The 131,424-nt window shown below is 53.8% G+C and overlaps 6 protein-coding genes and 3 long non-coding RNA genes across 14 annotated transcripts; 4 read left to right on the top strand and 5 right to left on the bottom strand.

Annotated features, from left to right (window-relative positions):
- Positions 1 to 6,787: 6,787 nt before the first annotated feature.
- On the bottom strand, positions 6,788 to 25,005 carry HEATR6 (HEAT repeat containing 6). 2 transcript variants are annotated; one of them, XM_084492854.1, is made up of 22 exons: positions 24,885 to 25,005; positions 24,084 to 24,171; positions 23,818 to 23,952; positions 21,334 to 21,441; positions 20,800 to 20,940; positions 19,662 to 19,777; positions 18,842 to 18,956; positions 18,478 to 18,579; positions 17,988 to 18,125; positions 16,515 to 16,807; positions 15,947 to 16,124; positions 15,556 to 15,762; positions 14,902 to 15,001; positions 14,336 to 14,691; positions 13,274 to 13,396; positions 12,717 to 12,803; positions 11,765 to 11,899; positions 10,483 to 10,605; positions 9,556 to 9,680; positions 8,760 to 8,856; positions 8,117 to 8,321; positions 6,788 to 7,646 (listed from the first exon to the last, which is right to left on the bottom strand). In XM_084492854.1, the coding sequence occupies exons 3-22, from the start codon at positions 23,821 to 23,823 to the stop codon at positions 7,096 to 7,098; spliced, it is 3,306 nt and encodes a 1,101-aa protein (XP_084348980.1). In that variant the 5' UTR covers positions 23,824 to 23,952; positions 24,084 to 24,171; positions 24,885 to 25,005; the 3' UTR covers positions 6,788 to 7,095. The 2 variants fall into 2 exon arrangements, with proteins under 2 accessions (XP_084348980.1, XP_084348979.1); XM_084492853.1 differs by lacking the exons at positions 23,818 to 23,952; positions 24,084 to 24,171; positions 24,885 to 25,005 and adding an exon at positions 21,749 to 22,018.
- Positions 25,006 to 31,445: 6,440 nt separating this feature from the next.
- Positions 31,446 to 36,581, bottom strand: DYNLL2 (dynein light chain LC8-type 2). The gene is made up of 3 exons (XM_084492855.1): positions 36,424 to 36,581; positions 33,516 to 33,654; positions 31,446 to 31,844 (listed from the first exon to the last, which is right to left on the bottom strand). The coding sequence occupies exons 2-3, from the start codon at positions 33,645 to 33,647 to the stop codon at positions 31,707 to 31,709; spliced, it is 270 nt and encodes an 89-aa protein (XP_084348981.1). The 5' UTR covers positions 33,648 to 33,654; positions 36,424 to 36,581; the 3' UTR covers positions 31,446 to 31,706.
- Positions 36,582 to 48,971: 12,390 nt separating this feature from the next.
- On the top strand, positions 48,972 to 52,238 carry SRSF1 (serine and arginine rich splicing factor 1). The gene is made up of 5 exons (XM_084492886.1): positions 48,972 to 49,599; positions 49,885 to 50,069; positions 50,324 to 50,496; positions 50,765 to 50,951; positions 51,364 to 52,238. Exons 1-5 carry the CDS (start codon positions 49,406 to 49,408, stop codon positions 51,384 to 51,386), a joined length of 762 nt encoding a protein of 253 aa, XP_084349012.1. The 5' UTR covers positions 48,972 to 49,405; the 3' UTR covers positions 51,387 to 52,238.
- A 1,420-nt stretch (positions 52,239 to 53,658) lies between these two features.
- LOC311421220 lies at positions 53,659 to 62,259 on the bottom strand. The gene is made up of 2 exons (XR_014684753.1): positions 59,206 to 62,259; positions 53,659 to 59,108 (listed from the first exon to the last, which is right to left on the bottom strand). It is a non-coding gene; the product is annotated as an uncharacterized lncRNA (long non-coding RNA).
- Positions 62,260 to 62,809: 550 nt separating this feature from the next.
- VEZF1 (vascular endothelial zinc finger 1) lies at positions 62,810 to 76,548 on the top strand. Of its 2 annotated transcripts, XM_084492856.1 has the most exons (7): positions 62,810 to 62,958; positions 67,825 to 68,522; positions 69,200 to 69,263; positions 70,259 to 70,442; positions 71,242 to 71,442; positions 73,714 to 73,758; positions 74,105 to 76,548. In XM_084492856.1, exons 1-7 carry the CDS (start codon positions 62,926 to 62,928, stop codon positions 74,530 to 74,532), a joined length of 1,653 nt encoding a protein of 550 aa, XP_084348982.1. In that variant the 5' UTR covers positions 62,810 to 62,925; the 3' UTR covers positions 74,533 to 76,548. The 2 variants fall into 2 exon arrangements, with proteins under 2 accessions (XP_084348982.1, XP_084348983.1); XM_084492857.1 differs by lacking the exon at positions 73,714 to 73,758.
- Positions 76,163 to 80,339, bottom strand: LOC311421219. The gene is made up of 2 exons (XR_014684752.1): positions 78,656 to 80,339; positions 76,163 to 78,178 (listed from the first exon to the last, which is right to left on the bottom strand). It is a non-coding gene; the product is annotated as an uncharacterized lncRNA (long non-coding RNA).
- Positions 80,340 to 80,597: 258 nt separating this feature from the next.
- On the top strand, positions 80,598 to 103,236 carry CUEDC1 (CUE domain containing 1). 4 transcript variants are annotated; one of them, XM_084492859.1, is made up of 13 exons: positions 80,598 to 80,691; positions 85,629 to 85,694; positions 91,225 to 91,510; positions 93,264 to 93,757; positions 94,310 to 94,437; positions 95,284 to 95,392; positions 96,613 to 96,796; positions 97,270 to 97,353; positions 98,064 to 98,153; positions 98,833 to 98,926; positions 99,158 to 99,216; positions 99,896 to 99,966; positions 100,173 to 103,236. In XM_084492859.1, the coding sequence occupies exons 4-12, from the start codon at positions 93,467 to 93,469 to the stop codon at positions 99,961 to 99,963; spliced, it is 1,107 nt and encodes a 368-aa protein (XP_084348985.1). In that variant the 5' UTR covers positions 80,598 to 80,691; positions 85,629 to 85,694; positions 91,225 to 91,510; positions 93,264 to 93,466; the 3' UTR covers positions 99,964 to 99,966; positions 100,173 to 103,236. The 4 variants fall into 4 exon arrangements, with proteins under 4 accessions (XP_084348985.1, XP_084348984.1, XP_084348986.1 ...); XM_084492860.1 differs by lacking the exon at positions 80,598 to 80,691 and adding an exon at positions 82,505 to 82,540; XM_084492858.1 differs by lacking the exon at positions 91,225 to 91,510.
- LOC311421221 lies at positions 103,137 to 104,717 on the bottom strand. Its single transcript, XR_014684754.1, has 3 exons — positions 104,609 to 104,717; positions 103,780 to 103,911; positions 103,137 to 103,537 (listed from the first exon to the last, which is right to left on the bottom strand). It is a non-coding gene; the product is annotated as an uncharacterized lncRNA (long non-coding RNA).
- A 1,883-nt stretch (positions 104,718 to 106,600) lies between these two features.
- MRPS23 (mitochondrial ribosomal protein S23) lies at positions 106,601 to 108,904 on the top strand. The gene is made up of 5 exons (XM_084492887.1): positions 106,601 to 106,716; positions 106,794 to 106,961; positions 107,142 to 107,219; positions 107,344 to 107,467; positions 108,587 to 108,904. The coding sequence occupies exons 1-5, from the start codon at positions 106,673 to 106,675 to the stop codon at positions 108,740 to 108,742; spliced, it is 570 nt and encodes a 189-aa protein (XP_084349013.1). The 5' UTR covers positions 106,601 to 106,672; the 3' UTR covers positions 108,743 to 108,904.
- Positions 108,905 to 131,424: the final 22,520 nt, after the last annotated feature.

Genomic DNA, 131,424 nt, shown 5'->3' on the forward strand with positions numbered 1-131,424 from the left:
TGGGGGCTGTGCCCCCGGGACCGTCCTCGGTCCCCAGCGCCGCCGGGCGGGGATTTCTCCGACACGACGGGCGAGCCGGGCGCAGCGCCGTGACTCACGGGGCGCCGGGGGAATTCTGCCATGGACGCGCTTACGCATTTTGTATATGCCTCTCATTTTTTCTTCCAGTTTCATTTAACGCCTGAGCGCGTGCAGACACACCGCCTCTGACCTCGTGGGCAGTGGGCAAAAGAGTTCCCACCAAAACAAGGCCATTAAGTCCCCTCGCCGATATTTTTTTCTCCTCTGCCCCCACTTGCGCCGAGATTTTCGCATTCCCTGCCTGCCTCCGCCTCCCCCACAGCGAGGGTGACGTAATGTTTTGTAGCCTTCTCCCATCCCCACCTTTATTAAATATGACCCGCGTTTGATCCCCGCGCAGCGGCGAGGGGAAGCTGTGGTTTCGGGAGGGCTCAGACATGAAAGGCAGAGCTGTGCGCCCTGCCCGGCGCTGGGTGCTGGAGAGGTGCAGAGGTGGTGACAGCCACCGGGACGGTGGCACAGGCACTGCCGCCCCTGCTGCCAGCCTCCAAGGGGCACCCAGGGCTGCTGGCGCTTTGGGTTGGGAGGTTAATGTGCTTCCTCCTCATCCTCTCCTTCCCAGGTGGCCGATGAAGCCACCTCTGTGCTCCCGCTTCCCTTTTGGGGACCGTGCTCAGTCAGAGGGGTCTGGTGGGTGCCCAGCTCCGCACCGAGCCCTGCCTGCTGTCCTCTTCCCCATCCCTGTCCCCTTCCACAGCCCGTCCACCAGCTGCATGCTCGTGGTCCCCAGGACAGAGCAAACCCTGAGGCCACCAAGCCAGATGAGGGGAGCAGACGTGGCCGAGGGGGTGCTGAGCCAGGCACCAGGTCAAGCGCGTAGAAATGATCCTGGTGCCACCCACGCACACCCCACTCCGAGCGGGGTCAGGGACCCGCAACCAACCCTCCCCTGCCTGGGTTTGGCTTCCACCACGGCCTTGCCTCTCCCAAGGGGAGCTGGGGACGTGGTGGCAGCGGGGCCACGGCCGCGAGCCCGTGGGCACGGGGAGGTGGCGGAGGGGTGGGCAGGGGGACAGCCGGCAGCAGCGTTTGTCTGCACTCCCATAATTAATGCTTCTCCCTTACGCTTTGCAAATAACTCGCGACTCTCTTTGTCTGGTGATAAATGGGCCCCTTTGAAGTTCTCCTTTCTCAAAAGCAAAGCAAAGAAACACTTTCATAATCCAGCTTCGCCCCCCTGTCCTTCGCAGGGGCTTTGGTGCTCTCAGGGGGGCACAGCGGCGCTCCTTGCAGACAGCCACCCCCCCCCGGCACTGCTCGGCATCCCCCCGTGCTGTGCCACGCTCACAGCCCGGCCACGTGCCCCCTGCCTTCTTTTGGGGTCCCTGGGGCTCGGATCCTCCTTTTTAGAGCCCAGGGGCTTCCCACAGCCTCTCCAGGGCTCAAGCTGGAGGTGGGTGCTGCATCTGAGCACCCCCGGGGGAGCGGGGACCCTCGGTGGCACGGGTGGGTGCGAACGTGACCGAGCACCCATCCCAAACTACACTCGTGTCCCCTGCAGCTCCCAGCCCACACTCGGGTTATGCTTCACTGGTACAGCAAAACAAGTTCTGCGGGGCTATAAAAAGACATTGAAACCGGGGCGAGCTAGGAGAGCTCGGAGCAGTGCAAATGAAATCAGTGCCAGAGCCCTTGCATATTGTCACCGGGCTTACGTGTCACAGCAAACAATGCTATCTCCCGAGGAATCGCGGCACAAAGAACACCACAACAGCGGCCCAAACCCCAAACAGGGGGTCACGAGGCTGAGCCCATGTCCGAGAGGCTCCCCAAGAGGAGCCCTGGCCCCGAGTGTGGCCGAGCAGCCCCGTGGTGCGTGGCACAGCCCGGCCTCGGCACGGCCCCACCGTCACGGCAGGGTCCCGAGACCCCGTGCCGGGCAGGGAGGCATCCTTGCTTCCCAAAGCGCTGTGTCCCCACGCGGGGCACACATTTTGAGCGTGCCATTCTGCTTTATCGAGCAGCCCCTCGTCCGCTGACTTTTTATTAATTTTAAGACAAAGAGGAGGGAAGCGAGCTGGAACCAGCGCGGGAGGAGGGCTTGTTTGCTGGGAAAACAAAAGCAACGGCGCCGTGCCTCCGCCGGGGGATGCCGGAGGAGCACCGAGGGCCCCCCCAGCCCGAGCCCCAGTCCTTGGGTGCCCCTGAGCCCCCCCAGCTGTGCCGTGCCCGTGTCACCAGCCCCTCGGCACACGCTGGTGGTGCCCCTTTTGGGCAGGCAGGGGTCCTGGGAGGAGGATGAGCATGGGCAGTGTGGGGAAGCACAGCTGGGGGGGCTGCAGCAGGGCCCCAGCCCAGCCACGCACCGAGCCCACCCCAGACCCTTTTCTCCCCAGGATTGGGGTGGCCCCAGGTCCTGGCCCCCAGCGGGGTCCGTGCCGGGCCGTGGGGGAGAGGGGAGGGCAAAAATCAAAAGAAAATTGCAGCGGTCAATGGCGCGGAACCGCGGCGGCCTCGGCGGCTGCAGCGTGACTTTGATTCCCCTATCATAACCCCGAATTAAAAATTCAAGCAATTACTTGCATGGCTTCCCTCCGATTAGGCTGGGCCTCGCGTTCATTAATGCGGGCGCACAGAGAAAAGCCATTAGGGCCGGCGGAGGGGAATGTTTCTCTGAGAACAGTTCCGCTTCAGGAAGAAGCCCGGCGAAAGCCGAATTTCACACATTTCAGAGGCCGCCCAAGCAAGGCCGGCCCCGTGGGGTCCCTGAAAGCCGCCTTTGTCCACGGGTTTGGGGCCGGGGCTCGGAGCTGGGAGGGTCCGGAGCGCACCGGGGCAGGTGGCGAGCGACGGCACCATCCTGGGGACGAGGGCAGCGGCCTCCCGGTGCTCGGCGTCGCCGCTGGGCCTGGTGCTGAGCCCTGAGGCACCGCGACGTTTCCGGCAGCACCGAGCCGGGCTCCCCGCGGTATTTACCCAGCCCAACCCCGCCGGGTGCACGGCCCTGGGTAGCGGCGAAGGCAGCGGCTGCGGAGCGAAGCTCCTCACGCGAGCCCGTCCCCGGTCCCATGCGGCCCGGGCCAATGCTCAAGCAAGATGCGGCAAGTTTCCCACCCAGTGAGCCTGTTTTTATGAGCAGATTTCACATTTCGCATAGTTTTCTCTCCCCACTCTCGGTGCAAAGCTTTCTCCTGCCCCCAAGGGAGCGGGCACCGGGCTCTTTGGTTGTTCCCTCTCCCGGCCCCCCCGTGGCCTCTCCGCGTCTCCCCCCGGCGCCTCTGCCCCCACGGAGCCCCCACCTGGCACCGACCCCGTGCCAGCGCACCCGGCGTGCCCGGGCCATCGCGGAAATCTGCGGGACTGAAAAAATGCCAGCACGTCTAGACTGAAATACCAGACTGGGCTCCCGGGGAGCTGCAGGACCCCCCAGGGCAGCGAGGGCTACCGGTGTTGTGGGAGAGGCTCAGGGAGGAGACGTGGCCTCGGCTCCTCGGGGATCTCCGAGCCCTGCCTGGTGCTGCCCGTTCCCGGGGTCCCGGCTGCCCCCCGGGGTCTCGTCCTGCTGGGGGCCATCCATCAGCGGCGACCCCGGGGCCGCCCCGAGGAGGACTGACAGAGGTTGCAGCGGGGCAGGGAGGGAGAGAAGGAAAAACAGACAGGATAAAAATCACCGAATTAGCGGGTCCCGGGGAGGGACGGCCTGCGAGATAGCACGGAGCCATTTTTTAACAGGACAGACAGCGGGCGTGAACCGAGGACCAGCCTCTGCCCTCTGAGCCTGCCACTGGAAGCCACCCCGTTACCACAGCCCCCGTGCCCCGCAGTGCCTGGCACTGCCGCTGTGACCCCACCACCCCGGCACCCTGGAACAACGGAGGGGCCGAGAGCCCCCTTTTCCCTCGCAGGGAGAGGAGCAGCGAGGCCACGGGCAGCCCTCCTGCTCTCGGGCCTCTCGGAGCACCCGCGCACCCCAAGGGGCATCCTGGTGGCTCCCCGCAGCGGGTGCCTTCCTGCCGCCCCGTGGCTTGTGATCCCCGGGGCCCCGGCGATAAGGATCTGCCCCACCCCGGGGGTTTTACACGGGGAGAAGAAAGGTGCCGTTTATTACACGCGGGAAAACGCCCGCGCCCTCGCAGCGGCCCCGCTTGGATCCTGGCGTGCCCAGCGTGGGCCCCAGGGGGGATCTCCAAGGGGGGGCACGGGCAAGCAGCACCCTGCGAGGGGTCCTGCACCCCATGCACCCTACAAAGGGGGTCCCCCTGCACAGCCACCAGCCCTGTAAGGGGGAACCCTGCACCCCACGCGCCCACCACGCCCTGCAAGGGGGACCCCCGCGCGTCCCCACAGCCCCGAAGTGGGGACCCCCACGCCCCTCGTGCGCCCCCGGCTGCTGCCCGTGGCCGCGCTGCTCGTGCCCGTGGCGCCACCTCGCGGCTCGGGGGCTGGGGGGGGGGCGCGCTCCGGCCGCCCCCCGGTTTTTGGGAGCGTTGGGCACAGCCCCGCGGGGACCCCGGCCTTGGGAGGGGGCAGCGGTGCTCCCCAGGCACCCCCCGGGGCCAGCCCCAGGCGCGCTGGCACAGGCAGGGTCCCCTCCGTGGTGCAGGAGGGGGCAGCTCAGGGGTTGCTTTGCTCTGAGGTTACTGGAAAGGGGATAAAAAGCCTGAAAGTGGAGGGGGAGCGTGGCACAGAGCTCACGGTTGCTCCCCAATCAGCCCAGGGCAGCTGCAAGGAGCTCGGTGTGCCAAGGGCCCAGGACAGACACGGGTCTGGTGCCACCACGGGGTGCCCGCTGCCATGGGGGCTGTGCGAGCTCCGGGGCAGGAGGCTGGGTGGTCACTTACCAGGTAATGCAAGTCAAAAAAAATATAAAATTAAAAAAAAATAAAGGGGAGGGAAGGGCTGTGCTGCCTGAGCTGCGCGCTGAGCTTTGAACGCGCTGGGTCGCTGCTCCTGGGGCAAGGAAAAGGAGAAAAAAAAAAGGTCCTGGTGCTGGGAGAGCCCACGGGGCTCAGGCACAGGAGGTCCCGGGGGGCTCAGCCCCTGGAGCCCCTTTGTTCTCCCCCAGCCCCTGACCCCGCGGCGGGTCACCTTTCAAACAGAGCCCGTGTGGAGCTCCAATGTCCCTCGCCACCTCGGCTGTAAATCAGGCTGCGTGCGATAAGGTAATTGCCTTCTCCTTGAAACTATTCGTAGGAAAACATATAAAGCGCCTGGCTTGTAAACACAACAATAAAGAGGCAGCACCATAAATCCCTGGCCCTGGTGGGGAAGGTGCTGCCTCTCGCCGGCACCGAGCACCTCGTGCTCTGCCAGGCCCTGGTCGAGGACCGACGGTGAGCAGGAGGCACAGGGCGAGCGGGGCCCTCCCCACAGCACCAGGGGACACGGAAGGACGCGGCGAGACACCGCTGACCTCTGACTGCAGCGGGATCTGGCAGGAGAAACCACCCAGCTCTGCTCCTGCACCCTCAGGGCTGCACCCGGGCACCACCAGAAGCCAAAGACAGGCCGAGGGGCTGGGGCCAGGCACAGCTGAGCCCTGTAATCAAGCCCTGCCCAGCCCACACAGCAGCTTTTTAGCTGTTACCCACAAATTAGACCCAAATCCCTGCAGCTGCTCCACCCTCCCATTGCGTGTGCCTCCCCAGCTCCCCCTGGAAGGCTCTTTGCAGGTGCAGGGGGGATGCTCCAGCTCTTGCTTTGCCCCCATCACTCGCACAGGGCTGCTCAGAGCACAAGTCCACGTCTCAGATGCCAGGAGGTGTTTTGGGATGCAGACAAACCTCACAATTTTTAATAAAAAACCAAAGCTCTAGGGCTCCCACCAAGCCTTGGCAAGCAACCCTGCCACCATCCTGATGTCAACGGTGACAAAGCACAGCTGCAGAGCGCAGGCTCTACCACACTCCTCCTCAGCCTCCAGCCCAGGCTCCTGCTCAGCACTTCAAAGCACGGGGACTGCTCCTGCTGCACAGGGAGGAACAGCCACTTCTCGGCACATCCAGTGAAAAAGGCTCCTAGACGGGGCTCCATTAATCTGAAGGGGTTTCAGATACTCAAATACTTGAGGCCCACTGAAACCTGTGGCAAGAGCGAGGATGGAAAACACAAAGCGGACAAATTGTGTATCCCAAAGAGCTTTTATGACAGCTAGGGCTTGCACTGAACTCTGTTCAAACATCCATGCAGAGGTTAGGACAGCAGAGGCACTTAACTCTCCCAAGTGCCTCACAGACGGGCTAATTCCTGGAGGTATTGATTTGTCCCTGGCAACATCACAGAGCTCTGTCCTCCGCCGGCTATCAGCGCAGTAAGCACAGATCAAACAAAGTCACATAATCCTGAAGGAAGGGGAAGAACAGAACTTCAGCAACACACGCAAAGCCTCCCGAGGTTTAGAACATCACAACACATCCCACAAAAAGGTGACAGACCCCGACGGTAGCTGGTTTAAGAGTGAAAACTCCAGCGTCTGATCAGCTCAGAGGAGCTAGTTTGAGTTTTCTGGCCTAGGCAGTGCAGTACCACCCACCTGGAGCCACAGAGCTGAGGTTTGGGAAGACAGGAGGAGCAAAGGCAGCAGGGAGGGGGAGGCCAGGTGTAAGACACCAGGAATAGACAGTTAAAGGCAAAGCGTGTTTGCTCTAAGCAGTTATTCAAATATTGGCGTATTCGGGTTTATTGCAGTGCTTAGAAAAACAAAATTCTGCCAGATCCCTCCCTTCCAAATGTGATTTTGAATATAGCAGCAACAGTAACAAAAGGCTTTCAGGTAAGCTCATAGAAGAGGCTGTTTTTATAAAACATACAAAGAAAGGACATTTGTTTCCCCAGAGGTAACACTGTAACAGGTACAAACAAAACCAAGTGAGGATGATTTCAAGAGTCCGTTCAAAACAAAAGTTTAAAAAATGTTTTATGAGGTGTTATGAATGAATAAAGTTCAAAACAAATTGTTTAACACCAACAACAGGAAACTTTTCTTTTGGATGACCTGCGCAATTCCAGCCCCTGTGTTTCTTCTGTGTGCAATCAGATGTGCAGGTTACCAGCCACTGAAACAGGTGTTCCTGTTTAGCTCTTTGTTAACTCGGTGGCATTGGCATGGTTCGTCAAGATGCCTTCTAGATAAACACACACTCTCAGGCCAGCTTTGCCCTCCACCTGTTTCTCTATCCCACTGAGATGTTCAATAGCTCCTTTTAACTTTCTCTCTCTCTCACACAGGTCTGTGCGCGTTCCTGCTTCATTTTCTTCAATACCACATTTCATATATTGCAAGACATAGGATTTGATTGCATCCCCATTTTCTGTTATGGTTCTCCAAATTAATGGCAGGTCCGTGCTCTTTGCCAGACTTAGTAAGTGAAGCAGAGCCTGGCAGATCTGTGTTCTGAGGCTGGCACTGTACTTGAATTCCAGGAAGTCCTCAGTGTCTTCACTTTTCTGCAAGGCTTCCACCAAGGCATCCCAGATCTGGCAGAACTGCTCAGTGGGTCCGTAGCACTCCCTCTTGCTAGGGATGGAGAGGGCCATGGCTGATTTGATTCGGATTTTAAAATTCTTGCATGACTTCACTACTGAGGAAAGTGCATTATATGCTTGTGTGGTCCAAGGAGCCTCTCCTAATAGTAATAGAAATAAACACAACAACAACACAAACCCTTTTCAATCACTCAAAATACACAAAACTGTAAATATATCTCCAAAATATTTAATGGGCTTACATTTACTGCATTTATGCTGGTCTAATGAGAGAAGCAGGGCTTATGAAAACGAAAATAGTTTTAGAAAAGTGAATCTGGAGTGTTAATGAAGAGGAAAAGCAACACTTTGCATCTAATCACAGCTGTAAACCTGTTCTTTTCCAACATGACACATCCCACTGAACACGGCACAGTTATGACTGTATCAGCACTTCCAGGATCTGAACCTATTTCACTGGCTAGAGGTCTGGGAAAGACATACTTCTGGATATGACAACATGATTCAGCTCAGGTTGCTTTCTCCCCTCTTCCCAAGCACATTTCTAACAGAGACTAGTTAAAACCACACCTGCAGTATAAATCCAAACCCAGGGGACCAGTCTACTCACCAAGTGGCAAGGCAGTGTTCTTAAACACATTCCCCAGCGCGTAACAAGCGTTCCAGCGCACCTTCATGGTGGCCTCGCTCAGAACAGTAGAAATGAGGGCCTGAAGAGATTCCTCGATGGCTTCCTTAAACCTGGGGTTTGCTACATGATATGGTTGAAGGAAATGAAGAAGATTCCCAAGGGCCCGGACTGCATTGCTCTTTACCTGAAGGGGGAAAAAAAAAAAAAAAAAAAAAAAAAAAAGTTCCCACAACAGCATTTTGGCTTTTAGTTTATGGGCAAAGCCTTTTGACAAGCCTGCTACATAATCATGCACAGAGTCAACAAGGAACCCATCTGGAATTAAGCTGGTGTCTTTTCAGATGCAACTTGCTAAATACCATCAGAAAGATCATTCTCTGCAAATGATCATTCCAAAACAATTAACAATCCTCATGCTGTGGACAAGTACAAAATCAAGTGCCCTGCAGGCCACAGACATGGGAAACATCCCACACATCGACCCTCAAGAGAGGATGCTGACCAGCAGCTCACTGTCTGTTGGGGCAGAACACCCTAAAAGCAAGCAAATGGTGCCTTTTCTTTAAATGAAAATGTAAGAGCTAACTACACCACAATCCTCCACCCTCTTTCCCCCTCATACCTTGTCTTTGTCCTTGGATGCTTCAGTCGCAGACCGTAACATTTTCAACAGGAGGAGATCAGAAAATTCCTCTTGAAAACTTTGTCCCATTGTTTCCCTAGCAGAAGGATTACATTGTGAAAGACTGGCTCAGTTAATCCACTCTCAAAGATGTGATACAATCCTTTATAAAGTCATTTGAACAACCTTCACTCTTTAGAAGGCTAATATGTAAGGCAGACCTTACTACATGTGACCACTATGTTTATTAATTTAAAACCAAGCTATCAATGCAAGAAAGCCTGTTAGCAATGCATTACGTCTGTAATAAAAGACAGAGGGCAATGAATTGCTCAGAGGCAATTCATTAGCAGGAATATATGATAACTATTTCTCCTGTTAAAAATGTAACAGCGGGCTGGGCTTCCTCCAGCCTTTGGCTTGAGGAAGCGTTAAATATTTGTTACTCATACTTTTGTAGTATGTTAAAAGTAAAGTAACCAGGGAACATGCAATTACACCAAGTAACATACGGGAAAAAAACAGAAAACTGAAAAGTAATCTTGGAGCATTCTCCAGAATTAATGATTAGAAAGACCTCAAAATCAAGCAGTGAACTTGAACTCAACCTCAGCTGGGTACGGGATATTTGTAATACAGCCCAAGTGTCTACACATGCTGAAGAGTGGCTACAAAGAAGCATTCAGTTTTGACACAGTGACCACAGATTTTGTCTCTTTGATACTAAGTGCCCTCTATGTGCTACGGGAATACAGGCACTGAGAGGACCTCTGTGGGCCGAAGCCCGCTGACGTACATGTTGACAATCAGAGTGTCTGTAAGGTTGCCCAGGGACCAGGCTGCTTTGGCACGGACGTTCGGAGACTTGTCATGGAGGGAATTCAGAATTGCATTTGCTGTGTCTGCCACAAACATCACATCCTATAAAAGAAAAAAAAAAAAAAGTGATTAGAAAGTTTTAAAAATCTGCACGATTTCCTTAGTAACATACACATCTGGCCCTTCTAGGGAAAATGAGATGTGCACAGACTGCCTCTATTAACATATTCTTTCTTAGGCAAGAACTTGTAATGTGTTTACGGTGCTTTCTGTACAGGTTTGTTTGATCTTCAATTAACAGTCTAAACCACCATGGCGACCAAGCTCACCACTCTCCTAGGTAGCTTTTGCTGAAAGCTTTCACTGTATAATTTAATTCCATTGGCGCTTTAGTTACTTTGGATTTTAACATAATTACCTGGACTGTCAATTTTATACTCATCAAATCCCAATGTTAAGAAAGTAATTGCTTCACCAAGCTCCTTGTTGAGCTGCTTGTTTAATTTTCTTTTCTATGGTACATTACATTTCATTTTCATTCCTTTGCTCACGATAAAGGATATTGCTTGCAAAATATTTGAACTAAAATTGCAGCATCAGCTACTGCATAATTTGTTTTTGTTAAAAATCACTCACTTAAGGCTACATGGCAAAAAAAAAAAAAGGCTACTAACCCAACCAAGCTAAGATCAAATTGTTGTGGAAGCTAATCAGCATTTCTCTCAAAATGAGCTTTACTTGTCAGTTGTAAGCAAAACTGAAGCCCCGTCCTGTTAAATACTTTAGACCGAAAGCAAGAAGGAAGGTCAAGTCATTGCAAACAAATTCAGGTCCCATATCTCATGGTTTATCAATTCCATTCTAAAATGGTTCAAAATAAGAAAAAAAATAAACAAGTTTTGACCTGACGAAGGCAAGAGAAGAGGATGTAGACTCCGAGGGCACGTGCAGCAGCAGCTTTTACCAGCGGGGTCTCACTGTGGTTCAGGCCAAGCAGCAGAGTGATGCACAGGATCTGCTGGTCATTCTGAAATGAGAAGCAGTCATGGCAACAGGGAGAAACTGAAAAAAGTCTTAAAGACACCTGACAAGTACTCTGAAAGACCACAATATATGGAAACTATAGAAGCTACCACTCAGAGTGCACTCTTTTCTTCAAGGTAAATTGACGGGCATTTCTGGATGCCACATAGAAAACCACAACACTTCCAGAAAAAAAAAAAAATTGTCTTGTTGCTATTAGATAATACCATGAAGGAATCAAAATATTATCTATCATCCAAATGCAGAAGGTAAATGGCCCATCAGAGGTAAAACAACCTGGATCGGTTGCTTTCTCCTGTCACTTCGTAAACAAGGACAACAAGGTAGATTAAGTTCATCCTGGACAGATTGCCAGTTTACCAAACCGCGACAAAGATCTTTGTTTCATCAGAGCAAAGGGTCAGAGTGGGCACTGACTTGACCCCACGTGACCACAGGGACAAGAGAGTGTACAGGATCAAAGTACAGCGCGATGAGGTACATGCTGTACTTGGAGAAACCAGATGGAGAATACCAGAGATACTGCTGTACTAGCAATTCTTGGGCAAATGAGATCTGGCAGAGCGCTCCCCATCAAGAAGGGCACAGTGACATAAAAGGAGCTGCACAATGCAGTGGTGGTACACTGCCAAGGCTTTCATGTTTAGAAGCATATTTCATGTTGCAAAAGGAGAGGAGGGCCAGCATATTCGTTTGCTTCTGCCAGGGCAAACACTGCAGTTTAATGTTTTAAAAGCCAGCCAAAAGAAAAAACCTGCATGCAAATTGGTGAACATCAGTCCACGGCTGTTAGCTCAGCTCTCTTCAAATGCTTAACCAGCAAAATAGCAACCCTTCACCCCTCCCTCATGCGATGAAATTCTTGCCCTCCATCCCATGCATCAATAGCCAAGGCTGAGTATTCATAGCAGGGCCAAAAGGCTTCTTTGACCCACAGTTTAATTGGTTTGTGAGACTAATTACTCTCAACATTGCCTTCTCCAGTCTTCAATAGTCACAGCTTGTTCAGAACGCAAGAAATATTCTAGGCGGCTTCCCTGCCCTCTCCATATAATTTTTAAAGGCTTTATATTAATACAATCTAGCAGACAAGAAAAGTTTCAGTAGGTAAAAATGCCAAGCTTATAGAAGTGCTCCATTACCTGCAGACTGCCAAAAGCTTCTGGCAAGATGGAGGACAGAGCATCACAGGCACTCGTCTGAAGAGTTGCATGTTGAGAATTCTGCAGAGCACCAGGTAGAGGGCCATTTAACATCATAGTCCAGAAAGTGACAACCTGCAGAAGCAGACAGGTTTACCTGTTAAAACTCAGCAGTTATGCCTAAGTTCTATAATAGTTTGTCTTTTTTTTTTTTTTTTTTTTTACAGTCATTTAGAAGACAAAGAGTAGGTAGCAAAATCACACGTGACAGCAATTACAACTATTTGGAACCCTAAAACAATTAACATCCAGAATGAAGTATTTAAGATATTTTAGTACTGCTATAAAGTACTTCTTGGCTGAGTTGTGTTTGTTCCTTCTCAGGGGGATACACCCACTTATACTGCATCAGGCAGAAGCACGATTCCGTTCTTGAAACCACGAAGCCGGGTATTTTCATTTACAATTTTACACTGACAATTTCCATTCACAACAAGTTACAGGAAACCACTACTACTGGACACGTTTCCCAGCTGGCAGGGTCACTGGTGACAAGCTTAGGATTTAGTGTACTCTAAATAACTTTTTCAAATTACCTGTTGTTCACAGAACGCCGTAACACTAGATGTCTACATCTAGGCTTTATGGAGCAGTAATGACACATGCAGTTTGGACTGGTCTTCCAGCTTCCTGACTTACATCAGGCAGGAAGAAGTGGGATGAGGAAAGGTAGAGGCACTGTTAATACCACGTAAAAAGATCACTTACCTACAGCCTAAAATAAATGCCAAAATAATGGAGGAAGTGTACACAAATCCAGTACCTAAAAAGCTGCAGGTATTTACTCCTGTTCTGCTTTCCTGTAATTGATTTGTTCCCACGCCAGTAACTTTGCAGGGAATTCAAGAAAGGAAGCTCTGAGTGCAATCTCAGAGGGAGCCCACACACTTACCGTGCTGACCGGTACTCTCTGCTCAGGGGCAACAGCTGAATCGGGTTTGTACTGCTGCACTATACCTGTGCCCAGCTCCTCCAGAAGCTGCAAGGAGACAGAAAGCAGCTAGGTCTTTATCAAGGATGACTCAAGTACCACAGAACTACAGTAACCTTTATCTAGGGCTATACTTATTTACCCAAGGAACAAAAATATGAGATCCAGTATTAATTTGGACTCTATTCTGTCCCTGCTAGTGAAGAAATTAGAGGAGAAGCCTTTCTTACATAAAGTCCCCAGCTAAAGCAGCATAACAAATTGCTGGGTAAAGAGATTTCCTTTGAGTAACAGGCCAAACATTTGTTAAGAATTCAAGACTAGAAGTAGAAGGTGCACTTCCCAAACTGGCAGGGTGCTGCATTTCCAAAGAGCTACAGCAGGTACCAGCTCATTACAAAGTGCTGCTACATGAAAAACTCTCTGAATATTCAGCATTAGTCATCTGTATTTGCAAAGCACACGGAATGGCAAAACTGACTTGGTAAAATAACGTTGGTGTTTTCTCACACTCTTACTTTGGCTCCGTGAAGCTGAATGGATGGATCCATTTCTTCCATGCATTTGCAAGCCACTTCTCCAAGTTCTAGCAAATAGGTCTGAGCCATAGAGAAATACCCTTTTACAAGAAGAGCCAATACCTAAACACAACCAAAAGATAAACTCAATTCAGCATTTTTTCCTTCTATTACACCAAACCATCCGAAACACAGACAGCATGTAAACAGGCAAACCAACACAGGAACCATATACTGAAGTCTGATGTAACAGACACACCTTACAGCACGACTTCTAGAAGAGTAGAGCTAATTAAGAACTTTCTGATTTCATGATCTTGTTCAAAAAGGAGCCACAAAAGCACTATTGGGTAGCAACACAATGAATTATTTACCGTAAGTCAAATGAGGTGTCCTGTAGCAAAAAAAATAAAAAAATAAAAGCAAGAGTGTCTGTAAGAGTAATACATCCTGCATCCCCTGCAATGCTGCTGCTGTGTTCTGCGAAGCTGGATTTAACAAATATGCACTGTTCCAGAAGTATGAGACACTTGGGATGCAGACTAAAAAATCTTATAGTTTTCTATGGTTACATGAAGAAAAACAGCGCCAAGACTCAATGTTCACAGGTGGTACTTTAGCCATGCAGCATCATCCTGCAGCTCTTTCCACTCTGTTCATTAACTGCAATGTTCCCCCACCCCCATTTTCTAGCAAACCTTTACATTTAGATTCTGTACAGAGGAGTTAGCATGGGGGAAAACTCATAGCTTTCACCAGATGCCAGCACTTAAAGCCAAATAAGATTTTAAAATAATAAAAGTACCAAAAATCAAGCCGAACTCACTGCTGCAGCTTTACCCTGGGAGGGCCTTGCTGCGGCCACAAGCATAGAATCAAAATGCTACTGCTCCTTCAGCCACAACAGATCAGAAACGCTGCTCTAGCAAATGCTTTCACCTCATCTCACTGAGCGAGCTAAGAACAAAGGCAACCCACGAGATTCAGCTGATGTGAGGCAATTTGATATTGTACCAGGCTGTTCATTTTACAAGCTCACTGTAGCGAACTGTTCACCATCACCTGCAAGGATTCCAGTCGAACAGGAGATGGCTCATAAACGCTCCCAGATGGGAAGTTCGCATCGCTGTCAGAACAGGAATCCTCTCTGGGCAGAACAACGATGGAAATACAGAGACGAATAAGCCAGCATGGTTCTGGAGACGTACATCCCGCTGGATTATCTGGAGACTCCCCTTCCAAGGGGGGAGCTTTTCTCCACTGCTCAGAAGAATTAAAACGATGAGGGGTTCCACTACCGCTACTGTTTAGCCCTGAAGAACTGGGCTGTTGCAAAAGTAACTGCACCTCTGGTAAAGGTGCTTGGGCAGATACTACAGCCCCTAACAACGTGAGGCTAGAAACTCGAACGTTAACATCTGCAAGAAAGAACAGGGAGGGGGAAGAGAAAGGCAGCTCATTAGCATCTCACGGATACCTCAGAATTTTTTCAGACATTTTCAAAGGAGACTGATCATAACATATAACTTGATGGTGCTACCTTTACTTATGTATTTATAATATTGCATAATAACCAATGCTGAATTAAGGAATAACATGCAAAGAGACTCCAGATATACAGAACAAACCTTTATGACAGATGTATGGCTTTATCTGGTTCCAGACTCTTGTCAGCAACCCAGGATTTAAACGGCTGTATGGTGCATTTGAAACCAAATTTGCAAGGCACTGAAACACATAAAAGCATACATGGAGTGGTGGTTACAACTTCAGCCTGGCCTCTAATACGTTTGTTCCTACATTTGCAGTTTAGTCCATTTAGACAGCTAAGTATCTAAGGACACCTGAAAAAAAATGACCCAGTTAGCTGCTCTTTGAAAACTGGTTACAAACGTGGCTCCTACAACAATTATTAAAGTACTGTGACCTGGCATAAAGACCAATAGCCCACAAAAAACTTTTGCTTCTTAAGATGGCAGTTTGGATTCAAGTCTCAAAGGCAGGTTAAGTCTCCACAATCATTATACAGGCTTATTCACCTCAAAAAAAGAATACATGAAAGAAATGCAGAACAAGAGAACTGCACTAAAGAGAAAAGAGACCCTAGGCCTTTGTATAAAGACTCAGTCATCGAAGCTCTGTGATCTGATGACAGTATTTGCCCCTCTTGTCCCATGGTCCTCAACAGCTACAAGAACTTCTGTGCATTCTTAATTCAAAAAGAAATCTAGATACCAGTATCAGCTCTTGGGTAGCAATTGAAACACTGACAGTGCAATTACCTTGATGATTTGCGTTAGTGTTTGAAAAGATGATTCTGCCACCAGGGCTAGCAGCAGGCAGCGGTGCAGCTCCCGGATGCTAGAAGCAATAGTTACAGAAAAGGGTGTAAAAGCTCTCTTGTGATCATTAGCATCTTCAGCAACAGAAAGAAACTGCTTCGAACCTTCCAGAATGGCTGAGAGAACTTGAAGAGAACAGGCACGTGTCTGAAATGACAAAACATTTCTGTTAGCCACAGCAGATCTTTTGAGAAAACGCTATTTTCTCATAGCCCTTCTGGAATGATCATCTCAAGCACGTGATGAGTATCACGTTTTTACTCCGTAAGGTTAATAACTGAAGATTAATACTTGAAAAATACAATGCTTCATCTACTCAAAACTGTCTAACCTTTGGAGAAGGGTCCTTTAAAGCAATAGTCATCAGGGACACTGACTGGGGGCTGCCAATGCCAGGTGCATCAGGAACAAACGCTGACCAGTAGCCATAAAGAACTCTTTTTTCTATCGATTTGATAGTAGAGAGGAAACAGGCTAGAGCCCCTTGACGAACTTTGGCTTGATAAGACCTTAAAAACAAATAAACAAAAAGATTAATGGAATAGCAGCAGTGAAAAGTAATGGATTTAACCTCTTTCATGTTAGTGACTAGCTGTGAGAGCAGTAAGTGAAGTGTTTTAGACCAAAACAGGGAACAGAAAGAACAAGTTTACTTTCAAGCCAATATTAATTACTGCCTTCCATTTTTCTTGTACCACAACATAAATGGAAAAGTGATTTTTTCAACAGTTTTGATTAAGAACAAAGCACTGGAATCCCCTGAAAGGAAGTCTGCACACTTGTAAAATTGGTACTAGACCCACAGGAACAAAAGGTATGATTTAATGTGATAAACTTAAATTGTTGTAAAAACAGCACTACTGGCTACTACGTTTTATGATTACATGAACAACAATAACCTCGTTTTGCTCTGTATTCCACCTTCAGCATCAGAATATTCTGACTCACTGCTGCTGATTCTCTTCCAGCTAGTACAGTGTGAAGATAAGTGATCCTTTCCAGCAGGCACACACGCAGCATCCGATGCACACGTCTGAGGATCTGAACAACGACTGTTCTGTGCATCCCCCAAGCGCGGTTTCAGCATGTCAACTCCACGGATCGATTCCTTTCCTGTATCACACAGATCTTCTCTTCCTTCTTCTGCAAACTCTCCTTTCTTTTGTTTCCCTTTGGACTTTTTTCTTCGGTTCTGTTTAAAAAAAAAATAGATTATTTAAAAAAAATGAAGTAGTATCTATAAAGATGTGCAAACGTTTTATAGTGGTAAATCTTTTACTAGGGGAAAAATCTCCTCTGAAAATAAAGCTAATTGTTAATCCAGACAAAAGCAGAGTTCAATATAATAAACCATGCCCTTTGTATAAGGGCATCGACACATAACTGTTTTAGTTTCTAAACAAGTCATGTTTAGATGAAATTTAGTTTTACTATGAGCTATCACAGCTATTTAGCATCTTCAGTGCAACAATACTGCGTGTATAAATGTAATAAAATATACAATATTGTACATGTCTAAAAAAAAAAACACACCATCAGCATCTGAGACTGCAAATTCTGCCTATTAATTACAGTAAAATCAGTGTACTAACACTCTAATGTAAATAAACAATTCATATCTGAATACTCTCAAAGAAGCCAAAGCTTAGTTTTTATCAGTAAAACAAAAGACTTTCAATTAAAAAATATGTATATTTAAAAAACATATTTTGCACAAAATTAATAAAAACAGCCAGTGCTTTTGCAGTTCTTTTGGATTTATACATGTAGTAGTTATTTAACATCTAAAAAGAAATGAGTCAACATGACTACCTAACTTTGGATTACCAATTACCCGAAAGACATTACAGGGAAGAAAAAAAATTTACAGGGTTAAAAAATAACCTGTACAAGAATTAAGCAGAACAGATAGGGAGAGGAAAAGCAGAAAAAAAATAAAAAAGAAATAAAATCAGTCCTTAAGTATCAGTCTCTAGGTGAACTTGACTTTCCTTAGAAAAAGTCAAAATGACTGTGCAGATGTTAGGAGAGAAAATGCAATTTATAAAATAAAAAAAACTTTGGCTAGTCTGCAAGCATCGACTCCACACCTCTGCAGGCCAAGAATTCTTGGCTACAGACGAATATCTGATGCACACAGCTTAAGTCAAGAAAACCAGCCTCTGCAGAGCCATTTGTTCTTGTCACCTGAGTTCACAAAGCAGTTTTATTCAGTGCAGGGATTTATAACCAATATCTTTAAAGAAAAAAAAAAAAGTATCACATGCCCAAAATGCAAAGAGACCGTTAGCCACCAATACCATATCAGGCACATACAACCTCAACAAACAGGCACACGAGTACGCAGGAGAATCAGTCCGATTTCAGTTTACCCCTGTTGTCTTCGAGGCGGCCGGCTCTGGCTGCTCCTGCTTGACAGGCGACCTTTTGTCATACTGAGGTAACGGGGCTGGGTACAAGGCTGCAGGCACCTCTAAGCTCAGTCCTGGCAGGCCATGAAACATACACTTCTGGAAGAGTAACAGAAACGTTAGCGTTCTTTTCCTTTTTGATGCACAAAGATTTGCTCTATGTTTCCTCAGGTGTTCATCAATTTTCCCTTTGGCTTGTGATCCATCCTTCACGTCTTGCCTCTCCCCGTGCTATGTAACAGCTATCTCCAGAAGGATTTCAAGTAGGTCCAAAAACAAACAAACAAACAAACAAAAAACACAGGCCTCCCATCTTTTTAATTTGTATTTCACACTACATCTTCCCCCCACGCTCAGGCTTCTCTGCTTTGTCTTCCTCATCTTCCCATACTGTTTTGCACTCCATGGGCAACTGGAACGTGCACTTTCCAGTGTCTGTTTCTGTATTTACCTTTAATACTGCAAGAAGAGATCCAAGTTGGTCAGCTTGCATCAGTTTCATCTTCCCGCCATTCAGAAGTGACTGGATACCTTTCAGTGCATTCTGTAGCAACTGAAAGCACAAAGCACAGAATTACTTTTCCTTCCCAAACACTGAAGGATCACATCTCTTAGGTGACCTTCTAGGCAGTTAAAGCTTTGCTCAACATAGTTACTTTGACAGTTATTTATAATATCATATTAAAGCAAAAAAAAAAAAAAAAAGTCTATTTAAGCAAAATCTCAGTTGAAAACCTTCCAAGTTTCAAATATTCCAAATTCCAATATTCCAGCAGCACAATTTCCTAATTAGAACATCCTAGACTCACACTTACCACACAAAAGGTGATGTCATCTACATCAGAGGTTTTTGAAGACTGCAGAACACTTAGGAAAGTTTGAAAACAGACACTTCGGTAGGGCTCATCCAAGTATGGCTGTCCAGGCACACTAAAATTAAAGCAAGAGACAAATCATTGCTTTATAATCTGTCTCTTGACTTACTGTAGGAAGAGAGGGAAACTGCATCACTTTAATCTTTGCTGCCATAAGTACCATAAAGTAAGAGCTGGCCATTGCTGCAGTAGCTTTAGGGTCATTAAGCAAATTCCTTTCTAAGGGATTCCTAAGCAGCTGTTTCCAAAACTTTTAGTTACTTCAAGCCACCAAAGCATGTTTGATAACATTTAGAGGACAGCCCTAATATTGCAAGTGATTTTCCTGAAATTAGAATCACGGAATAGCTGAGGTTGGAAGGTACCTCTGCAGATCAGCTACTCCAAGCCCCTTGCCCACAGCACGGCCGATGACAGCAGGTCGCCCAGGACCACGTCCGTTCAAGTTCTAAGCACCTCCAAGGATGGAGATCTCACAACCTCCCAGCAATTACCGCAGGACCAGACAAAACACTTTCTTTTCTTCCCTAAGCATGTCCCACAATAACACTGTTCCAGAAATCTGAGAGTTCACAGTTTTATCTGCAGATGGTACAATAGCTTGAAGCACTAAAGTTTTAGGTTTCAAGTTTGAGCATATCCAGCCTACGGGTCCCACATTTGCTGTTCCTAGCGCAGACAGAGCAGACCAGCTGCCCGTGCTGTCAGATGCACATCTTCTAAGGCATCCACTCCACCACCTGCAAAGGCTGGTACGCACCTGAGACACAGGTTTGCCATGCTGTGCAGTGCTGCTGTCCTGAGCTCCGTGTTGGGCTGAGCAGAATCACTGAACTGCACCAGGAGTCCCGTCTTGCCCAGCAAATCCGGGAGATACTGAAACAAACCAGCAAAAGTCACTAGGGGTTAATGCTCTTCCCTCAGCCCGATGGCTCTTTTGTTTGGTAGCTAAATATATCCATGCTACAAAAAAAAAAAAAAAAAAAAAAAAAAGATTTGTCAGCTGCAATTTCAAATTCCAGAGACAGATTATGTTCACCAAAATGACCAGATAACGTGCATTTCCAAAGCTCTCCTATTTTGTATTAAAAAAGTACTGAGCGTGAGCATAGCTCAGGCTGAGTCACAATTTATGCCTTCTTCCCAGACATAAAGCTAAGTTAGTAACAACTGCTGTACCAAACTGCTGCAGTTTTCTAGGCTACAAACCCACACAAGCTGGCAGCTACAACACTGCCAGCATCACTACCCTGTGCTCCAGACAAACAGCAGAAACTGCTCTGCAAACTGCCAAATGCTGGTGGTAGCAAGAGAATTCAACGTATCAACCACTATCAGTCATGCTGCAGCCACAAGGAGCTTCGTGCAAGCCCCAGACTGATACTAGAGAGCCTTGACTTTGAAGTGGCTTTGAGCCCACTGCACACCAAAGACCTGATCTGGTTGTGGGATATATTTCCGGATCCTCAGTGGAGCCTGCTGAGTAATGTGCAATTTGAAACTCCCTACATCCTTCCTGCCTGACGCACAGACAAACCAGGGGGCTTAGTCTGCAGACTGAGCCTGGCACCCTTCTTTCACAGCGTGCCTTTGGCTCAAGCCAGATCCTAGATGGTCCCTGCAGCTGCAGCCTGCAGGTAGGGCATCATTCAGCATGGGAAGAATCTTGTCACCTACTGATTGTTACAACATACACCTAACACACCTGAATGTCAACTTTTCCACAGGTACTAGGCACAATTTAAACGGGGTCTAATATTAATCTAAAAGGTAAAGTGGTTTGAGAACATGATATATTTTCTATTACCCTCCCCTACTCTAAAAAAAAAAAAAAAAAAAAAAAAACAGTAGAAGTTGCAAGTATTTCTTGGTTAGCTTCTCCTAGTTTGTAAACCCACCTTCTGACATTTAGGTCCATTATTGTAAACAAGAGCTGCTAAAGCTTGTAGAACTTCTACGTGTGTCCAAGAGCTGCACTGCTTAAGAGCAGAGATGCAGTAGGAGAGGAGAAAATTCAAGTTCTGTTCATCAAATGTCACCTGCCATAACAGAAAAGGATTATGGTCAAGAAAATTGCATCATCCTGTAGTGCTAAGATCAATATATCTACCCTCCTAACGGGTACAGACTCATGTAATCTGGCTGTTAAAATTACACATCATCACAGAATCAGGCTACAATTAAGAAAATTATAGATTCACACAAATATCTTATAATTAAGAGTATTTTCTATGGCGTATTAGTTATGACTGGGAGCTGTTTTTTTACACGAGGAAGCTGTCAGCCAGGCTAAAGCCACAGATCAGAACCTCAGCTAAGAGTAAAGGAACAACAGAGCAAAAATCCAAGTGAATTTGCATGAAGGCCTGTTCCACAGCCCTGTAAAAGAAACAAAAAGAAATAAAAGGCCTCTCTGGCCAAACTTTCTGTACCTGGAATCTGTTTAGCAAGTGGTAGATGAGCTGGCAGACTTTGCTGACGAGATGTGCCTGATCGAGATGAACCAGCTGGCAGGCTTGGACAAGCAAAGCACAAACATCCTGGAACAGAAAGCGTAAGTTTATGAATTAGAGGCGACAAACCTGGGGTGGAAACCACATCACCGGCTAAGCCTTGGCTCTCACAGGCGGTATAACACCGACATCGATGTGTGTGGTGACTGAGGAAAGCTCCCGCTCGGGAGCCTTCCCTTCCCCTTGCCCATCACCCAAACTGCGAACATCAGGGCAAAACTAAAGCCGGTAACGATGGCCAAACCCAAAACAAAACCAAAAAAAAAAAAAACCATCCCGGGGAAGCTCTGAGCCCACCCGCACCGCTCACGCGTGGGTTTGCCCCGCGGGCTACCTGCGGGCTGGGCCCGGCCACCGCGGCGGGCCCGCAGCTGTCGGAGATGAGCTGGTCCAGCAGCAGGTGCAGCTCGGTGCGGCGGCCGCCCGAGGGCTGCTCAGAGCCCGGCTGAAGGCGGAGGGCGCCCAGCCGAGCCAGGCAATGCCGGAACGAGCCGCCCGGCTCCGGCCCCGCCATCTTCAGCTCCTCCCGGCAGCGGCGTTATGGCAACGCCATGGCCCTTCCGGGGCGCCTATGGCGGCCGCGCCGGGCGGGGAGGGAGGGAGGCTGCAAAATGGCGGCGGCGGGAGGAGCGAGGGGAATGGGGGCGGGCGGCGGGTGGTTGTGAGGGCGGCAGGGGGCACTGCCCGCCCGCAGCCGGCCCGCAGCGATCGGGGCTGCCCCTCAGGGGGTGTCCGCGTTTTGTAGGTGGTAAAACTTCACGCAGAGCTACGCGGTCGCGTCGTTATCGCGTGTTCATGTCGCGACAGGGCGACTTGATGGAGCTGCCGGTCCAGCCGTCGCCCTGTGGAGAGCTCGCTGCTGTCCGGTGCTGTGGGAGGCGAAGTGATGACGAGCAGCCCGTGGCCGCCTTCGCCGTGGCAGAATCGCTCTGAGGGGTTCTTCACCAAGTGGTTTTGGTGTGAAAATGAGCAAAATTGGGGCCTCTGCCAGGCAGCGAGCGCTGGCGGGAGGTGCACCCTGGTACAGCTGGGGGCTGCTGGACACGGCACAGCCCTGTGGGTTTGGCATTTCAGAGCCAGGAATGTCAGCGGTGCCTTCCCAGCTCTGCTTGGTGCAAATTTCCACCAAACCCACGCTCGGGGACCGTCTTCGGTTTTGTTCCTTTTGTCACCGCCTTATTTTGTGATTTATTATTTCGAAAGCTTCTTAATACGTACTTAAAGCTCGTCCTTCCTCGTTGCCCTTTGTTTTTAAAGTGCTGCTGAAATTTGCGTTTTGACAGCAGCCCCTGCTTTTGTTAGGCCCTAATAAATCTGGGACTGAAACCACCACATGGGTTTATAAAGCAACCAAAGGCAGAGCTCTTGAAGTAATTCCTCTTCACCAGAGTTTAGGGAGTAATTTCTCTGAATTTGTTGACATGGAGACACATCTTACCAGCACCTAGTAAGCCTTCACATTTGCTTGCCCCTCAAAAACCCCAAACAAGAGCAATCATTGCGCAGTATCCAGCAGTGGCCGTGAGGGAAAAGAGCACAAGTCCGCCACTGTTAAACACGCTCTGCTACTATCATGCAAATACATCTGGTTCGACAGCACAGAGCCAGACTTCAAAGGACAGAGAAGTCATTAGAATCACAGTTCAAAGAAAAAAGTGAGCAGCTGGGTTAGGCCATCTGGTACGGGACATAAAATGGTCTCTTTCTTCCCCAGTCAGTCTATGAAATTTTCATTAATTGTAGGAACACCTTCCAACATTAAGCAACATAATATTGTTTAAACTGGAAGTCTTAATAAATCATCAACGCTCATATCTTAGGAAAACAAAGTACCTGAAATCTGGTGGGTTCTTTCCTCACCTGCAATGCCATGTGCCATAATTACAATTTTAGCTCAGTATTTTCAAAGCAAATTAGTGGGAATTGGATTCCTCAGCTCCTTTGAAGGTCCCGGGAAAGAATGTGGAAAGGACGGCTCCCCGGGCTGCAGGGGAATCTCCTTCTCTATTGATTTCAGGAGCTGTGTTTGGCTTAAAAACATGCAAAAGAAAGAAAGCGTCCTCCAGGCTGCATCACCGGGGCTTGCAGCGGGGTCTGTGCTTCCCCAGGTGGCAGGACTGGGGCCAGGCAAACGCTGACTGCCAGAAGGGCTGGTGCTGGGCACGATCCTCTGTGTGAAGCAGGAGCTGGTGCTGACAGTGGTGGGGAATCCACCAAGACAGTCCTCTGCAAGAACCCGTGAGAATATATGGATAAATCCACGGCTGGAAAGCTTATGGCAGGGTTAGGGGAATCCAAAATCACTGAGATGAGGTGAGCTGCACTGGCCCGCAGACCTGGGAGAGTTCCCATGGGGATAACGTTCTGTGAACCGTGGCTGATTATGGCTTAAATGAAACCCACCTCCATGCAGCACCCCAGTGGATATCCAAGCCGAGAGAAATTCCAGCTCCGGCAGCGTAAGCACAGCTCAGCAGAAATCCCCGTTTCAGATGCTCTTATCTCCAGGCCCCCAAGAGCTCCCGGAAATTGCTATTCCTGTTGAATATATGGATGAGTTCCTTGAAATTCAGGCAGGTGGTTTGATAATGCAGGGCTGGTGACAGCTGCCACGGGGAAGCCACACGGAACAGGGGCCATAGCAGAGAGCTCAAGGGCATGGCAGATACCTGCTGATTTTGATAAAACGATGACCTGGGAACTGCTGCCATTCCTCCCTGCCTCCTTGCATTTCAGATCTGTCAGCTGTGTCTGTTCCTGGAAAAGGCAGAACAGAGAGAATTCATCTTGATCTTATTGCCCTGGGAGAATAACTGGCCCAAAACTCAGATCAGAATTTCAGGGCGTTTCTTTGCCAGGCTCCCCAGGATGCTGCTGTTGCCATCAGTCCTCCAAATTTCCCAACTTTTCACCTCTTACCAGCATAATTTTGAAACAGCTAGAACACCTGAATCTAGAAAAAATCCACGTGCCCAGGGCAGCAAGCACACACATGCAGATTCTCCATCCCAGGGACGTTCAGGAATGGAGATTTAGTGAGTGCCCCTGCCTGCGAGATGCTACACGTTTACTGTCCCCCAAAGGCACGTGCAGACTCAGCGCAGCACTCAGCATTATCTCCGCTGGTGCCAAAGGTGTCTCCCACTGCACTCCCCAGCTGTTTTCCCAAGCTGCGGGCCAGCTGACGGACAAACAGCGCTGGCTCCGGGTTTGTTTGCCCCTGAAGGACAGACACGGATACTTGGAATATTTTCCTAATCTCGTTTTCTCATGCAAGCGACTGCTGGCGAAGTCGGGGTTGTTGCTGCACGGTGGGTTCAGAGGTGGGATGTGGGGATGGGACGCGGCACGCAGAGCACCCACAAGCAGCAGGAAGGTGCCCACCCGCACTGCTGGGACCCCACTGCCCGCATCCAGCCCAGGCTGGGTCCCCCACCCAGCTCCCTGAGCCCTCAACCTGCCCTGGTGACCTGGCTAATTTGGCTAATTCCTCCTCTCCGGCAAGGGGCATTAAACCTCCTTCCAAATGGGAATGCTGCGGTCTGAGGTCACCCAGCCCTCCTGAGAACCAGGGCTCAGGTTTCCAAAACTATTTCTGGGTGAAGGACTACCGGACTTATTTAGCGGCTTAACGTGGCTGGGCTGGGAACTGCAGCTGAGGCTGGCGCGGTGATTTGGAAGCACAGCTGGTACCGGTTGGCCCCTGCATCCCGCTCGTGCTCCTCACCCTGGGTTTTGCCTTCCCAGGCAGAGGCTGGGACGTTCCCGTGCCGCCTCCGCAGGAGGTGACGGGGACCCCGGGGACACCGGTGGAGCCTGGCTGGTGGCAGCGAGCCTGCGACACCTCCCCCTCTGCACAAAATAGCGCGGGCTGGTTTTTCACTTGTACATCTAAATCTGTTTTCATCCTTCGCACGATTTCAGGAGAGGTGCCATAAACCCGTAAACGAGCGCCGAGTAACAGAGGGGAACGCGGGGCCGAGAGCGCGGCGACCTGCTGGGACTTGGAGAGCGCTCTGCTGGCTGCCCGGCCGCAGCCGCCTGCCAGGGATGCACACCAAACATGAGCTAATCCCAACAAAAATAGGAGTGAAATCATAATTCATATGCATAATTCATGTGCATAATTTTATCTCCGCTGTGTATTCTCCAGGGATGTATTCTAGAAAATGCTTTCTTTCCCCTCCCCTCGACACTCTTGTCCTTCCAAAAAGTGCCGTAGATGCAAATCATTGGAGACAGCAAGGGGTAGTAGCTTTGCTGGGTTACTAAATAAATGCTAGATTTGTCTGAGTTTCTAGCCTACGTCTTGGCAAGTTATGCAGATTGAAGCTGTTGTATAGACAAGCAGGCTTGTAATAATCACAGGATTTTAATTGCTTTCATTGTGAACCCTGGCTGCTGATTGTATCTGCATGGAAAACTAACAGTTTGCACTTGCAAATGCTAAAAATGTTAAACAATAATGGCAATTAGAGATAATTATAGTTATTCTGAAGCAAGGATTGGAGTTAGACTCCAAGAAGACATCCAGAAAGAACGGAAAGCATTGCCCTGTTTACTGCACAGACTACGAGCTGCTTTCCATAGGATGCGAGAACTGCCAGATTTAATTGCTTAATGATTTTCTATAAAATATTTAAGTAACACGGTGCCTTAAGCCAGCCCAGGCTCTGCCGGAATTGCAGGTGTCGGCGTTGCTGGAGGACGGTCACAGCGCCAAAGCCCTGGGCTGGCGCCCGGCGCCTGCTGAGTCATGTTGGGCTCTTCTGTGCCGTGCAAGTCACCGGGGCCACCAGCACCCGGGGACCTGATGGCAGGGGCTGGGTGGGTGCCAGGTCTCAACCCAGCCAGCCGCTGTTTTGGGGGAAGCCTCTGCAGCACAGGTCCAGCTTTGCCCCCTCCAAGCTGGCTGACGGACCCACTCAGTCACTCCCTGCCGGGTCAGTTGGGTCCCTTAGAGAAAACGAGCCCTTGAAAAGCACATCGAGGAAGAGGTTTTGTCCTCGTCGAAGCGTTTTGGGCTTTCCTCAAAACCAAAACAGGCACTTATTTATCCCCAGAGCCGTGCTCTGGGCCGGGTGCCAGCCACTGTGTGCAGGCTGCGGCGGGGGCACATCCTGCCCACGCACCCCACCTGCACGTCCCACCTGCGCATCCTGCCCACGCACCCCACCTGTGCACCCCTCCTGCATCCCTCCTGCACATCCCACCTGCGCCCAGCCCCTAGGAGGCTGTGGAGGGTGACACGGCCCCTTGGGAGCCCTGCGAGGTGGGCACGAGATCCAGCCCCGAGCCTGGAACGGAGCACTTAACCTCCTGCTCATGGAAAAACGCCCGTGTAAGACGGGATTTCCGTTCCTCTGACTCAGCTTAAGCAGCACAGGGCTAAAGCTCTGCTCGCGCGGGGCGTGCTGTGAGGCATTAAACTCTGCCCGTCCTTCTGCTGCGTCCTGGCAGCGCTCGGTGCTGAGGTAGGACAACGGGGAACGCTTTGCCCAGGACCTGGCTCACTGCCTCCGTCCCCACAGCAGCACCTGAGCAGCCCCGCAGCCCCCAGCCCCATCCCAGACGTGCGGGTTGGAGGTGCCCGAGGAGCTGGGGGGGGAACAAAGGCTGCTTTCACGGGGTCTGAAGGAGCGCGAGGGACTGCCCTGGCAAATTCCTTGCGTGTTTCTATGGGCTGTAACCAATGCAAGGGGGGGAGAAGCGCTCCCAGCAATCTCCTCCCACTGAAAGCACTCCATTCACAGCCGGGCTGGAAGGCGGCGAAAGGAAAGGCCGTGCAGATGTTGAAATGCAGGGGGGTGTTGCACGGGGCGCTTGCACCTCTCCTATAACCCCCTCTGCCCACCCAGCAGGGCCGGGCTGTTCCCCTGAGGCCCTGAGCCCGCTTCATGGGCAAGGGACAAGGAGCCACAGCAGGGCCAGATGAAACCAAAGCTTAACCCAGGGCCAAATCCTGCTGAGCAGGACCTGGCGCTGCCCCTGCTCAGGCTGCAGGCACAGGGACAGGACGGGATCAGGCCCGGCGGGGCCGTGCCCGAAACACGGAGCAGGCCTTGGAGGAGAGGCCAGAAAGAAGGAAGCCAGAGGCTCAAAAGCCAAAAAATACATCTGGATAGTGCCCAGGTCGACGTGGAGCTGACGTGTTTGAGATGGTCCGGATGGGGCGTGCTGCTTTACGGCCGTCTGCTCCCTTCCCTGCACGGGGATTGAGCTGTGTAGGGGAAACCTGGCCCAGCACGGTGCTGGGTGACACCGCCGCCTGCCCTGCCCTCGCTGCCCTGCTCAGCACCAACACCCCGGTAAGCTCAGTGCCCGGGGTCACTCGCAGAAGGGCTGTTGGAGCTGCTGACCAGGACTGGGTGTTACTTGTCTGAATGGCACTGAGTCACTGCTCAGCCTCAGCTAGCCGCTGCCTCGAGGGAGGAAGCACAAACACGGCTGGCTCCTGCAGCTCCGTAGCCACAGGGGGCTGTGAGAGGCAAGCCTCATGCCCAGGCAGCGCTGCCGTGAGTCACCGCCTGGCAGAGGGTGTCCGAGTCACTGCTCAATAAATAGAACAAAGCCGGGAACCCCCGGGTGGGCAGGGACAGCACAGCCCCGCTTCCTTCAGCGAGCGCCAGCCGTCTCCTCGGGGTTTACCAGGAGCACGAGATAAGGGAGATTTCCATGTTTCAGCACAAATCTCCCACAAAAACACCGAGAAGAGGAACATGTCCTTTGGGTGCCAGGCTTACCGGCACAGGCTCTGCCTCCACGTGCCTGGGAGGATTAAGGCTGCGGTGCCGCTGCTGCAGAGTGACTTTGCAGGGCAGGAGGAGAGGAGAGCACGGGCACACAGCCCTGCTGCTCCCACAGGAGCAGGCTGCAGAGCCCGGCCCCTGCTTGGGCTGCCAGGGTTGGGAGGACCTCGCCGTCACTCTGTCCCTTCCCAGAGCCACAGGTGGTCACAGCCCGGGGGGAAAGAGGAATATTGTGCCAGCAAGGCAGGCAGCAAGGCTGGCTCCTCCTGGCCATGGGAATAACGCACCTCCTCCAGCTGCTTTACTCCTCAAAGAGAAATGAATCCCAGCTAACAACCAACACACGGAGCACAGCTACCAGAGAGGAGCCCCTTCAGCGTCACAAACCGCTGCTTTCGCAAGGCCACACCTAGAAGAAATATAAGGAATTGAAAAACTCTGCCTGCAAGGAAATAACGTGACGCTCCCCAGCCATGAACCCACAGCGAGTGCACACACACGTCTGCAGGCACCGTCCCGAGCCCACAGGCAGCAGCCAGCAGCTCAGCTCAGCCCGCTGCCCTCGGACGTTTCTGAACGCCTGGAAGGCAGCGTGGTAACATCCACTGAGCTTACACTGAAATAGCAGTTTGCCCAAACATCTGGAAGCAGTTTCTTTCTCCAGATGTTTCCCCCGCAGACACATACCTTCCACTCGGTGCCCCGGATCCAGATGTTTCCAAGCAGCTCCACGCTCAGCAGGCGCCCTGGGGATGCTGCCAGGCTCCCCAGCACGGCCACGGTTAACGCTCTGAGGCATAATGCGGGACACCTGCACGTGGTGGAAACTGGAGACAAAACACGGAGCCCGGCAATGGAAAAAGTCGAAGCCAAAAGCTGCGTCAGGCAGCTGCTGGGGAGCCCGGGGGGAAGGCAGCGGGGACACAGAGCTCTGTGTTAAAACCTCAGCTGCGCAGAGGGAAGTGCTGCTCGACTTCGGGCAGCTCGCGCCTTCCAGAGCCCCAGCGCTGCACAAAGGAGCATTCAGAGGGAAAGCTGCGGACTTGCAGAGCTGGGATCTGCTGCAGGGGTTAGGGGCAGGTGAGCAGGGCTTGGTTTCACCCCCCAGCATAACGCTGAAGGTGCGAGCTTCTGGTCCTCAGCCTGGAGCTCAAACCCATTTCCTACTCCGTGTGTGTGAGTTCAAGGCACGGTGTCCCACCAGGGCTCAGTTACACCAGCACGAGCCTGCTTTTCACCATATGTTCAGATCAGCAGCTTCTGGACATTCCTGAGCCACTTTTTACAAGGGAAGCCAGAGGGGGTGACTCCCCCAGCCCCACAAGGCTGCAGGTGCTCTCTTGGAGCTGCACCAAGTGACCCGCAGAGCCCCAGCACGGTTTAGGTTAAGCCCACACAGCCACGCTGCCAGCTAAAAGGCTCCCTGGGTGCAGAGGGAGGAGCAGCAGCAGCGCTCCCAGCTCCTCCCAAACATAGGAACCGCCTCTGCTTTTCAGCACTGTCAGGTGCAGGTTAGACAGACTGCCTGTGTGTAGCAAACACACTGCTGCTTATTTTGGAGCTCTGCTTTCAGCTCATTTTGTGGCTGCTCAACACGAGCCTCGTGCTCGTCTATGGCTCAGCTCACAGGAGCGGGGACCCCGGCTGCTCCGCTGCCCCCCTCACGCCTCCAGATCCAGGTTACCTGGCACAGCAGCACCCAGCAGGGCTGCAGGAGGATGCGCTCCCCTCAGTCCCCTCCTTCTGGCTCCCTGGTGCAGGGACAAGACGAGAGCAGTTTGTGCTTTGGGCAGTAGGCAATGAAGACACCAGAGGCTGTTGAAATGTGTCAATTCACCTTTAATGTTTGAAAAAAATAAATGGTATTTGAGCCATTGCAGTTATGAAGGGAACGTATCTTGCTCCACAAGAGACCGTGAACAGGTTCACATTAGACTCATGCTTGGAAAAAACAAATCCAAAACATTCTTCTTTCAGATCAAGAGTGGAGTTCCAAACAGACAAGACCACAAGAGTGCCCCAGACAGCCCAAGGCACGTTACCCCAGTGCAGACATTTCCATCAACATGAAGTAATGACAGCTACATTCTTTCTAGTTACAACATTGTTCTATCAATATTACAAAATTAGGCATACTTTGGATTTTGCACAGAGACAAGGACTTTTACTTCAGGAAGTAGTCAACCTGGGTCACCAGAGTCATTTCGCAACGAAGAGCTCCCTTCACTCTGCCTTCCCCCACCCCAGCAGTGACTTGTTACCAACACCAGATTTGTCCTAGAGACACGAGTTAGGCTCCCAAGCCCAGTGATTTGTCTATGAATTAGTTAAACCAACAGACAGTGACAGCACCAAGTATCCACTTGCCATCACACAGCCTTTGTCCTTCAGGATTCCTCCCACCCAGATACAGAACACTTCCTGCAGTTTAATCCGAGGGTCAGTACGTACTAAGACAACATCACTGCTGAACCTATTGGAGACCAAGACGTTTTTCTGCCATTGCAGCAGATGTCACATGAGTTTCCTTCACACAAACATCACATGTAAATTTAACTTCTTGGTACTGTGCTTTAAGAACAAAAGCAGATATCAGAACATGGAGGACAGGCCTCCAGAAATAGCTTATCAGCTACAGAAATAAAAAAAGGAGACAGTGGCCACTTACAAGTCTTCCACATGATTAGCTTGTTTTAAAGGAGAGCATCAAGTTAAGGCAGTGTTGAGACAACTGGCTACGAACATGCCAAATAGCTGTTGTCAGCAGTCACCAATTTGATATCCTACTCCGTTCAGGGGTGGGCCGTGCGGCCAACTTTAGATCTCAGCACCAGGGTCTAAAGACTCCAGCCACAGCACGCTGCTTCCTGCAGCGAGCAGCAGCTCAAGGGGTGCTTGTTGAAGCCTTCTAGACCAGGCTGAGGTGCTTACAAGTCTAGGTCAACGCTTCAGCAGAGCCAAAAATACAGTGATGGGTACTGAAAGAACACTGAGGGTGCCAGCTGCACGTCTGGTTATCACAGTCCAAGGTGGAGTTCAACTTGTGTGAAAGCCACGTAAAGAAGAGCCACCCCACCAGCTTCCAGGTGGTTTAGGTACCTGCACTGAGGTTACTGGGAGAGCCAGCTCTCTACAGTCTGCAGGGTGGGTTCGGAGGCTCACACTGGCTTTGCTCCTCATGACAAGATTAACAGTCTAGTAAAACTCAGTAAGGAAGTCAGGGGCTTTTTGGCCTGCCCAAAGTTTTCCCAGCCTCAAAGAAGGAGTTACCACTGAGGGAGCTGTTGTGGAATAGTTTTATTTCTTCCCACGTAAAGGCCATTGTTTAAGCATTTACAGGTTTCCTAGTGCAATACAACCAAAAAAAGCAGTAACAAAAAAATGCCGCCTTCTTCCCAGGCAACTAAACAGAAGTAGAATTTTACTGCAACATATACACATTAAATATAGTATACAGTCCATGCAGCGGCATAGCCATGTTAAAGGGAGTCGTGGCTTCAGCCATCAGTGCATTACAGTCCGAATTTCACTTGCTCCTACTTCCTATCCAGACTTGAAGAGAAGAATTGCAACCTGACCCAAGTAAAAATAGATGAAGTGCTTTGTCTCGTGTGTTACATAGCTGCCAAAGTTTCTGCCAACAATGCAGTGCCAAGTTGGGTTGTATTTCTTGTCAAATTCCTGAAGAAACAGAAGAGAGGCGTTAAGGCCAAGAAAGCCCACATGAAAATAGTTCTAAGCACAAATTCTTTGCCGGTTCTGTTCGCACACTAACGCCCCTCCTCCCACCTGCAGCATCCTTACATTCCCTGCCACAAGACACCATTGTGTGGAGTGAGGCAGTGCCTGACGTGAGCCAGGCCTCTGCACTGGCTGCTCTGCAGGATCCAACGCAAGCAAATTATCTCCCGAGATGTGGAGCACACATCTGCCCTGGGCAGAGCGAGCAGCCCTAAGTGCTCTCCCTGGTACAGACCTATTCAAGCCCCACGTATAGGCTAGCTCGGGGGAATATTTCTCCTCTCCCATTCCAAACCCACTCACAAAAAATAAAAAAAGGTTTTGGCATGTCTGCTCTGGCAAGGCATTTGAGCTTAAAGGTCACCTAAAAAAAGGAAGGAGAAGTCTGCCTTATGCTGTTTGGGATCCTTCATGGAGGGGAAAAAATGTGCAGTGAAAATAAGCAGGCAAATTCACAAAACAAAACCCTGAGGTCAGAGGTGAGCAAGGTCAACTCTGGACCCTCAAGAATTCTTAGTCTTCTACTTAGCAGGTAAGGGAGGGTTAAAGAGTTTTCTCCTCCCTCTACTACACTACTCCCAGGAACACCCTTCCCTCCCCCTCAGAGCCAGAAGAACAGACTCGATGTTCAAGATTAAAGCAAGACTCAGTCCTCAGACAGCAGCAAGACAGTTTCAGCTCTTTGCAGGTAACCTTTGAAGTAAAGAAAAGCTTTCTTGCCAGGGCTTGAAGGTGCATCAAATCACTTCCCTCCTCCCAATGCTTAGGAAATAAAGGGCAACTGTTTGGATTCCTTCTGCTGCATTCCCTCATTTTACAGACTGCATTGCCCCAAGTGCTTTCAGATAGGTCTTGCCTCATCAGATCAAAGCGATCTGAGAAGTCAGGAGACACCTCTGAATCCTTTACATTCAGGGTTAGGTTACAAGCAAGGCCCAGGAGCTAATCCTGGTGCTAGGGCTGCATTGCCTACATAATCACCTTCCTCCTTGAAAAGCACTTTGCCTGACCATTCAGAGAAGTGGCCACAGAAGAAACCAACAGCTCCCCAGATGCTGACAAGCATGAGCCTGAAGCCAACAGGTTCCTGAGAACAGGGAGGCACCTCTTCACAAAACTGCCTGCACTGCTTTTACAGCAGCATCTCCACATCCCTGGCAGGCAGCACAAGGCTGCATCCTCCTCCACACCCGCTGCCTCGGAGCCAGAACACACAGACAGAGCTGCTCATGCATGGCTGCCCACTTCTGAGGGAAACTTCGGAGCAATCCCACCCCGCACCAGCACTGCCAGTCCAGCAGCAGCTGCGGAGCAAGTCCTGAGGAGAGGCTGCAGCCAGCTCTAAGCTGAGAGATCCAGTGGGAGAGCACACAAGCACGCACTCAGCTCGCTCAAAGCTTGCCAGAGCAGCAGACCAGGCCCTGCTCTGCCACAGCCTCCCTCTGACCTTGGAGAAGTCACTCCTTTCTCTTGGGAATAGTGGCAAGAAGCAGAAAAAGCATCTCCTCCTTCCAAGAAGTATGAAGTCTCAAACCCCTCAGGCTCGACACACACACACAAGAGCTTCAGCCGTGAGTCTCAGGCAGAGCAGCCCCCTCGCCCCTCGGTTACCTTCTTTATATACGCTGCAATGTCCTTTTCTATGTTGTACTTCTCCATTGCCTGCGTGGCACAGTCAACGGCATCCTGCTGCATGTCCTCGGACATGTCCGCATTCTTGATGACAGCCTTTCTGTCAGACATGGTGAACCTAAGGCAGAACGTAAGATTCTGTTAATCCCTTCCCCAGAAAGGAGAAGCTGCCTGTGCAAAGGTTTCTCTCTGTGGCAGGCTGTGTCACAAGCTGATACTCCAACTCCCCCTGCTACAACCAGCAGGAGTTTATCAGGGTAGCCCACAGCAGCCCCAGGCCGAGATCTCCCTTCCAGCTGGAGCACTGGCACTGCCCTGGGGGTTAGATCAGGTAGTCCAACATCAGCACCTGCATCGAACAGGCAGGGAAAGCTGCGTGGGAGGAGATGAGATGTGTGGAGACACAGCCCTCCTAGACAACAGGCTACAGCCAAGCTTGCCTTCCAGGTGCACCAGTGGTTTGGGCATCTTAAGCTCAGGGCCTCGCGAGCAGACCTCAGGCAGCCTGTGCCCAGCATGTCAGCACTAGCACTGCTTTCACCTCAGCCTCAACCAGAGCTACTGCTGCTAGTAGAGCCTGGAATGACAGGCGGAATGGGGAACAGCACTCGTTCCCTCACCTCACCACTGCTTTGCCACCGAAACCCAGACTTCAGCAGTTCTCACGGGACAAAGCCGGCCTGACAAAATAGAAACACTACACTGCAGCCTTGGAACACGTGGGGAAGCACAGCCAGGGAAAACAGCCTCCCATTTTCCTCCCCCAGCCTGTGAGCCAGAGGCCAGCATGCTGGTACTGCCCTCATCTCTAGGAAACCAGGGAGAGGTAACTTGAGCTGAGCATTTAACCCCTTGGCTATCACCCACTTAAGGTGTTTTGTACCAGGCAGTGAAACCATTCACACAGACTTCCCACAGCCCTTTTAGGGAAGCATTCAGCTTTGGGAAGTGTCCCTCGTGCAGTTCATGTCATCCTAGAAAGCAGGGATTTGGCAACCCCAGCCCTGCAGCAATTCCCCAAGCAGAGGCTGACCTACACACCAGGAAAGGCTTCTGGGCAGCCCTGCTGTCAGCTGTCCCACTCCACCACCCCAGGCAGGCCCACCAGGATGCACGCCTTGTCTGGGGACTGTTTGAGTGAAGGCCTGTGCTGGCACCTTGGCAGCAGCTCCTACCAGAGAGCATTTAAACTGGGTGAAATTAAGCCTTTGGTGGCAACAAGTGCCTCCAATTAAGCCTGCAGAGCACCATTAAGTTTACTAATACCTCTACAGCACTGCAAGTCTGAGCACTACTACCAAGAATGTTTTGCAATAGTGAAACTACACATTCTTAGCTTTACCAGGGAGTGAAGAAAATCTGCTGCAATGATCGCTTCCTGGAACAGTCCCAGAAAACTGAAGGAGTAGCTTTGTTACAGCAATTAAAGGAGCCTGCTAGCCAGAGAGAAAGAGAATCCAGTTACATAATTGCAGCCCTACAATTACAATACTTCAATTCTTTACTCTGCACTTGAGGACTTCTACTGCAACCTTAATTTATACTGTTTAGATGCAGTGTTTAATAGAGCACCGCTATTAACATGCACTAATAGCATCAGGAGGAATGGCAGGAACTGAGCTCACACAGCAGAGAGCACACGCCTCTACCCCTTCTCTGGAAAAGGCACTTCCAGCCACTTTGTTCCCCTCTCTGCTGTGGTTTAAGCCAGCAGGTTTCAGGTTGGGGCTGAGAAACCCTGGCAGCGAAGACATCGCTCAGGAGAACCAAAATGCCTGCCTACAGGTTTAGCTCCACTATCCAGGGGCTTGGAAAGTCCTTTAAAGGATCTTCAGGGGGTCCACCCCACAGGAAATCACAGGAAAAGGGAAACAGCAGAAATTCACTTGTGGGTTATTCTTCTAAGAAAAAGCCTCTTTAGGGAAGGAAGGCCAACAAGTTCTCATGGATTCCAAGGCCTTCCCACGCCTCCAGCACACAGTTCAGAGGGCATTTTCCATTACATAAGCAGACACTGAATGACCTGCAGAAAGCATCTTCCCTCCTCATTGTTCAGGGAAGCCACCAAGGGCCAGCAGCAGCAGAGGAACAAGCCATTATCCTTCAGCACGGCTGCAGGTGCCTGCCTGTCTGCCCTCCCAGCGCCACTGCTCCAGGGCACAGCAACCTCCAGGGGCTGGCAGCCAGGCCCCTGGTGCAAGGCAGGGCCAGCTCCCACCACCCCTCAGCACCCCACTGCAGGGCCCTGCCCCCACCACAGGTCCACAGGCCCTGTCCCCACCAGGCCAGCCCCACGCACACGCCCTGTCCCTGCACCACGGAGCATTGCCAGCCTTCGGGGCTCTGCCACCTGCACTGGGAGGAGGAGAGACACAAAGCCCCGGTGCAGCAGTAACAGCCCAGCCCCAGCAGCTGGGAGCAGGATGGGGCTCCAGCCCAGCACCCTCCCGCAGCAGGGCAGAATGGGGCCCCGGGCAGCGCCCAGAACTCCCCTCCGGAGCAGGGGGGCTGCGGGAGGAGGCCCCAGCCCAGCTCCGCGGCAGCAGGAGGGGGCTGGGGAAGGGGGCGCGGTCCGGCCCGGCCTAGCACGGCTCAGCACAGCCCGGCACGGCCCTTCCCCGGCTGGCCCCTGCCGAGACTCTCGGGGAGGCGGCGGCGAGCGCAGGCCGGGCGCTGCGTGACCTTCACCGGGGGGAGCCCCGGGGCGGCGGTGACCTTGCCCGGAGCGAGGCCGGCGGCGGTGCCGGGCGTGCGGAGCGGGCACCGGGACCCCCTCACCGGGACTCCCTCGCCGTGAGCCGCCACCACCCCCCTTCTCTCCTTCCCAGCCTTCCCCTCCCGCGGGCGGACCCCGCACACGGAGCCCCGCAGCCCCGGCGCCGCTCACCTTCACAGTGACGGGGCCAAGCCGGGAGAGCGCAGCGCGGCACAGCACAGCAGGGCACGGCGCCGAGGAGTAGGAGGAGGAGGTGGGAGAGGCCCGTACCCGCGCGGCTCTTCCCGCTCCGCTCCGCTCCCTGCGCCGCGCCGAGCGCTCTGCGCCGCGCCGCCGCGCCGCGCTCAAATACCGCCCCGCCCGCTGCGGCGCGCGGCCCGCCGCGCTCCCATTGGCTGCGCCGCGCCGCACGCCGCGCCCCGATTGGCTGCGCCGCCGCGCTGCCCGCCGCCCCGGCCCGTCCGCCCGCGCTGCTCTGCCTACATCCTGTTTCATCCCACAATGCCGCGCGGCCGGCGCGGGGCGGGGCGGGGAGGGGCGGGGCTTTGCTGCGCGGGGGGGCGGGGCCTCGAGGGCCCGATCCGGAGGGTGCTGAGCCCGGCCCCGGGGGGTGCTGAGGGGCCGGTGTGGAGCCCCCGGGGTGTCCCCCACCCAGCCGTGTCCCCAAGCACCCCAACACCCCCAGACCCCACTGTCCACGTCTCCAGGGTGCTGAGGGCACCGCTTGGCTCCCTGGCAGGGCTCAGCCTCGCTCCTGGCCCCGCAGCACCATGCTCGTTCCTCCGCTCCCCGCTCATTTATTGTTTTTTTTCCCAAATTTACACCGGCAGCGAGGCTTGGGGACCCATCACGGCCACCAGCACCGTGTCCCATGACAGTCGCTGCCTTTCCATGGGGTTTCCAAGCCAGCCCTGCCAGCTCCAGCCCCACTTCACATGCCCATATAACCCCAGCCCTCCTTCACATGCCCATATAACCCCAAACCTCCTTCACGTGCCCATAAATCCCCAGCCCCAGTGCTGAGCTGGCCACAAAGTGTCCCCACACCAGCTCCTGGGGTGACCCGTGGCCGTCGCGGTCCCCTGTGACATTTGGGAGATAAAGGGCAGGGACAGGAGGGGACACGAGAACCCTTTGGTAACACCGGTGGCCTGGCAGAGCTGCTTGCCCGAGGCTCCTCAGGTGTTTTGGCTCCGTGTCCCCGGAAAAGACACCGGGACACAAAGGCACCCAAGCCCAGGAGGGCCACGTCACGCTCTCCTCGTGTTTCACGTACACACAAAAGCCAAGGTGAGGACAAAAGGGGAGAACAAAAACCCCGTTCACTCCGAAACCCGGGCTGAGGTCTGGCACCACAACGCCTCGCTCTGCACTTCTGCTTTCCCTGCAGGAAAGCCACGGTGAAACCCGGTGAGAGCGACCCAGCACGTCCCAAACGGCACTGTCAGCCCCTTGAAGGGCAGATTCTGCACCCGGCTGGGATGCTCTGCACGAAACCGGCTCCTCGGCCGCTTGGGTTCCCCCCGCGGGGCTCCTGCCCTCGCTAAATGTGCCCCGGGCGTGCAGCTGCCCTCCGGGTCGCCCGTCTGCCAGGCTGGCCGCCCGCCAGCTCCGATTTGGGTTGCTCCATTTCATTTGGGCAGAGGCGCCAAGAAACCACCTGAGGAAAAGCCCAGCAGAAATAAAATAATAATAATAATTAAAATAATAATAAAAAAAAAAAAAACCACGGAAGGGAGTGAGGGTCCGCCCCGAGCTCCCATTTGAGGAGCATCATGTGGCTGCAACCCTTCAAGAGCTTCCATCTCTCAGCAGCAGCAGGATTAAATACTTTTATGGCCGTGTTTCCAGGGGCTCCACGTGGCCGGATAGGGGCTGAAGCACGCTGATTTGGGGGCTGAGGAGGGGGGAAACGCAATGCCTGGTCATCTGCTGGAGCAGGGCCACTTGGAAGGAAGGGGCAGGAGGTGGGAGCCGGGTGTCCCCAAATCCCCATGTCCCCACGTCCCCCTGTGCCGCAGCAGGCTCCGGGGCCGCGTCTCGGCGAGGCTCCCGGGGGCGTCTGTCTGCGAGGGCAGCCGGCTCTGCTCAGGTTCAGTGCACGGTGCTTGGCTGGGCTATTTATAGCTCCGCCGAGTCTCTGTTGAGGCAGCAGACCTCGGAGTCTCGCGGATCTCTTTTATTAGCACGCCCGGCTGGGAGGCGTGGAGCCTCGGCTCGCCCCGTGCCGAGACAGAGAGGAGCAGCACCGCGAGGAGCAGAGCCCGGCCACAGGGACATCAGCAGGACCCAGCCCTGCTGATGGGCAGGAGGCAGCTCCCTGCTTCGCACACAGCTGCAGGGAAAGGTCCCTGCTCTGCTCCAGGAGCCCTGAGCAAGCCCCAAGCCGGTCCCGCAGCGCCAAGCCGGGCCCGCGGGTCGGGCGCCACCGCCCTTGGTGGAGGCGGGTTGCCCAGCCTGTATGGCTGCCCCATCCCTTGCTAATGAAGGAGCTTCGTTAGCGGGCAGGGAGCTGAGCTGCGAGAGGCAGAGCTCTGTTCCTGCCCCTGCTGCTGCCATGAAGTTCTGCTTAATCCTCTGCTGCAGGAGAGTGGCGGCTGCGAGGCCGAAGTAGCTGCAGTTTTGGTATCACGTAAATCCTGAACTGAGGCAGATGATGGGAGCTGAGCCGATATTCAGGCTAGAGGCAGGTGTGGGATGATGCTTGTCCCGCACAACAGGAGCCCCAGATTTCACCCCAGACCCCTGTGCTTTAGACCTGCCGGTGTCCCCTTGGTGCCAGTGGGTGCCGATGCAGCACCCACCTCCCCCTGCCCAGCTGGTCCCGGGGACACCCGCAGCACCTTCAGCCCCACAGGGCAGGAGCAAGCTCCCCACAGGGGTCCTGCTGCAAAGGGATGAGGAATAAAACCCCGGTCCTCGTCTCCAGGGGGTCAGCGTGCAGCCACCCGCTGGCGCCTCTCTGGGCACGGGAAGGAGCCCGGCCTCCCTGGAGGAAGTGCTTCAAATGCCACAAGGGGAGACGCGTTCCTGGATCGTGACAAAAAGCCTTTATTTATAAATTGCTCCGAGTGCACTATATAAGGCGCTGTGTGGAGATTAAGAGGAAAAGGGCCTGGCTGCGAGGAGCAGCTCGCCATCTAAGGCTGCGGCCTGGCTCTGCCTGCGGCCGGGAGCTCCCCGGCCAGACGCGATTCCAGCCCCAGCCGTGACTCTGCCCCTCTGCCTCTGTCCTTGTCCCAAAGCCAGGACAACATCCGCGATGAAACCACACATCTGCAGGAGCCGACAGGACAAGTGTTCCCTTTGTCTTCTCTCCCTGCAGCATTTCTGTCCGCCCCACCTCCTCCGTCGTGCCTCCTGTACCTGCTCGGCTCCCTGCTCTTCCCCGGGCTCAGCCACCGGCTGCTCTGGTGGCCAGAAAGCTTCCATAAACACAGCCGCAGCAGCAAAGCAGAAGAAGTTCTCTGTCTTGCTCATCACTGCAGTCCCAAACCTTCTCAGTCTGGGTCCTCCCCTGTCCTGATCCTGCCCGAGGCTGCCGTATGACTGATTTTTACCAGGAGTTAATGGTTTTGGCAGCTGTGCTGCCGGCCGCACTCAGGGAGGTTTGCTCGCAGTCCCGGGCTGCTTTGATCAATGTGTTTGTGAAGCAGTTTTCAGTGGCTCGGTTAATGTGGGTTATTATCTCCCCGGAATCCCTGCTATGGAGGCTGAATAAATCCCAGCGACAGAGAAAATGCCCCGTAAACGTCCAGAGGGGAGCGGCCACTGCAAATGCTGAGGGCTTTATCACTGTAAGCAGCACGCTGCTGTCGGTATCAGTGCCCCATTCTCGAGGGTTACTGTTCAAAATCTGGGACAACTGAGTGTTTCTACTACCTGCCTTTCTCGTCTGCACAAGCACCAGGCCCAGGCGCGTTTCTCTCTCCAGGAGCAGCTCTCGCAGCCACACACGGGGCAGCCTGGGCATTTCTCCAAGGCAAATGGTTTAAAAACTGTGCCGAGCTATAGAAGGCTTCTTGTCTGAACACTGCTCTCCACCAGGTAGTGTTTCCTGCGATCCCGCGAGCGCGATAGAAAACTCTTTAATGCCAAATGGCGCGTGAGCCTTATTAATATGTATTCAGGTCATCTGCTCTCTGCAAGTTTGTGCAAGTGACTTGCAGTTCACGCAGGATCCATAAATAAAAACACCTATCGGGAAGCTGGGCAGGGTCACATTAACATGGGAACGTAACGAGCGCCCGTCTGCACGCTGTGGCTGGACATGCCAGCGGCTGGGACCTCCCTTTAATCTGCTCTCCCCGGAGGTGAAAGGCAGGTTTAGAAATGGAAAAGATGGAAAAAACACCGAAGGAAAAGTTGCCTGAGCCCCGTGCTGTGCGGCTGTGCTCTGCAGTGGTCCCAGTCTGACCAGGAGGCACAGGGGCCTCAGGACTTTGGGACCAGCTGGGTGCTAATTTCACTTCTTCCCTTCCCTCGAGTTTCTCCATTTTTCCCTTTTCTGCCCTCCCTTCCACTACAACACTTGGGATGGATGCTCCAGCACCAGCCCTAAATCCAGCTCATTTTCTCTGTGAGGGCCCTACCTGCACATCGAAGGCTTTCTACATTTTTAGGGCAGTTCTGGGCTTCGACACCACCCCAGAGGTGTCCTCACTCTGGGGACATGCGGTGAGCTCACGTGTGGGCCAAGCTGGAAATCTCCTGGTAATTCTGTGGGTGCTCACGCATGGAGACATTGAGCAGCCACGTGTGCACTCACTGGGCATTCAAATGCAAAATAAGTGGGCGCTCATGCACACAGGACCTGGGTGCTACTGCATGCGTTAATTGGGTGCTCATGCATGTAGTAATTAGGTGTTCATGCATGCAGCACCAGGGCATTCATGCATGGGCTAACCCTGCAGTCGTGCACGACCCAGCTGTGGCTGTGTAAGCTCAGAGTGCTCACGCAGGACATTTTGGTTGCTGGCACGGGTGCTGGTTGGGCACTTATGCATCTTCTGGGCACTCACACGTGGGCTAACTGGGTGCTCATGCCCGAAGTCACCGGGTGCTCACACGGACATCAGCTGGGTGCTCCTGCGTCAACTGCTGGGACACTCTTGCGTAGACCTGGCTGGGGGCTCTTGTGGGGACTCCTTGGCCACTCACACCTGGCTAATTGGGCACTTGTGCATAAATTAATCGGGTGCTTGAGTGCGAGCTATTTGGGTGCTCATGCAGGAATGCAGCAACCCTGCAATTCGCGCCCCCACTGGTGCTGTGTCCACAGCCCGGCCAGGAAACCCCAGCCAGCCCTCTGTGGGCAACAGGCACGGGGCTGGGGCTGCCAGGACCCCCCAGAAGCCGTGGAAAAAGAGTGAGCTCCCCAGGGCACAGGATGGAGCCGCTGCCATCAGGTTCTGCTCTGGCACAGCGCGGACGCAGCCGCTCCGAAGGCAGGAGGCGAGGTCTCTGCCGTGTGCAGTGATGTAGGTCAGCCTCACTTCTGAGCTCCACTTAGGCTCTAGCCGCTCCTGAAAGAGGAGAAAGAATAGAATCGCCCATATTGACACTACTTTTCTGTACCACTGATGTTGTGGAAGTTACAGCACCATCTGCCAGCCCTGTTTTAATCCAGGTCTGCCGCCGTGACTGCTGCGCGTTCGCAGTCCTTAGGGTTCAGGCTGTGGCCGAGCACACAGACTCGCTTAGCACAAAGCTCCCAGCTTGGAAAAGCTTTCGAGTTGTTTGCTCTTACTGAAAAGCAGGTCCCGTGTCTGCTGCTGAGTTCTCACCAGCAGCCATCCCACATTCCTGCACATTACAGCGTGTCCAAAGCGTGTTGTGGGCACCCGGACACAGCTCCACAAACCCGCAGCAGGCAGCAGCAGCGTGCCCACAAGGCCGGGGACGTGGGGCCCTGCAGCTGTGTGCACACCCGTGCCATGCAGACACTCAGGGGCTTGCTGTGATGCAGGTGCCTGTTTTGGGAGCCCCCTGGGCCGGCATCGGCGCGAGCAGTGCTCAGCCCCCCCTTTGCTGCCCTCCTCGCCAGCCGGGTCAATCGCGTATTAATGCTCTCACCTCGCTCTGCAGAAGGAGCTGCAACACTTGACCCAATCAATAAATATACATTTCATACAGCCCTTAAGCCTGTAATACCTCTCTGCATGGAAGGGCCCACGAGGGATTTGGTTTTAATTAGAGGAGCGCTCCGGGCCCCTCTGCCCAGCGCCTGCCCAGCCTCAGCGGCACAGGGGGGGCCACTAAATGATGCTCCCAGCCCAGCCTCCTGCAGCAGCAGCCCCACAGCCCAGCCGAAGCAGGAGGTGGGGGGCTCAGTGTGCCCACGACCACCCCCCTGCTGCTGCGGGGGAGCCAGCGGGATCAGCAGCCACAACCGTGGCCCGGGTCCCACCGCCCCTTGGCCTTGGCTCCCCTCCTGCCGGCGTGCGGCGGCGTGCCAGGTGGCTGCGTGCTCTCCAGGCAGAGGGGATTTATTTTTAAACAGTTGGCTGAAATCCTGCCTGCACCTCCAGCAGAAGGGTGAGGCCGTGCTGCCAGCGGCGCGGCGCTGTGCCGACAGCGATGCCCTGCGTGGAAAGGGCCGAGCGGCTCCCTGGCACCCCGTGAGAGCTGCAGAGGAAAGCAATTAACGCCAGGGCTGGGTCCTTCTCCCATTTCCCAGCCCTCTCCCTTTCTTTCAGCTGCCTGTGCTGCCCCAGCGAGACGCCGCTACAAGGCTGCACAAGCTGCCCCCCAGCTGGGTGGGCATGGTGCCGCAGCCAGTAAAACCAGCTCCAAAGCCCAGAGGTCGTTTTGGAAGCATTTCAGCGTTTTTGCCTAGACAAAAGGCAGCTTTATCTCCTAACAGAAGGGCTGAGGAGACGGGAAGAACGCTCAACTTTTGGTATTTTCCTGCTTGTGAATCCCACGCTGGCCTTCCCCATCCTCACCCCTCATAAGCAACACATGCGGTGTGAGCGCCTGGAAGGGTCCGGCCACATGCCCTGGGATAAAGGGCATCATTTATCTGTGGCACTGAGGTGTTGGGATGCAGTTTGTGGTAAGGAAAGAGCAGAAGTGTCTGCCCACCAGTCCCAGCCCAGCTCAGTGCTTGGCTCGTGTTTGACTCCAAACAGGCAAGCGCCCGGCCAGGCGCACGGCTGCTCTCTGCCCAGGAGGAAGAGGAGGAAGAAAAAGGGGAATAAAAGAAGAAAAAAAAAAAAAAGCCCTTGAGGAAAACAAACACTCACTGACGTCTTTTGTGCTCTCAGAGAGAACAAGTGGATGCAGCCGCTGCTTTATGCTCGCCCCTAGGACTGGCAGCGTACGTTTGTTGGTTTTCTCCCTTCTGACAGCCGAAAAGGCTCGCAGGTGACGGCCCCGTGCAGGCAGAGCTGTGGCCACGAAGGAAAATCAGACAGCCCGTGGAGCGAGGCGCACACGGCACAGCTATTCATCGCCTCCCTTCAAAGGGGAAAACAAACCAGGGCTGCCGACCCTGGGGAGCGAGGGGTGAGCAGTGCCCAGGCTCCGGCACCCCCCAAGCCCCTTGCAAGAGGAAGAGCTGGGTGCCTGAACACAAAGCTTCTGTTTAAAGCTTCACTAGGGCAGGACGAGTGAAGGAAGCAATACAGCCCCCTGGCATGCCACAACACCGCCGGGAGCTGTGTTTATGGTTAGCTGCTTCCCAGGGAGGAAGCGTGGCTTCGCCGGCGCTGCGGCTCTGCGCCCTCAGCAGCACTCCTGACCCCACAAAGGTCCCTGCTCTGCCCCTGCCTGTCCTGCGTTTGGTATTTTGGGGTAGGAAAATGTTAAAGCACTGCCTGGGAAACTATACAGGTAATATCCTACATTCCTAACCTTGATGTCCTACATGGAATGCAATGATCTCTGCTATTCTTCCTATTGATTACCCTCATGCAGCTGCAGCACAAAGGCATATGAGGAAAAAATTAAAAAATATAACGTTTCTTCTTTCTATTTGATATTCCAGTTGGGCTCTTGTGGTCCCGGTCACTCAGAAATCAAACCAGAAGTGGCAGTGTCACACCTGCTTTGCGCAGTGAAGAACGGGCACCGTCCATGCCAGACACCCCGTGTGCTTTCCCTCCGTACCTCCGAGTGCAGACACTAGCTTGCTCATTTAAAAGCAGTTGGTTTTGTACCTTGCACTTTTTTTTTTTTCTTTTTCAATTTTTATTTTTAAATCTGTTGGACGTGAACTGGGAAGTTTCCTAAGTGGAGAACATCTGGATCACCAAATGCTGTGGAACAGCTTCTGCTGGGAACAGAAACGCCCTTCTCCAGTGGTTATGTGAAGTTATGCAAGTCGACGAAATGGTTCCTAAAACTTGGGTTTAAAACATTTGGCTTGAAACTAATTTTTAATGCATTTCTGACTTGTTCTACTTCCTTGTATTAAAAAAAAAATCAGCAAAACCACCTCCATGCTGCGGGGCTGCAGCCTGTCGTCTCCGAATGCCCTGAGCAGAACAGCGAGTGGAGATGGCAGCCGTGCTGCCAGCAGCCTCTGACGGAAAGCTAATGGAAAACCTCCTTTAAAAACCACTGAGGCCTGGCAAATTTGGGTTATTTTTGGACAGCAAAAAGCCTCAGATCTCCCCCCACCCCCGAGCCTCAGCCGGGCAGCACGGCCACCCAGACCTGGTGAGCATGGGCTCGTTTCCAGCCTGTGCCAAGGGCTCCCCCAACGCGGTGTGCGGGACCCGAGGGGACCTGAAGTCACGGCAACGGGAAAACAAGGCAGCCTGCATCCCCAAACCTGATTGCTTAAATTAACCTTTAATTGCTACCAGCAAGGCAAGTGGCACTTGGAGATGTTACAGTCACTGCTCCTCTGAGTAAGCCGTGTTAACAGCTTCAGCGGTGTAGGTGTTATTTTGAAGAAAAATGATCACTGTTCCAGAACTTTTAAAGCCAGGCGTTTGCACGCAACGCACAACCCTTTGCAGTTTAGCTCAGCTAACAACGTCACATGCTTCAACAGCAATGAAGCCACAGTGCTTCGCTGAGCCCTTCACGCCGTGTCCCCTGCAGGCACCTCTGTCCCTCTCAGCTAATTATTTTCACCAGCTCTTAAACCTCATTTGCAATCAGTTCGCTGTGACTCCTCTCAGGCACGGCCCTGGCTGATGTTCAGGGGCTGCCAAGCTGCTGGGTGCTGCGTCCCCGCGGGGGACCCAGCCTTGTCCTCCGGTGGCTTTTCCTGTTCCAATCTCTCCCCGTGTGTGCTCTCTGGGGCTGGCTCTCAGGAAGAATTTGCTCTCAAGGTGCGCTGTGTTTCACGTCCCCATCAAGACACGCCACGGCATGTGCCCATGAAATCCTTCGGCTTATGCATAAATAAATAGAACGAGCTCTGCCCTCACGCACTTGGACAGGACGTATTTGCAGACTCACAGTCATTGTTTTGTCGATGCACTCAGAGATCCTCTGAAAAAGTTACGGGCTGCATTTTTTGCACGTGCAAGCTGAGAACCTGGAGGTGCTATTTAAAATTAAAGCCCCCGAACCATCAGCTCAGTATGCTGAGCCCCGAAGGCACTGGGTAGTTTCATGTCACAGCCAAAGTGCCGAAGGAGCCCAGGTCCTGCTCAGCAGCACATCCAGAGCCACTGCTGTAGGAGCGGACCAGGAAGTTTGGACAATTGAGAGCAAAAAGCGTTGCAGTTTACGGTGGTGTTTTAAAAGTGGCCCTTTCCTCACAAACAATCTGGGCTTTGAAGAACTGTTATTTTGCAACACGGTGAGGTTAATCAGAGCTAACCCCGGCTGGATCTCACAGCACTGAGGAGGCTGCCAGCGATGAGGGGAAAGCAGGTCCTGTCCAACACCTGCCCGACACCACGGGCACGCGGCCAAAGCCCTCAAGGAGCACCCATGGCCCCGGCCGTGATGTGCCGTGGCTCTGCCGGTGATCCTGGGAAAGCCCCCGCGCCTCCAGCACCTCTGGTTTGTCATAAATACAGGAATATTGAGCCCTTCAGTGTCTGCATAAAGACACCACAGCATGGCCATGGTCACTGGAGCAGAGGAAGGGCAGGGCGCATTGTAACCCCATGGGAAGATGTCTGAACGAAGAGGAGAGAAGGAACGCTGTGAAAAGGCCAGAAAGGGCCACACCAAGCCCGCTGGGTGTCTTTCTTCGTGTGGGAAGGCTGAGAGCAGGCTGAGGAGCGATCATCACAAGCTGTACTGCAGCCTGCCTCCAGCTGGACACTTCTTGTTCTGTTTCCTGGTTAATATTTGCGTTACCGATCAATACCCTCAAAGCCCAGTTGTTCACTACGCTCATTCTGAGAACCAAAGCCTGGCATTTTACAGGAGTTTCATTTTTTGCAAGACTACTTGCCATTTGTTTCCCACTAGTTTATTTTCTACGTAATTAATGTTTAATGATTCTCAACATATACGTTTTGCTAGAAAGCCAAACGTGACTCCGACAAAGCAAACAAATGCTCTGCAGCTTATGCACCTGCTTGAAGCACTCCGCTGATAACACAGAGCTAAAAAAGGTAATGAGAAAGAAAACATTCAATAATTCTATAAAGAGACACTTCATTAAGGTAATTAAGGCAATCGCTTAAAGTAGTTATGAGGATTATTAACACACAAAAGAAATGATGCAATAGGGCTTCAGCAAACCAGGCAAACTTACCATTATTTTATGATGCCTTTAAGAATAACTTCCAGCAGCTTAATAAGCCTTTGAAAATAAAAACTCATTCCCTGGCAAAGGATGGAACCTTCTCCATACCTGAGAAGGGTATATTTGGGGTCTTTAAGACTTTTTTGGGGAGACAAAGGGGTGATTTTATTTTTTTCCAGTATGCAATAAGTATTTTTACTGATCTGGCAGATAACTGAACTAGCTCATTAAATTATCCTGGTTCAAAACCCATATTTACTCCAAAGCACCTACAGAGCTCGTGTGCACAGCCCGGTGCACAGTTTTCAGCTTGTCCCTGGAACCTCGCGGGTGCTGCAGGCTGTGCCCCAGCAGTTTGTACAAAGAGAATGGTGAAACCATTAAAACTCTTTAAAAACACAGAAAATCCCTGGGCAGTCAGCAGGTTATACCTGGGTAAACCACCGCTCCTGAAGATGGGCTTTCTCATAGCGTCTTTCTGTGATTAATAGCAGTCTTTATTTAAATCACCAGCAACCTAACACAGATATTATCAATGTTAAAAGTCAATAGAGCAGAGGATGTTACTTCACTTTAACCTACACAGGAGAGAAATAAAGGCATTTAAAACAGTCAAACACATTATGCTGAAAATATTTTTCTAACTGCAAGTCATTCGGATTGCTGTTTTCTAGAGGAATATGCATTTTTAATTAACACACGAAAAATGAAGTATGCATGACAGCCACTACTAAGGAGGTATGACACATTTCTCAATATCCCTTAATTAACTCCGGAGCCCAGAGGGTTTTTCTGCTCGCTCAGAGGCTGCTTTAACCCCATCCCTGTGGTTACCGTGAGTCAGCCCTTCCCTCACCGCATGGACTCGCCTGCGCTGATATGAAAGATACCTGGGGCTCAGTGAGACACCCAGGGCAGAGACTGCAAAAGTGCAGCAATTTAAAAAATGCTTTAGCATCCCTCCCGCACCTGATGCAGCGTGCAGGCTGCACTACAAATTGTCACTTCAAAGCAACGTGGGCCATGTGAAGCGTGAGAAAATGAACGGAGTTTGGGAGAGAGCGTGTCCCCGCAGAGCTGCCGTGCTGCAGGGGCCTGGGGGCACGCTCAGCACCCCAAAATGTGAGCGAAATCCCCGTGCTGCCAAGGGGGGGCTCCCTGTGGCAGCGTGTTATCAGCCCTGGTCTCAGAGGCAAGGGAAATGCCCTACCCTCCGGAACCAGGCAAATTAATAAATAATAACAATAATAATAAAAGACGCTTGGGTTTTCATGTCACCTGGAGGACCTGCTGGCCGAAACAGCGCTAGTTTGAAAGCGAAGTTTGGCTCACTTAATTGCACCCTCATTAGTTAAAAGCAATTTGTACATTAAAAGTTGCACTTACTGCCTTAACAAATCTTCCAGGAATTTGTGACTAAAATAATAAACGGGTGTTTGGAAGTGACTTTATGTAAATCACTATCCCGTAAATGTTACATTGCCGTGCGTTATTTCCTTACACCCCTGGGACCTCCTTCTGGGGCTGCTCCCCCTCTGCTCCCAACGCCTTTTGGGGCCTCCACTTTTATTAACAAAGGCAGACACGGAGCAGGCGGTGCATTGTAAAGGTTTGTGTGTGTTGTGTGTTTTTTTTTTTCTGCACTTTATTTTGATTCCCAAAATCACGTCAGCAGCTGCCATTGGCTGCGAGGTCTGTCTGATGCAAGAGCCGCACAGCTGCCACCAGCGGGAAACGGTGCAGATGGCCAGAAAAAAGAAAATAATTAATAAACTAATAACTAATTAATTAAACAAATACTGAGCATTTATTTATTCATTTTATTTATTTAACACCAAGTATTTACGACCTGGGCCGGGTCGAGCCTGGATGCGCCCCCCCCACCCCCCCCGCGCGGTGCATTGTGGGTCGCGCCCCGCGCCTTGGCGCCAAGCGCCCCCGCGGCGCGGTGCATTGTGGGCCGCGCCCTCGCCCCTGCCGGGCCTTCTTGGCGCGAGCGCCGCACCGGACGTGACGCCAGGCAGGCCCGGCGCACCGACAGGCGGCGGCGGGGAGAGCTGCACGGCCCCACCGGCAGCACGCGGCGCTCGTTGAGGCCCCGCGCCCGGCGGCGGAGCTGCCGGCGAGGCCTCGCCTTCCGCGGCGAGGCGGCGGCGAGCGGCGAACGGAGGGACTACTTTCCTGCGGCGGCGCGCATGCGCAGGAGCGGGCGCTGAGGGCGCGGAGGGATACGCGTACCCGGGCCTCTCTCCGCGGGGCCGCGCGGGAGGTGCTGCGGCTCGGGGGTGAGATCGCTGCGCGCAGCAGGAGCGCGAGGGGGAGCCGCGGGCGCCATTTTGCAGCGGCGGTTGGGGGAGGCGGCGCGAGGAGAGCTCCCGTCCGCACGGCCCGGCCCAGGCCCCGGCCCCGACACCGCCACCGCCCGCCCGCCGCCGCCGCCGCCCGCGCCTCAGGCCCAGCCCCGCCGCAGCCATTGCCGACCTCGCCATGTCCGGGGGGGGCGTGATCCGCGGCCCGGCCGGCAACAACGACTGCCGCATCTACGTGGGGAACCTGCCCCCCGACATCCGCACCAAGGACATCGAGGACGTCTTCTACAAGTACGGCGCCATCCGCGACATCGACCTCAAGAACCGCCGCGGGGGGCCGCCCTTCGCCTTCGTCGAGTTTGAGGACCCCAGGTGAGGCCCCGCTGCTCTCCCCATCCCCCGTTCTCCTCACGCCGTCAGGCCCCGGGCCCTGCGCGGCCTCCCCCCGCTTGCTGAGGCGCTGCCCGGCTCCCGCCGCCGCCCCCCCCTCCTCCCAGGCCTCAGGCGGCGCTAACGGGGCGGCGGGGAGGGGCCGGCGGGAAGCGGGAACAAAGGCGGGGGAGGGAGGGGGGGGAGAGCGGCTGGGGGGGGGCAGGGCGCGGTGATAACGGGGAGGGGGGGTGGAGGCCGAGCTCACCGCCACGACCCGGCCCGCAGGGACGCGGAGGATGCCGTGTACGGGCGGGACGGCTACGATTACGATGGGTATCGCCTCCGCGTGGAGTTCCCTCGCAGCGGCCGGGGCACCGGCAGAGGAGGCGGAGGAGGTGGAGGTGGAGGAGCCCCCCGGGGCAGGTACGGGCCCCCATCGCGACGCTCGGAGTACAGAGTGATCGTCTCGGGTGAGTCGTTGCTCTCGCTAGCCCAAGCGTTCCCCACCCTCGGTCCTCGCAGCTGTGAGGGGCGATGCAGCTCTGCAGCACTTCCTACAAAGCATCTCCTCGTGTAGCTTGCACAGAGCACTCCTCCTGGCTGCTAACAGCTCCTCGAGGCAGCCTGCCTGCTTGCTACGTAGCCTCTCCTGTCCGTTGCGCTGTATCTACAGACGATGCTAATACGCTGGGGTTGTAAAGCAAGGTGTTGCTTTTTTATCTAGGGCTGCCTCCAAGTGGAAGTTGGCAGGATTTAAAGGATCACATGCGTGAGGCAGGTGATGTATGTTATGCTGATGTTTTCCGAGATGGCACTGGTGTCGTGGAGTTTGTACGGAAGGAAGATATGACCTACGCTGTGCGAAAACTGGATAACACTAAATTTAGATCTCATGAGGTAGGTTCCATACTTACTCTTTTGGCCAGAATTGGATACAAAGGGCTTAACAGTAGGAGCTGAAGGTAAGGAATGTGTGGTGTTTGTTGTTTTAAAACACAAAGCAGCTAAACTAAGTCTGTGGTCAGTTTGTCACGGAATAGACTTTATTAAGGCTTTGGTGTCTATTTCTGTGCTTTAGTAAACGATATCCGCAGTCTGTCAGCATGCCTAAAAAGATGGCCCTAAAGCCTAGACCTTTCAATCGAAAGTTCTGTCTATTCAATAGGGAGAAACTGCCTACATCCGTGTTAAAGTTGATGGTCCAAGAAGTCCAAGCTATGGAAGATCTCGGTCACGCAGCCGTAGTCGTAGCAGAAGCCGTAGTCGAAGCAACAGCAGAAGCCGCAGTTATTCCCCAAGAAGAAGCAGAGGATCTCCACGCTACTCTCCCCGCCACAGCAGATCCCGATCTCGTACATAAACGATCACTAGCTCTGATCTTTTTGTAGAACCCCATGTTGTACACAGTTTTCCTTTACTCAGTACAGTCTTTCAATTTTTTTTTTTAATTCAAACTGTTTTATTCAAATTGGCTGAAGTGTTGAATTGCATTCTTGTGTAAAATCCCTAGTGAGTATTTGCTCCGTAACATCAACATTCCCCTCATGTCTTTGGTAAATTGTATTTTAATTGATGTCAGTCAGGATTGTTTCAATTTAGTTCTAGTTAAATACCAACATTCTTCAAACTGTGGTATTGCTGTGTAAATGTCTCAGTGTTCAGCTATGGTTTATACGAGCTGGGGATGTTGGGATGTTTGTGGCTAACTTGTCTCTTCTGGGGGATCTTATATTTTATCTTGCCTTTTCGTGTGTCTTTCTGTAGACATATCTGAAGAGATGGATTAAGAATGCTTTGGATTAAAGGATTGTGGAGCACATGTCAATCATTTTAGGATTGTCAAAAGGAGGATTGAGGAGGATCAGATCAATAATGGAGGCAATGGTATGACTCCAAGTGCTATTGTCACAGATGAACTTGGCAGTATTGACCTTATACTGAGAGACAGGTTAATTGAGTACGTGCGCCTACGTGTCACTTCTTCAGGCATGTTTTAGTTACTGCAGACTACAATTGCTCTTCTCCTTAAAACCTTTTTTTTGGCAATTGTGGCTAAATAACTCGCTTTTGTAATTCTCTATTCCATTCTAGTTTTTTAAAGGAACAAACCGGGACGGGGGTGGGAGTATTGGTTTACTTTGTCATGCAGCATTTGGTTACAAGTGTTAATGTTGCGTAGTATTTGTACACTTGTAGATGAAGGGTATCTTCAAATCAGAGTATAATATCAATACTGCTAAAATCTGCATGTCCTCTGTGTGACTGATACAGCGTTGCTATTTCATTTTTTTTAAAGTACCAGAATTGAAAGCGAAAATAGAAAACCTAGTTGGGAATAATTTAAGTCTCAGCCCTTCCCCTCAGACTAATTCACAATTGACTGACGAATATGCTTGAAAACTCCAGTTAGTTAATTTTGTTACCTTCCAGCTGGGAGTACTAGTTATAGCTTAGACATACAGTAGGCGGATAGCTTTAGCAGTAAACTTTTACAATTTCATAAACATTTTTTGCAACCACAAAACCTGTAGCACACCACCGTACGAGCAATGAGTATGTTGGCATTTTCAGTTGACATATGTAAATATTACGATGTTTCCTCCAAATAATTAACATTTCTGAAAAAAAAAAAAAGAAAATTAGCATCACCATTCAAAAGCTTGTTTTGGGGAATTGATAGTTATTAATGTACATCTGTATTAATTGATGGCAAACATAACTGATCATTCCCCAGAATCCTATTTTTTCATTACAGTATCTAACTTTTTGCCTCCTCTTTTTTGGTTTTGCTGGTTATAAAGGTTTGGATTGGAGAGGGCTCACTGGATCCCAATCCTTGGAGCTGGATCATTGGATTCAAATCATAATGTGGATAGGATAGGGAGGCTGAATTGCAAGGATTCATGGAGCGGGATCAGATTACCAGGAACATAGGAGTGGATTCCTGCCCCAACCAAACCGCATTCGTGTGGATTTTTTTATTCAACTCAATTGGCTATTCCAAAGATATTTTTTTTCCTATTTTTGACGATTGGAGCCCTTATGATGCACGATGGAGTTTTTCATTTTTTGGTAAAAGGAGCAAAGCGAGGACCTGGAGAGGTACGCTGGAGCAATCTCCTTGGAAGGATTCAGCACGAGTAGATGGTAAACGTTAAAGGGGAAAAAGGGGGGTTTGTTTAAACAAAGTAAATCAATAAGTCGTTTCTCTAAATTTAAAGTCAAAAATTGGAGTTAAAGATGAAGTAGGTTTTCAATTGGCTACTGCCTTTTTTTTCTTTGACAAATAAAATTTTTAAAAAAACATGCATGGTTGTCATCATTTGTTGATAACGAGTCTGCTTGCCACCAGAAACCGTAACATTGTTAAATTTCACATTTCCAGACAAAAAGCTTTTGTATGCAACAAAGATCTGCTGTTCCACAGGAAGCACTGGTGCTGGAGCTTCTGAATAAGGGAGCAGTACCCTGGGAAATGGGCAGGATTCAGAGTGGGGGAGAAGAAGAAGGAATCCGATCTGCTTAAAAAAGGATCCTGGTAGTGCTGTTGGTAACAAGGAAAGGGAGCGCAGGGGAATAATGGGAGGTGAATGGTGCTCAGTCCCCTCTGCTACGTGCTGGTTACAGACTGTGTGTGTAACAGTTCCCAGTGCTCGTGCTCTCAATTTTTGGGGACTTCTGAGGCTCGTTGTGCAGGGGGTGGGCAGTGATGGGGTTACCAGGAGCTGCGTGCAGGTGCTGTGCCATGGGTGGTTGGGTCACGGCACCGCTGCCACTCGTGGGTGCCAGGCATGTCTGCAGCACCTTCCCGGGGTGAATGTCCTCGTAGTTCAGTGCCAACCATGGGGATGTGCCATCAGTTATCTGGGATAACAAAGCTTGTGTTCTATTTAAGTTAAATGTGCGATGAATTGGTGTCAGCGCTGAGGAAGATTTTTGCACAATCCATAGCCATTTGTTAGTCTCGGAGCGTGCCAGTGAGCTGAGAGCAGACAGTGCTCAGGTTACGTGGGGATGGGGTGCTGCTGTCAGAAATGCACATTTTTCTCTGGGCGAGGGCTGGGGAGTTCGGCCCCAAGCCACAAACCCTTGGGTTCTGATCAGTTCTGTCACCTGTGGTCAGGAAAGGTGAGACTTGCAGCAGTCATAAAGCGAGGCTTCAAAAACATCCAGCCTGGTCCTGTGGGCATGAGTGGCAAATCCCTGGTGACTGTTTGCTTCCTGATGTCTCGGGGTGGTTTGCGGCAGCAGTAAAACATCGCAGCACTGGAAGGCCGGCCCTCCCCAGGGGGGTGAGGAAGAGGAGAGCACCGTGTTTGTGCTGACACTCGACCCCTCCTCGTTCGTGCAAAGCTCCTGAAGTCTGATCTCGTAACGGGCTGGTGGCGGCGTCCCCCTGAGCGAAAACAGCTGCTCCTCCCATCGAAGTGGAAGCGGCGTGTTCATTTCACCTGGAAAAGGGAAGGGAGCGGAGCAATTCGGAAGTTTTCTCATTTTGGCTTCCCACGTCGAGGGAGAGCGGTCGGGTTCACCTTGTGCTGCGTGTGACAGGCGCTGCGCGGTGCTGTGACAGCGCCCGTGTTTGTCAAATGCTTTGGGATCCCCCAATAAAGCTGTTTGCAGTGCGGAGCTCTGCTGTGTTCTGTGCCTCTAGACCTCTAAGATCTTTTGTTATTGTGCTACCGTTAACAGCCAAACGTGCCTCTGATGGCGCAGGGAACTGAACTGGGGCGGATCAGGGCTTTCCCCAAGTGCCTTTTTTTTTTTCCTGGACCTGCCATGGGCTCTGCAGGCGAGGAGCTGGTGTCAGAAAGGCGCCGTGCACCCGCGTTGGCAGCACTGGAACTGCTCGGGTGGAGGAGGCTGACTTTGATGCTCTCTTGGTTTTAATTGCACCGCCTCGCTGCGGGCTCATTAAGGTAGCTAGGGTGAGAGCTCCACGTCGGTGGAGCGGGGAGCGGTGCCTGCCCAAAGCAGCGCCCTGGGCTCCACGTCTCCCCCTGCGGCGCCTGGGGCTGTGGGGTGGAAATTAACCCGAGCCAGCGCCCGCTGAACTCCTCTCGCGGGGAATGTTCGCTCCCAGGCACGGGCCGGGCGACTCATCCTCAGCACTCATCCTGAGCAGCTGCTGCTGCTGGGCTCAGCTCGCTCGGGGTTTGTTTTATTGGCTTCCATAAATTAGCAGAAACAGGTTATGCTGGAAGGGAGGCAGCCAGACCGCGTTAGCTGTTCTAGCGCTCCTTCCAGGATGGGTTTGGTGGGATTTTAACCCCTCTCCGGGGTGGTTTTGTTCGTCCAAGCAGGGTGGAAGCATGCGGGGGGGTTCCTCGGGTGTCTCTGCCTCCCCGTGGAGCTGGGCTCGTGCTCCTCATCCCCTGGGCGTTCCTGGCTGCTCGCTCCGTGCGCAGGGAACCTGCCCTTTGGGACGGCCTCGCGCCTCCGGAGCCGTGGTTTTGTTGGTACACTGAGGGCAATTGTTTGCCCTGGAGCTGTGTGGCCCCTCTGTTTTTTACCCTCGGCCTCTGCAGCTGCCTGCCTGCAGCGCCACGGGAGACTGCCGGCATTGTGCGGGGAGGGAGGGAGGGAGGGAGCTGCCCTGCCCGATCCACGCCGATAGCGGGGCACTCAAGGAACCTGACATTAGCACCCAAGTAGAACTGGTTAGAAAACTTGCGGTTTCTCCCAGAAACCACAGTTTGGGGTTTTGTCGTTGTTGTTGTTTGTTGTTAGTTTGTTGGGTTTTTCTGAGCAGAAACTTCTGCTTTAGGACAGCAGGCGCGTTCACGGCTCCGGCAGCATCAGTTGTGGCCCAAGATTTCTCACTCCTGCCGACAGCCTTTCGTTTTTAGCTTTACACCAGAAGTGTTTAACGATTTCTAGCCCTGCCAAAGCCAGCTGCAGATTCAGCGAGCATCCAGCTCCCCCTCTGCTGAGTGCAAAACCTTCCTGATTGCCCCCACACGGGGAAGCACGGCTCGTCTTAACCTGCAGGAGAGGCTTCCAAACAGCAAGCCGAACTGATGGAAGCTGTGGCGAGATTCCCAGTAGCTCCCTGAGCAAGGGCTGCTCCCCAAAACCTCTCTGCTGTGCGCACGAGGGCGGGAGTGACTCAGGCTGCGGTGCCCGATGTACCCGAGGGGTTTGCTGGGTGCCGAGCTCTGCGCTCCCCCTCCTGCCACTGCTCGGGGCCGGCACAGGACCCCCACGGGTCGGGGTCTCGCCAGCCCTCGCCGTGCCATGGCCCCAATTTGGCTCTGCTCAGTCCCGGGTTTCCGAAGCTCAGCCTCTGCAAACCGGAGGTCTGAGTGCCTGTGCAGCAGTTACGGGGCTATTAACGTAATTTTATGCACTAATTTGCGTGATCATTAAAGAGATGAGAGGGGCATTGTTCGCATGAGTAATTACCTCTGTTTTAATAGCTTTAATTCATCCCGTAAGAGAGTTTCATATTTGTATGAGTCAGCTAAGGTTTCACGCTTTGGGTCTAACAGATTTTAAAAATACCCATTCCTTACACGAAGGGCTGTGCCCCGGGGGGCTGATGCCGTGATCCCCCCCCCACCAAACCGCAGGGACGTGTGCCCGGGAGCGGCCAGCACGGGGCTGTGTCACTGCGGGAGGAGCTGAGGCTGCAAAAAGCCCCCAGCACCCATGGGGTGGCACCCGTGGCCCCTGGGAGTGGGGATTTAAAAACGAAACACCTGCAGGAACTCAGCAGTTTGCTGAGCTCTGGGCACGTTCCTTCCAGCGACGAGCAGGGCTGGCTTTTTCTGGTGACTTTTTGACGCTGTTTTAGGCTTGGAGCAGCACTAGGAAAAACTTCCTCCACGCTGCTTTGCATTGAATTTGAATCTGCCCCCTTTTGCCGCGGTGCTGCTCCTTCCCTCCACGTGTGCAGGTCTCCAAAGTGCAGGAGGAGCTGCAGGCGGCGAGGTGAGGCTGCGGCACCCCCGTGCTTCGTGCTGCATTTCTGCAGGGACAGGTAAGTCTTTAATCCCAAATGGCTTACGATTAATTATTGAGCAGGGGCTTGGGGGGTGAGCTTTCCTCTGACCGAGTGGCAGCAGCAGGGTGATGAAGAGCATGGTGCAAGGTTTTAGGAACGAGACATTGGGTTGGCAGCACGCGGCGCATCCCCTGCACATGGCAGCGCTCCGAGGCTCGGCCTCTGCCCGTGCTCGCAGGGCTGGCAGCCGCGGCCTCCCCGCACCCAGCCCCTGGCACGCAGCAGCTGCAGCCTCATGGCCACACGTGAGCCCTCCTGGCATGGGCACAGCTCCGCGAGCACTGCAGGACACCCAGGCAGTCCACGCGGCAGGGCCCAGGCAGCTGTTGGAGCCCCGGGGCAGAGCCTCGTGCTCGGACGTGCCGGGTGCTCGCCCCAGCCCAGCAGGGCGAGCGATCACACCACCATCGATTACTTTGAGAAAATCCATCCCTCACAAACCAGCTTAACCCCCCTCGGCTCTGCACACCCGCGCACGCAGGTCCTGCAAAAGCAAACAGCGAAGAGCAAACAAGCCGGGGCAGCGCGGGCGCGGAGGCACGCGAGGGGCTGGAGCCCTGCCCGGCGCCGGGGCCACCGCTCGCTGTGGGTACCGCGGCTCCGCCGCTCCCTGCCCTGCACCTCGCTGCCTCCGCAGCCATCCACTCGCCGCAGCCCTGCGGGAAGGTGACACGGCATCACCCACGGCGTCACCCACGGCGTCACCCAGGGCCTCCAGCTGCGGCCGGGGCGGAGGGAGGCTCTCCGGAGCTCTGCCGTGTGCCAGCAAGAGCTCAGGGATTAGCGCTCGGATTTCCTCGCCGGCTCGGCTGCTCTAATTCAGGGGCTGTTTTTTTTTCCTGGACCTGCCGCGCCCGAGGAGCCGGGGCAGATGGTGGGAAGGGGAGCGAGGCAGGAGCGGATGTTTCCGCGCGGCCCTCGGCCCCTCGGGAATTATTACTAAAAATGGTCACTGGTGATTAACCGGAGGAGCACGCTGCTGAGGAGCTGCTGCGCGCTGCCTCTCCTGGAGCTCTCCAATCCAGCACGAAGCTGGAAGCAGCTTTTGCGACGGGTGCAGCGCGGAGGCCACGGCAGGCAGGGTGGTGCAAACCCACATGGTCTGCCGGGGGTCGGCGTGCACCCCAGAAGGTCTCCGAGCTGTAGGAGACGAATAATTTTGGCTCTGTGTGCATCCCATCTGTGCACAGAACCGAGGAATGACACCAGACCTGATGTTAAGCGCGGGTGGCTCGCACTGCTCGGCACTGGAGCTGTGGCACCGCTGGCACCGTGCCCGTGGCTGCCCCAGGGCTGCCCCCGGTATGCACCTTGTGTGCCGTGAGGGGCAGTCCTGCATGTGGGGCATCTGCAGGCGCTTTGCTTGTGCCCAAAGATAGGGGAGAAGCCAGCAGCCGGCCACACATCCCCGCGGCGAGCAGCGGGAGGAGCAGCGCTTCCGTCCCGGTGCCAGGCGCGCAACGGATGACAGCGGCTGCCCGGTGGGAAGAAGTTGTGACGGAGATGACCAAAATAAAAATAAAAGGGCGCTTGCAGCGCAGGGCAGCTCCGAGCTCAAGGTGCCAGGCGGAGATTAGCGTGCGCACAGCTGAGGACAAGGAGGTGGGATGAGATAACGCCGCTTCCCGTGCGCGGCCGGGCTAAACTTAGCCGTGCTCTGCTCCGCCATGGGGACGGGGCCGGCCCCGAGGCAGCTCTGTGTGCAGGGCAGGGACACCCAGCTGCTGTGAGAAGCGCCTGGCTCGCAGCCGGTGGGTGCAGCTGGCACCCCGGTCTGCAGGGTGCTGGGGTGCTGCCCCGTGCCTCCAGGAAGGCAGGAGGGTGACCCCACTGCTAGGACGGGCCCCTTGGCCTCTCAGCCCACCCTTAACGCTGCCCCAGCAGCCGCCTGCTTCTCCCCAGGTTCCCTCCCCGTGCCGCTGCTGCGCACCTCAAAGTTGGGTGCTGAAAGCAAGGAGCGGAGGAGCGCTCAGACATCCCTGCTGTGGCCCGCTGATGAAGCTCCTTCCCTTTGAGTAGCTTCTCGCTGCTCCTCCATCGATCGCAGCAATGCCGTTCCGCAGCGATTCAGCCAAGCTGGCTGGTGATTTCCTGCATCCTCTTTTCCCCTTTTGAGAAGCGCAGTGATCCTTCAGATGCGCTAATTACCAGGCCAGGAGGATGCTCTGCGCAGAGCCCGGCAGGGCAGCTGCCTGCTGAGCCCTGGGGCCAGCACCAGCACCAGCACTGTCCCTGGGGGCACGGCACAGGATGGGCCATGGCAGCGGGCTGCCACGGGGCACGGCCACAGCAGCCTCCTCTCGAGAGCTTTCCTTGCTTGCAGGCAGGTCGCTCGCAGCTCCTCGAGCCACCCGTGCGGCCCCTCGGTGCCCTCAGACCCCGCCGTGCTCCCTGCTCCTGCAGCCCGCGTCATGGGTGTGCTCTGCCTCGGTGTGCATTTCCCAACTTCACATTTTACTGTCTCTTTTTAGCTTCCTGGATGAGTTTGAAAGGGAAGTTGAGGCTGCACGGAGAGAAAATAGAGAAGACACGGAGTTAGGAAAGCGGCAAAAGGGAAACTGCCCCCGGCTCGGTAACATCGTCTCTGCTTATTTACGCACCGGAGGGCTCCGCAGCCCCGCGAAGCTGTGAAATTCAAAGCACGCCGCGTCGCTCCGGGAGCAGAGCACAAACAGCCAGGGGCTCCTCCAAAGCCGAAATATTTGACAACATTTTCTATTCTTAGCAATTCCAGCACGCGCTCGCGCCGCGCAATCGGAGCGCTGCGTGTCAGCGGGCAGGCACACTGCGGGGAGAGCACCGGGCGGGAGCACAGCGGGGCAGGATCCCCCCCCCCCGACCCCACAGACCCCTGCCCGGTGCGCTGAGACCCCTGCGAGAGGCGCGGGCAGGGCAGAAACACAAAGTGCACTTCCACCGCTCGCGTCCCACCGCAAGCCCTAAAACCCGGGGTGTTTCTGCAAGGGGGAGCGGGAGGAAACTGGCGGCGTTTGGCTCGGTCCTGCCCGGGGCTGGGGGCCGCATCCAGCTGCCGCCTGTCCCCGCAGGCCAGCTAATGGCGCCCGTCACACAGGCGCTTCCTTAACCGCTTCGTGGCTGGCCGCGGTGGAGGAAGCGGCTCCTCTCGGGGCGTGTGGAGGCGTGAGGTGGGTCTGGTGGATTAACCGTGGTCAGTTCTTCCTCCCGAGGCTGGTGTCCCCGGGGATACCATGTACCCAGCAGCGGGAGGTCTGCTGCTGCTGCTGGTGGCACCGGGGCTGTGTGCGGGCGTTGGGCATCACTGTGGGCACGAGGCAGGGCTCCCGGCAGTGTCCCCGTCCCTCCCTGCCATGCAGGAAGCGCTAAGGAAGAAGCGGGGAAGGTTTTTGTTCTGCAAGGCATGGAAAGAGGCACCTCAGGACGGCGCTAAGTGGGGCACCCGGCTCCTGCTGCCCTAGAAATTCCCTTTGCATGTTTGCCGCGGGTACCCAGGCAGCAGCACGGTGGCTGCTGATGTTATCGCTGTCCCAGCTCGATGACTAAGGCAGCTGGAAGGTATAAATTAAACAACATAACACTTCGAGTCACCTGTTATGTGGGTTTGTCCAAAGCAGTGCAGCTTTAATTAAGATGGAGAGTTTACAAATCTAACCTTTGTTTATTGTGCTTTGGGGCACGTAAAATGTAAATACGTGTTTTCAAACACTGTGGCTTTTTATATTTCCAGTTATAATTCTGGGTAAAGGAAAGTTCGTCAGGTTTGGCATGGACTTGCCCTTTATAAATTCAGCTCCTGCGAGTTCGTTCCCCCCTCAGGGGTTATCTGCAGCTCTCGGGCTCGCTCTGCTCCGCTCCGGGGGCTGCCTGCCTCGGCCGTCGCTCCCCAGTGCCGGTGTGCGAGGGGCCCGGGCTGCTCAGGGGCTGAGGGTTCAGCCCCGCTCCTCCAAGGGACGAGTGCTCCCACTCCCCATTTCCCCCTCTTACAGGTCAGTAAGGAAGTGCTGAGCGTCCTCCTCATTTCTGTTCCTGAAAGGTGCTTTCTGCCCCTTTGGCTCTTTAGCTGTAAAACCAACAAGAACGTCAAGTTTAGCCTCCTACGTGCTCATCGGGATTTCTTCGATGACTCAGTGACATGCTTGGGTAGGTTTCTTAGCCTTTAGCTGAGGCGAGTCGGAGCCTTTAACAAAGAGCACTCTCACCAGCCTTATTAATACGCGTGAACAAAAATATCTGACCGACCTGGAGAAAAATAACCACGAGCAGCAGTCATTTCCCCCCTAAATGTCTCTAAATGTGGGGTTTCTCTCTCGGCTTCCTGCAGCCCTCCCTGCCGGGGAGCAGCGTGGGGCTCAGCAGAGGAGGGAGGCTCTCGGCAGGGGCAGGTACAGTGGAGGTGTGACCGGCGGCCTCGTCACCCTGCCTTCGGGCAGAGCTTCTCCTCCTGGGCACCAACGCGCTCCCAAGGCCAGCCACAGGTGAGCGTGGAGGTGCAGGGCTGGGAGGAGGCGATGCACGAGAGTTAAAAACCCCATTTGGGTGCTTTTGTTGGTTGTTTGTCCCAGTTCAGGGCTCCTGCAGCCCGGTGATGGTATTTTGCACGTTGCCAGCGCTGCCCACTGGGTGCATCAGGGCAGGGGGCCACACAAATGATTTTTATTTGCAAGCAGGTTTTGACATTATCACTCCACTCCAGTGCTGATTTTTAAGGAAAAAAACTTGAAGATGCGTGAAACTACTGCAAGCGTGACTATTGGCAGAGATACTTCTGTATTGTACGAGCAGAAATACTCCTGTTTTGCAATGTAAAGTGAAGAAATGCTCAGAAAGGGCAGGGGAAGAGCACGCCGCGGGGCCAGGTGGCTTGCCCAAGAGTGCACAGCGGTGGCTGAGGCAGCAGGCCGGGACTCGTGGCCAGTGTCCTGCCCACCCCAGGACACCTCCACTACGGCCCTGAAACCCTGCTGTCCTCTGGGCTTGGTGCTTAGGGACTGTTCTTTGCGTTATAATTAATGTAATACTCAACATGAGGAAAAAGCACGGGCATCCCCAGCGGGGGAGGGAGCACTACGGGGGGCTCCATCGCCGTGAGGCCCTGGGGACACGTCCCGAGCTGGGAGCCTGAGGAAACGGGGCCGGAGGGGGGAAAAACAGAGTCCTGTGAGGCTCTGGGTCCCCAAACTGTCCGTTTTATGTGCCCTGAGGTGCAGCTGTGCCCCCCCGCCTTGTGCTGTGTGCTCGGTGCCCCCCAGGGCCGCTCGTGGAGCCCTAATTAACGGCGAGCGCCCGCTTAATTGCTTGCGGCTTCCATTTGCATCCAGGTGCCGCGTCCCACGCTCCGGGGCGTGTGTGTGTGTGAGGGGGGGAAACCTAAAATTGGGGGGGGGGGGTGGCGGCGGGGCCGCCTCAGGGAGCTCAGCCCCGGGCCAGTGCCTGAGGGAACCTGAGGGAACCTGAGGGAAGCCCGGGGCCGAGCCGCCCCCGCCGCTCCCTCCCCGTTAGCGGCGGGCGGGGAAGCGAAGGAGGGCGAGGGGAGGGGAAGAGGCGAGGCTGTGGAAGGGAGGAGAGGGAGGAGAGGAGAGGGGAGGGCGGCGCGGCTCGGCCCCCGCCCGGGGCGGCGGTGGTGGCGGCGGCGGGAGCGGCGGCGGCACCCCCCGTCCTCCCCCCCCCCCCCCCCGCCGCCCTCCCGCTCCTCCATCTTCTCTCGCCACAGCCTCGGCTTCCCCAGGCGGGACCGGCCCATTGCCAGCCCCGCGGGGGGGGGGGAGCCGGCCGGGCTCAGCCCAGCCCAGCACCAGCCCCAACCCTCAGCCCGGCCCCGCCGCTTTGCTCCACCACGCGTCCCCCCCCCCGTATTTCCCGGTGCCCAAATCCCCACCGCCGGGACCCTCCAAGGAGCCACCGGGGAGAAGAAGAAGAAGAAGAAGAAGGGGGGGGGGGGAAAGGAAGGAAAGCAGAAGAGGGGGGGGGGGGGGGGGGGGAGGCGGCGCCGTAACCAAGCCGGGCCCGCGCCGCCCCGCCGGGCCGCGGCGCCGCCGCCTCCCCCCTGCGGGCCGCAGTGGTGCAGCCCGGAGGTTAGCGGAAGCGGCCGCTCAGGCGCTGCCATGTTGAGCCGCCGCCGCCGCCGCCGCCGCTTTGTTGTCGGCTCCATGTAGCTGCGGCCCCCCCGGCGCTGGGTTTTGCACGGGGGTTGTAGGGCTGGGCCGGGCTGGGCTGGGTTGGGCTGGGCGGCGGGCGGGGGGGGGGGGGGGAGCGAGGCACCGCTCCGCAGCGCGCCGCACCGAGCCGCCTCCCACCCAGCCACCCACCCACCCCGCTGCCTCAGGCCGCGACGCCCCCGCGCCATGGAGGCCAACTGGACCGCGTTCCTCTTTCAGGTGAGGCCCCGCCGCGCCGCGCCGCTTTCTCAACACTCCCCCCCCCCCCCCCTCCCCTTCAACCACCCCCCCCCCCCCCCCAACCACCACACCACACACAACAACCTCCGCCCTCCTCCTCCTCCTCCTCCTCCTCCTCCTCCTCCTCTTCCCTCAGCGGCCGCGGGGCTCCCCGCTAGGCCGGGGCTGTCACTCAGCGCCGCCGCCCGGCCTCCCGCCCGCCTTCCCCCCCCCCCCCCCCCTCGGCTGTGTGTGTTATGGGGTGGGGGGGGGGGGATGTGGCCATCAGCAGCGTTTTGGATCGATTTAACTTTTTTTTTTTTTTTTTTTTTTTCCCTCCCCCGGGCAGACAAAACGGCCTTTATTTTAGTTTGTTTATTTTAATTATTTAATTATTTATTTATTTTTTGGCCTCCCCCCCCTCAAAAAAAATAATAAATAAATAAAATAAAAACACGACAAAAAGGCAGCGCAGGGATGGAGCCGTCCCCCCCTCTACCCCCCCCCCCCCCCCCCCCAGCCTCGTTGTGTGCGAACGGGCACCGGGAGGAGAGGCCGGGCTCGGACACGGACCCCCCCCCGCCCGGTGCCGCTTCCCCGAGCCCCGACCCCTTCCCGGGCTGTTTTTTTTAATTATTATTATTTTATTTATTTATTTATTTATTTTTACCAGCCCGCTACCGCGTTGTTTTTCACCTCTTTTTGCTCTTTTTTATTTTTTTCTTCTTTTATTTTTATTTATTTATTTATTTATTTATTTATTTAACGTTGCAATGTGCGAGCGGGGGAATAAATAAAGAAAGAAAGAAAAGAAAGAAATGAAGAACGGGAGCGGGCAGGCACACAGCACCTCTCCCGAGGTAAAACAATCCTCCCTGCCAGCGGCGCCCGGCTGCTTACTCACCGCCCGCCGCCGGGGCTGAGCGAAGGGATCGGGGCAGGGCCCCCCACAAAAAAAAAACTCCCCCCATGTCCCCTGCTCCCTCCACCGGGGCTGAGCTGATCCTTGTCCCCACCAGGCACCTGATTTCCCCCAGCCCAGCGCCTGATCCCCCCCGAGCAGGGCACTTTTGGCTTCCCTTTGGCACCCGGCTGAGCCGCTCGGGGCAGGATTGTCCCGAGGCGCTGCCCGGCCAGCTCCTCGCCGCCTGCCCTCATTTTTTTGGGGGTGTTTGCTGTGTTTGCTGTGTTTCCGAGCGGCGGGGGCCCCGCTCCGCTTCGGTGGCGGGTTGTGCCGTGCTGCTTCTCATTAGGAGTCGGCAGCGCGCTTTGCCACCGCGCAGTTTTGTGTGGCTTGGAAGCATCTCCACGGAGCTGTGACGTGGAAATTTTCCTCGTGCCCCCCCCCTCAGCAATAAAGCTCTCAGGCCTCCCGATAAATGCTGAGTATTGTTTCTCGAGTCATTTCTTTAAAGCCGAGGATTTAGGATGGGAGCATCCTGATGCACCCAGCAGACAGCACTAGAAAGTGCTTTTCTTCTTTCCGCTCCTCAGCTTTTCTTCTTTCTATTCTTACCAACAGCGCGACAGCCAAAATCCAAAAGATTAGTTAAAATGAGTAACAAAAAGTGAATTTACCCCCCCCCCTTCGCAGCCCTTTCCCTGCCATCAGTTAAATAACAAAACCAAGTGGGCGAATGCACACGCAAATTATTTTTTAAGGGCTTTTACTGAACGTGCTTTCCAGCTGTTGCAGGATTGCTAAGGGCAGGTTAATTTCCAGCGTGTAAAACTGTAACTTCTGGCAAACTGCTTCTAGGGGAGGTTTCAATGTCTCAGTGTCGGTCTCAGTAGCGATGGGATGTGTAACTGTAAACTGCTCCTTCCAAATAAAGTTACTGGGTCGTGCTTAGGTGGCGTGCTGATGGATTGTATCTTCTGAAAGAAACGATTACAATGTTGAATAAGCAGTGCTTGTCCGGATCTTGCCGGTCCCTGAAATGCCTGTTTTGAAACCGCTTTTAGTATCTGCTCGGAAAGTGAAAGTTGTATCTGTTGGTGTTGGGAGGAATCATCCATCAAACAGGGTATTCAAGATATGACTCACGCTAATTTGTTGCTCTCGCGTTAAGGCTTGAGTGCAAAAATCTTTTAGCCTCTGGCACTGGAAGTTGGTGGTGCCACGTCCTACCACTCTGGGTCACGAATTGCGGATTTCTTATTTACTGCCCCCAGGAAAGAAAGATTTGGTGATAGACGAGGGTGTTTTGCATGAGAGCCTGTCCCAGGCGATCAGAATCTGGCAAAAATTGTTGACTTGACATTAGTGCTAGGTCAAGTAAAACCGTGCCGTGCCTGGATAAAAACGGCTGGCGAGAGGCGTGCAGCAGGTGCTGCGTTCCCTTCTCGGGCAGCAAGATTAAAAAAAATAATAATAATAATTAAAAAAAACCAAACACCTGATCCTTTTTAAAAAGCCTTTCATGCAGGCCTCGGAAAGTGAGGAGCGGTGGTGTTGGAGAAGGGGTTGTTGAGAGCGCTGCTGACAAATCACCCCGCTGAGCTGGGACCCGCGCTAAGCAGGCTTATGTAAGAGCGAGCACGCAGCCGGGGAGCCCTCCTGGTCCCGCAGCCCTCCGGTGGGAGCGGGCGCCTCGGTACCTCCGAGTGCTGCCGAGACTTCAAGGCTTAAAAATACCCATCGACTGCACAAGTTTGAACCTTGTCCAAAGGATTTGGGCTCCCTATTATCCGATCTGCCAGCTCTCCGCCTTTGAAACTGTATCTCCAGAGCTATCCTTAGGTGCTCCTGAGTGCCGTCTGATGCAGTTAACAGCGTTGTTTAGTGCTTATTGGAAATTGGCTGTAAAACATCTCACTTTTTTTTTTTTTTTTTCCAAATTAAAACTGTACCCAAGTACACAGCTTGCTTAACGCCGCGCCGCCGGTGTGTCCGGTGCGTGCTCTGCTCCTTCCCGTGCGACGCAGATGTCACCACCGCGCTCTAGAAACCCCGGCGGATAAAATCCGCAGCTGTCGCTCGAGCCAGGCAAAAGTTTACAGGAGAGGATGAAGAGAGAGCCGTGCCCTGCTCGGCAGTGTAGCCTCCAGGAGAGCTCTGTTGGGCTCTTTAGCAGCTGCTGCTGTGATATGGCCCCATGGGCTGGTGTTTGTGGTGGCTGCAGCGGTGCGGCTGCACTCCGGTGCAGGTGCAGACAGAAGTGGCCGGGCTGTCCCAGGCCGTAACGATTCCAGCAAGTCTTGTCCCATGTTGCCATGCCGAACCCGGGCTGCTTTCCTGTCAGCTAGGCTTGTGGTGTGATGGAGCACATATTCCTGCCCACGTGGGTCCGTGTTTGTAGCCACCGGTGGCTTTTATCCAAGGATCAGCAGCACTGTGCTCCCGAGAAAGGAGTAGCCGAGGTGCCTTGGGCAGAGCGGGGCACGACTGCCTGGAGCTGGGGCAGATAAAACGCCGGCTGGGCGCACTGCAGCCACCGCTCGGGATTGTGAGAGGCGAAGGGACAGGATGGAACTGAGGACAAGTCCCAGAGCCCGCTTCGGGACATCCTGATGTCTCGAAAGGATGCCAAGCGTAGGGAGAGCCTGAGCTGGGGTGTGCTTCGTACAAGTGCCTGTCCTCAGCCAAAATAAACGTAGACATGAAGGGGGTTGCATGCAGGCAGTGTTTCACCCGGCTGTCCCAGCCTCACTGTGCCATGCGGCACATGGGCCTGGTGAAGGCAGCTGTAGGAAGAAGCCCTGGGAGGTGGCGGTGCTGCTCTGAGAGGAAGGCCAGCTCCCCAAACTCGGCTTCAGACCTGGCTTGCCCCGCTGACAGCCAGAGCGGGGTCAAACCGGGCTGCTGGGACCGAGGCACGTCTCGAGTGCAGATGTGCTGGAGGTGCCAGAGTGATTTATTTTAATGCTCCATTAGGCTGGGTTGGTCTGCGTGGTTTCTGAACCACTTCAAATGTGTTTCGGCCAGGGTTTTGTCCCGCTCTGACAGGATGAACATTGAGAACGGCGTTTTCTGTCTCAGAACAAGCAGCACTTAAACCTGTGTGGCTGCAGCATGGCCGAGGGGTCTTTACCCTGGTACTTGCAGGGTCTCCCTCTGCCTTTTCCCCGCAGCTTCTCCCCCTGCTCCTGTAGCTCCCAGCCTCTCCATATCAGCTGTCCTCGAGCAGCTTGGAGGTCCTCCCCGGGATCCAGACACCTCCCAGAGCTCACTGATCAGCTTCCCTCCCGTCCCAGAACCCTGCCGGTGGAGAGGAGACCTCTCCTTGGCTGCCAGACACCAAGCGGTCAGCACCCAGCGTGCCGGGGGCCTGCCGGGCATAGAAGCGCTGCGTTAGGCAGCTCCCTGCCCGAGCTGCCTCGGTCTCGGTGCCAGCACGCTGCTCTGAGCACGGTGTTTAAATACGGTGGCTTATCGCATCCCGGCTCTGGGCGGCTGCAGCCTAATCCCCGGCGTGCAGTAAGCCCGGGTTAGGTTTAGAGGCGGGGCGGTGTTTTGCAACTCCCCCTCGGTACATTCATAAGCTCCAAAGATAGCCCTGCCGGGGCACCTGATACGATCGTTAGTAAAACGAGTTATCTGTTATGTAAAGATCAGGCGATACGGGAGGAAAGATCTGACAAGCGCCTCCTTGTTTTCCATAAGAAACGGTGCCCTCCGGAAACTTCAGTGTTTGATTGTTCCGGTGTGCGCCTTGCCACGCTTGCTGGCCGCAGGATCCATGCCGCGTGCGCGTCGAAAGCACGAGCGGCGTTACCCTCCGCACAGGAAAATCCCCTAACCTCGTGCAGCCCTGCGTCGCTGGCTGTCAGGCTAGAGTTTGCTTTCCCATAGCCTGTAAACGTGCTCAGCGCGTCGAAGCGAGCTCCCGGCCGTAGAATTTAAGTGTGAATGTTTGGTTTTAGGCACACGAAGCCTCACACCACCAACAGCAGGCAGCACAGAACAGTTTGTTGCCGCTCCTGAGCTCTGCTGTTGAGCCACCCGATCAGAAGCCGATTCTGCCCTTACCAATAACGCAGAAACCTCAGCCTGCAGCAGAAACGTTAAAGGATGCTATTGTTGGGATTAAAAAGGAAAAACCTAAAACCTCCTTTGTGTGCACTTACTGCAGCAAAGCTTTCAGGGACAGCTACCATCTGAGGCGCCACGAGTCCTGCCACACGGGCGTAAAGTTAGTGTCACGGCCAAAGAAAACTCCCACCACGATGGTGCCCCTTATCTCCACCATCGCTGGTGACAACAGCCGAAGCTCGCTGGTTTCCACCATCGCGGGCATCCTGTCCACGGTCACTACGTCTTCCTCCGCCACCAACCCCAGCAGCAGCGCCGGTGCCACGGCCATGTCAGTGACTCAGACGGTGAAGAAGCCCAGCAAGCCCGTCAAGAAGAACCACGCCTGCGAGATGTGCGGCAAGGCCTTCAGGGACGTGTACCACCTCAACCGGCACAAGCTGTCCCACTCGGATGAGAAACCCTTCGAATGTCCCATTTGCAATCAGCGCTTCAAGAGAAAGGATCGCATGACCTACCACGTGAGGTCTCACGAAGGTGGCATCACGAAACCCTACACCTGTGGTGTTTGTGGAAAAGGCTTCTCGAGGTACCATGTAGAAAATCCCAGGCGAGCTCAAGTATTGGCTTTTCACAACCAGGCAGGGCTGAGCTGTGGTAGCGAGGGGCTGGGAGGCGCAGGCCCCTTAGGAGGTGGGCGAGGGGATGAGGAAAGGAGCCTTGCTCACCTCTAGGGCCCGGGTCTCGGTCTGAGCCAGGCGGGCGGTGAGCAAGAGCATCCCATTTTTTGGTGACAGTGTTTTGAAACATCGTCACGGCCTCAGGACACGTGTCTGTGTCTCTGGTGGTGATGGCCCAGCCCCTTCACCAGCCGTGGCAGAGGTCAGGGACCGAGCGGGGCACAGCAGGCCAGCTGCCTCCTCGTCTCCTCGCAAAGTTGAGGCGTGCTGACAGCACTGCGGGGAAGCTTGCACTGCTGCTGGCTGCGCCTTCGACAGAAAACTTCCACCTCTAGAGCTGTTGGCCTGTCATCTATACACAAGGTCCAACCAAATTTCCAGGTGGATAAGAATGTGGTTAGGTTTCAAAGTGCAGCTTGGGTCTCGCATGTGTTACTCTAGCCCAAAGTCACCGGGTAGGTAAGGGGGACGTAGTTCTGGCTGTGCAGAGGGCTGGGGGCTGCAGGGGGTCGCAAGGTCCAAAAATGTCACTGCTATCTGTTTGTAACAGTATGCATTTTCTTTTCTGTTCCTCTCTTTTGTGCAGGCCTGATCATCTAAGCTGTCACGTTAAACATGTTCACTCAACAGAGAGACCCTTCAAATGCCAAGTAAGGGCTACCATGATTTATTAAGAACCATGCCTCGTTGTGTAGTTAGATCCTCAGGGGAATCATCTTCCCAGAACCATGGTTGCTCCTGGACTTTTCTGTGGAGTGCAAGTTTAGGAATAAAGTCTCATCTGAGTTACTTATCAGCTGTGCCGTGGTGCTGATGTAGGTGCAGGGGCAGTTTAAGAGGATGCAGTGGCTACGCCCGTAGGAAGATTAGAGGCTTTTTGCTTTCTCGGAGAACAATGTAGTTACGCTGCTTTATGACGCGCTTAACTTAGCACGAGGACTGTAACGGTGTCCTCAGCTCAGTGCTGGCTACTGCAGAAAGGTGTGCAGTGTGTTCCTCAGTACAGCCATTAAAAATGGATTGGGATGGTTGATTCTGGATCCGCTGTTTTGCTGGAACGTGAACACAAGTTGGTGTCAGTTGATGGCTTAGTAAAAGGGAAATAACTGGACTGCCCTCGAGCAATTAACTGTTTTGCTTGGAATATATATTCATGTTCCAACCTGTGTTTTTAGTGACTCATCGCATTAAATGAAAGTTTTGTGTGAAAAAAATGACATAAGAAAAAGGTTTTGCTTCCCTATTTTGATTTGGATAGAAGCAGAAATAATCGAGCAATTTAAGATACTGAGTTCAGATTTGTGCAGTACAGTTGTATCAGATAGCAACTTTTCCTGTTCTGGGTGGTTTTTGTAAGCTACCTCTCAGTGTGCTAGGTAAGGTAACGCGCTATTTAAGACCACTCAGATAGTCTAGAGTATGATTTTTGTCATCTCGTAAGCCAGCTTCCATTTAGCAACTAGATAACTTTCAGTCTCTGTTCAACAGTTTGATTTTGGTTTCTCATACATGTAAGTAGAACTTGGGGTTGTCAGTGTGCCTCAGATACCCTATGCACAGAGAGGGTAAAGCGTACAGTGGGCATGCGATTCGTACTGCAATGATACTGTCTGCACTGCAAGTGTAATTGTTGTCCTTCATATAGACGTGCACTGCTGCCTTTGCCACCAAAGACAGACTGCGGACACACATGGTGCGCCATGAAGGAAAGGTATCGTGTAATATCTGTGGTAAACTTCTGAGTGCAGCATATATCACCAGCCACTTAAAGACACACGGGCAGAGCCAAAGTATCAACTGTAATACCTGTAAACAAGGCATCAATAAAAGTAGGTGAACGTTTTAAAAACATTTCTAATAACAATGTGTTTGCAAAGGGATTTGCCTTTGGTTACGTTAACGTGCACGAGCGTACCCATCCTGTGGGAATTCACGCCTGTTAGAAATAGATATTGATAGCAGGATCTTCTTTAGCTCAAGGAATTGGCATACGTGGAATTGGTTTGCTGCTAGACTGCTATGGGGAATGTCTAAAATGCCTGATTGTTGAGCTTAATACGAAATTTGGATGTGAAATATTTTTCAAGGTATAAGGTTTCAGCTCTGGCTTCGCCAGCCAGTTCATACGAGGCATTTACAGCAGTTGGTAGAGGTGGAAACGATGAGCTGTAATGTGGCCAGAGGGTAATAACATGCTGTTCTGTGATGTAAAGGTAAACTGAAAACTTTGTCATACTTGGAATAAAAAGTAAAAAAGGCCTTTTAAAAAAGAAAAATGTAGCTGAGGTTTAAAAAAAAAAAAAAAAGGAATTTGCTAATTGGCTTGAGTTCTAGAGACTCACTGTAGTCTTTTATTTCAGTCTTCCTAAAATACAAATAAAATAATGAGAAAGGAGGTTCATTTTTGGCAGAAACCAAATGTTCCTGATTTACATTTTGTTTTTTAAACCTCGGAAAAGTAGTTTTATAAAGCGCATGATTAATGATATGGTTTTAAACATCTCTGTGATTTTCCTCTTGGAATCCTGCGAGATTCCACGCACTCTTTTTGGAAGAAGCCTTTGTCATCTCAGCAGAAAACAGAGTAACTTTTCAAGGTGAATTTGTGTTCTTACTTACTTGGCATAGCATGCATGAGTGAAGAGACCAGCAATCAGAAGCAGCAGCAGCAGCAGCAACAGCAGCAACAGCAACAACAACAGCAGCAACAGCAGCAGCAGCAGCAACAACAGCAACAGCAGCAGCAGCAGCAGCATGTAACAAGTTGGCCGGGAAAGCAGGTAGAGACCCTGAGATTATGGGAAGAGGCCGTCAAAGCAAGGAAGAAAGGTAAAATGAAACAATACTTACGGTCTTGGTTTTGTAGGATAATTGAGTTCACAGTTACGTGGGGAGTTTCAGGTGTCAGAAGAGGATGGGTTACGTGATGGTTTCATTCCCAGTGTTAGAAGTAATAGCTGCAAACTAGAAGGAGGGTAGCATTACCAAAATGAAGCTGTTAAATGAACTCTTTATTACTTACTTCCCGTTGGTCTCTGTGCTTAAATGTGTATGTAGCAGTCATCAATTATAAAGGGATGTTTGTATCTGCTCCAAGGCAAGAGTGTGTTTTTTTTGACTTGCATGTGGTTTTGGGCTGTGTTTATGCATACTTACCAGTTGTTAACTTGTGTGCATATATATATTTGTATGTATATATATACACACATACAACACCCTCTCTTTGCATCATCGCTGCCTTGCATGTGAATGCTTCCTGTGTCCCTTTTCTTGTTTCTCTCCCAGTTTATTCCATGCACTTTATCTGTGACTTAATTGCATTTGCATGAAGTCTTCTGAAACTCCTAGGACTGACTCTTCCATCTCTCTTTTTATCACAAAATTAGCTAATAAGCGATAGTGCCTTTCATTGTTGCTAGCACACAGCTTACATACGCTTATCCTACCATAACTAAAATCGAATAGCTTCCTTTTGTTGGTCAATGCGACAGTTTTGTAAAGAATAGATTGCTTCAGTGCAGTGTCTTGTTTGGAGTAGAGTAGTTTAAAGCTTCCCGCTACTGCCAGCTTATTCTTTTCACAACAGTTTGATTTCTAATGCCTGTCATGTGTCTCCTGCGGATTACATGTTCTAGAAGAAGTTCTTAGTGACCACTTGCTGCTTTTCACTAGCTGTTTTTAGTAATAAATGTTCTTGACTCACCTTTTTTTCTTTTTCTCCTAAACTTCCTTTCAGTTTCTTCACTCCTTTTTTTTTTTTTTTTTTTTTCTTTTCTTTTCTAGGTCTTATTTGTGTATTAGGCTGCTAGCTCCTTTCTCCTTGATTGTTATTCCAATTGAATTCTGTGATTTGACAGTTTAGAAACAGTTTTAAAATGTGTTAAAATGTAGTAATAACAGACATTAGGTATGATCAGGCCACTAAATGGATAAAGCAAACGAGTGTCAGATGTAGAAAATCTCCGAGTAACTTTCTTCTGCCTGTTCCTTCCTATGTCTTGTTTGCTCTTCCCTTCCTTTCTTACTGAGGTTATTGAACGTACTTTAACAAAAACAGGGGGGTTGGACGGAGTGGTGGGCGAGGGAGGCGGGTGGGGAAAAGCGTTGTCAAATTGATGATATTGGTTTAACTTAACTGAAGTGGGGAAGGGGCAGGGGGTGGGGTGTTTCTTTGTGTGTTACAGTGCTTGGAAGGTGAAGCTAGCCCGGTCAGTGTCGTGCCTGTGTGCTGCTCTTTTCGTGCTGGTTCTCCTGTGCTAGTGCCACCTGTTGTTTTGGCTTTACAACATTATATGGGATTTTTTTTTTTTTTAGTCTAATGCTATTTATTTTCACCTTTTTTTTACTTTTTTTTTTTTTTTTTTTTTTTTTACTCTTTCCCTTCCTTCCCACCCCTCCTAGATATGGACTTTGAAGAACCAACAGTAACCCTTGAGTGGGGCTAATGTTGCTTTCAAAGTTAACTGTCTTGGTACATTTGTATTGCCCGAGTGGCAAGAGTGGACTCTTTGCTCCTGGCTTACCTCCTGAAACGTGGGTGTAGACTGAGCTTGGTGTCCTACCCTACAAATGTGGAATAAGACACGTCTTAGAAGTGCCGTAATGTTGACATAGAATATATTTTTGTCGGTTTCTCTAGCAGCCATCCCTTTCCTTTACCCACGTCCACCAGCCCGCTTCTGTTTTTGGAGCCTTCTAGTTTGGGTAGCCGGCAGGTGGTGCTGATGCCTAGTGATCCCTCCGCTGCGTCCCGGACCACCGGTGCCCGCTCCACCAGTGCCCAGCCCTGCTAGACCCCACCGGGACCAGGGCCGGGCACTGGCCACCTGGGTCTTCCTTGTTCGGCACTTAATTCCTGCTTACTGCAAAACAGAGTAAACCAAACCAAAGCTTGGTGTGCGACTGTAGCTTGTGTGAAAGCTGAGGAGATGATGGGGGTTGAAAAATCTACTGACTGGGTAGCCGTGAATATTGCTAAGTAGAAGTGCTGTGCTCAGTGGGACGACTTAGTAGGAGTAATTAAGACTGAAATAAGCAGGTAAATATTGAAACGAGCTTTGCTTATCAGTCCCTAATAATGACTTTTTAAAACCTTCACAGAATGTCAGTTCACCTTTGAGAAGGCTATAGAGTACGTACCATTCGGTATGTACACTCTCTCCTCTATTTATAATGTTCCTCTTGGGAGGATTTCTTTGATTGTACGATACTGTTTTTATGAACGTCGAAACCCTCTTTATAAGACAACCTCGCTTGACTTCCCAGGAAAAAAAAATATTGAATTCAAATGAACTGCATGAGAGTTTATATTTCTTTAGGCTATAGAATGTTAACAGTTTTAACTTACTAATAATTCCTAAAGAAAATGATTCCAGAATTTGTATCTGTACTTGTTTGATTTTTGTTTTGTTCTGTTCAGTTTTTTTTTTAAATCTTGTCCATGGTTTTTTATGTGTTAAAAACTTTTTGTCTTTTTATGTCTCATTTTTAGAAGCTGCTAACTTGTGCCAAACCTCCACTGCTGCTACTACGCCTGTGACTCTTACTACTCCATTCAATATAACGTCCTCTGTGGCTTCTGGGACTATCACAAACCCAGTCACAGTGGCAGCTGCAATGAGCATGAGAAGTCCAGTAAATGTATCAAGTGCAGTTAATATATCCAGTCCGATGAACCTAGGGCATCCTGTAACTATAACAAGTCCGTTATCCATGACATCTCCATTAACGCTCACCACACCAGTCAATTTACCCACCCCAGTAACCGCTCCAGTGAATATAGCGCATCCAGTCACTATAACATCTCCCATGAACCTCCCCACACCGATGACGTTAGCTGGTCCGTTAAATATAGCGATGAGACCAGTAGAGAGCATGCCTTTCCTGCCCCAGGCCTTGCCCACGTCTCCTCCCTGGTAAAAAAAAAAAAATAATTCTAAACAGTATTAAAAAGGATTAAGGTGGAATCCTTACCAGCAGTTCTTTTTTGGGGTTTGTTTTTTTGTTTTTTTGTTTTGTTTTGTTTGTTTTGTTTTATTGTTTTTTTTTTTAAATAGTTAATAATAAATTCAAACTACGACACTGGGGCAACATGCACCATCAGAGACCATAGTAGCATCTTCCCCCGTTGATTTGGCTCACATGGTTCAACCTTGAGTTTCACTGGAGCACTTCATTTAAAGTAAGTTTTACCTTTTAGCTGACTGATGATAAATTAGAGCAGATACATATTTGCCAGAGTTTTGTTTTGTTTTGTTTTTCCTTAAGAAAGTCGTTAAAAAACAGTTTTATGTTTTGTCCCCCAAATAACTTAGGAAATTATTTTAATCTAAACACTAGCAAAGACCCCTTGGATGTGGATGGCTGATTTTAACTTGCCAGTCATTAAGTCCACTGTTTCTGGGCTAGTGTAGAATCTTCGTCTGTGTTGATGGTTTTTTTTTGGTTTTGTTTTTTGTTTTTGTTTTATTTTTTGTTCTATTATTTTTTTTTAAATGAGTAAATGCATTACAATGTTGTCATTTAAAAAAAAAAATGCATTTTGGATTAAATATGCATTTTACCTTTGGGAATATGATAATTTCAGGCAGCATTCCCTATGGGAAAGGTGATACCAGCTCTGATATGCAAAGCATATGATAACTTATCATTCTAACTTCAACATATAATAGGGATTGTGACCTGATATTTGGAGATGTAAATATTACCCAACATATTACCCTAAGGGAATATAGCATTGTAGTCAACATTTTTTAAAAAAAAAACTGTTATTGTTTGGTGAGAAACAGCCATGGCTGACAGAAGAGGAGTCGAAATGTATGTAAACATGGTCTCTGAACAGTCAGACCCCTATGGGACTCTTACCTAGGAGCAAAAGGAGTGCTTTGAAACTTAAGAAATATTGCTTTAAGCTGGAAGATTCTGGAGGCACTGGGTATGATTTTTATGCCCTCTGCTTCCCAATCAAAACCTGCTGGTGTTACAGCAGGGGACAGACGTGTTAGTTGTTCACTAGAAGTTTTGTCTTATATTAAATTGTATACAGTTTTTATTCTAACCACTAACTAGGTAGGATGCCCCTTCAGGACAAGCAGAGAGCGTCTTTTAATTTCTCCCCTATTTCTTAATCAAGTGTTGTGCAAATCTGTTCAACTTTGTAAATATTTGCAAACATCATCATTTTTACGTTATTCTTCTATTGTGTTAACACATTTCTATCAATTTGTGGGAGTTCTGGGATGATGGTTTGAGCTGTCCAGCCCGGAACTTCTCCACAAATGGTCACACATGTTTAAGCTACATGTGCTTTTTATTTCTTAACCTGTTTATCTGTACATAACGTAGAAAGCAAAATCTAGGGAAACAGATATACTTTCTAGACTATCATGTCACATATTCACGTTTTAAAACTTTGTTTTTAAAAAAAGGAAAACACCCTAAAACCAAGACTCTACATTAAAAAAAAAAATAAATTACAGTTGAGATGTTTTTATTTTAATGAAGCTGAAAGCTATGGAGATTAGCGTGTGTGCATTTTCACAGAGTGCTAGCAGGACTGACTAGTCAAAATGGACTGCTTCCGTTTCTACCCTGCCGTGTCAGTACAAGCAGTGATTGCCAGACTTTGGGTCAGGTGACAGGTATCTGTATCATTACGTGAAACTGTTCTAGGGGCTTGGACTACATAGTAAAACAAAAACAACAAAAAAATAGAGCTTAGTGTAAAATAATTTTATAAATGATCTTTTGTACTTTAGGACATCAAATTGTACAACTTTTGTATATATAAAAGCTTAGGAACTTTCTGTTTAGCAGAAAGGAAACACATTCCTACACTTTTAATGTATATGTTTGTTATAATGTCCATGTAAACATATGCCCTATGTTTGTGCCTTTTAATTAGTTTGTCTCAATAAACAAAAATGTAGAGAAGAATATGTAGCTATGACTTTGTTACCACTGTTCTTACTCCAGATGTATAGAGGTCTTCGTTTTTGCACTGTGTAGAGCATTGCGTGCAGACAGCTGCATGACTTAGGCTGGTCCGGCCACAACGAGGCATGCGAGTTGAATGCACCCCGGCAAAAAAAATCTTCCTCCCTTAGCGTAGAGCAGCCCGCGCCGCGGGGCGATGCATGTTGGGCCGTGTAGTTCCCAGGCCATCTCCGTCACCCACGCCAGCGATGCCAACTTGCACCAGTTTTACACAGCAGGCATAGCGGTCTGGGTCTGGGCAAGCCGCAGATGACCCTTAGGTGAAGTTTGGGTGTCCCTGAGCTTAACAAACAAAAGCGTTAAAAGCCGATGTGAAAATGTGTACTAGAAGTGGTTATCTATGAATTACTTACAATAAACAGGTGTGAGACTTAATTGTATGTTGTCAATTACTGTAGTATTGACAGGGGATCCTCCGCACAGCTAGCGGGCCCTGCTGGCGCTATTTTTATCCCAGTAGAGCAAACACATTAAACACCGGCACGGAAATTTTTCGGTGTGACAGAGACTTCCCAAACCACTGAGCATGGTGCTTTTAGCCGGGGATAGGAAAAGGGCTGTTTCCTTTCTATTTTCTGTTGGTTCTGCTCGACCGTACCTGGTTTATGTCCACAAAGCCGCGTTAGCTAATTGTCAACCTGTTTCATCTGTACTTGGGTAAACATTTGCATTGTGCTGTGCATAAACGGTTCCGAGGTGTGCTCCTTAGCTGTCTCAGTGCAGACGTTAATTTCGCTTGTAATGCCATCGTCTGAAATACATTAAGCTGTGCTCTGACAACCCGAAGCTACCTGGTCAAGTAGTTGGTACAGCAGGCGGGCCACCTTCTGATCCGTGCTTCGCCTGCAGTGCGAGGAGGCAGCGAGGCCAGCTGCTGTCGGAGGCGCCGTGCAGTTACACAACAGCACCGGGTGATTTATATGGCAACTCGTGTCACTGCAGCGCCGGGAAATGAAGGCTGTAAGAAAATGGTAGGTCTGAAGAACAGATGCTTCTGTTACACCCGGCGAGTTTCCGTGCAGCTGATAGGCTCAGCCTGGTTTATTTCTCGGAAACTTTGAGGCTGGATCTGGTCCAACATCCAGGGAAGCGTGTTGCCGCTGCTGATGTGAGTGGGCTTTATGTCGAGCCCATTCAGGTCTCCGATTGCAAGTAGCTCAATAGGGTTTTTATTTTTTTTTTTTTCTTCTAAAGTTTCCATAAGCATTCAGCATGAGGGTAACGGCTTAGCATTGACGGCAAGTTTCAGAGTTGAGTTTTGCCTTGGAAGGATTTGTGCTGCGGAAAGGCAGAGCAGGCAGATCAGTGACACAAAAACCCAGCCTCTGTGCAAGAACCCTCGGGGTGAGCGCTCCCGCAGAGGTGGGCAGCAGGAAGTAAGTATTACAGCTCAGCTACCAACGCTGCCGTCAAACTGTGTGAACGACTCGCCTTCGGCCTGTTTGTTCTTTATTTGCAATGCCCGCAACTTCCAGAGGGTGTTTGGGGTGAGCAGAAATCTGGGATTTGGCCATTTACGTCTTGCCCTTGTGAGAGTTACAGCTGAGCGTTGTAAATTGGCAACTTCCTTCTGTTTAGCCCAAGGTAGATCACAGATGAGAGAGAAAAATGGGTGTGTTACTCTTAGCATATGGGTTAAATTCTATTTGCCATTGTTCACAAAAGATCTTTCCCATCATACAATGACTCCCTTTAGAGTGCCAGAAGGAGGAGTATTTAATGTTTGCGTTTTTCCAACAGAGGTTTAAAGAAAAAAAAAAAAAAAAGCTGTTTAGTTGTACCAATCCCACGTAAAGGGGCAGGGGTTGCCCGGGGATTACTTAGGGGCATTTAGTGGTGGTGATAAACCTCCAAATTTCTGCTCGCTCTTTGCTTCCTTTTATTTTAGAAGTGGTCACTGCATCGTATTTTGAAAACTGCTTGTGGGTAATCTTCAGAGCTGTCAGGGTTAGATCCCACCAAAGAAAGAATGAGGGAAAATGCGGATTTAAAGAACAGCCAGGTTTTTCGAAGCATCCGATACTCAGATTTTTAAAATATTTATTACCTGGGATCCCCGTGTGGGAGCTGAGTTCTCGAAAAGCAAACCACAGATTTTTGTTGGAGGGTCCTGACGACACCTGCCGTGGTTTCTCAGTGACTTAGTTTATCCAGCTCACAGATTTAACAGTATTTGCAAAAGGCACTTCAAATTTGTAAATGCCTCTGAGAAGTCCCTTTCTTAGTGCTGCAGTGGGCCTTTGAACCAGTGCTCCTTAGGACAAATAGTATAAAATTCAATCTCTCATTATCATGAGGCAGAATAAAACTTAGTTTAGGTCCCTTTTTACCTATTACAAAATTCATCATGTATATACCTACTGCTTATCCTTGCATTGCTCACCCTCAGCTTCCAGAGCAGCAACTGAAGGGAGACAGAGGAACTACGTGCTAATTTTTGTGTCAAAAATAGCTTTCACCTTTAAATGCACAAGGCTCAGTGACTGCTTTCTAATTAGAAAAAGAATGCTTGAGCTTCTACTGTGAATCCATTTTATGGCTGTGTTAAAATCTGACTGTCAACTCCTGGTTAAAATTTAGTACTGAGGTCCTGACCTAGAAACAAACCTTTTTTTTTTTGGTATTGCATTGGAAAAAGTATTTCAGTGCTAAGAAAAACTAAGCCAGGCAGTCCAACTAGCTCCCCCGTCGCCAGCTAGTGAGAGAGTTAACAGCGACTTGTTTCAGCTTACGTCGTATCGCTCTGAAGTCCAGGTAAGACTGCTGGGAAAGCTGGGCTTATGTTTTCCAAAATAATACATAGATTTTTTTTGAGTTCTTCAGGTCTCTGGGCTAATTTGATCCATTTTTAAAAGGCCTGGGTTGTTCTTTAAGCAGGCGTAAATGCTTCTTGAAAATCAGACATCTCTAAAACATTTCAGTGTGGGCACCTGAAACTGCTGCTTGCATCAGAGAGTGTAGACCTTTACTGTCCTTACCTATAAAAAGAGAAAATCAATCAATCTAGTAAAAAATAGAAGGGATCTTCAGAACGTGTGTTGTTCAGAACAGGCAGAAATACCCTGATTACCTTTTCATGTGGTTGTTACTGCCAGCTGTCAAACAAAAACTTGTGTTTTGTGTTTTCCATGCCAGGTTTTGTTTGTTTGTTTGTTTGTTTTTCCCCCCACGGGATTTACCGATTTAGTTGGAACTGGCTGAATTAAATTCACTATTTTAATTCTTACTAGTTGTGCATTTCTTTCCCCATTTCTCCTCACTTGTGTCAGTAGCAGCTCCGGCCCGTATCAAAGGCCAGTAAAGAAATCTCATTGCCTGATTCCTTTGAAGCGAGGCTGGACCAGAAGAAGGGATTTCAGCCAGCGAAGCTCGCAGCGAGGCACAGCAGATAGACCCAGCGAGCTGCATTTAGCTCTGCGAAGGCAAATGTTGCGGCATATGGACTTGTGCTCGCGGAAAGCCAAAGATTTGCCTCTGTTTTCGCTCTCGCTGCTGTCTGTGAGCCTTGTCAGAGCCTCGCAGCTCCGTACCCAGGCTACGACTGGCGAAGCTGCCAGACAGGGGTGAAATGATTTAGGCTGAGGGGGGGCGATCCCCGCACTAAGGCCGCCCTAAGGGGTCCTTGGGACCACCCCAAGGGGGTGTCCGGGCCCGGCACCCCTCCCTGTGCAGGGTGCTGGGGGTACCGGGGGGGGATCCCCAAAACCGGGGAGGGTCCCCAAACAGGAGGGGGTCCCCAAAACCGGGGGGGGTCCCCAAAGAGGAGGGGGTCCCCAAAACCGGGGAGGGTCCCCAAACAGGAGGGGATCCCCAAACCGGGGGGGGTCTCCAAACCGGGAGGGGATCCCCAAAACCGGAGGTGTGGGGGGGGCACAACAGGGGGTAGGACCCCGCGCCCCCCTCCTCGCCGCACCCCCAACCCCGGCCCCGGCCCCGGCCCCGGCCCCGGCCCCGCCGCGCCGCCCCCAGCAGCCGGGCCCGGCGGCCGCCCCCGCCCCCGCCCGCCCGCCACGTTCCGTCTCCCGTCCCGGCTCCTTTCCATGGTTCCCGGTGAGCTCCGTGCCTGCCGCCCCCGCAGTGCCGGTAAGGGGGCCGGGCAGGGCCGGGCCGGACCGTGCCGGGCCGGGCCGGGGCTCAGGCTCCTTTGTGCGGCCACGGCCCGAGCCGAGCCCAAAGCGGGCGGCGCCTCCCGGCCTGCTCGGGCCGCGGCCCCGGCGGGGAGCGGGGAGGGGGCGGCCGGGGCCCGGGCAGCGCCGCTCGTGGACCGCGGGGAGGGGAGGCTGGGGAGGGGGCTCCCGGTTCTCCGAGGTGCCCGGGGGTGCCCGGGGGTGCTCGGTGGAGCCCCGGAGGTGGGCACGGCGGTGGCAGGGCCCCGGGGTTGGGGTCGTGCTGCCCCCCCCCCGGGCTGCCCCCAGCACGGGGCTGGGGGTCCTGCCCCGGGATGCCGTCCTGCTCCGCAGCTCCCCACAAAGCCAGCAGTATTAAATCCCCGTCGTGCTCCTCAGCTCCCCAAAAATCCAGTTAGTGCTCTCAAATCCCCGTCCTGCTCCTCAGCACCCCACAAATCCAGCAGTATTCCTAAATCCCCGTCCTGCTCCGCAGCTCCCCACGAACCCAGCAGTGCCCTTGCACCCCCTGACATCCCTGCCGGGCTCTGATCGCAGCTTAGGAACCGCAGCAGGCCCCTTCCGTGCCCAGGTGTTCGTGGTTAGCTCCCGGCTCCGGAGGTGTTTGTGGACCCCAGGAGCTGAGCTGTGTCACCCTGCTGGGGACGGGGGGCGCGTGGGGCTGGCAGCGAAGCCGTCCTGGGCACACGGCGACGGGGAAGAGTCCGGGAGCTGCCTCGCCCCTGGGAATCACCGCTCGAAAGCAGCGCTCCCGAGTGCCGTCTGCCTCGCCAGGCAGTTTGGAAAGGCTCCTTTTTTATTATTTTTAAAAAGCAGCCGAGTCGCACCTCCTCCTCGCATGTCCTCCCGCTGCTGCTGCCACCGAAAATAAACGTGGGGGACGGAGCGGTGACAAAACCCGCGGGGGAAATCCTGCTGGCCTGGGCCGACCCCTCCGCCTCTAAGTCTGGGGGCACCCAAACTTGGTGGCCGGGGCATGTGGCAGCCAACGAAAGCTTTTATGCTCCTTGCTGCCTTCTCCTCCTCCGTGTTTGTCTTTAACGATGCAGACTGAAGTGCCATGCACCTCCCTGCCAAGCTGTTCGTGGTTTTCATGAAGATTTTCCCGTGGAAGCCCTGGCAATGGGGCAATGGGAACCTGCAGGAGCTGCGTGCCTCTGGGAAAGGGGGACAGAAAAGGTTTCGGTGGTCATCACAGTGAGGGAGACGCAGCCTGTGGTCAGCTCATGGTGCTGTCGCTGCTGCTTTGTGCCCGTTGTGGACCCTGCTGCCACGATGTCCAGCCACGGCAAGGATGTGCCTGGTGCTGGCGGAGCCTCACGCGCCGTCCTCTGGGCCCAGCACCTCCGACTGCAAAAACCATTTGCTCCAGAGACAGGTGGAAGGTGTCCACCCCTTTTCTCGACAGATAGCTTCCCAGAAGATCTTCGTTGTTTTTTTTCTCAGCATTTTGTTAGCAAAGAGCTTCCAAATTCGAAACACAAGCCCACAGAACAGCACCTAACCCAGGCACCAACACCCGGCTTTTCCCCCAGCTGGATCTGCGGCATCGCTGGGCAGGATTTCCCTTCGCGGTGGCTGAAGGAGCTGCACACATGGGTGCTGTGTACGTGGGTACCACGGGCTGCAGCCGCTGTGGGGCTGGCAGGAGCGTGCGGGGAGCTCGTGGCATTTCCCAGCATGATAGCGAGCCCTCGCAGCTTATCTGCCTGCACAAACGTGCACTGAGGGAGCAAAGATAGCGGGGTGCTGCGTGCTCCGGGCAGTCACATTCGGACGGGAAAGGTCAGGAGCAGAGCTGAGAGGTAACTCACGCTCGGTTGCTGTCGCCGTGAGGATAAAATCTGAGGGCAGGACCCGCGGGATGGGTGCTGCTGCCGTAACCCTCGGGCTGGCATCGCGGGGTGCCCCTGGTCAGAGTGGGGAGGCTCCTGGGCAGTGTGAGCTGATAGGAATAACTTTATACTGTAAAATTGGAGTGCTTGAAGTACCAAGATGAATCTGCTTGCAGCTGTGAGAGGTGACGGGTGGCACCGCAGGCAGGCAGCCTCTGCCTGGTGGGCTTGCAGCAAGTGGTTTGGGGACCGGGTTCTGCCAGGCTGTGCTCCTGGTTCATGGAGCCAGTGCAGAGACTGGGAGACGTGCTGGCGTGGCAGCCCCTGAATGCAACAGGGAAACTGGGAAGAAAAAGAAAAGCCCAACGACCCAGCTAGATGGCCAGCCAGCTGAAAATAATGGGAAACGAGAGGAGTGAGTGATATCTGGGTCTGGTTCTTGCACCGCTGCCTCCAGGTGTGGCGATTCGGCCCCTCCGTCGGGTTCAGCACCTCATTGCAGGGTTCAGCACCTCTGCAGTCAGCCCTCGCCAGCTCCTTGTAGTGCAGGGATCTGCCCAAGAGCATCCTAAATCCCCAGTTACTTGCGAGCACCGTGCCATGGGCGGCAGCCTTACGGTTCAGGTGGCTTTTGGTGGCTGTTTGTCCTGGCTTGCCCGCTACTTGGAGCTCCAAGCCCAGCCTCTTTCCTTCTGCCAGCTCGGATATCTGCGGGTTTGATTTGAACCAGGTCTGTCTGCTGCAGGGACGCAGCGTTTATTTCTTGTCAGCGCCCATGGTATGGAGTAAAACCTCCCAGGAACAGAAGGATCAATTGGTGATTGCTGTTGGGAACTGGAAAGAAAAAAGTCATCCTCCAACTCTGCTTCGAACCCGTCCTTGCCCCTGGATTTTCTGCTGAAGCCTCTGCTGTGCCCACGATGTGAAGCAGGCCCTGCAGAAGAAAGGGGCCGTATGGCCTTACGGGGCACCGCACGTCCCTGCCAAAACGTGGCCACGAGCGGGGCTGGGGACGTCTCTGCCCCATCCCTCCAGGGGCTGCCAGGCTGATCTGTGCCGTGTGGACCTGTGGGACTGTGAAATTGGGGTGCTGCTTTTCCGGAGCAAATCCCCCTCGCTGCTAAACCTCCACCTGCGGCTCCGCTCGGGCGCTTTGCCGGCTGCGTGTGCGGCGGGGCCGGGAGAGGCCGCTGGCACGGAGCGGCTGCCACCGGGCTGGGTTCCACACAGAGTCAGGACAGAAGGTCAAGCAGCCATTCATTTATTCAGCTATTCGTTTCGTGTGGTGTAACTCTAGAAACTTGGGATCTGGTCAGTTGAGACACTTTGTTTAAATTTCAACTTTTTTTTTTTTTTTTTCCCAAAACCTCTTTTGAAAAATCCGTGCTGGTTAGCTGTCCCTGACGCATGTATTAACCACTGAGACGCGCTGACTTTTCGACTGGAAAATGTTAAAACGAGACTTTTGGTTAACTTCCCATTTTTTGGAACGGGCGAGGGAGTGCCGGGAGGCTCTGCAAAGCCTTTGCTTGGGATAAATTGGAGTTGCCTGGCTTTGAAAACCATCGGATTTCAAAAAATAAAGTAAAAATCCGGAGCAGCCCCGTGGGCAGCACATCCCTGCTGCTGCCCCGGCAGCGCTCAGACCTCCCGCGTCCCGTGGGCATCGGACGTGGGGCTCCATGGCGTGGCCCTGGTGGTGCCGGGGGGGATCCCCAGGGACCCAGGGCCCCGCGGCCGCCTTTGATGGCGGTGAGTGGCAGGTCCTTTGTGGCCCCTTTGTGCCTGCCTCGGTTCTCCCAGCCCGCACAAAACCTGCCATGGAAACCGAGCCCGGCCGATGTCCCGGGAAACCCGGAGGCGCAATTAGGAAATGCAAATACAAATGCAAATTCCTTCGCCGCCTTCAGGGACGTGGAAAACTATCCTTGTGCCACCCGTGTCCCTGTGCCACCGGTGTCCCTGTGCCACCACTGACCCTGGCCGTGGGCAGCGGGACGGGGACAGGGCAGGCAGCCCCAGGGGCAGTGCCGGTGGCCACGGGGCACCTCGGGCTCTCCTCCCGTTTCCCCAGGGCCTCAGCAGCATCCTGCGGGAAGGACGGGGCGTTTCGGCCCGTGCCGAGCAGTGACTCATAGGTGACAATAGGATATTGATATTTTTTTCCATCCCCTCTCGGTTGCCCAGCGACAAACAAACAAACAAGTGTCTTAAAATCCAAGCCAGCGCCGCGGCCGGCAGGCAGAGCCCCTCGTGGATCCCCAGCACCGTGCCACCACCTCCCACCACGAGCAGGGTGCTGGGGTGCTGCCGCCCCGGCCAGGAGCTCCTCCTGGCCCTGCCAGGCTCGGGTCGGTGCCCCCAGGGATTTTGGTGGACTCGGGACCGACCCCAGGAGCTGGCTCTTGGTGGTGCTGGTGGAAACCCAGCGTGCGTTACGCTGTGCGCAGCACCGCCATCCTGTCCAGCTGCAGAGCGGGTGCATTTTGTTGGAGTTTGAAGGTGTTCTGTGCGCGCTGAGCAGCTTCCCTTGCCCTGAAAGAGTTCACCCGGGGCTGCACCGCGCTCTGCAGTCTCCTGATTGCCTTCCCATGCAAGGCACCAGCGTGCCCGCTGTCCTCCCCCTGTTTGTGGCAGGTCCTTCCCTGTCCACGGCTGGAGTGGCGCACGGGACGTGTCTGACCTGGTGCCCCCGTTAGCCGTGCCGTCCCGTGGGGACAGGGCCACCTGCGTGCAGCCTTGTGCTTTCTCCTAGCCCCAGTCCGCTGTAATTGCTGGGAAACGAGCCCTGGCTCCCAGGGGTGGTGTTTCTCCCTTCTGCCTGGCAGCTCCTCGGTCCCTGCCCTCGCTCGCGTCCCCGGGGCCTGGCTGAGGCCTCAGCGGAGCAGGGCCGAGCCGTAACAGGGAGAGCAGGTGGCTTGTCTCCAGAAAATGGGGCACGGCACAACTGCTGTTTAACTTCCTGGCACGTCCAAGCTGATTTTAGTGTTTGACTCAGTTACGGAGTCAATTATAACAGCGTGGTTTTTTCTTTCTTTCTCTACCTCCCCGTTCCCAGGCAGCCGTGGAGCACTGGCACGAGGGCAGCCTTCGGAGACTGGGAGACCGGCGGGAGCGCTGCGAGGTACCGTGTGCTGGGGGGATGCTGACCCTGCCTCTGCTGCCTGGGGGCCTGCCCTGCTCCCCCTTGTGCCTTTTGGGGGCCCTGGAGCTGCAGGGGCTGCGTGGGGTGGTGGTGACGGGAGGTGGAGATGGGGCACCTGCGTGCCGGGGCCGTAGCACAGCACAGGGCAGGGGACATCCCCTGGGGACAACTCCTGGGTCCTGGCACTCGGGAAGGGCTCAGAGTTGTGCTGGAGAGGGGATGTGGTGCTCTGGGGTGGCACGAGGGCTCGTGGCCCCTCTGCGCTGTGGGCAGGCAGACGGACAGCACAGCTGCAGCGCTAATCCTCCTGCCCATGGAGCCCGGTGGCTCGTCCCAGCCCACTGCTCCTGAAATCCTTCTTGCTTTTAACCTCCCTGGCTGGTAACTGCAGCTGTCGGGCCGGCCCAAAGCAACTGGGACAGCACAGCGACGGAGCTGGGTGTGAGTTAATTACCCAAACTTAAAAATAACACAGGAGAAGTGAGGCTGGGGCTTTGAGGAAGAGCGTGCCCTAGTTCGGTGGCCGTGCTGCCGGAGCGCACAGCCCGTGCGTGGGGGCTGCGAGCGGGGTCCCCTCGCCCTGGGAGCGGGGGGCTGTGCGGACGTGGGAGCTGGCAGTCCAGGTTAGCACCCCACAGCATTTCAGTATCAAATCCCGATGTGCTGTGGTGGAGCAGAGGGAACAGAGCGAGCACGGGAGGCTTTCAGGGGCTTTCATCTCCCCGCCGTGTGCCGGAGGATGGAGCCGCGATCCCTGCGGCGTCCTGAAACCTTCCTGGCGCTTCTGCGGGAGAGGCCTGATGGATCGGCGTTAATTAAATGCCCGTCCCTGGCGAGGTGTAGTGTTTCAAGCAGGTTCTCCTCTGCTGAGCAATGTCACCCGGCGCGAGGGAGGACAAAAGAGCAGCGCGATCACAATGCGGTGCCGTGTCCCGGGACAACCAGGGGACGGCAGTGCCCGAATCAATCGTCAGCTCGGTGCCTTCCATCAGCCATATGGCTTATTGACTCATAAAAAAGGCAACTCCTCCATTTGCAACTTAATTACTCCCTTTCTCCCTGCCGGTGCCGGCTCGCAGTGGTGCTGAGCTGGCAGCGCCGAGGGCTGGGCGGCCTCGCAGGGTGCGCGGCTCCCGCGGGCGGTGTCGGACGGGAGCCTTTTGGGTGGCCTCGTGCCGGGCATCGCCGTGCCTTGCAGCGAGGAGTGGGACAGGTGAAAGAAGTTACCATAAAAAAGCAAAACCAGGGCAAGGCGATGCCCTCACGTGCCTGCGGTTCTCTCGCTTCGTGCCCGGTTCTTCCTTCGTTAATTCTCTGCTCATCAAAATCTCTCTGCTTGGAAGCAGCTCACTTTCTGGGCACCAGGGTTTGGGGCTGCCCACAGGTCTGGGCACCTGGGGGCTCCTTGGAGGCATTCCTCGGGCTGCAGAGGGGGACACAGGGACACAGGACCCTCAGACGGGTCCCCAGCTGTGCCCCGGAGCGAGCCCGTGCTGGCCCTGTGGGTTTCACCGCCTGCGTGGCGTGGAAACCCCAAGTCTTTCCTCTTCCTCGCCTGTGGTTTCAGCGGCCTGAATGTAGTGGTTGCGAGCAGCCTGCGTAATGACCACTTTTAAATCTTTTTACCAGATCCTAATGGGCAGGGGCCTGTCCTGGTAAATAATTTACCGTGCCCGTGAGTGAGAGTTTTACTCTCCTCGTTTTGTTTCCATAGAAACTTGCGGGTCCTTCTCCTCCACGTAGCCCTGGGCGAATCAATGCTGCTTTTTTTTTTTTTTTTTCCTTCACATGTTGAGCGATGGCCCTTAAATCCTGGAGGCCAGAGAGCAGCAGCGGGTGCTGGTGGCCCCGTGGCACCTCGGTGCTGGGGTGCCGGTGCCCGGTCAGAGCCCACGCACCCTCTGCGGCTCAGCCCCGTGTGTGAGGCCCTCAGCCCGCACTGCCCCTGCCTCTAACCCTTGGTTTTCTTCCCTCTGTGCCCCTGCACGAAGCTGCTTCAGGAATTGCTGCCCAACCTTTGGAAGCTTACCCCGGTGCCCAGGCTGGGGCAGGGGAAGCCCAGTCTCCTCCCAGTCCATCCCAGTCCATCCCCAGTGTGCTCCTGCTGCACCAGGAACAGGTGGGGCACGTCCTGCGCTGCCAAGGGACGGGGCTGGCTCTGCTCAGGCCCTTTCTCCTTTTTCCCCCTCTGTCCTTCAATTTCTTTGACCCTTGGCCGAAAATGGCAAATTAGCATTTGTGACCGAGCCCAGCGAGGCGCCATGCGTGCCCGGCCCTGCCCCCAGCACGGATTAGCTCTCCCCCACCCTGCAGTTAGGTGCCGGCCGCCCAAACCCAATCCCCAAAAAGCCCAGAGGTGGCTCCTCCGCCGGCCCTGACCTCCTGGTGCTGGCCCCAGCGGAGCCGAGCACCTTTGTCTGTGCGAGAGGTTTCCTTTTCCTCCCGGCAGCTTCCCGCTGCTTTTGTGCGCGCGGCCGGCGAGGGCTGGCGCTGAGCCGGGAGCACAAAGGGAGGAGAGGGGATAAGCGGCTCAGGACGGGGCCGTGCGACATATGGAGCCAGGGCTTTGTGGGACGGGATTGGGGTGCCCGGGGCTCAGCGCTGGCAGGGCCCCCTGTGGGTTTCTTCCTGCAAGGCCTGCACCGACGGCATGGCCATGAGCAGCACTGGAGCCCTTTGGGGATGTTGTTATGCTGCATGTGGATGGGGAAACTGAGGCACGGAGAGGGCGTTTGACTCAGGAAAGGGCCCCTGGGTTTGGGCTCAGCACCAGCACCAGCAGGTGGGGCCCACAGGGCTGTGTCTCCAGCCCCGAATTTGCTTGGTTGCTTTTCCTACTGCAGCGTCTGCCCTGCAGGGCCATGGGACAGTGCTGGGTCTGCAACAGCTTCACAGAGGGGCCAGGATTTTGGGAGAGCCCCCAACACCCTACCTCACGCCATCCTCACTACCTGTCCCTCCTTCCTGCCCTGGGCTGGTTGCACGTCGGGCGGGTGCTGTCCCCCGGGTGCTGTCGCTGCTTTCGTCAGCCTCTTGCATCCCCTTTCCTGCACGTCGACACGGGACAGAGCCGAGCAGAGCCGCATTTAAATCATACAAAGGATGCTGGGTTACTTTAATCGCTCACACTTGCTTGACCCATTTTTTTTTAATCCCTTCCTGGAAACCTTGTTTCGTGTCTGAATTCCCTCAACTATTTTAGGAATGCCGTCCTACCAAGCTCAAATTACCTTCAATGAAGCCATTGGAAGGCAGCCTCGCAAGGCGGGCAACTTTTTGATTAAGATCTAGTGCCATCTCATTAATATAGGCTTAGTTTGGGAGGGGGGAGGCAGGGGGGAAGGACTGTGATTGTGGCCTGGCAAATGCGTGTGAGACCCGGGGATTAGTCACAGGGAAACACCAGGTGCTCCGGGAGGGCTCTGTCCTGCACAACCCAGGGCTTTCCATCCCTTGCTCACATCGACCAGGGGGTCCCCGCACCCCGCTGCCACCCAGGGTCCCTGGGGAGGGCCGGGACCCCCCGGGAGCCCTCACCCTGCTTCCCCTTGGGCCGAGAGCAGCCGCTGCGTTTCGGCCTCTCGGGGCTGCTTTGCAGGCGGGCCGGGTGCTGCGGGGCTGACATCTGGTGTGCACACAAAGGCCCCTCGTAAATCTGTCGGGGAGGGTGGCACGGCGCAGTTCTTCTGCGATCCCGCAGAAGAGGATTTCCCTGAATCGGGTGGCCGGGGGCGCACGGTGCTGCTGGCCTCTGCCGGCTGCAGCCGCGAGCACCGAGCAGGGGGACAGGCACCCATGGGTGCAGGTCCCGACGGGGGCTCGGATACCCTGACCCCCTCCTTGTGCTGCTGTGGCCTGGCTGAGCGTGGCTCTCAGAGCCGCTGGGATTTGGGTTTGCAGAGGTACGTGCTGCACGGGTTTTCACACAGGGCTATTTTTTTTTCCCTCCTTTTTTTTTTTTTTTCTTCTTTCCCTGATTGCTTTATACCTTTTTGAAAAGGGCTTAAACCCAGCCGCTTTAATTCGTGGTGGGACAAGCGTTAAAGGGAGCCCCGTGTGCCTGCTTGTGGTGTGCAAAAGGATCTGGGCACGGGCTGAGGTGTGCGAGCTGCCGGGGCTGGCGGAGAGGTGACGGAGGAGACTTGGGGCAGACTGAACGCAGCCACATCCTGCACGTCCTCGGTGTGTGCTCTGAATTTCAATCTGCTGCTAGACTCTACCGTAATTTCTGTTCCCCACCGTTTACTTTTCATCCTGCTTTTAATCCTATTACAGCCACCGCTGGCCAGGCACCTGCAGCCGCCGAGCGGCTGTGTCCCTGCGCTTCTTGCTCCTTTTCAGCAAGGTCCCTCCGAAGGGGCCTGGCTGAAGGCAGAGCTCCGAAAACCTGCCCTGGCTGAAGCACTTCTTGATGTAACGTGTCCAGCGTGAGTCTTCCTCTGAGAGCTTTCCCTCCGGAGCCTGGAGCAGGGGAAGACGGGCTGGTCTCATCCAGCCGCGTTTAAGCAACCCCATCTGTTGTCTGAGCTGCAGCAGACAATATTCAGAGAATATTCTCCTTCGCGCTGGTGCCAAGGCTTTGCCCTGAGTTGCGAGGGCTGTGAGCAATCGGTCCCGCTGCTTTTACAGCTGCCGGGGCTGCTTTCCTCGCAGAGCTGAGCAACTGTTGTTCCCAGCATGAAATCGCTGGGCTCACCAGCCCCGAGGATTATCCAGCTGCTCCTCTGCTGGTCCCGGGAGCACCCTCAGCACAGTCTCCTCCACGTCCCGTCCTGCTCCGCGTCCGTGCTGCGGGGTGTCGCGTGCCCTGGGCTCTGCGAAATGAGCTTTCCAGGCTCATCAGCTCCCCAGCCAGCTCCACGAAGGGTTTCTCTTTGGCTGCTGAGGTCTTGCTCTTGGCTCTGTCTCTGCCGAGTGCGGATTTGGGCTGTGTGAGCTGGGGGTGCCGTGGGGCTCCCTGCGCCCGGCCGTGCCCCGAGCGTGGCGCTGCCCTCGCCTGGGGCTGTGCTTGGCCGCCAGCTTCCTTCCTTCCTTTTTGGGCCATCTGCAGGATTTTGCTTTTCCTGGCACCCTCCCAGCCCCTCGCTGACATCACGGAGCCACCGGCCAGCAGTGCCCAGACCGTTCCCTGCGGCACCGGCACGGGGATCCCGCTCGCCTTTCTCCGGATTTGAACTCCTGCCGCTGTGGGGGGGTTTGCATTTCTCTGGGATGTCATCAGGACATTAAAAATGTTTTTTTTTAAGACCTGCATTTGCAGCCTTGCCCTTCTGCGTGCCGGGGGCACTGCCTGTGCCTTGCTTTTGCCCAATTTGCCTGCGTGAGCACCAGCACCGGCCGGGCAGCGTCCCTGCGAGCCGCGCCGCCGTGACTCAGGTTTCACGGGCTTGGGAGCGTCCTTGTGGCACAATCCCTCGTTGTTGTTTAAAGCCAGATGTGCAGCAGAGCCCTTTTGGCATACAAATGTCTTGTCCCCGTCCCTGATTTTTTTTTTTTTTTTTCATCTTAGGACCAGAAGCTTTCAATTATTCAGCAGGCTGCTGCTCCCAGTCACGCTATCTGGCATGGGCTGCAATTTAAATGAGTCGTCCCAGACCCTGGTGCCTCGTTGACTAACACCTTCCACGGAAAAGAGGCGTCTGCAGCGGGGAGAGCCAGGCCTTTCCCCAGCAGGGCAGAGGGATTTCCACACTCAGCTGCCTGTTGGTGGCCGGGGCCTTTGGCTCCCTCTGAACGGGGCTGCCCAGCCCTCGTGGTTAAGGGAAGACCTTAAATACCCGCTCAGAAGTCAAACGGTGGGAGACGAATACCCCTGACCACAGGCACTTGTTGTTGCTCTATAGATCTTAGGGTTTTAAAATAGACTGGGGGATTTCTAGGCACGCTTCCTGATTTTGGAGACTGATTTTATGATGTGATGTTTTTGATATGTTAGATCAGCAAAGCCACACTAGTGAGTTCTCCGCAGGTCTCTTCACCCTCAGGTTTTTGTGTTTGGATCCTGCGTGTGTTTGCAGCGTGTCCTTTAGGACCTGTTCTCCCCTAGACGTGTGGGCTCTGAACCTGCCCTCGCTGAGTGGTCGAACCCTGAAGGAGCGTGGGTCCCCCGGGAACGTGTTAGAGCTCGGTTTAGCGTGCGACTGAACCAGAAATGCCATATTGCGATTAAAGCGTAATCCCAGAGGTGTGAACAAAGCTGGCTTTTCGCTGTGAATGAATCATGGCAGCAGAGGAGGAACCAAGAAGCAATGTTTTATTAACCGACTCCAGTGGATTTGTTTGCCGTCGCTGAACAGAGCCGGGCAGGGCGCTTGTGGCGTCGCACCCCGCTCACGCTGCACAAGCTGCAGCAAACCCTGCCGGGCGAGAGGGCTGGGATGGAGCTGGCTCGTGGCCGAGCGATCCCTTCAGATGCATTTTTTTAGTGAGTGCAGAGCAGACGGTGGCTTTCCACGCTCAGAAGTGCCTCCTCGTGAGCCTTTCTGCTCCCTCTCCACCAGTCCTGGCTCCTGTGCGTAGGGTGGCCTTGGTGAGGGCACGGGAGAGCTCGGGTGACCTTCAGAGGTGGCTGCTCTGCTTAATGGTGTTGAACCTGATTATGCAGCCTTTCACTGAGAAATGTGCCTGGTGTGTTCTTCTCGATTAAATACAGTTTTAGGGGCAGTTGTTGTGAACTCTCCGCCTGCCACTTGGGAAAAAGCTCCTGAAAATGATATTATGGATCCAAAGTGTTCCTGGGGTAATTCTTTTTAAACAGCGGAGTTAATCCAGAACTGAATTTGGCCCTGCGTTTCCAAATGAGAAGCAGTGGCTGTATAATCTGTTTATGGTTTTAAAGTGAACGTTAATCTTGGATTTGGTGGCTTTTCCCAGGGGTCGATTTGTTGTGCTGCAGTGCTTCAGCCCCCTGCACTGAAATGACTCCATTTTTTTTTTTTTATTTTAAAGAGAGATTTCACCGTGTTTATAAATAAACATAAAACCTGGAAATGTGAAATCTGTGGGGCCCTCTGCAGTGGAAGCAGTGCCACTTTCCTTACCTCGCAGCTCTCGCAATTTGTGTGTGCAGCGCCTGGCACAGCGACCCCGAACTCCTGGCTGCTCCTGATGTGCCAGGACACAGCTGAATAGGGTGAATTTGGTTGAATTTCCCCCACTGAAGCAGGAGATCTCACTGTGCCTCTGGGCACCTTTGCTCACACCTTGGCGGCGAGCACAGCCCCTGCCTGCAGCCTCCTGGCCACGCACTGGGGCATGGATGATGCTCGCGCTGCTGGCTGAGCAAGTGAGGCAGAGCCACAAAAGGAAGAAGTTAAAAATCGTGCTCCTCCCTCCAAAGGGAAAGAAAAACCCCTAGAAGGGGGGATTTCTGAGATGGGCTTTAGATGGAGGTGTTACCAAAAATGTGCCTTGTGCGCATCCAGCTGCCGCTCCTGGCGGGGACGGAGCTCAAAGCTGCCCTGCCGCCCTGGGGTCTCTCAGCTCTTTGCAAAAAAAAACAACCTCAAAAAGGTGACTTTTGTGACTTCTCTCCCCTCTGCCCCACAGGTGGGAGGATGCTGCAGCGCGCCGGGGGCTGACGCGCGGTGCTGCGGCCGCAGGGAGCGGTGCCCCCACCGCCCACCCATGCTCCCCGCCGGCGGCCGGGGCAGCGCCCCGTGACGAGGGGCACCAGGCACTCGCCTTACCGGGACTGGGATCGGGACTGGGACCAGGACCGGGACTGGGACCGGGCCCATCGCCCCCGCGCCATGACGAGCCTCTTCCGACGCAGCAGCAGCAACGGCGGGTCGCGGGGCGGCTCCTCGGCGCAGGAGCTCAACAACAGCCGCCCCGCCAGGCAGGTCCGCCGGCTGGAGTTCAACCAGGCCATGGAGGACTTCAAGACCATGTTCCCCAACATGGACTACGACATTATCGAGTGCGTTCTGAGGGCCAACAACGGCGCCGTGGACGCCACCATCGACCAGCTCCTGCAGATGAACTTGGACGGCAGCGGCTGCGACGACAGCTCGGACTCGGAGGACAGCATCCCCCCCGAGGTACCCGCGCGAGCAGGCGGTGCGGTCCCCTTCTGCCCTGTTTGTGCCACCTGCAAAATTGGTACCAGCCCAGCGGGCGGGGGTGCGAGGGCAAGGGAAAGGCAGTGGAGGTGCTGTCATCACAGCCCTGCAGCTGTGCTTCGCCAGCTCAAGGAAGCCGGACCCCCACAGCAGCACCCTTGGGAGCTGCCGGCCCCGGGGGTGCAGGGTGCCTGGGCACCATCCAGCCACTGCAGGCAGCAGACGTTTGAGTCCCAATTTGGTTGATTTGTAGCACGCAGCCTGCTTGGTTCGCCTCAGGCAGTGCTTGAGGCTTGAGCCAAACTGCTTTCCTCCCTCCTTTCTTCCCCCAAACCAACAGGAAGCCTTTTGCTGCCGTCAGAGGATCCCCCCCAGTTGCCAAAATGCTGCACCTCGTCCCTCGAGAGCAGCACCCCTGGTGCCAGGGGACAGAGCCGGGACGTTTGTCCCCACCCTGCAGCAGCACTGGTCCCGGTCCCTGGGGGGAGCAGTGCCCCCACTCGCCCTCACCCCATCCTTCTCCCCCTCCAGATCCTGGAGCGGACCCTGGAGCCGGACAGCTCGGACGAGGAGCCCCCCCCCGTGTACTCCCCCCCTGCCTACGAGAGCCAGGCACTGGGCACCCGCTGCCCCCGCGCGCCCCCCACGCCGCCGCCCAGGTGAGCTCCAGCCCCTCGCTGCGGCACGGGGCAATGCCAGGGGGGGCTGCTGGGCACGAGACCCCCGTACAGGAGGGGTCTGGCATCAGTTTGTTAGGACTGGGCGAGCCGAAGCCAAGAGGGATGAATGAAGCTCACAGCTGGCTAAATAACATCCGCGAGGCCCCGAGACGTGAACAGCTGAGGGGCCCGGAGAGCCGCTCCTGGAGCGAGTGGAATGGCAAAAATCAGCTCCTGGGGGCGGGGAGCGCTTGACGCCTCTCCAAAACGCCAGGTGCTGCACGGCCGGGGCCCCGCACCTCTTATCTCTTGGCACGGGGAGCCCTCCTGGCTGTGCCGCCCTGGGGAAGGGCAGCAGGGCCACGGCCGTGGGAGGGCAGCGTCTCAGGGCGCCGCCACACTGCTGCTGCTGCTCCATCGGGCTGCTGGGCCACGACCGTGGGCTTGGAGGAGAGCACCTGCCACTGCCCTTGCTGCCTCCCTGTGCCAGGTCCCCGCTGCAGACAGTTCTGCTGGTGGTGCAGGCTGGTTTTGATGTCCGGGAGGCAAAATGTATAAGCAGAGCCCTGCAGGGGTACAGCTCCCGCGGTGCTGTTTGCCAGCGAAACAGGGAGAAGGAAAATGCAGCCTGCGAGGTGGTGGGGCAACTCCCAATGATTTCCAACTTGCTAGGAGAGCTTTTCGCTCTCCCGAGCTCATGCTAACGCGAGGGCCTGGGGAGGCAGCGTGAGGTTTTCAAGTGCCCAGGATAAGCCCGTGGAGCTGGGTGGGAGGCCGCCGCGCCCCCCACTGCGGCGCCGTGGGGTCCCCCTGGCCCAAGGGTGCTCTCTGTGTGTTTCCCCGCAGGACGGACGTGCCGGGGCCCGGCCGCTACAGGAACTGGAACCCACCACTCCTGGGCAACCTCCCCGAGGATTTCCTGCGCATCCTGCCCCAGCAGGCTCCCCGCACCCAGGTGAGGGCCCCGCTGTGCCCCGGCGCTGAGCCACTCACTCCTGGGTAGTGAACCGAGCGAGGCGTGCAGGAGAAAACTTCCAGCCGGGCTCCGAGGCTTCTTCTCGCCATTAGTTAGCTCAGCAGCCGGTGCCAGAAATGCCACGTGCAAGGAGCAGTCAATATTTTAAATTATTTGACCTGCTGCCCCGGTGAGAAGCGCTCTTGGGCAGAGCAGCGCGTTCGGTGCGCTCGGGGGCTGGTGTTGCAGGCGTGAGATACCAAACCTTGTGCAAAGCAGAGGATTCCCGTGGGAGGCAGTCCCCGTATGCTTCACGGCTGTTTTGGGGCCACGCAGCTTGGCCTTGCAGCACCTTTCTGCAAGGGCCAGCGCCCTCCCAGCGTGGCAGGGACCAGGGGAGAGCTGCAGATGCCCTTCCCTCCCCGTGCATCGTCTCTTCCCTCCCTTTTTGGCTCCAAAGGCAGCCTGCCACGTTTCCATAAATAATTGCCCTGGAAGTTGAGCTTCTCAGGCTATATTACCTTTCTGGGAATAGGAACATGCCAATTCATTTGGGCTCAAGGGGAGGAGAGGAGCAGCTGCCCTTTTCTTTCCCTGGTAATTGTGTGCTTTCGCTTTTTATGGCGCTCTGAGAGCAGCTACAAATCAGATAAATATTGTAGGCAAGGGTGAGATTGCTACTGTGCAGCGTGGCTCTGCTCCTCCACGTGTGCAAACGCGCCAGGAGCCAGGGGATGCGAGCACAGGGGCGTTTGCCAGGGGGAAACTGCAGTCTCTGCTGTTTCGTCGGGGAAATTAAAGCAGCGATGCCGGCTGCGAGACCTTCCTCCCTCACCTCGACACCAGGTGCCGTCCGAGTTCAACTCCCTGTATTTAAATTAAAAATATTTGCCAATAGGCTCTGAGAACGAGCTCCTCCAGGGGCAGAGCGGCTCCTTGCTGTGCCGTGCTGGTTCCCAGACCACGGGGGGGGTGCTCCCGTGCAGGAATGCCATCCCCTGGCTCCTCCACCCCGTGGGGGTGCCCAGTGCCCCCTTTGCCCTGGCTGGGGGGTGCCCCTCCGAGTGGGGCTGTTGGAGAGGGAGGCAGGGACCCCGCTGCCAACAGCCCGTAGGAGCAAAATGCCAGGGTCAGCATAAAGCGGGGGGCTCTGGGGAGCTTTATGGGGGGCCAGGTCCCACGGCCGTGCCCAACCTCTGCCCCGTTTGCCTCCTGCCCAGGGCTCTCCAGGCTGCCGGCAGCCCGTGCCGAGGGGGCTCGGCCCGCGGGGCCAGGGCTCGCTGGAGCAGGAGAGGAGGTGGAAGCAGTACCTGGAGGACGAGAGGATCGCGCTCTTCCTGCAGAACGAGGAGTTCATGAAGGAGCTACAGAGGAACCGGGATTTCCTGCTGGCCCTGGAGAGAGGTGAGGAGCACCGCGGGAAGCCTCTGCCTGCGTTTTGGCCGCGTGCCTCCCTGCAGGACAGAGGTCCTGCCGTGGTGGCCTGGCTGCTGGCGAGGCAGAGACGTGCAGGATGTGGTCAGGGCCGTGGTGGCAGCCCGACCTGCCAACACCGAGCAGCAGGTTTTGTTCCTGTGCTCCTCTTGGTGCTGAGCTGCCCGCCACGAGGCTCTGCTCCTCCTGCCCAGCAAATCTGTGGCACGGAGCCCTGGCAGTGCCCTCCAAGCCCATCCCAGGGAGACAGCCAGCATGGCTTTGACAGGGCTGTTCCTCCCCTGTCCCCATGCACCTTCCCTCTTCCCCTCACGTCCTCGTGCTGCTGTGAGGGGCCCCTCAGTGGGCTGTGAGCACAGCAGGCGGGCAGGGGAATGAGCACAGAGCTGCGCGTGCTGCCCAGGGCTCTGACCAAGCGGGCCTCGGGGCTTTTTGTTTTTCAGACCGATTGAAATACGAGTCAAAAAAGTCCAAGTCGAGCAGTGTTGCTGGCAGCAACGATTTTGGTTTCTCCTCCATACTATCAGGTAATTTCAAGAGGCACAAGAGCATCACCTCTCGTCAGCTGGGTGCCTCCCAGCTCTGCCCGACGGGCTGTGCCGGGCCGTGCCAGACCGTGCCTTGCTGATGCCCTCTGCTGTGGCAGCAAGGGGAGGAACCCACCTGGTCCCTCCCTGCTGCACAAAGCCCCCAGAGTGCACAGGAGAGGGGAGGGCAGGCGATGGAGATGGGTGCTGGTGCCCTCCCCAGCCTCGCCCTGCCTTCCCCAGGCAGCACTGCTCCCGTGTCCTGCCTCTGTCCCTGCGCTGGGAGCAGGGATGCAGCTCCCAGGGGTGACAGAGCCCGCCCTTGCCTTGATCGGAGCAGAGGATTGTGCCTGGGAGGCATAATGACTGTGCTGGGTAATCCTGATTAACCTCGGCAGCAGGGCAGCTGCTCGGGGACAGAATTAGCACTGGTGTCTGTCCGCGGCCCCGTGCGGGGCCGGGCAAAACACGGCCGAGTCAAGGTCCCTGCAGCCCAGGTCTCTGCACCCAGGGTCTCGGGGGTTTTGTCAGCGTGGGGTCCTCACCTGCAGCCAGCCCCCGGCGTGCTGATGCCCTCACCCTGCTCGCTGTGCTCAGCGCCACTCGTGGCAGGGCCGCGCTCCACGAGCGCTGGAACTGGGTCAGGGAAATGATTTGTCTCCAGCCTCTCCCGGCCACGTGCCGCCTGTGAGCAGATGTTTGCCTTGCAGGTGACGCAGCCCCCCCCGGAACCAGCGAGGCCGGCAGTGCCGTGTCCGACGATGCCTTATTCAGAGACAAATTGAAACACATGGGAAAGTGTGAGTCGGGCTCCAGCTTCGGCGGTGGGCAGCCCCTGAGGGGTGCAGGGGGCGGCGGGGGGCAGAGCTGGCTCACGCAGCACATCCGTGGGTGTTCGGGTGCTGCCACACGTGTCTGCTGGCACGTGTGCCCCTGGGCTCCTTGCCACCCCTCGTGGCAGGCTGGCACGGGTGTCCCCAGCACCCCTCGACTCACTCGGCTGGCACGTGGGTGTGCAAGGCACGGAACACCGCACACTGCAGGTGCACATCACGCTACGACACTGCTCAGCCCTAGCAGCAGAGCTTTGGGGTGAAGTTTCTGGCTGTGTTTTCAAGTCCTGGGCTTGGGCATCCTGTGCCCGGTGCCACGCGGGAGTCCTTCAGTCCCAGCTCTGCTGGAATCCCGGAGGAGGAAGCAGGGGGGTTGCTGTACCTCTCCCTTTCCCAATCTTTCCCTCTTAGCCACTCAGTCTGCTTCTCCCATCGCAGAGCAGCCCGAGTTCTTTGGGCAGCCTGGCTCAGAGCACAGCTAGCTGAGACCCCCTGGGGAGGGCTGGGTTAGTCACGGGGAGGGAATGCCACAAAAATCCCAGTGAAAGGCTGACAATGTCAGCACCGTGGCCATCTCCTCCCCACCACCCACGGCGGCTTTGGGGAGGGTTTGGGGTGAGACTCTCACCTGGCTGCTTCCTTCCAGCAACGCGCAAGAAGCTGTTTGAACTTGCCAGAGCCTTCTCCGAGAAGACGAAGATGAGGAAGTCAAAAAGAAAACACTTGTTGAAGCACCAGGTGTATCCTAAAAGGGGCTCGCTGCCATCTGTCCCCAGCAGCTGGGAACCACTGAGGGGCTGCAGGGTGCAGGCTGGGCAAGCCGTGGTCCCAGGGGACTCCGCGAGGCTGTGGCTTGGCGAGGAGCCTCCCCAGCTGCCTCCCACGGCGGGGCTGGGGGCTGTGAAGGGTCACTGCTGGTGCTGCGGCCACGTCCTGGGCCCCTGACAAGTTTTCCTTAGCAGAAGGTGCAGGTTGGGGACAGCAGCTTCCACGGCAAATCTTCTCGACGATGTGGAAGGACACTCGTGCGGTAAGAAACGCCGTGCCATGCCGTGCCGTGCCGTGCCGTGCCGTGCCATACGTTTTGGGCTCAGCCCAGCAGGCTGGGGACCCGCTGTGCTGGCCCTGTCCTGCCCCACACCAAGACCAGGCTGAGTGGGATCCTGTCGGGTCCCTGCCGGGGGCACAGCCACCCGTGTAACAGGCTCAGCCCCAGCACCACGCGGCTCTCCGGTCAGCACACGCTTACTGGGTGGTTGTGGACAGGCTTCTCCTCTTCTGGGGAGTCCCGGGGGTTGTGGCTGGGCTGTGCACAGCCTGGGGCCAGGGCACTGCCTCACCAAACCTGTCGGCAGCTGGATTTGCACCGAGGCACCTCCTGGCACTTTTGTGCCAACCCCGACCGCCCCGGAGCTGCCCCAGGTGTGACTGCGTGGTAGAAATGCCTCCCTGGGCCAAGACCTCCTTCCACCTTTCCCAGGCGTGTTCTGGCAGAGTCTGTGTCCCAGTCTTGGGGTGTTTTCTGCCTGAGCGAGGAAATCCCTGCCCCGGGGAAGGACCCGAGCTGCCTCCTCACTGCAGCACCTCCCCGGCATTGGGGCTGGTGTTGAGGCTGGATTTCAGGCTGGATTTGGGGCTGGTGTTGGGGCTGGCACCCCACATGGGGTGGCCGCAGCCCCCGGCAGCCCCCATCTGCCTGTGCCTTTCAGATGAAGACTTCCAAGCACGGAGGCAGCAGCTCCAGGAGGAGGAGGAGACGCCAAAGGAAGGGCAGTAAATGGTGAGAGGCACTGGGGGATGAACGCTTTTGGTGAGCGTGCAAGCAGCCCCAGGTGCTTTGGTTTGGGTCCGGAGCCCCTCTGGGTGTGGATGAGCCCCACGGGTGCTGCGGGAGCCCCAGGCACTGCTGTGGGCTGGTGCTGGCCATGGTGCGGCTGAGGCTGAGCACACGCTGTTCTCTTTCCTTCCCTATCCCCTCCCCTGCAGGTCCCAGCACTGGGCTTTATTGCTGGCACAGAACATGCAAAAGGCTTAAGAAGAAGATGGCTGAAAAGGAAAGAAAAAAAAAAAAAACAAACACCCAACACCAAACAACCCAGTTTTTTGGCTGTTCCCCCTCTGCTTTTGTACTCCTCTGAAGTACAAGTATTGAAGTGAGGCACAAAGTTTTCTTACCAGGGGTTCGAAAACAACTTCTCCTATCCAGCAAATCAGCCAAAAAAAAAAAAAAAAGGAAAAAAAAAAGGAAAAAAAAGTCGGCAGCTGACCTGAGCTGCAGTGGAGCTGGTGGATCTCAGAGCCGAGGAGCAGCCGTCTCTGTCCTGCTCCATCCAAGCGGCGTCGCGAGAAGAGCGAAAATCAGTTGTGCTACCGAGGATGCGCTCAAACTGGGGATCTGCGGGGCTGCAGTGTCCTGGACATAGCTCTGCAGCGAGCGGATGTAACTTTGCTCTGCACACGCAGGAAAAGAAAACAGACGAGGGAGAGAGAACCTAAAAATCGTTGCCTACTATTGCTAGGAGTAATGAGCAGAGATTCAGATCAGGTAATAGTCGAATAATATAAATCGTTTATAAAAGGAAGGGCCTTCTTTTCCAAGGCGTTTCGCTTTGAATTAAACCTTTGCCTTTGGCATTGCTCAAACTGCCTTGAAGCCCGGACCCGAAGCGGCCGCAGCGAGGCCGGCTCGCTCCAGCTGCGCTCCCTGTGCCGGCACGGCACCAAGGGCTGGGTTCCTCCTTGATTTAACCCTCACAGCTGAGCCAGGCCACGTCTGGCAAGGGTGGCATGCTGGTGGTGCTCCCCGGGTGCCAGGCAGGGCCCTCGGCGGGCCTGGGGACGCCCCTGCTGTAGGTAAGATGCAGATTTGGGCTGGAAGCCCGAGCCGGGCGTTTGCAGCTGGGGCTGGCGGAGATGTTCTCGGCACGGAGCGTTTGCAGGAGCTGCTGTGGGGCTGGGGCTCGGGGTGGCAGCAGGAGAGCTCCTTTCCCTGGGGGCTCGTTTTACCAGGGGAGGGCAGGGGTAGCCAGGAGGCAGCGCTCGAATCGTTGCAGCATTCAGAGATGCTGTCAGGCTAAAAATAATTACGTAAACAAATTCCTTCCCTGTGTAAGTAATGAGTGACGAGCATTAAGTCAGAAATTGCTCCCGCCAGCACATTTTCTTCTCCTTTATCGGCATAATCTGTTTACTGCTCAATTCAGGAGGTGGCTGTAGACGTGCCTGTTTCACTTTCTGGCTCCTGTGAACCAGCACAAATGTTGCAAGATTTGAGCTGTGAAGGCGGCAGACGCGGCAGCCCCAGCCATCAGACACACACGCAACTGTTGTCCCTGCCTCTCCGCGGGGTTTGGTAACAAAAGCCCACATTGCAGGCTCTGGCTCCCGACAGGCTCCTTTTCAAATCCTCCCCGGAGCCCGCATGCCTTTGAAGCGGACGCCAAGAGGATTTTTTTTTTCCCCCGCAAGCAGCGCAGCCGCTGCACCTGCTGAGCGCCGCCGCGCCTCGCTGCCCCGAGGCCGTCCACGTCCTCGCCAGGGGACATGGCACGGGGGGCACGGTGCTGGGGACATGGTGCTGGGGGACACGGCGTGCCATGGGCACAGCCTGCGTGCTCCCGGCCGCACCAGGGCCCTGCACAGCCTGGGTGCTGTGGTGGCAGGCCGGCTGCTTGCAGCAGGAGCCTGGCAAGGTCTCGGATTGGAGCAGCAGGAGATGTACCCCCAGGACCCATCCTGGCTTTGGTGTCCTCTCCTTTTCTGTGGGAGGAATGGGAGAGGAGCGTCCCTCGAGTCTTAGTGCTGGCTGTAGGAGCCGGGGGCTGCAGCAGTCCCGAGCTTGCTTCGAAGGTGACGTTGTGGCAGCAGCAATGGGACGCGGGGAGGTGCTGGAGAGGCACGGTGCTGCCCTGTGCTGTGCAGGGTAGGACCGGTGTCTGGCAGGGTGTGTGTGTGTCCCTGTGTGCAGGGGCACGGTGTGAAGCTGGGGCTTCTTGCTGGGAACAGGAGGCCCTTCAGGAGCAGAGCGGGGCTTTTATCCCTAGCCTGGGACTGGCAGAAAGGAAGGAGGGGCGACTTCCCCGTCGCCTGCTGGCTCTGAGGTTAGCAGGAGGCTGCTGCCGCTCCCTCCCAGCCCAAAGCAGCTCTGCATATTTGGAAGAAAACCAAGCTTGGAATTGGATCAGCTTGTAAATGTTCCAGCGCCTCTGAGCTACCGAGTGCTTAACTTTCAGCTAAGTCTCCGTGAGTGCAGGACGCACCAACAGGCGGTGGAGCAGAAGCTCGGGTAGGAAGCTGCTTGTCCCCACGGTGCCATCACCCCACGGCTGCTCTGGTGGCAGTGAGAGGGTCGGGGGCGAACAGCAGCGAGGTGCTCGTGGCCAGGTGGGTGCTTACAGCCCACGGCCGAGCGCTGGTGGGGCCCTGGGAGGGTTTGTTGTGCCCCTTGTCCTTTTACGAGAGCCACGTAAGGCTTTGGTCTGCGATCTGGTGCCCTGGGCGAGCCACTTCCAGGCCGTGTCTCAGGCCAGGCCTGCTGGAAATGTGGGTAGAGGTGAGGCACAGGGGCACTGCGCAGCCTCCGTCCGCTGCACGCGGTGGGTTTTGAGCCCAGCGCTTCGCGGGGGCTTGGGGCTGTGTTCGTTAACACGGTCTAACAACTTGCCCTTAAATATCCTAGTCTAGGCAAAGCCTCGCTGAATGATGTCACTCTGCAGCCATTTCAAAATATCTTGGAGGCACAAAGCATCATTTCAAAGGAGGATGGAGAGTGATTATTTTTATCTCCTTTAAAAAAAAAATAAGTCAGGTCTAATGAGTAGGAAGGCCACTAAAACCGGCTTGGAAGCCAAAATGCATTTCTTACATAAAACCGTACAACTCTCAGTGACGTTTGTATCACTTCTCTACAAAATGTTTTAAAAGGAACAAACCAACAAAACCAATCTGTGGTGTGTGCGTGTTGCTATTTTAGACTTTATTTCCATAAGTGATTTTTTTCTTAAAGATGTTTAATAGTAATTCATATAATAAAGTCCTGTTGTACTCTTAACACCGATGTGTTTCGCTTTATGCTGCTGTTACTTTTGGGAAGGAAAGAGATGAGGGTGGGGAGGGAAATGCCTCCCCTTGCTGCCGCTCTGGCCATGCCCATGGTGGCTGCAGATGCCCCAAAGCCACCCCGGCTCCTCACCTCCCAGCATTTGGGTTGCATCCTGTGGTTCCTCTGGAAAGCAAGTGCCCAGGGGAGGCTGTTATGCTGGTGAGCTCCTTTCTGCATCCAGGGCCAGATCCTGCTCCCACCCCGCAGGACACCTGGGGCAGGAGCAGGTCCCGTTGCATCTCTCAGGTACCTGTTGTGGAAGAGCATGAGAAGAGCACTGGGAGCCCACGGCCAGGGGAGCCCGGTGAGGCCGTGAGGGTGGGCTTTGCACCAGGGAAATCCCCAGGGGTGGCAGGGAGCAGCGATGCTCCCCCGGGGCTGTGACCCCAGGGCTGTGTGTGAGCTCACAGCGTGCCCGTTGCCAGCTCTGTGTGCGGGGACCGGGACCTGCCTTTCAAGAAAAAGCGGAAAAGGAAAAATGCTGTGGCTTACCCACTTAATTCCGAAATAACAAGCCTCTCGGGGATGGGGCGTGTGCATTTTCTTCAAACTGTTTCATTATCCATCGCACAGCAACTCCTCCGCGTCTGTCAGGCAGGCAGTCTGGCTCCTTCGCCTTGTCTCCTAGCGGGATGGAAAGACATCATTATAATGAATTCTTTCTGAAATATGTGTTATCAATCTCCAGCCCTGCACTTTTTGGTGCTGTGCTGAGCTGGCGGGATCACCAGGTGTGGAAGCCCGGAGCACTTGGGCTGTGGGATTGCTCTGAGCTGGCGGCACGAAGAGGGGTCACCCCCAGGGCTGGTCCCAGCATCGCTTCCGTGCTGCCGTGGCTGGTGTCTGCCCAGCCGCTGGGCTCAGCTTCCCTCTTGTGTTCTCTGAAATGCTTTAAAAGAAGTCAGAGAAGTCTCTTTGACTCTGTGCTCTGCGGGCATTGAGCCCATGGGGCTTTTTCAGGGTGACACTTGTTCTGATGCTCCAAATCAGGCCCCACAGCTGATTTAGGGGGCAGCAGCAGGGTTTGGGTACGTGGCAAACCTGAGGACGCGTTCAGGCACTGCTGGAGGTGTTTGCATACCTGCAACAAACCCTGCTCTCCCACCAATGTGCAGGGGAGACCCCAATACTGGGGGGGGCTGAGAACCACAGGGCCTGGCCTGGGAACACCGCTCCGTGCCCCCACCTCCCCTGCAGCCCAGCTCCAGCTGCCAGGGAGCAGCGTTTGGTTGCTGGCAGGGTTGGAGCTCCCCAGCCTCACGTGTGGCTTGGAAACTTTCCCTGTGAAAGAAGGCGCTGGAAAAAGTCAAGGCATTCTTGCCTTAAATGTCAAAAGCATCAAAATGCTGGAGAAACCCTGGATGTGGCCTTCCCGGCGCAGCCAAGGAGGCCGTCGTAACCCGAGGGGGGAGCCAGGGCTCTTTGAAAGAGCTGAAAAGACCGGGGCCTGCCCAGTCCTTTGAGCAGCTCAGATGCAGCCCTGGAGCGGTCCCAGCAACTCCCTTTTGAATTCTTCCACTCCACAGGGGCAGGAGTTTTGTCTTTCAAAACTTTCTCCCGGCAGCGGAGAGAAGCCCAGGACTGAGAGCTGCGGCTGGCCCATGGTGAATGCTAGAGGTGTCCTACGCTGGCAGCGGGTACCTGCTTCTGTCAGCCCTCGCTGGAAATTCACTGCCCCCTTCCTTTATAACACTGCAAGATGGAAGGAGTGAATGAATGCTTTTATTATTATTATTATTTTTTTTTTTTTTTTTCACCAGCTCATTCCCAGACCGAGGGCTGCATCCTAGCGAACAGGCATCACGTCAGTCTTTGCCGTGTGCTTCTTGGAAGCTGGCTTCACGGAACCGCTGGCGGGGTGGAAGGCTGTTTGCACAGAGCAAACAACCTCGGTGTTGTTGGGATTTCATTAATCAGGGTGAAAAACACAGGCTGGGGCTCGGGGCTGGCAGCCAGGCACCGTCTGCTGCCACCTCCTGGGCCCAGCCAGCAGTGCTGGGGCTGCGGGGCAGGATCAGGCCCTGATGCAATCCTGCTGGGTGCTGGCTCTGGGCGAGACCCAGCACAAAATGGGACCGAAGGGAGACCCCAGCTCTCAGTGTCCCACTGCGGGGGGATGTTTATGGCCCCCCAGTGCCGGTCTCCAGGCTGCCGTGGGCACGTCGTGGTGCTCAGCTGGGGGACAGCAGACGGGGAGGGTGTAGAGAGCCACGGGGGCAGAGGACGAGCCCCAGCCAGCAGGACCCCAAACGATGTGGGGCCATATGGGCGTCCTCCCTCCCGTATGGAGATAAATGGCGGGCTGTGTGTACCAGGACGCGTCTGGGCAGCACAGGGCAGCATTTCTGGTGTGCTCCCTCCTTGCAGGAGCACCCAGCGCAGCCACAGCAGCTCCCTGTTGCTTTGTGGCCAGCAGCTGTCCTGCCCCGTCACTTGCAGCCGCCGGACAGAGCAGCCCAAATGGCTCCCTCGGAAACCGGAGACGGCAGCACCGCCACGTCCCGCACCCTGCAGGCGCTCAGCGGGTGTAACGGGGCAACAGCTGCTGCCGTGTCTCCTGCTCAGCTCCATCGTGGTCTGCCATCGTTCGCAGGCCCCAGGGAGGCACAGTGCCCTGTTGCAGGGTGGGCACGGCCACCCCGTGATGGTGGGAGCATGGCAGGGGAACCAAAACAGCCGCCGGGGAACCAGGAGTGGGGTGTGTGTGGTTTTGGGGTGTGAGGGCATATTTTACACAGCATCCCTCGGTCTCCGTGCCGGGTCCATGCTCCAGCTCCTGGAGCACTGAGATGCCCGCTCAGCCCATGCTGGGATGCGGTAACACTGCTCCAGGACATGTTTTGGGGTTTTTAGCCCCAAAAGCAGGATAAATCTGGGACCTGTTTTGGACTTTTAGCCCCAAAAGCAGGATAGATTTGGGACCTGTTTGGGGACTTTTAGCCCCAAAAGCAGGATAAATCCGGGACCTATTTTGGAACTTTTAGCCCCAAAACAGGATAGATCCCAGCAGGTGCTGCCCAGGCAAGTGGAGGGGACCCTCCGGGCTCCAGAGGCCCGTGGGGGTTTGGGTCTCAGCCCCGTGCCCATCGGGGGCCACCAAGGGCAGCAGAAGAACCCCGAGGGCCCCGTCCCCGCGTGTTCGTGCCCGTGCCGGGGGCGGTGGGGGGGCGCTCGGTCCCGGTGGCGCTGTCCCTTTAAATGGCGGAGGGGGCTCCGATCTGGGTGGGCACCCGCTCGGCTATCGACTCCTTCTGCCTGCGCGCCCATCCGCGGGCCCAGCGCGCCCTGCGAGCTGATTGGTTCAGCGGCGCGGAGGGCGGGCGCTTCCGCTTCCGGGCTGGCCGTTGCTAGGGGGCGGCGTTGCTAGGGGCGGCCTAGCGCCGCCATGGCGGGGAGCCGCGTGCAGAAGGTCGGCAGCGTCTTCAGCCGGTACGGGGGGGGCCGGGCCGGGTTGGGGGCGGCCCCGCGGCTCCCCCCAGCCCCCTTTGAGCCCCCTGTCCCCGCAGGACCCGCGACCTGATGCGCATGGGGGTGCTGCGCCAGCCGCTGTGGTTCGAGGTGTACGCCGCCTGCCCGCCGCGCCGCGAGCCGCGGTACCGCCCGGCCCGGCCGCGCTACGGCCGCGCGAGGGACGGCGTCAGGGAGATCCTCTACCCCGAGGACGCCGTGCGAGCGTGAGTTCGGCCTCGTTCGGATCCCCGGGGACCGTCCTGGGGCCCCCGGGGTCCCCGTTGTCGGTTGGCTGTTGTAGAATAAATGAGGTGACCCCGATACTGTTTATTTCCCTCAAACTGTGTCTCTCTTTGATTGCTGGAAAACCTGAACTGTTTTTTGTTTTTTTTTTTTTTGAGCAGGAAATTTTACAGAGTATACGGAAGTGGTCCAAGACCTTTTGATTTATCGCAACTGAACTACAAATCGACGTGCCAAAGGTAAATCTTTTTTGTTGATATGTAATTAAACTAAAAAATGCTTCTGAAACTTGTCCCTGTCTCCTCTTAGGTCAGCAAACCAAAATGTTGTTTGTGAGAGTAAAAATACAATCTTGAAATCTAGGTTTGTTGAGAAATACAATGAATTGAAAGAAGAAGGGAAAATTGAAGAGGAAAAATTGTTTGAAGAAACAGGAAAAGCCCTTTTAGCCAGTGGGATAATTTTGCAGAGAAGAGGAACAGATAAAGTAAGTATTAAACATTCAGAAAACGAATTGGCCAGTGGACTCAAAAGGCTTCATTTTTAGGTTCTTAAGACGGAGTTAGTCCAAATTAAACTCTATAAGTTACCAGAGAATAAAATAGAACCTCTTCTGGGTTGAAGATAGCTGGCACACTTTTTCTATTCCTTCTTAGTAATTAAGTATTCTAATGTAGCATCACTCTCGTTCTTTAATCCTGATTTGGAAATTTATGTATAAATCTTGCCGTTTGCTTCAATAAACTAAACCAACATCGATAACAACAAAGCCCACACACTTATTTCAGTCATTTTTTGTTTATATTTTTAGTTTGGGGCTCGTTTATTTATGTCTTTGCTAAGAAAATAACTACCCAGAAGAATTGTCTAACATGTCTTGAATCTATTTTCATGGATGTAAAAAAGAGGAGATGGCTCCTGGGCACATGGAGTCTAGTTCCTTGTTACTTCAGATAATTGTCATGTAACTCTTAGTGTAAAATGGGGTAGAAAAGCAAACCGATGCTTCCAGAACAGTGCGTCAGGTAGAGTAGAACACTGCTGCTCTGTGATGGTTAGCAATCTTTTTACTTTGTTCAAGTCTGAAAGATAAGCAGTTCTTTTGAGAATGCTGTCCGTTTAGTTTGAACAACCTCAAAAAGAATGGAGAAAAAGATTTTATAAAAATGGCAGCTCTGCAAACAAAATTCGGCTGTTACTCTCTTCTGTAATGTGCTCTCTATTCTCCTAATTGTCCAATTACCCGTGGGCTGAGCATCCATAGCCTCTTTTCAATAAAAGAGCCTGACCAGGAGCAGAAATTGGTTCTATTACAAGTAGATGTCCAACGAGCGCGTGAAAAGATGAAATGGCCAGCTGGCTTTAATATTTTACCTTGAGGTCAGCGATCTCATTTTCATTTCTTGCCCTGGTGATACCTTGAGACTGTACGTACTTTGATAATAAACTAAGCATGAGGTAGAACTTAGCTGTCAGCTTTCTCAGACATACGCACTGGCTGTTGCTTTCTTTTGCTCTCTTCAGCTGTGCTTTGGAAGAAACTTGTTGCAGCCATTTCTTTGTTTTGGTTGGGTTTTGTTTTGTGAGTGTCTGTCTTTAACTGTAGGTAACACAACAGAGTCACCAAGATGCTGAGGCCAGGGATTCTGTACTACATCAGCAACTTCAAAGCGTGTTGGAGGAGATGCAGGGAAAGAAGAAAGATGTGGAGGAGCAGAAACCAGAACTGACAGAGACACAGAAGGAGAGCCCTGTGTCCTAACAGCTGTAGCGTTGTCTTCTCACATCCCGCAGCTGGGCGTAACGTGCAGGTGGCGTTCACCTGCTCAGGAACCTGTGTGCCCACAGCCTGTGGTTATGAGATTTTTGAATGTTGTCTCACCTTTTGATGTGGAAAATTAAATGTTTTCTTTAAAATGGGAAATTCTGTCTGTTCAGGCGCCTCATTCGCACTAGTAAAGATGTTTCTTAACTTCTTGCAGTGACGGTACAGTTTGTGACCGTCCTGCTGCTGAAGTGTCCGATGCTGTTTGTTTGATGCATTCTGACAGCTGTCTGAAGTGTCATCTTTTTATAGCTAATTCAGAAGAGATGCTATTTATATAAATGTTCTGATATGTTCTCTCTGTTTCATTGCTTGCTTAAATTCCTGAGAGGATAAAGTATAATAATACTAACTAATTTGGATCTTTGAAAATCTTAGTGACTCTTAATGCCATCAGTCACCTCAGAAGCGTGAAGGATGCGCTGTTATAACTCTTTGCTGAAGACAAAGTTGAGTGCTGTTACAGAAATAGTCACTGAAAATTGGGCACAGAAAAGCTGGAAAATAGCAATCAATCCTAGAATTCAGAGCTGATTAGACTTGCGTTTTTCCCACATCTGTGAACTCGATTGCCTAGCTTGTTTCTTATTAAGAATTTTGTTTTCAGGCTAAGGGAAAAACAGTAACAAGAAGAAAACAAACAGGTTTAAATCATGTCAAGCAAACCTCTTCCTCTTCTGGCTCTCCCCCAGAAAGGAAAAGGTCAAGATTTCCTTTTGGTTTTGTACCTGCCTTCCAGACCCCTCCTCCACAACAGTGTTGTAACACTGCTGAAGGCGATTCAAGCAAACTCTCCCACACCTGTATTGTAATGGCAGTAAAAAAGTATGACTTAAAGCTGCCCATCATTTGTTTCTGTAGGGCTTGATTCACCTCCTGATTGCAGTGCAATTACAGTGGAATTACTCACTTATCCTTGGAAGGTCAAACTTTATTTCTAATCCTGCTCAGTAATTCTAGAGGGGTGCAAGACTTTATTAGAAGAGCAACAGCCTCTCTATCTTAGCGCCTCTGTGACCGTGACCTCCAGGCAATCTAGAGCTGAGGGGGTTGGTGTGGATGCCTGGCTGTGCAAGGTGCTTCCACGTGGAGCATGGATTACTGCCTGCATCGCTAAATCCACATGTAGCAGCCCCGTACAGAGGTGAATGCAGTGCAAGTATCCACGCAGACCAAGTCTGGGAACCTCTGTGCTGGGTCACTGGTAGGAGATGGGCTAATGTAAACAGAGGTGGGGAGTGAATGAGAAAAAAAATCAATTAAAATGGGATTTGGGCCAAGGCTGTGCTGGAGAGGAGGCACATGTACTGAGAGTAAGTTGTCGATGCATTTCAGTCATCGCGGCAAGCATTTGAGTGGGGATTTCTTTAAATCACAGGACCCTGCTTTGATTAGGGCCAAGGCAAGCTGCCCTCATTAGGAAAACTGGCAGTTGTGATGTGAATTTCTCTTGCATGGGCCAAGCAGTTGTTGCTAGCCCAACTAGAGGGCTGACCAGCGGTTCCACACCTCCTACAACTGCAGCTTTCTGCCTTTGCTTTCAGTGTTTGTTTAACTGAGGTAAATATATTGGAAAAAATCCTCTATCACATTATCGCTGTGGATGATGCTCCAGGCTTGCCCAAAACTGCTAGTGGAAATACTTCCAAACAAAAAGCAGTACGGTGAAGTTGGACGCCGTAACGGGAGAGGTTTCTCACTCACTTCATTAACAGCTTGGAGGCCTCCTGCTTGTTGTCACTTCTCTAAAATGTTGCCAAGATGACAGAAAGAGCCTTTCCTCCCGGCACCTGCTGCAACCTGCTTCATCCCTGCATCCTTACTGAGCTTGCTGTGTCTTCTGGAGCACTTGGAGGAACAACAATTGTAGGGAATCAAATGGAGCAGCAGCCTCACACTCTGCCCTGGGTCAGTTCCTACGCAGAGTGCCCAAGAAGGAAGTTGGAAGTGTTTCTCCGTGTTTCTGCATTGGAAAAGGTGTCTGGAAGCTGCTCCCCGGGCAGAGTGCTGCCAGCTGGACGAGCTGTTGGTGCCCCTTGGCCTGGCTTCCCCTCCCTGTGCTCCCTGCAGATGCCTGGTGCGTGCAGTGAGGTCAGGGCAGTGGCAGTAAGGGCCCCTTCACACTGCTGCTCTGAAGCGTGGTCAAATTAGCTGGAAAAATAAATATGAGTGAGCATAAACATCCAGTGAGCCAGCAGAGGTGATACGGGAGGTGCCGTTCCCTCCTGGTGCAAATTAGGGAATTATTTCCTGGCAGCTCACGGGACGGGGGTCCCCAAGAGCCCCGCGGACCCGGGGGGGCCGGGAACGGGGCTGGGAACGGGGCCGGGGCCGGGAATAGGCCGGCACCGCTAGGGGGGGGCCGCGCTCCGCAGGCTGCCCGCAGCCGGCCCTGGTGGGGATGGGGATGGGGAGGATGATGGAGGTGATGGTGGGGATGAAGGTGATGGGGATGGAGGTGGTGCTGGTGATGAAGGTGGCGGCGGTGGTGAAGATGATGGTAATGGCGATGAAGGCGGTGACGGTGATGAAGGTGGGGGTGGTGAGGGGTCTCTTGCTAGCTGTGGTTTTATTCACACGTTTCTGCCCTGCCCTGCCTGGCTGGATTACCAGGCAATACAGAAAATGCCTGCGATGGTGATGTTGGCCGTGCCTTCGTCCCAGAGCCTGGTACCAGCATGGAAAGGAGCCCAAGCTTTCGCCCAGAAAAATGTGTGAAAAGAAATCTGTTTCCCTCAGGACCAAGCAGGGTATATGGGTGGGCACAGGGCACAGAGAGAAGGGGGAGCAGGAGGGTGCAGGGCAGCCCGGACCTTGTCTTTGTCCCCTGCTCCCTGTGCTGGCCCCTACCAGCCGGCTGTGCCGCGCTGCCCCTGCCTCCTGCGGGGCAAAGCCACAGATGTGACCTTGTCGCCTGCCCTTTGCCTCTGCAGGGCAAGTTGTGCATTAGAATAATTTCCTTGTGCGGGGCAAACCTGTCTCCTGGTATTCTAACACTTGCTAATGACTGGAGCAAAGCTTTTGCTGTCTTGCAATCCTACACCCCATTACGGAGTGGCCGTGTGACCTTTTCTGAGCTAAATTGCTGACCTCTTTCCTCCTGAAAGATGAGTGGTGTGTGTGTAGCAGTTCCTCTTTCTGATTGCCGAGCTATTTTTAAAGTGACAATAAATGCCAAAGTATCGGTTACAAGGTTCCTTACTCCTTGAGGCATCAAAAATGAAAGACAATGGAAGGCAGGAGGGAACCCTCTCTACATCCCTGAGAGCCAGGCTGAAGGTTTTCCAAGGTCAATTCCTAAAGTTGGAGGCCTCACCTGAAAACGTGGGGATGAAGAACTCAGCCAGCCCTCTAGCAGAGCCCGTCGTGGACTGTAGAAGACTGGAGCCAGGCGCCTCTATCATTGCTCACCACCACATTGCCACAGCAGCACGAGCGATGGCAGCAGCACTGCCTGCTCCTGGCTTCAGGGCTCTGCTCTCCTGAACCCCAGTGCTGTGAACCTGGCCTGTGCCGCTGTTGGTGCTGCACACAGAAGTCTCTGAGGAGGCGACAAAAGCTGCTTGGGGTGCATTTGGGGCCCCCGGGGTGAGGGGTGAGCAGGTTGGAGGAGAGCCGGGCGGGCGCTGGGCTACGTGCTGCAGCACATCCCAACCAGGCGCGGGTCACGCGCCCGCAGATTATCAGCTGGTACGTGCTGAGGGCAGGGGAATGAAGGATTTAATAGGATCAGGCCTTGTGCTTGGAGCCGGCAGAATAACTCGCCAGCTGTGCCAGAAAGCCAGGTGACCTGCCCGTGCCGATGCCAAGCTTCGTTAAGGCAGGTAGTAAGGCATTTAACGTGTAAAATTGCAGCTCCAGATGAGCTGTTAATATATTGCTTGTTTCCAGTCATGACAGTCTGAGCTCAAACCCTCCCAGATGGAGGGAGCTTCGTGGTGCTCCAGCACCGTTTTTGTGTGGTCTGAACGCACGGCAGCACCGGGTGGCCACATCTCCCACCCGCTGTGTACAAGATGCAAACATTTTGCCTTTGAATAATTTTCCTACAGACCTGCTCTCTTTATCCCCATTTTGAACCATGGAATATTCCAGAAAGCTGTACCTGTTTAGAGCTGGGTACGAGGCAGTGTCATCACTTGGCGCTTAGATCAAGGCAAAAGCCTGCTTTGCATCACCTGGATTTGGAAAGCTTTCATTTGGGTAACTGCTGGCTGTCCTGGAGGAGCAGGGCTTGGTGCTGCTGCTGCTGCAACCCGCATGGGGCTGCGTTCTGCAGCTTCAGTTCCTACCACCTCTCAGTTTTGTTTTCCAATGAGTGAATTAATTTTTTATTTTTATTTTTTAGCCATATAGGCTGGAGCAAAGTGCTGCCCCCTGGGAAGGGCCTTACGTTGGAGTTTGGGGGGTAACAACCCCGTGATGCTCACGCGATCTGACCGCTGGGGCTGCGCTGAGGCACAGTCCACTGCCCGTGATGGATGCACAGCATTGGCCCCACCACAGGAGAGGTCCTGTCCCTGTCCCTGCGTGCTCTCACCTGGTGCTAGAGCTGGGATGGAGCTCGGGGCCAGTCACCCGCTGCCCAGCGGGGACGTGAGACCTGCCCGCAGCACAGTGGGGACACGGCCATGTCCCCACTGCTTGGAGCCCCCATGCCAGGAAGGATGCTCAGGGTCCCCGCTGGGACTCGGGCAGCTCGGCTGTCCTTGCTGCTGTCTCTGTGCTGCTGCTTGTATGCATATTGCAAGCTCATTCTGATGTGTGCTAATGCTATTATCCTCCAGAAATTGAAATCAAGTCTGAACCTATAATGTTTCACTGGGAGGGAATTGGGGTTATATATTCCTGTGTACAGCAGCATTCTATTTCAGTCATAGCATTTAATTATGATTGGTGTGTTAGTGCCCACCAGAGCATAACAAATTGTCATTATGTTATTCTGCTGAGTCTAATTTAATTGGCAAGTTGTCACAAAAGCAATTATCCATCATTTATTTTGTTGCCATAACCACATCTTGGAGAGCACCTGCTGTCTGAAGTGGAAAGGCTCTGCAGTCTCTTGGTCCTGGATTTCTTCCACTTGTCTGACACAAAGACACCATTTCCTCCCCTTATTTAAAAATATGTGCCTCATTTCCTGCTGCGCTCTCGTGCGCGAGGCTGGAGATGTTGGGGGAAATTCAACGTGGGCAGCGACCTGGTCCGAGCACCTCCACGTCCTGGGTGGATGCCACCGAATGAGGACAGCCAGCCTCTGCTGGGGACATGGGGACACGGGGCAGGGCTCAGGGGGACGGGGTAGGGGACGTGTCCTCACTGGAGTCTGGCTGGTGCCTGGCTTTGAGCTCGGCTCCTTCTCACCTGCCTGTTAGCCAGGGCCAGAAATGCACAGGGTGCTTTCTGGGAGCTGCTTTGGTGGTTAATAGGAGATGAAAGTGTCTCAACTGGGTGCAAAATGCCTCCAGGAGTGCTCATCCCAGGGCATGCAGTGGTGCTGCGGGGCACTGCCAGCCCCAGCGCCTGGAGTCGTCGGCCAGCCTGCGGCACGGGCAGGGCTGCCTTTAATAAGCAAGTTTCTGATAACTTATCTGAGCTCCCATAAAGATTAGGAGGCTGGCAAGTGGAGATTAGTGGTTCCTTCTAATCTAGCAGGCAAAGCAATATAAGGCTTCCTGAGATCAGCCCCAAACTTCAGATTTTCTCCTGCCCGAGACAGTGCGCGGCTGCCACCTATTAACTTGTGAGGTTTTGGAGAGGGCACCCAAAATCCTGCAAAGCTAACGCAGACTTGAATGAACTTGAAGCCTGTGACTCACTGTGATAAATGAGTAAATAAATGAAAATCTGTTTTGATGTCTGTATTTCTCTCAGTTACTCCCCTCTCCGCCCTGTCTGTAATCTCTTCCCCTCTGGTAGTTCTGATTAGCTGCTAATGAGGAAAGATGATTTTGTAGTTAAAGCACAGGGAGAGGGTTTTGTTCCAGGTTCTGCTGCAGATACCAAGCCCTTCATTTTTCCATGCCTTGATTTCCCCATCTGTAAACCAAGATACCATTTATTTAGGATGGGTGTTTTAAAATTAATGAATTCCTATTTGCAAAGTGATTTGCTTCAAAGGTGGTGTGCGGCAGCTTGAAAGGGAAGGTTGGACCTGAGAAATTTCAGCTGGAGCTTCCCCTGGAGCCCTCTGTGCCTGAAGCCTTGTGCCGGCAGCGTTTCCCTTCCCAAACCTGGTGACCCGCCTGGCATTTATCGGGAGATCAGCTGGATGCCATGCGGGTGCCACCACCAGGTTTTCTTCCCCTAAGAGCAGAGGCTGAAGCTTTCGCAGGGACATGCATCAGTGATGAGCAGGACATCAGCAGGGGCCCCTTCCCCCTGAGAGCTGTTTCTTGGAGAACAAGGGCACCTCTCGGCAGTGCCGATGGCCCTCACCCAGCCCAGGCACCCAACTTTGTGCAGGGCTCGAGGAGGCACCGCCGGGTTTGCGCTCGGATCACCTCCAGCCAGCCGCCTCGCTTGCAAGCTGTCCAATCCTCCACTGCCGGCTCAGTGCCAGTGCCAAATTCCCCTTCCCTGAATTGCTTCTCCCTTCTCTTTGGCTCGCTGTCAGCTCTGGATGCCTTTGCATCGCCTCCTTCGTGTCGGATCCAGATCGGACAGATCCATGGTGCGTGCTCGGAGCCTCCTGCCAGCGTCCGCCTGCTCCTGGGGTTCCTGCCGGGGGAGGACAGATCAGAGGTGGCCACTTGAGGATTTAAATAACTTGATCAGATTCCCTCACGTCTGGCTGGAACACACGGGAGAACTTCCCTGGTGCAGGGAAGCTGCAGCTTGCTGGGTGCCAGGCGGTGCTGGGCTGATTTATTGGTGACGATCCTCGGGGCCACAGAACTGCTGGGTGTGATAAATAATGAATTGTAATGTATTCTTTAGCAAATTATAAAGAAAAACAGAAAATATACAGAGGGGAGCAGACAAATACATTCCCCAGTTGGCAAGTTAGTGGCTGCTGGCAGCCAGGAAGCGGGTATTGAGGAGGGTTTGGGAATTTCTGGGGCTTCCCCTGCAGGTAAATAACCTCTCTGCAGGTGGGCTTGGTGGGTGCCCTGCTTCTGCGTGTGATCCCGAGGGAAAAAAAACCCTCTGGGGAGGCTGGGGGGGTTGGGTGCAGCCCCCGAGGTGCCCCAGCAGGGAGGTGGGAGCTGGGTGCTGGCAGGTGGTGAGATCCAAAGGGTCCTCACATGGCACTGGGGCGGTTTCCCCCCTGCTAATTATCAGCTGCGGGGGATTAAGCCAGTTTTTCTCTCAGCATCTCTGCTGTTGGGGCTGGGAAGCAGGGCAGGAGCTGGGATCCGTGCCTCTTTTCCCAGACCACAGAGGAGCCACCTGGGTTTCTGTCCATCCGTGGCACCCCGACTCGCGCTGCCAGCAGCATCCCCGAGCAGAGGCGGTGGCACCAGGGGGTGCTGCGCGCTCGCAGCTTGGACCGCAGACGCTGCTGCTGCTGCGAAGATGGCAACAAGAGGAAGGTGACTTTACTTTACCTGCTTGTTTTTTATCGTTACTGTTTTCACTGGATTGCTCCCAACTCACGCCCGGCATGGTGAAGCTGTAATTAGGACGACATTTCTCACTGAAGCGCTTGATGCTCTCCCTGCTCCTCGCTGTTGAAATATTTAAACTCCTGGGGTCTGGAGGAGGAACACCAGTCCCTGTGCTGGTGAGCAGCAGCTTGGGGTCAGGAGGGCCAGGCCCTCATGCCCCACTCCCAGCCCCACAGCTCGGTGCTGCCCCTCTGCACTTCCAGGGGTCCAGAGCCTGCATTGGGGTCCCCGATATGTGCCCCATCCCGAGCCCTTGGTCAGTCCCACACATCGCTGCTCAGTAGTGGGCTGGGGTCACCTGGGATCCCATCAGCTCATCCCTCCCCTCTCTCCCCAGGCCTCTGACAATTTTGCCCACAAAATGTTGCTTCTGCACTTCTACAGCCTCTGACGTCCCAAAATGCAGCTGCAGTCAGGTGAGAGCTGTGTGGCTAACTGATGTGCTTTGGCAAAACGGGGAATGATCTTCTGTATGGGGAGGCTCCCATGAGGTGCAGGGTGCGCAGCGATGCACAAAGGGATCGTCCCTGTGCCCTGCTGCCCTCTGCCATCTCCTGCCCACAGCCTGGGGCATTTGCTTGGTGTCCGCAGGCTGCATCGGTCTGCAGGCAAGAGGAGCTGTGGGAAAGCTGAGAATGATTCAATATGATAGCATTAAAAAAAAAAAAAAAAGTAAATTTAGCATTTAGCTGAGGCGACTGGATGTCTCCAGCACTGATGGGACTGGAACGGGACGCGGTGCCCCTGGGCTGCTGGTGGGACTCGAGCCATGGGCGCAGTGGCAGTGACCCATGGGGGTGCTGGCCTGATGTTGGGGACCGGTCACCCCCCTGGCTGCTGTCACGGCTGTGCCCCATGCGGGGGCCCCGTGGTGGAGCCGTGACACCCCCGTGCGCGGGGCTGCGCCATCGGTGAGCGGTGCATCACTGCTGGCCGGGTTTATCACAACAAAGATAACGCCGGTGTTTGCAGTCGTACAGAGGGAAAGATAAGGGGAAGGAAGAGCTGGGGAGAGCTGGGCGACAAAGATAAATTTACCGTACTGCAGGAAATCGAAATGTGAAATGGAGATCTCAAAGAACTGAAATATTTAAAAAGGTGCAGAGGCACACGTGCGAGGGCCAGGCAGGGAGCCTGGCTTTGCACACACGTCCTTCCGTGTGGGTCTTGTGCCCACTGTGCTCCCAGGGACATTTCTCATCCTCACCTTGGGAAAGTGTCCCTGCTGCTGCCCCTGCTTCTCCGGGTACTTCTTGTATGGCTTTATGGTGGGGCCCATCAAAAGAGCAGCTTTAAAAAAAAAACAAACAATTATATGTGTCTGCAATTTCTTGGTATAGCAAGGTCACCTGGGCTCCATCTCCTGCTGCCGATGGCTCTCTGTTTTCTAATCACAGGACCTCAAAAGCTGCAGCCAAGAGCATCAGTCCCCTGCTCCGTGGGACATCGGGGGTGATTTGGGCGGTGAGTTGCGGCACCGCAGCTCCCTCCAGTGTCCCCCGTTCGTTGTCATTCAGGTAAACTGGGAAATCCTCGCTAACCTCAGCTGCACTTGGGCCATGTCCCATGTCTTTAAAATGCCCTTCAAAGTCTAAATGCCCAAGTGAGAGCATCTTAGAGTGTTTTTCTTCTGGCCCATTTAATTTTGAAACAGTGTTGGGAGTACTGCTAATAGTACTAAACCCAATATTTAGGATTGTGGGATTGCCATATAAACGAACAGGAGTTTGTGAAACAAGTTTGGTGGCAGTGAGAATAGAGATGCTGGATTTAACTGCTGGGAGCTGAGGAGCTGTGTGTACACCTGGCAGTGAAATTGTCTAGCAGGAATAATGAAACTCGAGTGAAAGGGAACAGCAAACTACTGGTCTACGATGTCGGGAAGGAAATCAACATAACTTGATTGTGTTTAGCGATCCGAGACACATAATAGCATGAGGAGGGACATTTGAAACAAGAGACATTGTGATTGTTTTGAAACTGGCCACCTCTGCATGTGCTGGGCGTAACATGAACCTTGGCGCCGGGGAGAGGTCTCCTGCTGCTGCTGCCTCTGCTCCCGGCCCATTTGGTGACCTGGAGTGAGGTGTGCAGCCTGCAGCTCGCCCCCGGGGCTCCACTGCCCACCTTGAGCCTGAAGCACCCAGGGGGTTTCAGTTGGGTTGGCTGGGGAGGGACGCGCCTGTCCTGAAATTGAAGTAGTCGGGGCATCAGCCAAATGGTGCAATGAGTGCTGTTTGAGAGGAACCCGCCTGAGTGCTGGTGTCCGATGGTCATCATGCAAAGTGCTCAAAAATGTTTGTTCCTGAGTTGAGACATCCTAAAAATGCCCAAGGTGGAGGGGATTGATACATCATTATTTTGTGTTATCTTCATCACTAAAATCGCCCTCTGTGCTGGAGCCCAGGTTAGGCCTGACATGGTTGTGCAAGCGTACCAAGGGAGCTGGAGCCTTCCAGGCCATGCTGCTGAGCTGCCTGACAGCCTTTAGACTTCAGCAGTGAAGCAAACAGAGTTGGTGTGCTGATCTGAGGCGTTAATTGTTTGTTAACCTTTGTGTAACCTCTAGAAAATCCCTGGCGGGGTGATTTCCCAGCCTGGAGCACGCAGCAGCTCCAGGTGCGAAGCAGCGAGGGATGCCCTGTACGAGCCTTCCCCAGCTCGGTGGGGTCAGACCCTGGCTGTATGGGGCTGGGGGACCCAACCTGCTGCTCTTGTGTCCGTACATGTCCCTGTGGGGCTACAGGGCAGGACCTTGTGCTCCCCGAGCTGGTTCTGAAGTCAGGAGCAGCCCCATCCAACAGGTGCAGTGCAGCTGTGTGGCTCCATGACCAGTGGTGTAAAGGAAAACCTGCTAATGCAAACCCATCCCAGCCTCTTGGTCCTCTCCTCTGCCCCTCTCCGTATCTGGGCTCCCCCAGCAGTGCAGGTCCCCAAACCACAGCAAGCAGTCGGTGAGGGCTCAGCCTGCTGCTGGAGGCTGTGCTGAGCCCCCAAGTTGGGGCTGGATCCATCCCAGCCTGTTCTCCACCACCACGCTGCAAGCAATCCTCACACCGTGCGGCCGCCAGATTGCCTTGTCCCTTCCAATGATCGTTAACGCAGTTTTTTCCCAGGCAATCAGCAGCACTTTCCCCTCGTCTGGGTGGTCTTCTCCCATTTTGCTCCTTCCAGCCCTGGCACCCAGGGCAGTCACATCCCATCACACCGGTTCTGGAGCCATTTGTGCTGCTTGCTCTTTCTGTTGCCACCAATTTAGTCGCAGTTCCCTTCTTTCCCTTTCTCCCTCCCTTGTTCTTCTCCCTCCCTTGTTCTGCTCCCTCCTGTGCTCCCCTTGGTGTGCTTGGGACTGGAGCTCGGCCCCTGCAGCCCCAGGATGCTGATGTAAATTTTTTAGGAGTGACCAAGTGGCTGCTGGGTTACTGAAGGCTGAAACCCCCTCCACATGGCAACAGTACGCTCCCAAATGCTGCATTTATTATTGCTGTTATTTATTCTTATAAGAGGCAGCAGTGGACTGCCAAAGACAGAAAAATCTGCACTGGGTATCAATATATACATTATATTTTTGTATATTTCTTTTATATATATATATATATAAGATCACTTCGTAAAAGCCCACCCTGTTCCTGGTGCTCTAAGCACCAGTTCAGCAAAACACTTTAAGTGGGTGGCTAAGTGTAAGCTCGCACTGAAGTCTGTTGCTGTTCAGCGAAGTGGTTTGGCATGTGCTGAAGTGCTCTGCTGAGCCGGGGTTTCGCTGTAGCTCTGTTTTTCCTTGGGCAGAAGAATTAAACTCAGGTTGGTATCACCTATTAATAAGGCAGCAAGTATCTGAAGCAGTACTTGTGCAGTGCAACAGAGCTCATCATTTTTCTATATATGAGCAATTAAGCTGCACCAGGAGGCCCATGTCTTTATATCATCACCTAATGACAGTGCAAAAGTATTCAGGGGAAGGAGAGGGGAAAAAAAATCACATCCATATTTAATTGGCAAAGTTATCACCTTCATTTCAGAGCCCTAACTTACAGCATTTCTGGCCAATTTCCAAGTCGGATCTATTTCCCCAGACTGGAGAGTAAGTAAAAACGTCCTTACATACTTCTGCAACAAAATGCCATTTCAAAGCTCACGAACATGCTCACGACTGCGGTAAGTAACAAAGAGTCTCTTTTCTTCACAGCAAACAGGAGTACCTTTGAGCTGTTAGATTCCTTTCATTTTTTTTTTTTTTTTTCAAGGAAATTATTTGTGTTATTGTTATTATCCAGCCCCGCACTTGCCTGTCAGATTACATTTTTCATTGCGCTAAAACAAAAAGCCATCTGGAGCTCCTCGCGTTCTGCTATCAGGATCGGCGGCAGCGTGTCCCTTCTTCAAGCCCGGTGTTTTTATTGCTCCCAAGGTCTTTTTCTTTTTTTTTTTTTATTTTATTTTTTTTAAATTCTCCAGCCCATAGCTTTCGTCTCTATATCCCCTAGGTCCCTCTAATTCTTGATTGTCTTCCTCGGGTCTTGGTGTCTTTGTGCAGGTTCCCCGTTCCTCGGCCACGCGTTTCTCGGGTGGCAGCGGAGCTGGGAAGTGGAGAACAATATGGGCTGTCAGCTTTCATTAAGCATTCGGGGAAATCCACTGCTATTTCGGGTGGCTGTGTCTGCTCAGTCAAATACCTCATTTACCAAGTTCTTCGTGTTGTTCTGTGCTTTGCTAAGGCCCCGGGTTTGATGGAGCTACCCGCCTTGTCTCCTTCTCTCTCCTGTCTCTCTGCTGGGAGCTGTACCGGAGGCATGGAGGCACAGAAAGCTCCGAGGTGCCCACGCCAGCACTGCCCTGCTGTCAGCTCACATCTCCTGTGTGTCTCCAGTGCTACCAGGCAGCAGAGCCAGCAGGTGCGTGATGTAGGTGGGGACCATGCAGGGACGCAGTGGTGTGAGCACACGGCTGCCCCTGAGGTGCTCCAGCTGTGCTCCGTGGTGCCCAACACCCCCAGCCCAGGCTGTCCTGGTGGTCGCACATGGTGCAGCAAGGCACGGGCACCCCAGGGTGCCCCAGGGGCACCGTGGTGAGACCCTGGCCCTGACACCCTCATGGCCCTGGTGAGGAGCCCAGGGGAACCCTGTGGGAGTGGTGGCCCCGGCACCTTCCCCCCGCTAGCTTTGTCCTGCTCCATCACAGGGCTTTTTTACTTCAGTGTCTGTATTCTGAAGAGACGGGGAAAGGAGAAAAGCGAGAAAAAGGAAAGGAGAAATATCAATAACTTCCATCTCCTTAAACCCAGTAACTAGCCTTTGACACTTCTCTGCCACTTCATCTTCACAAAGCCCTGGCTCTCTGAAGATTAATTGATGTAGGCCACTCAACCTATTTTCAAATCCCTTTCGGTTACCATTTAAAACCTTCTGATTTATTTTTTTTGATAAAGTCACCGAGGCTTTTTATGGATTCTCAAATGATTGTCCAGCTTGACAAATTGGATTCTTAAAGCTGATTCTTTAAAGAAAAGGATGTGGTTTGACAAGACAAGAAACAGCTCATCTTGGAGACAGGAGGATAAATAAAAAAAAAAAAAGACCCCATTCTTCCACGGGGTTGAGACTCAATGGGTGTCGCGCTCATCACTGATAATCTTATCTGCCTGTGACGGGTGGGATGGGACAAAAGGACCGGCCGGGCTGGGGGCTGGTGTCTGCTGATGGATAGGAGCGTCCTAGGTGATGGATGTCCCTGCCCTCGGGATGTGATGGATGCCCCTGCCCTTGGGACCAGGCTGTGCAAAGAGCTGGATGCGGCTGGTGAAGGGATGGGGCAGAGAGGCCTGCACCTAGCTGCGGAGCCTAAGCAGGGCCTTCTGGATCCATCTGAACCCGAATGGGGTCGCTCCTGTAAGATCTGCTCCCATACTCGTGGGCAATCACTCGTCTGCACGTACAAATGTCAAGCAGCAAAACCTGCATGTGGAAACGTGGCCAAGCTGCCTCTCCGAGCCGCTGTGTCGAAGTGAGGAGGGCTGGGAGAGAAACGTCATTAATGTGGCTGTTTAACGAGAGCTCTGCTGCTCCTCTGCCCCAAGGTTGAGCTTGGTGCAGCCTGGAGGCACTGGGGGTGGGCATGAGGGGACACCGAGCTCCAGGGACATGGAGGTGTCCGGTGCTGGGTCCGTGCCCTGCTGTGGGTGCTCCATGCTGCTGCCTCCGTGCCGTGCCTGGGAGCTGGAGCACTTGGTCCTCCCCAGTGAGGCAAGATGTAATCTCCTTCTGTTTAAATAATATTTTAATTGCGGGCTTCTGCTTTCCATTTTTTTTAATTGACTGCCTTTACTTTGAAAATTTCACACCTAGCAGTTGCTCCGAGTAATGGAAATGCATCATAACTCCTACCTGCTCTCTGTGTTGTATGACTCCAGGTGATACTTTACATCTTATTATGATTATTTATTATGATGTCCGGTTTAGTTCTGTAGCAGAGGGAGATCATTAACCTCTCCTGCAGTAAAGAGAACTCTCCATGTTGTTTTCAAAGCCATTAAGGCTTTGAAAACTCCTCTGATTTTTTTATTTTTTTTTTTAGCTAAAAAACCTACAGGGCTGCAGAATAAAATGCTGACACAGGTCAGCTAATGCAGAAGGAGCACAAACTCTCCTGCTGTGTCCTACTGAATCGCAGGCGGAGCTCCAGAACAGGGAAGAAGTAATTTACTTGCTAGAAAACAGGCTCACAGTGCTGGGGACCTGGAGGCAGATGCTGGGGATGCTAAGCCCTGATCTGGGTTTTCCCACTGCCCACTCGTCTACCAGGCAAGGTGCTGGAGCGCTTGGAGAAAGGGTTATATATGTGGGGTGTTGGCTCCAAATGGTGTCTGCAGGTGCTGACCGTGGCTGCTGGGCCTGCACGCCGTGGAAATGGGGAGAAGTTGCGATTTTCCCCATCTGGCTGAGGTTCCAGGTCAGGTATGTCTCGTGGCTGGGCACACAGGCCAGCCCGCTGGAGGTTTAAGTGCTTGCTCGGAGATTTATCTGCAGGAAGGCAGAAGCAGCTGCTCAGTCTCCACCCAGGCAGGTAGCTCCTGGAGATGTGCATCCACACTACTGATTAAAATCCAGTCTGCAGTAAGAGGGACATGCTCTTCCCACAAGGTCACCTTGCTTCCAAGCCCAAACCCTCTTCCTTTACACCCGAAAGAGCCTGAAATGAGATGTTCCCGTTCTCCATAAAACCTTGGGCTGCTTTAACGTGATGGTTGATGGCAATAAAGCCTTTGTGGATGTCCCTGCTTTTTGGAGGCATACTGTGCTGACCATATGGCTGGGGAATATGGAGGCTACGTTCATGATGGGATGCTAATGAATTGGTAACTTTATCTGGCCTGTCTGAACTTCTCGAAAGCAAGAAAGTGCTGTTCATTAAGCTCTTGTTAAAGTGTCAGTGTAAGGAGAAAAGCATCTCTATAAAAAATAAATGGCTGGAATTCCTTCTTCTTTTCTTCCCAAGTCTTCCAGACTAAACTTTCTCAGTTTGATCACCAGGAGATGTTTTTCCCAATGGCTGTAAGGGCATTGCCAGTGCCCTGGCTGCACACGCTGGCTCCTGTGGCTGCGGTACCCCGGGAGGAGGCAGGTGTCTGCTTTTCTCTAGGCAGGCACGGTGACCTGTTTGTGGAGGGTGCCTTGAGTTTGGGGTCCCTGAAGCTGTCACGCTGGGAGCGTGGAAGCGGAGTGAGCCCTGGTCGCACCCTTGGGTCCTCGAGCTTTGGAGGAACGGCAGAGGTGGGTGCTCACCTGGTTTTACAGCAGCAAGCACAGCAGTGTGAGACCTGGGAGGAAACCAGCCAGAAGTGGCTGCACTGCCTTGCAGACACAGCTCTGTCAGAGCCAGGCTGTGACAAACGAGGCCGGGGGAAAGCCACGGGGCTGCAGCGCGCTGCCGCAGCTGCGACACCTCAGAAATTACACAGGTACCGCCGCCACGCTGCGCCTCGGGGCCCTGCATCGGCCTCAATTAATCACGGGGAAGAAGGGCTGTCCTTGCTGCTACTGCTCCTCTCCTTGTTGCAGCACGGTCAGGGCAAAGGGGGGGACGAGGACCGCAGCCTGTGGGCACACCTGGGCACGACTCCCCGAGCTGTAGCTGCTGCCTCGTGTCCAGCAGGGCCGGGAGCTGCTGGGATGCTCAAGTGTTGGGTCAATATCAGGGGAAACTGCTGTCATTGCCGTCATTGTAAGTATTCTATGAAAACCAACTAAATGCCCCAAAATGCCCATCTCCTGCTCCAGAACCCCTACATGCAGCATCCCCGCCTCCGGGTGATGCAGGGAGCTGGGGATCTTGGTGAGGTCCAAAGCCGGGAGCATCATCAAAACTCCTCCGGTGCCCGGCTCATGTGGTGAGGAGAAGCTTCTGCGGTGGTCGTGGTCTCTTGGGGCTGGGTCTGGGCTCAGCAGCCACTGCGTGAGAGCTGCTCAGCTCTGCTACACGCGCGGCGCCAAGCCTCTCCGGGGCTGATCAATATTTAATGTGGAATTTACAAAGATTGACTCGAGGATGCGTTTAAAATTGGAACATTAGCCGTAGGTGGCAATTTCTGAGACGCAGCAGCGGAGTTTGATTGTTTAGAGAGATGGCATTTTGTACGTTTAAAGTAATATTTAGTACGGAGGGGCCTGCTGCAGCGCTCTGTTCCCCTGAACTGTTGACTTTCCAATTATTTTGTTTGTGTAGTTCCAACACCAAACACTACTGCCTGCTCACCCATCGCCCAGCTGCTGATGGGTGCATTTTGGGGCTTGGCTCTTGGGGGAGAAGCTGACAAGGGAATGGGGCTGAGGCAGAGGTTGGGGGGCAGACGGGTGAGGAGGGAAGACCACAGCTCCCCAAATCCTCATTGCCAACTACTGATCTTCCCAGTGCAGCGGGGCTGGGGTGGGGCATTACGCACACACAAAACACACACGTAGGCTAATGAAAGTGCTGTTTTATCCTGGTTTGCTCATGCTGCGAGCTACATTAATAAGAGCTGACAGACCTGAAGTAACCGATCTGAGCTGGTTCAGGCTGGGAATGCAGCCACTGTGGGGGCTGTGTGTGGGGATTCCCTGGGCTGGGGCTGGAGCGCTTTACTAGGGGTGCAGTGGAAGCACCTCCAAAATCCCAATTGACACCACTGCACCCAGAGGCACAGAGCCAGGGCTGCCCGTGCATCGCTCTGCCTAAAGTTGATTCAGGAACAAGGGGAAACAGCAACCACACGGCTGGGAAGGCAGAACAACTGGCCCCATCCCTGCAGTCCTCGCCAGGGGAAGGAGCCCCCATCCCTGCTTGTGTTATGGGGAGAAGTTATTTCCCTTCCGCCCCTCTATCTAATTGTTCTGCTAAGACTTTGCTCAGTTTTGTATAATTAAAAAGCTTGAAAACAGCTTGTTTCATGTACAGAAAGGGAACACAGCATATGGTAGTGACAAGAGTTGTTCATAAATATGAATGTTTTTATATTTACCTCCCAAAAAGTTGAAACGCCTCTTAAATCTTAGCTGCCCTGTTGGGGTGTAGGACCCCAGAAGGAAAGGGCTGTGGCAGTGTGGGGGCTGCAGGATGGGTCCCCCAGCTCGGCCTCAGCATTGCCACTTCTCTCTACCATGTCCTGGGGGTGTTCAGAGGCAGGGGGCCCCTCGGTGTGCTCCCACAGCTGGGGGGTGCTGGCGAGGGGTGCAGGGACCCCTCCCCAAGCCAGCTCTGAGCTGTGGGGGCTGAGGACCCCTGGGCTCTACCCATTTGTTGGTATGGGAAGGGCTCGTGGCCACCTGCAGCACCTGCCCTGTTTGGCTCTGGGACATGCATGGCACCTCCTTGTTCAAGGTGCTCTCATAGCTGACCCCCCTCTAACGAGCAGGAGGCTGCTCGCCTCTGTTGGGTTTTTAATCTCATTTAGTTCACTGCTTATTCCGCAGTAAGATTGAAATAGCAGCGGGATGCAGTGGGCCACGTCACGGCGTGCATCGCAAAGCTGCGGTGATGGAAATAGTTTCAGAGCAAAGACATTATTAATGAAGAATGTAACCAGGGGCCGGATGCCAGGCTCGTGTACCTGATGCTCACCTGGGCTGTACTTGACCAGCACATCAATCTGCTGCCTGCACACATTCATTTTTTAAAACATCTTCTCTGCCTCTGCCCGCCTGCCTGGGAGCTTTGTGCCACTTCAGAGAGCCAGAACCTATGAGCCCTTATGGCTCCACGTCGGGACAGAGAGCTGCCGGGTCCCACACCCCTGCTCTGGGCTGTCCCAGGGCATGGCAGCCCCCTGCTCACCCGCAGGATGACCACAGACCCCCAGGGCTCTGCTCCCAGCTGGGAGAGCTGCCCCTGCCCCGGGCTGTGGGCACACGTGGAAGCTCTTGGCCAAGGGAAATGCAAATCCAGGACAATCAGCCTGAGCAGCAGCGAGGTACGAGGTGATGAAACCCAATCAGTTAATAACACTTCATGGCAGCAAAAGAATTGCAGATGATCATGTTTTTAAATACCTTTTTTTTTTTTTTTTTTTTTCTTTTCTTTTTTTTTTTTCTTTTTCCTCCTCGACAGAGCTATTCCCCTGGAGGTCTCCTGGGAGAAATCTCACGTCAGTAAACCCCAGGGGCTGCTGCTTCCCAAGCCCAGGAACGGGAGCCTCAGCGAAGCTCTGGCACTGCAGCCTGCATACCACTAGGGTTCCTGTGAATGCATTTTTGGGATACACCAGCCCTGCTGCCTCGCACAGCCCCTCTGTCCATGCAGGCAGGTTTGGTGCTGGGCGCTGCGCCCTGTGCCCCCTGGCTGGGCCCTGCCATGCTGCCAGGGGGTCCCTGGGGTCTGGGGGCATGGGGATGAGCACTGTGGGACCAAAACGGCTCAATAGCCACCACTGACGAGCATGAGAAAAATAAGGGTTTGAGACCCGGAGAGTAATCAAGGCTAATTTGTTGATTTGCCATCCGGAATCATCTCTGGTGTTATATTTTTTCCCCGTAGTTTGCTGTCTGTGCTGGGGGAGGCAGCCTCGAGCAGGCTGTGCTGCCTGGTGAGGGGTTGTGGGGTGACAGAGGGGAGAAGGCGAAGTCCCCACAGGTGGCCAGGCACAACCCGGCCTGCTGCCACCTCTTCTGAAGGCACCGGCGAGTTCCCAGCCTGGACAAGGCAGCGTTGGGGCTGCAGCAGGGAGAAGCAGGCTGCTGGGTCCCAGAGCTGGCCTGAAAATAAAATAATTGCACTTTGCCAGCAGTAACAGCATAATTTTTGTGGCTCAGCATGGAGCTCCTTAAGACATCTTTCCCCCTCCTGCAGTAATTTGCATTTCACTGCGGGGTTCGTTTTGTGGAGCCAACATTACTGCTGGGTGCGGGTCCTCAGCGCTGTGCATGCAGTGGGTCAGAGCCTGCGCCCTACCCCAGACGTGGGGCTGGGGTAAAACCCTGCGGCAGGGGGTTGTTTGCTCCTGGGCATCTTCCTGGGCAAAGGCTGCGTGTCACCGCCGTGATGTTTGCAGCAGGTGCTTTCCTTGCTTTGTCACTAGAACCCTTCCAGCCTCCTCACAGTCACGTTTTGGGGTAAGGCAGGCATTTAACTTTGCAGTGCTTTGTGGCCTCCTGTTCTCTGAAGGACACAAAAAGTGGTGGTGGTGGTGGTGGCCGAGCCCCCCGAGGCGCAGCGCTCCCCACCTCTCCTGCACAGGGGCCGGGAGACGGCTGTGCCAGAGCTGAGCCCATGCCAGCAGAGCCCTAAAAGCACATCAGAGGAAAAAAATATATAGCCAGAGGTAGTTTGATAATAAATATGTTTATTTTTTTTTTCCTTCAACTTTTTTTCTGCTGTGTTCTCCAGGCGTGCAAAGAGGCAGGAGCAGGGCAGGGGAGCGTGGCACTGGGGTGTCCGTCCTAGAGAGCACCACAAGCAGCTGGGCCAGTGCAGTGTTCGGAAGCTATGGACTGAAATGTGCTGGTCAGGAGGAGGCAGGAGAAACCCCAACAACCCCAGCTGGTCACCCAGAATCCCCACAGAACAAGTGAATGGGGACGAGGTCCCTGTGGAGCTGCACGCCCGGTTCCTCACTGCTTGGAGGCGGTGAGGGCACCAGTGCACCGCAGCAGCACGGGCAGGACGCGCTGCGCCGAGGACAGATCTTCCTTAAGTCGCTGCAAAGCCACGGATAATGCACTGCGAGAGTGAACAACTGGGATGAAAAATAATTGCACTCCCATTTTTCTCCAGCTTTTCTTATCAATGACTTTATCACCTTTGGTTTTATTTTACACCTTATTTAGACTTTACTGTAATCCCAGCTATTTCACCATTGACACCTCCTTAATACCTTGTCTAACACCTCTGACACCTCTGGCTAATGCCCAGGCCCTTCTGCAGCACAGAGCAGCTCCAGCAACAACAGAAAAGAGCTGCAACGGAGAGAGAAAAATTATTTACTGCTCAGGCTCTGTGAATAATGGCCCGTGAGGAGGAAGGGTGGGGGTGAGCCCCCAGCCGTGCCGCTGAACTCTGCTATCTGCCCACATCGGTCTGCACGGGGCCGCTTCTCGCCATTAGGAGCCTGTGCAGCAAGTGCTACACGGAAAGGAGAGGCAAGGATTTATTGTTTGAGGGAAACTACAAACCGTAAAGGCTCAGCTTGGTGAGCTGAAGCAAATTAATTCCCCTCACTTAGGCACACAGTGTCCAGCCCGGCCCGAGTCCTTGTGCTCCCCACAGGTGCCACAGCTCCAACAACAACCCATCGCCCATTGCCCGTTTTCTACCTCCCTTTGCCCATTTCTTATCTCCCATTGCCCACCACCCACTGCCCACCTCCCACCACCCCACTGAGGGCTTTGCCATCCACCCCAGCGCCCCGCGGGGCTCCCTCACCCACCCTTCGGGGGTTATTTTTGCCTGGTTTTACCCTTTGCTGCCAGCCCACCTGTGCTCTTTTTGGGGTTATTCCTCTTTCTGTGGCTGGGGAAGGTCTGACCAGCTGGAGGGGGCACACCGAGGGCAGCTGGGGTCAGCCTCCTGGTTTTTGGCAGCCCTGCCGGGAAGGAGCCGCTCTGCAGCCTGGGCACTGGAGGTAACAGCAGTGTGGTGTTTTTGTGTTTGTTTCTTTTTTTTTTTTTTTTTTTTTCCTTTTCCTTCTGATCTCCGAGCCTAAAGACTATTGCTACATTACCTAGATTTAACTACCCATTACACAAACTATATCTCTAAAGCGAGGGATATGGCAGCTTTATTATAAGTTTATTACATGCTAATTCAAGCAAATAAATTTGCTCCAGCTGTGGAGCAAAGGAGATTAATAACCTCGAAGATCACTTCGCTGCTTTGATGAGTTTCTTGAACAGAGTAGAGTATATTTAGGAAGAGCAACTAGATTAGTCAAAAAACCCCTTTAATTATTAGTGACACTGTGCAAACTGCTTCATACGAGTGGAATACCAACTACTTAACTCCCTGACCTTATTATTCAAATAAACACTTCTTATTATAGCAACATGACTTGCTCGTCAACACATCAAATCAGCTGCCTCGGTGGTGGCTTGGCATGTCCCCGCTGTGTCAGCAGGGAGCATACGGCCTTCATTAGGGCCGTAATGGCCTTGGAGGTGCCGGCACTCCTGCGCGGGGACAATTCGAAGACAGTTTGGATTTGCTGGAAATGCATTACAGCAGAGGGCTGGAGGCAGGACTGGCTGAATTTCCTTGTTGTTGCTGATGTTTTAATGCCTCCTCCAGTAACTGTGTGTTTGTTTTGTAAAAGGGTCTTGGGTAGGGGGCCATGAGGCCTGTTCTTGTTGCCGGGCCTCTCCTGGTGCTTTGTTGCCACCCCGTTTGCCCGTAACGCAGGGAAACTTTGCACTTGCTTGTACATCTCAGTGCTCAAAGGTGGGGTGTGAGTGCAGTGCTGGGGCAGAGGGGCTTGCAGACAGGTTTCAAAAGTCACAAGCACGTATTTGTATGTTTGCTGAGAAGCAGGTAATGGTCAGAGACCCCTCCCAGCACCAAGCCCAGCCCTGGGAGCAGCTCTGCCAGGGGACACAGGAGCACCCCGGGCAGTGCCCACCCTGCTGTGCTGGGCAGGAGCTGCGTCCTTCTGCTTGTCACCTCTTGCCTGCCAGGAGGGAATTGGTGGTGGCCCCAGGTCTGGGCAGGTAAGGCAGGGATCAGAGGGCACCTCCTGCCTTCTCACAAGGGGAAATGTCCCCAGTGCTGCGCCGTGCCCTCAAACCACAGCTTCTGTCCTTGATCCTGATGGATGGGACCAGCGGCAGCTCTGACGGAGCAGATGACACAGTGCGGATCTGTGCTGCTGGCCGCTTCTGTTTGGGACCTCTGCCATGGTCCTGGCTGGGCTTGGCTGAGGGGGAACAGCTGGGATCCTCAGCACCTGGGGGTGTCATCACCCTCTGTGGGCCCAGCAGGGCTTCAAAACACAGCAGTGCATCGGGACAGAGGGTGCTGCCAGAGTGGGTGTGGGTCGGGAGGTCGCAGCTCTGCCCTGTCTCTGGCAGTGACCAGAGCCGGTCCCCAGCATCCTCCTGCCCCCTTGCTTCATGCCCCTGGCTGTCTCTCTGCCCCAAAGGCAGCCCTGCTGCCTTCAAACAGTTTCTATTATATGTAGAGCAAGCAAAAATGATGTGTTAAATACAGCCCAGGCTGAAGCTCTGAATCAAATCAATTCTTTTTTGATTCCCCGAGCTTTTGAATTTTCAGCCCTGCTGAAGAATTGTTAGCAAAAGAATAGGGCTGAAGGAGCAATCCTTTCGTATCGCTATTGACTCAATTATTTTGCCTCTTGATTTTCTATGAAGCGGGCCGCAATGCCGCGCCGATATGCTGATTGCTAATGGCAGAGCATTGTGAGGCGGCGCAGCCGAGGCTCGGGGTGGAATACCTTCATCTCTGGGCTCACCGAGAGCTGCATTTGGGACCCAGTTTTATTTTGATTGATGCAGACCGCGATGCACGGGGGGGATGTGCAATGCCCAGAGCGGG

This window comes from Aythya ferina (genome assembly GCF_964211825.1).
Source record: "Aythya ferina genome assembly, chromosome: 19".
Taxonomy (NCBI): domain Eukaryota; kingdom Metazoa; phylum Chordata; class Aves; order Anseriformes; family Anatidae; genus Aythya; species Aythya ferina.

Excerpts from the sequence above, each read along its gene's own strand:
- HEATR6 (XM_084492853.1), bottom strand. The coding sequence starts at position 21,928 with ATGGCGGGGCCGGAGCCGGGCGGCTCGTTCCGGCATTGCCTGGCTCGG. Across the intron at positions 18,957-19,661 it reads ATGGCAAACCTGTGTCTCAG|TGTGCCTGGACAGCCATACT; the intron begins GTGCGTACCAGC and ends CTTTAATTTTAG. Across the intron at positions 13,397-14,335 it reads TTCGACTGGAATCCTTGCAG|GTATTGGCTCTTCTTGTAAA; the intron begins GTGATGGTGAAC and ends GGTTGTGTTTAG.
- DYNLL2 (XM_084492855.1), bottom strand. The coding sequence starts at position 33,647 with ATGTCTGACAGAAAGGCTGTCATCAAGAATGCGGACATGTCCGAGGAC. Across the intron at positions 31,845-33,515 it reads TTGCAGCGTATATAAAGAAG|GAATTTGACAAGAAATACAA; the intron begins GTAACCGAGGGG and ends CTGTTTCTTCAG.
- SRSF1 (XM_084492886.1), top strand. The coding sequence starts at position 49,406 with ATGTCCGGGGGGGGCGTGATCCGCGGCCCGGCCGGCAACAACGACTGC. Across the intron at positions 50,497-50,764 it reads CTAAATTTAGATCTCATGAG|GGAGAAACTGCCTACATCCG; the intron begins GTAGGTTCCATA and ends TCTATTCAATAG. Across the intron at positions 50,952-51,363 it reads CCACAGCAGATCCCGATCTC|ACATATCTGAAGAGATGGAT; the intron begins GTACATAAACGA and ends GTCTTTCTGTAG.
- VEZF1 (XM_084492856.1), top strand. The coding sequence starts at position 62,926 with ATGGAGGCCAACTGGACCGCGTTCCTCTTTCAG. Across the intron at positions 62,959-67,824 it reads GGACCGCGTTCCTCTTTCAG|GCACACGAAGCCTCACACCA; the intron begins GTGAGGCCCCGC and ends GTTTGGTTTTAG. Across the intron at positions 68,523-69,199 it reads TGTGGAAAAGGCTTCTCGAG|GCCTGATCATCTAAGCTGTC; the intron begins GTACCATGTAGA and ends TCTTTTGTGCAG.
- CUEDC1 (XM_084492859.1), top strand. The coding sequence starts at position 93,467 with ATGACGAGCCTCTTCCGACGCAGCAGCAGCAACGGCGGGTCGCGGGGC. Across the intron at positions 97,354-98,063 it reads TTTCTCCTCCATACTATCAG|GTGACGCAGCCCCCCCCGGA; the intron begins GTAATTTCAAGA and ends TTTGCCTTGCAG. Across the intron at positions 98,154-98,832 it reads ATTGAAACACATGGGAAAGT|CAACGCGCAAGAAGCTGTTT; the intron begins GTGAGTCGGGCT and ends GCTTCCTTCCAG.
- MRPS23 (XM_084492887.1), top strand. The coding sequence starts at position 106,673 with ATGGCGGGGAGCCGCGTGCAGAAGGTCGGCAGCGTCTTCAGCCG. Across the intron at positions 106,717-106,793 it reads GTCGGCAGCGTCTTCAGCCG|GACCCGCGACCTGATGCGCA; the intron begins GTACGGGGGGGG and ends CTGTCCCCGCAG. Across the intron at positions 106,962-107,141 it reads CCCGAGGACGCCGTGCGAGC|GAAATTTTACAGAGTATACG; the intron begins GTGAGTTCGGCC and ends TTTTTTGAGCAG.